At 44.2% G+C, this 115,657-nt stretch overlaps 5 protein-coding genes, 1 long non-coding RNA gene and 1 pseudogene across 13 annotated transcripts; 4 read left to right on the top strand and 3 right to left on the bottom strand.

The window, feature by feature from the left end:
* Positions 1-6,049: 6,049 nt before the first annotated feature.
* LOC124696316 lies at positions 6,050-16,808 on the top strand. The gene is made up of 4 exons (XM_047229048.1): positions 6,050-6,540; positions 6,631-6,701; positions 6,795-6,900; positions 16,671-16,808. Exons 1-4 carry the CDS (start codon positions 6,208-6,210, stop codon positions 16,806-16,808), a joined length of 648 nt encoding a protein of 215 aa, XP_047085004.1. The 5' UTR covers positions 6,050-6,207.
* A 7,669-nt stretch (positions 16,809-24,477) lies between these two features.
* Positions 24,478-30,007, bottom strand: LOC124703235 (probable aldo-keto reductase 1). Its single transcript, XM_047235456.1, has 6 exons — positions 29,709-30,007; positions 29,433-29,636; positions 29,173-29,345; positions 28,984-29,080; positions 28,739-28,892; positions 24,478-24,756 (listed from the first exon to the last, which is right to left on the bottom strand). The coding sequence occupies exons 1-6, from the start codon at positions 29,928-29,930 to the stop codon at positions 24,581-24,583; spliced, it is 1,026 nt and encodes a 341-aa protein (XP_047091412.1). The 5' UTR covers positions 29,931-30,007; the 3' UTR covers positions 24,478-24,580.
* A 6,864-nt stretch (positions 30,008-36,871) lies between these two features.
* LOC124696315 lies at positions 36,872-62,374 on the bottom strand (annotated as a pseudogene).
* Positions 45,396-48,610, top strand: LOC124703238. 5 transcript variants are annotated; one of them, XR_007002997.1, is made up of 4 exons: positions 45,396-45,411; positions 46,072-46,190; positions 46,355-47,912; positions 48,057-48,610. It is a non-coding gene; the product is annotated as an uncharacterized LOC124703238 (long non-coding RNA). The 5 variants fall into 5 exon arrangements; XR_007002996.1 differs by having other exon boundaries at positions 45,402-46,190; positions 46,355-47,688; positions 47,809-47,912; XR_007002994.1 differs by having other exon boundaries at positions 45,402-46,190; positions 46,355-46,548.
* A 1,298-nt stretch (positions 62,375-63,672) lies between the features above and the next one.
* On the top strand, positions 63,673-67,932 carry LOC124703232 (protein HEAT STRESS TOLERANT DWD 1-like). Its single transcript, XM_047235450.1, is given in 14 exon segments — positions 63,673-63,807; positions 63,910-63,972; positions 64,113-64,219; positions 64,304-64,382; positions 65,016-65,195; positions 65,305-65,326; positions 65,329-65,402; positions 65,674-65,842; positions 65,992-66,095; positions 66,184-66,323; positions 66,418-66,490; positions 67,126-67,238; positions 67,325-67,442; positions 67,603-67,932. Coding segments are annotated over 14 exon segments (1,440 nt in total). The 5' UTR covers positions 63,673-63,762; the 3' UTR covers positions 67,756-67,932.
* Positions 67,933-71,013: 3,081 nt separating this feature from the next.
* Positions 71,014-72,472, top strand: LOC124703237 (neo-calmodulin-like). The gene is made up of 4 exons (XM_047235458.1): positions 71,014-71,121; positions 71,229-71,598; positions 71,707-71,823; positions 71,981-72,472. The coding sequence occupies exons 1-4, from the start codon at positions 71,049-71,051 to the stop codon at positions 72,126-72,128; spliced, it is 708 nt and encodes a 235-aa protein (XP_047091414.1). The 5' UTR covers positions 71,014-71,048; the 3' UTR covers positions 72,129-72,472.
* On the bottom strand, positions 72,191-77,002 carry LOC124703233 (CBL-interacting protein kinase 32). 4 transcript variants are annotated; one of them, XM_047235455.1, is made up of 15 exons: positions 76,787-77,002; positions 75,750-75,958; positions 75,466-75,528; positions 75,205-75,276; positions 75,006-75,113; positions 74,843-74,923; positions 74,644-74,697; positions 74,412-74,537; positions 74,240-74,329; positions 73,839-73,961; positions 73,603-73,713; positions 73,196-73,309; positions 73,004-73,060; positions 72,845-72,919; positions 72,191-72,643 (listed from the first exon to the last, which is right to left on the bottom strand). In XM_047235455.1, exons 2-15 carry the CDS (start codon positions 75,918-75,920, stop codon positions 72,569-72,571), a joined length of 1,320 nt encoding a protein of 439 aa, XP_047091411.1. In that variant the 5' UTR covers positions 75,921-75,958; positions 76,787-77,002; the 3' UTR covers positions 72,191-72,568. The 4 variants fall into 4 exon arrangements, with proteins under 4 accessions (XP_047091411.1, XP_047091408.1, XP_047091409.1 ...); XM_047235452.1 differs by having other exon boundaries at positions 75,750-76,052; positions 76,787-77,001; XM_047235453.1 differs by having other exon boundaries at positions 75,750-75,994; positions 76,787-77,001.
* Positions 77,003-115,657: the final 38,655 nt, after the last annotated feature.

Below are 115,657 nucleotides of genomic sequence, written 5' to 3'. Positions count from 1 at the left end.
CACACGCTTCTAACTTCCCATTCTACCCGAGGCCTCGCGATCCTCGCCATCCGGCCGTCCGCCGGAGCCGCTTCATCGACGCTCGTCATCAACCGGACCGGATCATCCCCGCCGAACCTCGAAACCATATACTCATCCAGCTAGCCTACCGCAGTCGTTTCAGCGGCGGTATCGTCCACCCAACCGGAGCCGCTTCGCCGGATCCGTCGTTCACCGCATCGGATCTAGCTCACCGACACCACTGTGCATTAACCGGATCTGCTTCACCGGCGCCGTGCACGATCTAAACTCTTCTACTTTCGCTTTTCTATTGCTTGCCTGCAAGTTCTTGTTTAATCTTGGGGGAACCTGTTTGTGCTAACGACGCGCCGTTACGTTTTTGCAGATGAGATGAGTAACCATGTAGTGTAATGGCCGTCTCTCCAACCCCAAGTAGCACATGTAGCGTACTTCATCACCGGATCTTTCAACCCCAGGAAGATCTGCCGTGACTCCCATGCAGTGCTTCTCCTAATGTAAGTCCCTTGTTTTAGCGCCATGTTCTGGGTTCGTATGCTTGTTTGTCTGAAGCTCTTTTAGTTCATTCCTAGTTATGACCTTAACACCTTGCTATTTTCTACTTCATTGCTAACTTTAAGCGATTGAACATTTTGGTTTGCATTCCTCGCTCCGTAGATGTAGCCATCATAACTTCTATCTTGCTCACCGTTGTTACAAAAATTATAGGTATTATAGTAACATCCTCGCTATTATTTAGTTCATGGCCAATTTTAAGTAATTGCACATGTTGGTTCGCATTCCTCGCTCTATAGCTTTTGGCATCGTAACTTCTATATTTGGTTTACATTCCCTGCTCTGTAGATCTAGCCATCATAACTTTATCTTGCTCACCGTTGTTACAAAAATTATGGCCTGCTACTATGTTGTTTGTGCCAATTTTTTACTCCATGAACATGTTGGCTTGCATTCCCTGTACTACAGGTGATGCCATTGTTTTGTATCTAGTTCATTGTAAGCTAACAAAGTAAGGACCTAGTTTGGCATGCTATCACTCTGCTATCTAGCCCGTAGTACAAATATACTTGTCATACTACTAGATAATAATTTTGCGTGCCATCTTGTTCTTCAAAAGCTGCATTATTGACTTGTTTCTCTCGACTTGGCATGACGCTCACATATGGAAAGCCGAACATATTGGTTTGCATTCCCTCTTATACAAGTTCACAGGTGATCCCACTATATTCTGTATCTGGTCCATCCTAAGCTCCAGCATTAACTATCCTCTATGTGTTGCTCATTACAAGTTTATATCCCGAAACATCTTGATTTGCATCCCCTTCACTATAAGTTCAGGAGTATTATTTAGTTCACGGCCAAAATGAAGTAATTGCACTTGGCACATGTTGGTTCACATTCCCTCCTCTTTAGCTTTTGCCATCGTAACTTCTATTTTTGGTTTACATTCCCCGCTTCGTAGATGTAGCCATCATAACTTCATCTTGCTCAATCCTTGTTACAAAATTTATAGCTCTGCTACTATGTTGTTCATGCCAATTTTGTACTCCCGAACATGTTGGTTTGCATGGGACTCGACAAGTAGTAAGTCTCGTTGTTTCATTCTAACATGCTCGTTATATTGGTTGTTGGTATGCGGCATGCACTCTTTGTTTGCTTATTGTGCGCATTACAATGATCTTGTTATAACGACGAAATGATGAGTTCCAAATTCTTTGGCAAACAATATTGCAGTTGTCTTTGCGTTTCCATTGTTGCCGTCTTAACTTGTAATGTCTTTGTTTCGTATATAGGTGCCGCATGGACAACTTAAAAGATTGCCGGATCGCTTCATTGTATTGCTAGGTTTAATTACCATTCAATTTCTCTCGGGTTCTCGTAATATTTTTTCAAAGCCTTGCACTCGATGTAATATTTAGTTAGTTTTTATAGTTCTTTCGCGCATTTTTTCTTTGGTGCTTGTGGTAAGTGAGGCTATCCGACGTAAATCAATGCCGCGTAAATATTCTCAAGCATCTAAATCACGAATTCCCATCCCTTAAACGGCCCAATTAAGCGAAATCACATACGTGCCGGCCCGCAAAATCCTAAAGCGCCTTTTACGCCGCATATAAACAACAACTAAACGGGCTGGCCCACTTACTTATTGGGCCAGCCCACTTGATTTACTGTGGACCCCGCACTTTTATTGGTCCGGCCCACTTGCTTTAAGGTGGACCCCACCGACTACTGGGCCGGCCCACTAACTAGTTGGGCCAGCCCAATTGCTATTGTGGTGGTCCCCACATACTAAATGGGCCGGCCCCGTAAGACGAAAGTGGGACCCACCTTGTTTTTGGCCCGGCCCACTAGCATGTTGGGCCGGCCCACTTGCTATATGGTGGACCCCACATACTAAATGGGCCGGCCCTTGACAGAAAGTGGGACCCACTCGTGCTTTTGGCCCGCCCACTAGCGTGTTGGGCCGCCCACTTGCTATACGGTGGACCCCACATACTAAATGGGCCGGCCCTTTAACAGAAAGTGGGACCCACCAGTGTTTTGGCCCGGCCCACTATCTTGTTGGGCCGGCCCACTTGCTATATGGTGGACCCCACATACTAAATGGGCTAGCCCTTTAACTGGAAAGTGGGACCCATCTGTGTTTTGGCCCAGCCCACTATCTTGTTGGGCCGGCCCACTTGCTATATGGTGGACCCCACATACTAAATGGGCCAGCCCTTTAACTGGAAAGTGGGACCCACCGTGCTTTTGGCCCGCCCATCGGCTTGTTGGGCCAGCCCATTTGATCTAATGTGGACCCCACGTACTAAATGGGCCTGGTCCGATAGCAGAAAGTGGGACCCACATGCTAATTGGGCCGGCCCACTAACTTCTTGGGCCGGCCCAGCTTGCTTTAATGTGGACCCCACTTTGTAAATGGGCCGGCCCGATACCAGAAAGTGGGTCCCACATGTCTTGTGGGCCGGCCCTTTTGCCTCGTTGACCGGTCAAACGAGTGCATTCGGCCCGCCCACATGCTTAGTGGGCCGGCCCATTAAAGTTTTGACCAACCAACCTTAGAGGTTAGGCCCGCCCACGTAACTAATGGACCAGCCCAGCCTATATAGTTGACCGGTCAAACTAAGTCAGCCGGCCCGGCCCACAAACTTAATGGGCCGGCCCGCTTAAGACGTGGCAGTGCCTCGTGTGGGCCTACCATCTACCACGGGGTTTCAGCTGGTTAACGCCGTTAACCGCGCCAACCCGCGTCCGCCACGTGTCGCCTTGCATGACGTCGCCAGCCAACGGGCTCCCGAAACACTTGGGCAACGGTCCGATTTTCCGTGGCGGAAGGGCGCCCAAGCGCGACGGACCGAAAAATCGTCGTAGGACTTTGCTCGACGCAGTTTCGACAACAGAACCCATATCGTCGGGTTAGGCCCATAGGCGACGAAAAATGCCCCTTAGTTGACGATTTTGGGACGTTGTCTATCAGAAATTTTCTTGTAGTGCTTGGTTTTATTTGGCGCATGCATGTTTATTACTGTTGCCTTCGGGTGTTTACTTCCTGTTGCCTTCGGGTGGTTTATTTCTGTACTGCACTGCATAATTGCTAGACGACTTATCTAGTGCTTGGCCGTTAGTGCCCGCCTAGACGCCTACGCAACCTCCGGGTCCGTCTCGAGTACGGCCGACTTCGTCACGGGTAGCTTAGTTGGGTGGCCCCCTAGACTTTCTTGTTGAACTCGGGAACGGTCTTGTTGTGAGACATCGCTTGTAAGAAGCGGGTCGAGCATGCGTATGGTTACATTTGGGCAACCCCCGCAGGTGTACATCTTATCGATAAGCCGTGTCCGCGGTTATGGACGACTTGGAATTGTATAGCTTGATCATAGAACAACTTACACCGTTATCTTGTTGCTAATAATCTTGCTAATAACTTGCGTAGTAATATAGCATTACTACAACCGTTACTCAATAAAATTTGTCCACCGTTGAGTGCCTTTTACATTGCCTCTTCGCAATTGTTGGAGGGGATATGTGTAATCGGCTGGGTTATGTTTGTGTAGTATTTCACCTGTTACCTTATGCGCTCTCTTATCTTATCTAAGTAGACGGATGTTGTAGTGTGTCTCTATTGGTTATAGTTTTGCTGCCGCTAAACCTACCATATAGCCCTAGTGCGATATATATTTATACTCGCTCGGCGAGCATAGCCATTTCTAAGTCTCGCTAAGTACGTGTCGGAGTTCGTTCCTTGGTACTTACTCTCGCCTTTCCTTTTTCTCTTTGCTTCCTCCCTTTTGTCTGCGCAACCGATGGCCCGACTTTGACAGGTACGAGATGACGACGTTAGCAAGGTTACCCTTCCGGCTTGGCCCGGGCGTGGTTATGGACGCCACCGGTTATTTTCAGACTCTTAGTCCAATTTGTATCTTGTCCGTACTTCGACGTATTCGATCTTCTCGTATGATTTGGATCTTTGTATCGTATATTTGTATCTTGACTCGTTGGAGTCTTTGTTGTAATATATGTATCTTGTGGGCTCTATTGTAATCCCGTTGTAATGTTACCGCTCGTGTTAATTCCTCCGGCATCACGTGTGTGATTCGTCGCGCACGTCGTGTCTGGAGGGCGTCTCTCGAATCGATATCGTGCGGATTTCAGCCGGTTCGCTGGGATCCTCATGGCACCGGTTTCGGGCGTCACAAGTTGGTATCGTAGCCCAGTGTTGACAAGCACTCCCACTAGTCCAGCCTCGTAGGATAACCTTGCCAATGGTCGTTAAGTTTAGAGTGTCAAAACCTATTTTCTAAAATCCGTTGGATAGATCTGATTAGTTCTTATTTTTCTCCTTATCTCTAATCTTGCTCATCTCATCTTTGCGATTTTTGAGTCTTCTCTCTTATTTGAGTTTCTCTGAGTCTTAGGTTCCGACGTGGGTTGGACGATCTCTGCCTTAACCTAATAGGGCCGATCTTTGAAGACCTTCCGACAGAAGAACATTACCGGCGGCTACATCTGTCTGCTCCGTTGACGTCGCCTTTGGTTCTGCGATCCTTCTTCAACTCTTTGTGCCCTGGTTCCGTCGAATCTTCCTTGAGAACGCTTATCAAGATCGCCAATCTGTATTCCTGGAGTTGGATGCATGATTCTCTTATTCATGTACAGAGTAATACTTTGAGTGCGGGATGGAGTCATGACCATACCGACTACTCTTATTATTCGCTCTTGTTACCTGAATTGGTGGATCTGTGTGACTGTTACTCCTTCCTTTGTTTCTCCGGAGTCATCATCGTTATCGGAAGAACGACTTCTTGTTAGTGGTGTCGCCGATCAATATGGAGCAACAATTCTTGTTAGTGGTGTCGAGGAGATCGACACGTCGCCTGAAGACCCGATAGTTCACCTCTCTCCCCCGTACCTTGAGGTGGAACCTCGGGGCGAGGTTCCTTGTTAGTGGTGTCGATTGTAACGGCCCCAGGTAGTACCCCTAATAGATTTGTTTGTTTTTTTCTTTTCTTTTGTGCATCATCATGCATCATGCATCATAGCATCCATGTCTTACAAAATAAAATTATTTTATAAACCCTAAACTATTTTCTTCTCCCTCTCATATGGTTTTATAAAACTTCCCTTATCTTTTCTTTTAATAACACTCTAACACCAAACCTTCCTAACCAATAAAATTATTTTCAAATGTTTTCAAATTTCAAAATAAAATTTTGTGCTGCTTTGGTTTGGTTTGAAATGGTTTTCAAAATCTGGTTTTAAAACAAAGAAAGAAAAAGGTTTGAAAATCTCCCTTGGGCTCCCTCTCTCCCTAGCCCATTTTCTTCCCTCCACCTCTCTAATCCGGCGGCCCATCTTACTTCCTTCTTCAGCCTGAGGCGGCCCAGCCCACTGAGCCCCCGTACCCCTTCGCTAGGAGAAAGATCTCCTGTCGCTTTCTTCTTCACGCACGGTGGCGTGACCACCACTGCACATGGTTGCCTCACCCACCTGCTCCCTCTCCCCTTTTATTCCCCTTCCCCAAAGCAGCAAACCCTAGAGCCCTCCTCCCTCTCGCGCCGCCACCATCTCTCTTCCCCTTTTCTTCTTCCCTCCCATGAACAGAAACAGAGACTGGAGAAAACCCACTGCCACCATCGTCCTCACCATGGCGCCGCCGCTAGAGGCCACCCCTCGCCGAGCCAAGGGTACCAAAAGATGCGCCTTGTCCACCTCTTCATCCTGGTGCAAGGAATCGAGCCGGTGCGCTCTAAATCATCGAGAAAATCGCCGATTCTTCTCCGACTCCGGCAACAAAATCCATCAATTCCGGCCACCCTCGTCCTCCTCCGGCCAAACCGAGAACACCTCCGGCTTCCTCGTGTTCAGGCGCACCTCCGACGGCCTCTACCTCGTCCAGGTTCGCTCCCAGTCGCCGAGTTCATCTCCGACCTGCGAGCTCCGCCATGGCCTTCATCCCCGAGCTTCGCCTCGTCTACCTCAAAGCACGACGCGCCTCGTTCCGTACAACCAGTGAGCAGCAACGTGGTGGTTCGACCTCTACTTCCGAAACTAGACATCCCGTGTTCAACTCCCCATGGTGTCCAATTTATTCCAACCTTTTTCTTCCTTTTGCTTCAGATCTTGCGAACAGAGCTGCTTCATTTTGGTCAGAGCCGTTCCAAAATCAACATCACCAGCAGGCCGGCTGGTTCGTTCCTTTGACTTCGATCAGAAGGTTCTGAGATCAAATCCCAGTGGAGACTAATTAACACCAACCTTCTTTTTGTTTGCTTCCCCTCCAGATCCGCTGATGGGCCTAGCCCAGTTCTGTCCGACGCAGCTTGCTCCCCACGCGGCCCGAATCTACCCATCGCCGATGCACAGCAGATCCGGCCCAGGGCATTGCAGGTCCGGCCTAGTTCGCCCGTGTTCCTTTGTTTTTGCTGAAAATGTTCAAATCTTGCGAAAATCATATCTCCTAAACCGTAACTCGAAATAAAACATGTTATATATGAAAACTGACCAGAAAAATGTGCTGAACATGAATATGCCATCCATGCTTGCTGTTGCATCATGCATCATATAATTTCGTGCTAGTTTGCATTATCACCTAATATGGAACATATGGAATATGTGGGATATTATATAAATGATGTCCCGGTTCCATTTAACTTTGAAGTAGCGCACCCTTGCCATGCTATGCCATGCTAACAACCACTTAACTTTGCCGGTAGAAAATGCAACTCGAACTCTAATTTGTTTGTTCGGGATTCCGATCCCGCTTAATCCAGATAAGTGCATCGCATCATATCCGCCATGTCATGCATATCATCTTGATCATGCCGATTCTTATTCCGTAGTTGTAAGACTTGCATCCGTTGTGTGTACCAGCATTTGCTTCTTCCCGGATAGGATCACGAAGTGTTGATGTGAGATACGACGAGTTCTCCGACAAGTTCTTCTGCAGCTTTCACAGGCGAGCCCCTCTCTTCACCTATTTACTCTCTCCTCGCATTGCTATCCATATGTTGCGCTTCTTTATCGAGTTACGTGTCCTATTCCACTTGTTTACCCTAATAATCCTATATGTATCATTCCTTACCCATAGCCGTTGTTTGATGTTTGAGCCTTGCGAGTCGTAGGCGTGTTTAGGCTCTGTTGTTTATCTCGATCTGATATCGGGATATGTTGGGTTGTTGGGAGGTTATCATATGCTATATCAGTTGTTGGAGATTCACATGCTTTACTTATTTGTTAACAACTAAAATTGTAAGCAGAGGCATCTGTGAGCCCCTTTGCGAAAGCATCGGAACTTTGACTTGCTAATGTCCCCTAGGACCCGAGTTCTTGTTATCTGTTCCGAGATTGAGCGCTCTACCCATGCGTAGGGATTCACTGGGACCCCCCTCACCCATTACCTTTTCTCGAGTTAGTTGAAAAGGGGGCCACAACCTTGGTTTTATTTGGCGCATGCATGTTTATTACCGTTGCCTTCGGGTGTTTACTTCTCGTTGCCTTCGGGTGGTTTATTTCTGTATCGCACCGCATAATTGCTAGACGACTTATCTAGTGCTTGGCCGTTAGTGCCCGCCTAGATGCCTACGCAACCTCCGGGTCCGTCTCGGAGTACGGCCGACTTCGTCACGGTAGCTTAGTTGGGTGGCCCCCTAGACTTTCTCGTTGAACCGGGAACGGTCTTGTTGTGAGACATCGCCCGTAAGAAGCGGGTCGAGCATGCGTATGGTTACATTTGGGCAACCCCGCAGGTGTACATCTTATCGATAAGCCGTGTCCGCGGTTATGGACGACTTGGAATTGTATAGCTTGATCATAGAACAACTTACACCGTTATCTTGTTGCTAATAATCTCGCTAATAACTTGCGTAGTAATATAGCATTACTACAACCGTTACTCAATAAAATTTGTCCACCGTTGAGTGCCTTTTACATTGCCTCTTCGCAATCGTTGGAGGGGATATGTGTAATCGACCGGGTTATGTTTGTGTAGTATTTCACATGTTACCTTATGCGCTCTCTTATCTTATCCGAGTAGACGGATGTTGTAGTGTGTCTCTATTGGTTATAGTTTTGTCGCCGCTAAACCTACCATATAGCCCCAGTGCGATATATATTTATACTCGCTTCGGCGAGCATAGCCATTTCTAAGTCTCGCTAAGTACGTGCCGGAGTTCGTTCCTTGGTACTTACTCTCGCCTTTCCTTTTTCTCTTTGCTTCCTCCCTTTGTCTCGCAACCGATGGCCCGACTTTGACAGTACGAGATGACGACGTTAGCAAGGTTACCCTTCCGCTTGGCTCCGGGCAGGGTTATGGACGCCACTGGTTATTTTCAGGACTCTTAGTCCAATTTGTATCTTGTCCGTACTCGGACGTATTCGATCTTCTGTATGATTTGGATCTTTGTACTGTATATTTGTATCTTGACTCGTTGGAGTCTTTGTTGTAATATATGTATCTTGTGGGCTCTATTGTAATCCTGTTGTAATGTTACCGCTCGTGTTAATTCCTCTGGCATCACGTGTGTGATTCGTCGCGCACGTCGTGTCGGAGGGCGTCTCTGAATCGATATCGTGCGGATTTCAGCGGGTTCGCTGGGATCCTCATGGTACCGGTTTCGGGGCGTCACACTCTTCAGTTAATTTTTTCTGACGTATGGGGTCATGCACCTACATCTATGGGTCGCCTTGACTATTATGTAAGCTTCATCAATGATTATAGCAAGTTTATTTAGATTTATTTAACGGATTTCTATTTTCGTGCCCTCCGGTCCTTAGTTGTGCTCAGTTTTCCCCGGCCGCTTAGTTTTTCCTCAGTTTTCCCCAAGCCCTTGTCTGAAACCCTCACAAGGAGCTCGGACGGGAGGAATCCCATTAAGTTGACCGTTAGTGGGGCCGCTGTTGGTGCCCCGTAGTGGACACGTCTCCACTTATCCAGATCATCAATCGTGGGACCCACAACTTGTCCACGTTAGCGCGCTGGACCCACAGCTTACCCAGTTGACCGTTGCAAAATGGGAGCCCGAGCCAGCCCCGCGCCCGTGCCCGTGCCATTGCTTCCCTTTTCTTTCCCCGCGCCCCATTGTTCTCCTTCTCCGCCAGCGGCAGCCCTTCTCCGGCAGGCGGGTGATGTTTAGTTTCTCTTCGACCTCCCGTTCTTCATGGTCGCAGCATGGACCCGTGCCTTTGACAAGATGCCCCGACCGCCCACGCCAGGAGCTTCTGAAGTGGTCGATCTGTAAGACGGACGACAACGGCAACCATGGACATGAGTTCCTTGCATGCGAGAGCTTGCCATATAGAGAGGGGGATAAGGTTAGATCTCGCTCCAATTTCTCTGTTTTCTCTGGATTTTCTTGTTATTCCCTCAAATTTGGGATTTAGGGTTCACGCTGTTGTTTTAAGATCCTGAAGATATGCGGGTATTTCGAGTGGATCGATGTGTACGTTCAGAGGCTTCAATTGTAGGAATCAATTGGCGCTATTCGGGAGCGCAATTTGGGAGGGGGGACTTGATGTAGAGAATGCGGCGGAGAGAGGAGCCGTTCCGATTATGCCTAATGCTCCCAATGCAGAACTGGTGGAAGTGAAGGGAGAACTGAAGAAAGTGAACAAGCAGTTAAGGCAGCTGAACGAGTTGAAGAAGCAAGCTAATCTGATGGCTGGTTGTTTTTTTTGTTGTATAATTGCGATCGGCTTCTTATCATTGCTCATCAGGCGCTAGAAGTTGTTACAAGGGATCCCTTGTTACAAATCCATTATTCAGTTACATGTACTTGTAGTTGTTTTCAAAGTTAGTGTGTGCATTCACCGAAATTACCAAAAAAAATACGTGTTAGGGAATATAGGAATGCTAAAGATAGTTGATAATTGTTAGAGGGGTGACAAATAATGCATTCACCGAAATCCCACAAATATGTATGTCTCATGTTTATACCAAAATTATACCACTTTTGGGACGTTTCAAATAACCAAAACTATATTCCCTAAAATAAAAGGAATGCTAAAGAAAGTTGATAATTGTTAGAGGGGTGATAAATAATCCATTCACCGAAATCCCCCTAATATGCCAAATATGTATGCCTCATGTTTATACCAAAATTATATCACTTTTGGGTCGTTTCAAATTACCAAAACTATATTCCCTAAAAGAAAACGAATGCTAAATGATACGGGCATGGAGGCCTATGTGGAGCCCAGATTCAGGACTCCACCAGCTTATTTATCCTAGTTTATGTAATGGTCATATGTGGGCCAATTAGGGTTTTTAATAAATTGAGTCAGTTTGGTTTGGGCCTGTCCAAACCAAGGTAGAGAGGCCCACTAGGGGCTGGCCGGCCACCCCACCCCTCATATAAGTGGAGGTGCGGCTAGGGTTAGAACCAGAACAAGTTTAGTCTGAAGATTAGGGTTTTCCCCATTGCGTGTGTTCACGTGTATCAACCCTCCGGGGGTACGGCGCTGCCGTTTATCTATATTATTCGTTCCGAAGGTTCTTGTGTTCATCAAGGATTGTCTAGCTCAGGTTTGAGGCGTATCGTTCATCGATCCGTTGCTTGCTGGATTCGTTCCCTCTTCTCCAGGCTGCGTTCATCGCGTTGTTGGGAGGATTTACTACCCCAGGTTCTCGCTGTGAAAGATCGGGCTTCAACCTTGGAGGATCCAGTGGGTTCCTCCCTTATCATGTGGTATCAGCTTTCTGGGTTGCTCACGGTGAGGTTTTGTTGATCGATCTCTTTGGATCGGTTTGCATCGGAAAATATTGGCTCTAGATCGGAGGAGTTTGGCTCTTGGTCGAAGGAGGTTGATTGGAGAAAGTTTGGCGTTGTTTGGTGCAGTTTGGAGGTCATCCATGGCTGTTTTGGAGGTCAAAATCGCGAAAATTCGCGTCTGGAATGGGGAAGAAGAAGACGTTTCGCGACGCGCCCCGGTGCTAGGGCCGGTTGACCCGACCCAGGACCGGCCGGGCCGGTCAAACAGTCGGTCAACCGGGCTACAGGCCGGACCCAGCCGGCCTAGACTGGGCCACGGGCTGATGCCAACCGGCCCTTTATCGCGCTGCTACCGCCTGCCGGTTCCTGAGCCGGTCCGACCGGTTCCTGTGCCGGTCCGACCGGTTCCCGTGCCGGTCCGACTGGTCCCGAGCCGGACCAACCGGTCCACAGGCCGGTTTGACCGGGTCCCAGTGCTGGACCGACCGGTTTCCGTGCCGGTTCGAGCCGGCTCCGGGCGGCAAAGCTATCGCTCGGTTCTGTTTCTTCGGCGATGAAAACCAGTGCTGCCGCTGATATTTTTGTTGTTCCGTCTACACTTACATTACAAGTGTGTGCTCTGGGTTGGAAGGCGGACATCTACTATGACTACCTCGGTATGAGGACGGGTAAACCATTTGATGCATCTATAATCAAGTGGAGGTTGTCTAGTTCCACGACACCTATGGAATTTCAGATTTGCGAGTCACATATGGACGGTGGTTTTGAGAGATGCAAGGCCTTGGATAGTACGTTTGGTGGCCAAATTGAATTTGATCTTGCATACAGGCGTGTTGATGATGTTGTGGCTAGTTGGTACCGTAATGCTCTCATAGTTCAGGGTATCATTGGTCTACGGTCTAGTTGGGCAGATTTCAAGCGGTTTCTGCGTCATAGCTTTAAGTGTGCACGCTTGAGTACGCCGGTGGTGTGCTCTAACACTACCGTGGAGGAGGTTGTTCCAGTACAAACAGTCACTGAGGAGAGGAAACCTGGCTCTGATACCAAGAGCACTGTTGTGACTGTTGCGGAGGATGTACCATTGAGTGGGCTGAATATGCAACTCAAGAAGGTACAAGATGATGCTTGCAAGACAGTTGACAAGGGTCAGCGGTGGAGTTTGTTTCAGACTCAGTGCTTTATCAAGGGCAAGGCTTGCAAGTTGATGATTGATGGTGGTAGCTGTACTAATGGCATTAGCAAGGCGATGGTGGCAGCGTTGGGGTTGTCTACATGGCGTCTTCCCTGAACCTAAACGTCTTGAGTGGTTGAATAGCTGTGGTATGCTGAAGATTACTCACAAGGTGCGTGTGCCATTTACAGTTGATGATTATGTTGATAAGATAGAGTGCGATGTGTTGCCATTGGAGGTGTGTGGATTGCTACTTGGGCGTCCTTGGCAGTATGATCGCAATGTGACACATGCTAGGCGAGCAAATACATATTCTTTTATGCATGGTGGCAAACAACGGACTTTGAAGCCTATGGGTGATGATCATATCAAGTCCGATGTGGAGTTAGTGGTGCGTAAGAAGAAGTTGCACAAGCCTAAAGTGCAAGAAGAGGTGCATGATGTTCCAAGCATTGATATTGGTGATGTTTCAGCCCATGCCCGTAGATCACAAGTCAGCTTCTTGTTGGTGACAAGTCGGAGGAAGCTACACTTGTTGTTGATGTGGATGTTTCAAAGCATGTGCTACGGCTCCAGCTTGTGTTGATGCTAGCATACGGACCGATGATGTTTGTGTTGATGATGTTTCGAGACATGTGGCGCAGATGCGCGTGGGAGGAGTGGGAGGCGAGTGTGTCGCGTGGAGACAGGTGCGGCCGGCACTACCGTGCTAGGAGTATCGCAGTCCGGCTTTTCCGCGACACCACGGATGCATCGAGGCAAGGATGGACGTGTGAGACATCTATGTGGCCCGGAATTACACATATTGTGCAGGGTCATGTGCAAGGTGACACGAGGGTCCATCAAAACCTCGCAAGAAGAAGGAATTGGCGCCAAAGTCCAAGCTCATGTGGAGAAGAAAGGAGGCGCCAAGTGCCGTATCAAGTCGAGAAGGCCGCGAGGGAGGATGTGGTGTGGAAGGCAAGCAAGACTTGAGGACGGCGAGGACGTGTCATGTTCATATCACGTCACCTTTTCCGTAAGACCCTCACGCGTTGGGGACAACGCTTCTTGAAGGGGGAGGATGATACGGGCATGGAGGCCTATGTGGAGCCCGGATTCAGGACTCCACCAGCCTTATTTATCCTAGTTTATGTAATGGTCATATGTGGGCCAATTAGGGTTTTTAATAAATTGAGTCAGTTTAGTTTGGGCCTGTCCAAACCAAGGTAGAGAGGCCCACTAGGGGCTGGCCGGCCACCCCACCCCTCATATAAGTGGAGGTGCGGCTAGGGTTAGAACCAGAACAAGTTTATTCTGAAGATTAGGGTTTTCTCCATTGCGTGTGTTCACGTGTATCATCCCTCCGGGGGTACGGTGCTGTCGTTTATCTATATTATCCGCTGCGAAGGTTCTTGTGTTCATCAAGGATTGTCTAGCTCAGGTTTGAGGCGTATCGTTCATCGATCCGTTGCTTGCTGGATTCGTTCCCTCTTCTCCAGGTTGCGTTCATCGCGTTGTTGGGAGGATTTACTACCCCAGATTCTCACTGTGAAAGATCGGGCTTCAACCTTGGAGGATCCAGTGGGTTCCTCCCTTATCACTAAATATAGTTGATAATTGTTCGAGGGGTGACAAATAATGCATTCACCGAAATCCCACTAATATGTATGCCTCATGTTTATACAAAAATTATACCACTTTTGGGACGTTTAAAATAACCAAAACTATATCCCAAACTATATTCCCTAAAAGAAAAGGAATGCTAAAGAAAGTTGATAATTGTTAGACGGGTGATAAATAATCCATTCACCGAAATCCTCCAAATATGAAAAATATGTATGCCTCATGTTTATACCAAAATTATACCACTTTTGGGCCGTTTCAAATTACCAAAACTATATTCCCTAAAAGAAAAGGAATGCTAAAAATAGTTGATAATTGTTAGACGGGTGACAAATAATGCATTCACTGAAATCCCACAAATATGTATGCCTCATGTTTATACCAAAATTATACCACTTTTGGGACGTTTCAAATAACCAAAACTATATCCCAAATTATATTCCCTAAAAGAAAAGGAATGCTAAAGAAAGTTGATAATTGTTAGAGGGGTAATAAATAATCCATTCACCGAAATCCATCAAATATGTATGCCTCATGTTTATATCAAAATTATACCACTTTTGGGACGTTTCAAATAACCAAAACTATATCCCAAACTATATACCCTAAAAGAAAAGGAATGCTAAAGAGAGTTGATAATTGTAGAGGGGTGACAAATAATGCATTCACCGAAATCTAGTTTTTGCGTGAAAAGTAATGGCTACAAGAAATAGGTGATGGTTTATCATATTTTTGCGTGAAAAGTAATGCCTAAAAGAGTTTATAATTTTTAGCGCGTGAAAATAATACAGAAAACCAAACTTGCTGAATCTGGTGGCAAACTGGGTATTTAGCATACATAGAGGGTGGAAGCTAGCCGCCGACACACGGAGAGGGTGCTGGCCCCGATCAGAGAGAGAGGGGTTATCCTGCCCGTTAGATCATACGATCAACGGTCGGCGGGCACGATCCGCGTGACAAGGGCTAGACCAATCAGGGCAAGGTTGGGCGTCTGTGAGAATTTGTGAAGGGAGAGGGCAAAACTGAGTAGTATCAAGAAACCAAGGGCACGTGAGCAGTAAACAGACTAAGCGATTCAAATATGACATTTAAAAAATGGAAAATGCTTGTTTTGTACAATGTAACCAATCTTGGCCTACCTCAAACTATTTGGAATACAAATATACATGAGTGTGAAAATTGTGGCCTAATTCAGACAAAATATGTTTTGGGGAAAACTGTTTTGGGAAAGGCTTATTGTGGAAAGCCATGCACCTTCATAGCTACTGGGTGATTTGAGAAGTGGCAATTTATGGTAAAACTTGATTTATCTATGATTGTTATGGTTCCCATCGTGGCAGGTCGCGTAAGAAGACTCCATGAGTAAGTGCCACTATGGTTTTATCTTTTTGGAATTTTTTGCACATTAAATGACTCATTTAACTAGCTTAATCTCATTTGTTGACTCTCTCTTGACCAGCCACTTGAGGGTAAAACTGAGTATATTGCACTAGCTAGTATTAGCACTCAGGGGAAAAACTGAACACACAAAAAATGCTAGTATAAGACTCAAGGGTATACCTGAGTATATCTAAATTTCGAGGGTTAGACTCGAGGACGCCTGTTGCGGTGCAGAAGTGGAAGACGTGCTATTATTGACGCTTAGGACGCGGGTCGCGGTGCAGAAGTTGAAGACGTGCAATCGTGGATGCGTGTCGCAGTGCAGAAGTCGAAGACGTGCAGACGTGCAAACGTGCACGCGTAGGACGCGGGTCGCATTTAGGACCCCTCGCCTTTATAGATGTCTCTCCATGTTCGCCTCCTCGCACTATCTCACTGTTACTCTCACTCCCTCACGCAACGCCACCTCTCACGTCCCATCATCTTCTCCAAAGCAAAAAAAAACCTCTCCCTCTCTGCCGGCGATGGACAAGGAGAATGCGAATACGTCCTCCGTCCTCGATGTCGTCCCCTCTACGGCCATCGCCGCCGCCGGTGCATTGGCGGCTCCCGCTGGTGCATCGGAGGCTGCCGCTGGTGGCGGTCAGATCCCGCCGGAATGAGACCCCTATGAGAAGGTGTCGTACATTTGTCCGGCGAACCCCTACGACACCTACATGGACGACCCTTGGGACGAGGTAACTATGGTTTGCTCCCTTGTTGTTCCCCTTTCCTTTTTAACCCTATTTTTGATGGTTCCCTAGTAACTATTAGTGCCGATCTGTAGGTAGGATGAGTATTAGGTTAATATTTGCGCCGGTTTTATTCTATTTTGATTTGATCCCTTCTTGATTTATGCAAGTAATAATGGGATCTCAATCAGTTAAGATTTGGGGTTAAGATTTGGGTTCGGTGATTCGGTTAATTTATGCAAGTAATCATGTGATCTCAATCGGTTAAGATTTTGGGTTAAGATTTGGGGTTCGGACGTTAGGTTAATTTATTCAGATCTGAAATTTATTTCTTTGCCTATGATGAATAGTTGGGCACAAATTTGTACAAGGCGGGTACAGCGAACCATTGCTGTGTACAAATCTGTTGTGCATTAGCTTTGGTTCGCTAACCCCGTTCCTGTAGATATATAATCGTGTTCAATCTAACTGAGGCTGACTCTGTTTTTTCCTAACTTTGTTATCATGCACGTTACGTCATTGTTGTAACTTATTCACTCATAGTTTCCGTTTGATATGGATCAGGTGTCTAGCAGCGATATCGGCAGCGACAAGGAGGATCAGCACACCAAGGCTCCTGAGCAGTGCCGCGGAGGCTGCAGAGTCGACTCGGCCCGCCTCCTACTTCGCCAAAGGTTTCTACAAGTGCCCCTTCTGCACTAGGAGACAAGGCGGCACCGACTTCAACTGCCTCCTCACGCATGCCGAGGACATCGGAAGGACCTTCCCCAAAGTCGGCGCGACAGTGAACGACTACGCCTTCCACGCCAAGCAAAAGACGCTCGGCATTCAACTCCGCAACTTCCAGCGGGTGGAGATCGCCGCCGGGCGCATGCCTCCGATCAAGCCCAAGGTGCCCAAGATCAAGGGACAGGGGAGCAAGAACTGGAGGAGGAGCCAGATGGAGTAGGCGGAGTCCAGGATGTGTGCTGCTGCTGCAAAGCAGCTTTTTATTTTGTTGTTGTTAATATGTTGGTGTTGTGAAGAACCTAAGAACCTGTTATTATGTTGGCTGCTATATGCAACTTATTATCTATCCCTATTCTACTATACTTTGTTTGCCCTACTTTGTTTTCTCGATTTATTATGACGGTGTGAATTTATCGTACATTACCATCGAGATTTGCTTCTAGATTTAACTAGATACTCTCTCCGTTTAGAAATATAAGATTGTTTATATGTTTTTAGAGTGGACTGCATTCAAACTATAAAGAGTGAATCTACACACTAAAACCTATACTAGATACAAACTAAAGTAGATGAATCAAAGAAAAAATAAAAACATCTTATATACATGCACGGATGGAGTACATATGAACCAAGATAGGTGAGGTCATTAATATGGACTAGAGGGAGTACTAGATTTGCTGCCATATTGGCAAAAAATGAGGGCCAAAAGGCACAAATAATTGAAGAAAGACAGAAATGGAAGCTTCTCTAGATTTGATAATAATTTGGTGAAAAATGACAGAGAGTGAAAGAGGGGAAAAAGGTGATCTTAAAAGGGACCCCTCTTAAAAATGCCAATTTGGGCCGAGAGAGACAGAACCCAGCTACCAAACGCGGCCTCGTCCTATCCCACGCGGTCCCTTTCTACCAGCTCCATGCGACACGGCCCCACACGACGTGGCCCCACACGTCAGCACAGAACGGTCAACTAAACGGGAATCCTACCGTCCGAGCTCCTTCTGCGGGTTTCAGACAAGGTTTTGGGGAAAACTGAGGAAATACTAAGGAGCTAGGGAGAACTGAGTACAACTAAGGACCTGAGGGCACGAAAATAGAAATCCCTTTATTTAATACGGTCTCAAATAGGAGTTTTATACATACATGGTATGGCTGGTTAGCCGTAACATTTAATGCGATCTCAAACAGGAAAATGTCGTGATTTGTAGTAACTCGTACTCTACCTTCATTCTGATAATTAAGGGTAGATATAAGTGTATCGAAGGCCACATAAAAATTGCATTCAAATAATCTTGTCTAGAAATGCTAGATTTGCGCCACAATATTTATGGCGACTGGAGGGATGATGAATAGGGGTTTAAGAAAATTACTGCAAATCAAAACAGATGTGTACAATCTTCAAGCTGATTGCAGACTAGAAAGCCAAACAAATATGCATCGGGTGAAGTACCGGAACAGAATGCAACAGAGGGAATAGATCAGATTCTTCAACTAAATGAACATATCGAACAACTGGGAGAAAGTATGGACGAAGGTAAAGATTGGAGACGACTATATCTCTTCCTTTCTCTTTGTTTCCCAAGTTTAAGGTGTTGGCGCCACCATGATATGAGAGGCTATGCACCCACGCATGTACCCCAAGTCCACCAGCACCACCTCATGGTTCACAAGCAAGTAACCTGGAAATAGGCCAAAATGGTCATTGCGCCTGTCCCTAGCCGGATTGGTTGGCCTGCGTTGTGAGCTTTTTTTAGATAATGAACGCTTTATTACTCATAAGAAGCAATTATATCCGACCTCTGCATAGTTAAGATGCACACAGCCGTTCAACATGTCTCAAAAGTCTGGAAAGCTAAAAAAGACGAATTACATAACAGACAGAGTGAATGTAAAACGCCTAAGATGAAGGCGGAGGCCCAATCCGTAGATTATGCTGTCACCCATGTAGGGAAAAAGTATCCCTCGCCGTGTTCTCCAACCATGTACATACCTCCGTAAACAGGTCGTGGTTCTCCACCTTCTGTAGCGCAGACCACAAACGGAGAGTAGATGTACATCAGTATCTAACCTGCAGGAGAGAGCAATTCTTGTTATTAAAAACTTTGTCATTTCTACACAGCCGTAGCGACCATATCATGGCAAGCACCTCCACCCTAATAAACGTTCTAAATCTGTGATCGATCCCAAGAAGCCAATTACCAAAGATGTTGGCCACACTAGTTGGGGGATATAGATCAGAAGCTACTTGGATGCATGACCATATAGATCTGGCAAAGCGACATTGGAAGAACAAGTGCTTAATCGTCTCATTTTGTTGACAAAAAAGACACTGCATATTCCCATGCCAATTTCGTTTCACAAGATTATCTTTGGTTAGGATTACTCCTCGACGCAAATACCAGCAAAAAATCTTAATTTTTAGTTGTATCTTCATCTTCCAAATCATCTTGTTCTTATCAACTGGTATTTCTGGTTGGATAATGACATTGTACAAAGAAATTACAGAGAATTTTCCATTGAATTGTAAGTTCCAATGAAATTTATCTTGCCCTTCCAACAACTGAATGGATTCCAAACGCAACAGTAAGGCGTTCCATGCAAGAAGTCTTGAAATGATTAAATCTCGTCTAAACATCACTGTCGGAGGTGAGGTTACCATTACTAAGCAATGGTATCACTTTTTTTTTAAAAGGAATACGGTAGGGGAAGCCCCTACAGTGATTTTATTTTTTTAAAATAATAAGAACCCAAGTTCGCGTCCCTGGGGACTTGAACCTGGGTGGCTAGGTTGTACATCCACTTCCCTAACCAAGTGAGCTAGGCTCACTTCTTCAATGGTATCACTTTTGCGACGAACAATGTTGTATAACGCTGGATATTGTTCAGAGATAGGCCTATTCCCGAGCCATGTATCCTCTCAGAACCGTATCTTCGATCAATCCTTAATAATGAAAGTACCATATCTGAAGAAAAAATTCTTCATTGCTACTAGGCCAGCCCAAAAATGTGAATCTCCTGGTTTTCAAAGGATCTGGGATAACGCTTTGTCGCCTATGTACTTTCTTCTAACCATGGTCTGCCATACGCCATTTTCGGTTAGTATCTTAAATAGCCACTTAGCCAATAAGGCTAAGTTCTTGACTTCAAGGTCGTGAACTCCTAGCCCACCCATATCTTTAGGTCGGCATACAACAGACCACTTGATCAGTCGATACTTCTTTTTTTCACTGTCCCCATGTCAAAAGAATCTCGATCTATAATAATCGAGCTTGTGTAATACACCTTTTGGCAGAATGAAGAAGGAAATCATATACATCACCATATTGGTGAGTACTGAATTAATAAGAACCAATCTTCCTCCAAGGGATAGCATTTTACCTTTCCAACTACTAAGTCTCTTCTGAAGTCTTTCCTCGACTAGTTTCCACTCAGCCATCGTTAATCTCCGATAATAAATCGGGATACCCAGATAGTTGATAGGAAACTAGCCTAGCCCACAACCAAACAGTTCCGAATATTCGGCGACTGAGTCCTGAGCATCGCCAAAACAGAACAATTCACTTTTATGGAAGTTTATTTTGAGTCCTAATAAATGCTCAAAAGCAGCCAAAATCAGCTTTAGATTTCGAGCTTTATCAAGATCATGTTCCATAAATAAAATTGTATCGTCGGCATATTGAAGGATTGATAAACCCCCATCTACAAGATGTGGAATCACTCCTTCAATTTGGCCATCAGTTTTAGCTCGTTCGATCAATATAGTGAGCATATCCGCCACAATATTGAATAAAAGTGGTGATAGAGGATCGTCTTGGCGTAAACCTTTTCGTGTCTGGAAGAAGCATCCCGTATCATCATTGACACGAATCGCTACACTTCCTCCATACACGAAATTATCGATCAACGCTCTCCACTCCGGTGAAAAACCTTTCATCCTGAGTGTCTGATGGAAAAAAGACCAGTTGACTTTATCATAAGCTTTCTCAAAATCAAATTTTAAGATTACCCCATTCATCTTTTTGGTATGCAGTTCATGTACTGCCTCATGTAGAACCACAACCCCATCTAGGATATTGCATCCTTGCATGAAAGCGGTTTGCGAAGGCCTTACCACATGATCAGCCATTGTATTCAGTCTAATGGTAGCTACTTTCGTGAATAACTTGAAACTTACATTTAAGAGGCAAATGTATCTATATTGTTGGATCCTTTCTGCCTCTTTAACTTTGGGTAACAAGATAACCTCACCAAAATTTAGACGGAATAATTCTAGTTGTCTAGCGTGTAAGACACTGAACATTTCTAGAAGATCCTCTTTAATGGTATCCCAGAAAATCTGATAAAATTCAGCAGGGAAACCATTAGGACCCGGGGCTTTATTATGTTCCATTTGGAAAACTGCTTCATGAACTTCCTCCTCCAAATAAGGGGTTGTTAAGATAGCGTTCTCCTCCTGTGACACTTGGGGTATGTCTGCTATTTGGGACTCATCGAGAGTGAAGGAACTCTCATCTGGAGGACCAAATAAGCTCTTGTAATAATTAGTAATGTAGGATTTGAGTTGTTCATGGCCTTCAATTAGACCCTCATCTTGTACCAGAGATTGGATACATTTTTTCCTGTGATGGCCATTGACAATCCCATGAAAATATCTCATATTGGAATCTCCTTCCAGGATGAATTGGGCTTTTCAACGCTGGTACCATTTCAACTCTTCTTCCCGAAGAAGACTCGCTATCTGAGTATTAGATTGAATTTTTAAATCCAACTCAATGCTCGTTAACGGTCTCACTTCAGCAAGCGCTTCTAACTCATCAATGATAGTCGATAAGCGAAACTTCTCCTTTTTAAGAACACCGGCTGTATGACTCGCCCATCCAGAAAGGTGTTTGCGAACTGCTCTCATCTTTTTATTCCACCTTAGAACCGGATTGGTGGCATATACTGGTCTTTCCCATACATTGTTAACCATCTCGTGAAACACTTCCCGTTGTAACAATCCAAGTTCAAACTTAAATGGTTTCTTCGACAGCGGTCTTGGTAACCTGGTAGTTAAAAGTATAGGAGCATGGTCCGATAGTTTTTCGATACGTTCTAGAGCACGCACTGACACCATCGGGTATTTATCCTCCCAACTGGTGTCCATCAGCACGCGGTCTAGCTTCTCGTATGTTGGGTCAGGTAAACTGTTAGCCCATGTAAACTGATGGCCAACCATCTTAACCTCTCTCAAGTCTAAGCTATTGATGACAGCATTAAACAAGAAAGGCCAGTGACAGAGAAAGGACCTTTACTTTTCTCATGGCGGAATCTCAGCAAATTGAAATCACCCCCTATGATAATAGGGTATGGATCGTCATTTGCAAGATTCACAAGCTCACGTAAAAATTTAGCCTTAAAGTTGTCCTGGGTCGCACCATAAACGGAGACCAGACTCCAAATGAAGTTATCAACCCTATTCCGAATAGTGAGTTTGATATGACACTCACCATCAGAATTAGCCAAAACTTCCATGGAATCCGTCCGGACTCCAATAAGCAAGCCACCGGACCTACCTCTAGGTGGGCGAGAAAACCAGTCAAAGTCTAATCCTCTAGATAACCGGTTTAAGAAACTTTGAGAGTAATCACGCTTACCCATCTTGGAAATAGCAATAAAATCTAAATTATAGTCCTTACAACAATCGGCAATTGAGAGTGCTTCGCCAAGTCACGAAGATCTCTCCTATTCCTAAACATGTCATTCATTTATAAACTATTTTAGATTTTGTAGCTACACCCGACCTATGCTTCTTTTTCATTTCAGTGGAAGACTTAGAAGATCTTCTAGAGGCTTTTAGGTCATAAAATGACTCTAACCCCGACTTTTCTAATTCCACCCCCAAAATACCACCTACTAGGGTAGAAAGAAGACGACCATCTGAGATGACATCGTCTTCCTCCTCCTCTAGAGAAGATAGTTCAGCCGCTGCCGAAGCCTTCGGAATTACCGTGATATGGTCATATTCCAAATGCCTCAAGACATTGGCCGACACCGAAATCTCCTCCGAAGTGCGACCCAAAGAAACGCCTACACTACCCAACGTGGAAGAAATTTTGGAATCTGAAAATCTAGTAAAAGATGTGGAGGAAGACTTCGTACCTGACGCATCCAGGTTCTTTGCCGCCTTCTGCAACATATCCTCGTCCGTAACCCCGGGCCCGTCCTCAGCCGTCGCGTACCGCCACTCCTCCTTAACTCAGGCTGATGAGTAGGAGGAGGGTGAGTAGGCTGTGGACCAGGGGTATCTCCACCGAAGAGACGAAAGGCGTCGACGACCGAGGTGAGGAGGGGGTAGGCAGTGTAGACCCCCCTCGACCACGGTCTGAAGACGCAAGCGGCTGGGCCCCCGTAGGCGAAAGGTTAGATGGCGTAGGCGTTGTAGAAGCCCCACCGTCACGGAGGCACCCGCTAGCCTGCGTTGTTTGGTTTTCTGCACGAGCTAGCCTGCGTTGTGAGCTAGCTCGTGCAGAAAACCAAACATGCCCTAGGTACACATTGTACAAAATTCTAGTTACCGATCGACAATTTCTTGTGTGCTCTCGCATATCTCCACCACAGTGGTCATCAATTATTGAAGATTGACAATGTCTCAGTTTCCCAAGGTTTGTTGCTGATCCAGACCACATGTGTTGGCAGATTCATACGCTAGGTTAAAATAAGTATTGGCGCCATATCTAGATGATGTGGCTACTGGTTAGATCGAGCAATGCTGTTTTGTAAATTGTAATGCCGAGGAAGTCTCGATCTGGGTTTTGTTGGGTGGATCCAGCAATGACAACACCCTTAAAAGCTTAATGTGTAGTTCAGGTGGTTAACAACTTGAGATTGAAAATGTGCTTTGGCTTTTAAGGTCCACTCGTCTGGAGAATTTGAAAAATGTCAACACCTTTATTTGGCTTTGATGAATGACACACCATTATTATTTCATTGACATGTGGTGTCAAGGGCGCCATAAAAAAAATCTTGCATGATGAGTTAATTTGCAGGAGTATACACATAGTTGCGCTTTTGAAAGGGGGGGTTTGCAGCCCACTTTCGCCTCCAAGGCCGCCCATGCCTGTCAATGCCACAAAATGTGTTATTTGTGGCGAAGTGTAAACTAAGATATGCCCATTTTTTTCTTTTTTGGTGATTCAGGTTTGTGTTTGATTTTAAGCGTCACAGTTTTTCGCGCTACGGCCCTAGCACACGACATATCTTATTTATGTATTGTATGTCGTGCAGCATCGACATGGTACAAGTAGTTTGAGACCTCTGTTGTGCACCTTGTAGCATTCTCGTAAAGTCCACGATAATGATTCTTCCATTGTCTAAAAAGGGAAGGCTCACTTGGTAAGGGTATGAGCAATGACATCTACGGACGTTTTCTTACAAAAAATTGTTACGGACAACCACCTGTGGGTTAGCAGATCACACTCCACAAATTAAGGAAGAAGAAAAATCAGGACCAAACACAAGCCACCACGTCAGCCCATAAGATTATTTTGTAGGATGGTTTCGGTAGGTGTAGGATTATTGTTAATTAATTGTCTTAAAGATCCATGCCCTACATGGTTTCTGAATGGAAGACATGCTTTATTCTTAAATTAGTATTATTCGTTACACATGATTCGCAATATACATTCAGCACCATTTATCACATCGGCAGGTAGAATGGCACCATTATTTAATCACACAGACCGCCGTCGCTATAATATTTTGTACCTTTACTTCTTTGGAGTGTTTGCATCCTTCCAGGTGGTATGCGCAAGGGAATTATATGGCCTTCCACCTGCCACATCTTCTTCGTGTATCTGGTTGCTAATTTCTTCCAGGTCGTCGTGTGTGAGCTTCACCTTGAAGGAGTCAATGTTGGCATCTAAATTCTTGATCTTAGTTGTCCCTGAAAATGTAGGAGCATATATATATATTTGTAAGTTACTAGCTAAGTACCCGCGCGTTGCTGCGTGTGAAAAAATGCTGCTGAAAAGTAATATTGTTTGAACGTATTTTTTATTTTTGGAATCCACTCTAGGAATAGTACTTCCTCCTTCCCAGATTAGGATGTCAAAGTCCAACCTCTTAAAGTTTGAGCTACTATATAGTGCAAAAGAATATCAATATCTGCAATGTTTAATAAACATAATATGATAATATATTTTTATGATGGTTCTAAAAATATTAGATTAGGATTATAAATGTTGCCTTTTTTCTATACAGTTGGTCAAATTTTACTTTATCCAAATATTATAGGCAACCTATTTTATAATAGGAGTAATTCACAAAGTGTATTGATGCATGTAGTGTGTGATGAAGTGAAAATTATCTAAGCATCTGAACTCAGTGTATACAATTCGCCTACACCCGCCAAAAAAACAATTCCTAGACTCCTCGCACATGAGAAGAACTATCCGTAAGAGCATCTCTAATACTTCCCGTATAAACACGAACCGAAAACACGGAGTTCGGTCTCCCGAATTTTTCAGTTTCGATGGTTTTAGTCGCCACGCATAATAGAAACCGAAAACGCGAACTGAAAAATGGAAATCAAACGTCACGGAAGTTTTGCTCGGATGAACCATACCAAATGAAAGAAATTTTGCTCCGATCGAGCTACATTCGAACATAATTCTAATCAAAATACTAACTAAACCTACTCCAGCGCGCTAATTTGATCCAAAATTGGTCCCGGGGTTGTCACCGGGGCTCTACGCGCGGCGGAGGAGGAGGTTTTTGGCGCCGGCGACGCCTATGCGATGACGACTGCGGCCACCACGAACGGTGCCGCCTCCGCCGATCTCCCGCAGGTGAGAGTCGGACCGTCTTCCTCGTCATCGTCGTTGTCGCCGCGCGACGGAACCGCCGGCAGTGGCGGGCAGCACGAGCCGGCGGGCGGCGCGTCGGCTTCCCCATCGCGCGCCTCGGAGCGCGCCAGCCGGCGCATGAACCTGCGCGGCCACCTGCGGGCCGCCCGCTTCTAAGCTCTGTCGGAGCACGCCCGCCTCACGCGGGTCCGCCCCCGATCGCACACCTGACGAAGGCGGCGGCGATCCTCTACTGCCGATTCGACCCCTCCTCTACTGGCCCGTCGTGCACGCGCCATTGCGAAGGGTGGGGTGGTGGCGGCGGAGCGAATAAGCCGAAAACGGCGAAGAAATTGCTCGCCGGAGGTGGAGTGGAGACGCGGCGGAGCGGCGACAGCGGTGGCGGGGTAGTAGGGATTTGGAACCCAACTCGCCACCGCGCCCTGTATAAATACGGGGCAGCCGTCCAGTTTCTCGGGGGGGGGGGGCGAACTCATTTTACGGGTCATGCTGCGAGTTCGGGCTTTGTTCTGGGTCTTTTTCGGCCCGAACCCGTATTCTCGCCGGAAAAATATGGGTCCGGTTCATTTTTCGGTTGCTGTTAGAGTTTCTCTAAGCATAAACATATGGAAAAATACATTCTGAACCATGAGGATATTTTCTAAACATGGTCTGTCTTTTGTAAAAGCAAGACTCGCACATGAGAAGAACTATCCGTAAGCATAAACATATGGAAAAAATACATTCTGAACCATGAGGATATTTTCTAAACATGATCTATGATAGTCGTGCCCCTAGAACCTGTGTTTTGTAAAAGCACGTTCCCATATCCTAACAAATCACCCGTACAAGGAAACAAAGCGAACGCATAGCTAAGAAGTTAATGACGCATTCATGGTGCCGTCGATGCTGAAAAAGCATGACGCGCCGCATTCAGTTTATTCCATGTCGTTCGGGTTTTCCATCTAAATTTTCCATCTAAACACTTTACGTGCGAGAGGTACAATCTGGGCCTCCATGGCGATTCAACAGTGGCGGACGCAGGAAAGAATTGGAGGGGGGGGGCACACCTCAAAAAAAAAATTTTGCGCCCACCCAAAATGTGAAATTTCAACCGACGTGCTAGATCTTTCTATAAGATGGTGCTTAAAAAGTTAGGTTATGTTACCGGAATTTATACAACACCTATGAATTGCGACATTAGACTGCCGATTTGCAACTTTAATCTTTCTAGTCTTTTGATAGGTACTTGACAATTTCAACTGAGGTGCGGGATCTTTCTGTAAGAGGATGCTTGAAAAGTTAATTTGTGCTACCGAATTGTAGTTTTCCAGAACAAAAATGCACGCAGCATACCCCTGGAAGGTTAATTTAAGTAAACAACATTTCTGCGCTGAACCAACATAGAAACTAACGGGCTTTCTATAGTTCTGAAGTAGATTGACTAGCCATGAACACTTGGTAACATCAATGGTGGACTCTGAAAGTTCACTTGGATCCATGGAAATCAAACACCATCAATCATTTCAAAATTATTCACCACTTCATCAATGAATCACTGGTTATATAAATTTCATAAACAGATATGGAAAGCATGCAATATCTTATGGTTTAGTTTCTCAGACGAGTGTATCATGAAGCATTTTGGTGTGTGAATTTTGTGGTATCTGGAGAGGGAGGCATCATGCAAAACCTAAATAGTAGAAGGTATTCATGTGAAGAATCCTTGAGTTTAGCATGCAATATCTGCTTTGATGCTTGTTTCTGAAAAAAGTAGCGGAATTTGGCTATAATTGAAACATCAAACATTAGCAATTTTATGTGTTCTTTATCATTATAAGATTTAACATACTGAGAACAGACATACAGAGACATGTACAGAGAGCAGTTCACATGTACAGAGAACAAACATTAGCAGTTCATCATTATAAGACTTAACATACAGCTCAATAGCAGAATAGGGCAGGAATAGCCGAATAGGGGCTCACTTCTGGGAAGATCAGGGCGGCGCTCGGCGTTTAGTGCGGCGGCCGGCGACCGGCGGTCAGTGCGGCACTGCGGCGGCCGGGGCGCCGGGGCTGGGTGACGCCGTGAGGGCAAAGCTGCAGAGGGCGGGCGAGCGCCGGGCGGACAGCCGGACTGAGTCGAGGGCGAGCGGGGCCGACGGGCAGCGGCGGCGCCGGGGCTGGGGCGGCGGCGGTCGGGGCGTGGGGAATCGTGGGGAAGTGCCCAGTGGAGAATGCGATGCGTGAGACTGGAGCCTCGTCGTCGTGACCTCGAGCAGACGAGGCTATCTCCACGATTTGGGCCTTTTTCCATGGGGTATAAGTTGGGCCGGCAGAATTTCTGGGTGGGCCACGGCCCCCCCCCGGCCGCCCCCCGCTGCGTCCGCCCATGGATTCAAGGGAGAAGTTGGGCCTATGGAAAAAATATGTTGGCCCATTTATGACACCAGGCAGTCACCTATTGCAATTTAATAGTAAAGATATTGGTATCCCTTATAGTTCACAACGTTGTCTAAAAACTACATACTCTACTTTTTATCTCAAAGCTAAGGCAAGCAAGACGATCTTAAAAAGATAGGCTACTAGTACTATGTGAATTGACAAGTTGACAAAATCATCCTAGACGGTTAGAGTGGATTCAATATTTTACACTTTAATTCTGCATTTGTGATACCAATTACCCCATTTAAGAAACTTTGGACCCTTTTCATTGATGTGGGTCATTGGCAAGGTGTGAGGTGATGATCAGGTTTTCAGGATATCCCAAAGAAGACGAGGACTGAAACGGATGGAGAAGAGATGACTGGACAAGTGGACATGATTGTCGCTCACACCATCCGAACTTTACACATTGTCACATCAATGTAACATGGTGGTCCTATCTAGCGGTAAGAAAAATGGTAAAATTGGTTACAATCTGGTTCAGAGTTTCTTAGATGAGATACCGCGGTAGAATTTTCACCGAATGGGATAATATCATAATATGCATCACAAATCCAAAATTAAAGGGTAAATGTGGAATTCATCCTTAACAAAAATGGCATGCGTATGTGGTTACAAAACAAAATGGACTAACCAGGTATTGGAACCGTATCATCCCCTTGATGCAAAACCCAAGCTAAAGCTAGCTGAGCAGGGCTGCACTGATGCTTCTTGGCTAGTTGTTCAATTTTCAGATAAAGATGCCTGTTCTTCTCAAGATTTTCTGCCAGAAACCTCGGATGCCGTTGCTGAAAGATATATAGACAAGAACAGGCTAGTAAGCAAACCGAAATAATGGAAACTTGCAATTTCAGGTGGATTGTATGGATAGGTACGAACCAGGCTAGATTGAGCAGACACTTGTTCTGTTACTCCTCTTCCGCCGAAGAACCCGCGGCCAATCGGGCTGTAAGGAACAATTCCAATCCCCAATTCTCTGAATGTGTGTGAGACAGAATTGATCAGTTTCTTGTTTCATGATTCTATTAATCAAGCCATGGAGGAAAGTACAATGTAGAAATCCTCAACCTGCAGAGCGGCACAATCTCGGGCTCGATGTCACGAGCCCACAGAGACCACTCCATCTGCACGGCAGTGATGGGATGCACGGCGTGAGCACGCCTGATGGTGTCCGGGCTGGCCTCCGATAACCCGATGTACCTGATCTTCCCTTCCTCCACCAGCTTCTTCAGCTCGCCGATCTGCAGCACCACCGTTTTCAGCACAAGGACGGGAATAATCCTCATCGATCAGTACTAATAATCCATGAAAATTGGCGGAAGGAGTACCGTGTCTTCGATGGGGATGGTGGTGTCGACGCGGTGCTGGTAGTACAGGTCGATGTAGCCGACGTCAAGGCGGCGCAGGCTGGCCTCGCAGGAGGCGCGCACGTACTCAGGCCGGCCGCACACGCCGGTGGTGCCGTCGGCGCCAGGCCGCATGCCGAACTTGGTGGCCACCTGCACCTGCTCCCGCGGCAGATGCTTCAGCGCCTGAGCCGACCAAGATTGGCACCCATCAGTCTCCGGCGAAATTAACGAGGAAACAAACAGCCCAATCAATACCTTGCCGACGAGGATCTCGTTGGTTTGGGGGCCGTAGACGTCGGAGGTGTCGAAGAAGGTGACGCCGCGGCGGAAGGCGTGCGCGATGATGGCGATGCCGGCGGCGTCGTCCAGCGGCGAGTTGTAGGAGCCCGTCAGACCCATGCACCCGAACCCCAGCTTTGACACCTCCAGTCCCTGGGTGCCCAGACGGACCCGAGGAATCACCGGGCTTTGCTCCATGGCCTCGGAATCGGAAGTGGACTGATTGCAGCAGCAGGACTGAAGTGGAGTCGGGGATAGTGAGATGATGCTAGCGGCCAACTCGTGACCCCGCGTCATGTTTCTTGCTCTGTGGTAGTGTAGGTACCCACTGCACTGGCCACATGGCTTTAGCGTGTTTCCAGAAATCTTTCTCCCGTGCACGGACTTCTGGCAGCATGTTTCGAGAAATGTTTCTCCCGTGCACGGAACTATGGTGCTTTCTTTTAAGACTTTTGCTATTGCACCTACTACACGAACACTAGCAACTAAAAAAGTTTTTTTTTAGACTAACAGGAAGCGCTCCCCAGCTCCATTTTCATTTTATTGAAAATGAAACACACAAGCGTTTTAGACGAAATATAAAAGGATCCAGCCCATCAGCTAAACCGAGGGTCTTAGAGAGAAACATCTGAAAATCCTCAAGACTAAAACAGGAAACTATCCAAGATAACAGGATAAACTAGAATAAAGCACTACAGCACATCCTCTCTTTTGCGCCCAAGCCAGAAGCCATCAGATCACCACATGGATGTCGCCTGATTCTTTTGGATGCTTCAGCAGGTAGGCTTCAGAGGCGCGCCCTTGATGGAGAGAGGTCGTAGATGACTTCCAGGTTGAAATCCAATCAAAAGAAGTGCATTTCAATCCGGCATCAGCGACGGCACCATCCTCAGCCTTCTTATCAGGGCACTTTTGAATTTTTCCACCAGATCCCATTCCAGGCTTTTAAAAGGAACCTGCCAAATCCTTAGGTAAGATAGGAGCAAGCCCCACACCTGTTTCATAGACAACCAGGTTTTTCTGTTAAACACCAAATGGTTCATGTTATTCCAAATGCACCACATAACAGGAGATGAAATAACATTGAACTGCTCAAGTTTTTTATTGCAAAGCCATTTAGATGCAAGAGATAAGTAAACAACAATTTTTATGTCAAAAATCTCTTGCACCGCAGACCCAAGCAGTCTAGATACTAAGCAGTCAATGAACAAGTGCTTAACTGACTCTAATTCACTACAAAGCTCACAAACCAGAAGTTTTTGAATGCCTCTACGTCTAAGATTATCCCTAGTCATGATCTTATTTTGGGATAGTAAACAAAGAAAAATTTGAATTCTAGGTGAAATTTTTAAATCCCAAACAACAGGCAGGAAAATTGGTTGAATCCCTCTAAAGTTAATGACAGCATAAAGAGATTTAGAAGAGTAAACCCCTTTTGATTCATACTTCCGGATCAGCTGGTCCTCTTCTTCAGAGAAAGTTATAGTATGGGCAATTTCACCTATGTCACTCCACATTTCCATCATTTGTGGTGTAAAAGTTCTTCTAAAGTCATATTTTAATTGTTGTCCATCCCACAGATCAGCAACAGTTTTCAGCAACTAAAAAAGTTCTCATCCAAAATTTCTGAATCTGTGTTAATTTAAAAGGTACATATTAGGATTGAGTATCTTTAATCTAAACCATGCAAAGAAATATTCTCTGTCTTTTAATCCAAGGTGTCTTCGGTTATTTGATGTATATGATCTTTGTTAAATCACTATTAATAAAATAATAATATTAAGTCCTATGCAACTATCAATGCAGCAGTTGAGGCATAGCCTTCATTTAGAAAAAGATATCCAAGATGCATATGTATAGGACAAATAACATTTTATACTAAATGACGGAGGGAGTAACTACTACTCCCTCATGCCCAACTTAAAATGCATAGTATTGGTTTTGGTCAAAGCCAAATTTTACAAATTTAACTAACTATATATGAAGATATATTAAGTTTCGTAGTACCAAATGCATATAATATGATAATATATTTTACGAAGGTTCTAAATTTTTTTCGAAATGGGAGCATCGCCCCAGCCTCTGCATCCAACAGATGCACACAGCTTTTTTTTATTAAATTATTCGCAAAGCCTTACAAGGGAGATACAAAGATCAACTCGAAGCCACCTTTCCAGCGACAACTCGCTATACCTACAAGAGCGATTAAGGGGTGACCATGAACAGGGCCATTACCCTGACAATACACCAACGCACATCATCTAAAACTGAATGCATTTCCAAGCCACCCATTAGCGAGTGAGAAGCACAGCCAGTCAAGTGGACCCTGAGCGCATGCCATTACACACTCCACAGAAATCGCTACCGCCGTCTTCCTCGCACCCATCTTCAAAAGGGATCACCGCATTGACCTTGCCAGACTTGACGTCGTTGTCACCATGACGCCAGACAGCTCCACCATCCTGTACACGTCCAGCAGCCCGTGCCCGTCTTCGATACCCTGCAGCTCCACGCCGCCGAGAATCATCGACATCAACGTGGTAGATGAACACCACTCCACCAAGATCCACCTCCATCCAGTCGCTGCTCCAAAAACGATGCCCCAAGAGGTAGAACGACGCAGGAAGCGATGTCATCATTCGATCTGGAGACCCGGATCTAGGGTTTCCCCCGGAGCAGTACGAGTGAGTAGCCGCAGACTGCAACGACGATGCCTTCAAGAACGAAGCGACGCTTAACGCCGCCATCGCCTGCCAATCGTGGCACGGTTTTCACCGACAGCCGCGAGTCCCCAACTCGGCAAGAGCAAGCGGAGAGGCCAGCAAAGATGATGCCTTCGCAAGGGAACGACGCCAATAGCCGCCGCCATCATCCGCCAAGAACGATGTCAAGGCGCGGTTTTCACCGGTGGCCCCTTCACCGCTAGCTCGTCGTTGACTAGATCTTCATCGCCGGAGTAGACGGATCTCGTGATCCACCACCCCAGCAACCAGTCGACCTCCTCCGGCAAAGAAGGAAGCCACCACCACCAAACCCGGATCAGATCCTGGCCACCCGCTTTGACTCAGAGATAGCCAAGAGGAAACCCTGCAACCACCGAAGGTCGGCAGCGCCGCCGCCCTCCGAGGCCCAAAGGGCTCGTGGACAATGACCGCCACGAACATCGCCGATGCGTGATCTCCCCAGTCACCGCCATCTCGGATCGCTGCCGCTTGAAAGGAGTGGAGGGATGCCACCGCACCCCGATCGCCAGGCTGAGGAAGGCCACCGCCGCCGCGCCGCAGGGGCTTTGCCCTGCGACGCTCCGGGCGGCGGTGGCGAAGAGGAGACCACGCAGAGGAGGGCTAGGGGAGGGACGAAGGGGCGCGCCGGCGCGGCGTGGCGGCCACCGCGCGGACGCGAGGGACCCTACTGATAGCTTAGGGCTTGTCATGTTCCCTTTCGATGAAGGTTCGACTATCATTGTGTTAGTAGTGTATATATTTGTATTAGTTTCTATATATTTGATTAAAGTTTACAAAAATTGACTATGAATAAAACTAATATGCATCCTAATTTAGGGAATAGCCAACACTAGTTCAGGACCTAGAGCGTGTTCTCCATAACTCTATCTCTTGTAGTTACTCCCAAATCTAATTGTACATCCAAAGGTATATTTTTCATGCTTAAACAATCTTTTTACGTGCTATTTCTTTATGGTAAACAGAATTTTCCATGTTTTTATTATTGGGTCGTACGCATACCCCAATTGTTTCAAAAAAGTGTTATGTGTAGTATACAATTGATTGATAAATTGCATGTGTGTGTAATATGTTTAATTTTTTTATATAACCATTCTTGGAGAGATACGTGACTCTATATATTTTTTTTCAACAACAATATTTAAGGATAAATACCACGTAGAAATAAATTCTAAATGGTAAGGGCATCCTCGAAACGGAACATACCAAAATGCAAAAATAAAGGGAACTTGTAAGAGTATTGTGATATCATGACTACCACAGGAAATCCAAACACGAGAAATTTCAAACATATCTCTCTTCAGGTGATCTATATCATCAACACTCGACAAATGCTTGAATTCCTGTTGTTCGAAGATTGCAAACAGATTTTGAATAATTGCATGAGTCATCTAGGGTAAGAGTTGAAAGAGTTACATCGCTGAAATGGGTTCTTCTTCGAACTAGGCTTTCGCCCCGCTATATTAATATAGCAAACGATCCGATACAACGAACGCGCTGGGGCCGCAGCACAACCAAGCCCAAAAGAAAAGAAAAAGAAAGGAAAGAAAAACAATGCCGACACCGGCAGATCGACGAAAACGATGACGACCCGCAACCGCTGCGCCCTCCGGAGAAGTACCACCACGCTCCTAGCACGCCGAGGCGCCGCATACCAAGCAACACCTTCACCAAGGAAACGACGATGACGCCGCTGCTGCCCGGACTAGTCCTAGGGTTTCCCCCGGTATGCGGAGGGGATTGAGGAGGAGGTACACCCGACGCCCTTCAGGAAGGCGAGGTGACACCCGCGAGCGCCACCGCGTCGGTGTCGAGCATGCCGACAGGGATTTCTCCCGACCTCCAAACCGACCACCCTAGATGCTCCGACGTACTCCACCTAACATGCCGCCCACCAGCACACGCCACCACGGTCTTGAAGCCATCCTCGCCGCCTAACTGTGGTCACCGGGGTAGGGCCTAGAGGAAGAAAAGGGATGCAGCGGGGACGGGGGCAGCAGCACCGCAGCCACACGGGAGGGAACTGCCTCCACCGCCTTCGCGGTAGCCGACCGAACGAGGCTACGAGGCAAACCAGGCCCGAACTGGCCCGACCGGACCCAAAAGGGCCCGTAAAGCCCCGCTGCTACGCTGCAGCTGGCCGGCCGGAGTGCCGCCGTCGCCCATCCACCACGGCCCTGCCTTCTCTTCCTCCCGGGAGCGCCGCCGGCTTGCCAAGCGCAGAGCGACCGCCGAACCCCTCCGGGCCCCGCTGGGCCCAGATCTGGGTCGAGCGGGCCCTGCCATGGCGCCGCCTGCGCTGCTCCGCCGCCAACGGCCGCGCCGCCGCCCCTCCTCCCACCCGACGAGCAGGTTCCACGCTGCCCCGCCGGACCGGCGCCCACCGAGGTGCACCGCCGCTAGCCCGGGGACCCCGCGCCCCCATCTTCGCGGCGGGTAGAATCAGCCCCGCCGCCGCCGGCACCGCGCGGGCAACGCCCGGCGGCACACGCCGACGGCGGCGGCAGGGGAGGGCGGAGGACGAAGGCTGGGGAGGCTTGGAGAAGAGGCGCGGCCCGGCCGCCGCGGGGGCGGTGCGGGTCGCGGGAGGGAGGGAGGATGTCGCTTAGGTTTCTCCGCTGAAATGGGTTGTAGCGAAAACCAAATCAAGATCCTTGGACTGAATCAACCCCACCGCAAGACAAGGTGAATCGGGAGACACATATCGCATGGTTTACGTGGTTTTAGCAGTTTTTACATTATTTAGACAACTTGCACCGGAACCCCAGCTTAGACACCTCGGCCTCCAAGACTGATCGACTCGGAAGTGGACTGATTGCAGCAGCAGGACTGAAGCGGAGTCAGGGAGAGTGGGATGATGATCTCTTACTGAGATCTGTAGCGGCCAACTCGTGGCCCCGCGGCATGTTTCTTGCTCTGTGGTAGTGTAGGTACCCACTGCACTGGCCACATGGCCAGGTGAAAACCAGTAAAATTTTGTGCTATGCCATTGGTTTTCGAGTCTACTCTCTCGTTGTGCTATGATGAGGTTTATGCATTTGGGTCTTGTGCGGATGGAGTCAGTTATCTCCGTGATATTGTTGCTGTTATTTTCGTGATCTGTGGTGGGTTACAGCAGCCTGCCAGCCTATCACGTAATCAAGTATACTAAAAGTGCTAATGGCACATAGCACCAGAAACTTGGTAGTGTTCTAAAAGAAACTCAACCGCTGCTTCTTCACATCCCAAGTATAGTAGATGAGACGGATTCTCTGAATAACTTGACCGTGATTGGCATGGCCTGCGTGTTGTCCAGTTTTGTGTGAATCAACTGGTATGAGTTCTATCAGCAGTACCATGACTTCCCGAATCAGTTTTGCATGAACCAGCAACCAACTGCCAACTTCGTCGATCGATCGACATCTGTGATTTAACCAAGTTATTAGGCGCAAAGTGCTTGAAGTGAGTTGAAGCAGTGCTTGGGATCAAGATGTCAGTGGTAAAGAAATGTTGTATTCTGAAGTTGCCTGCATGTTTGAACAGTGAAGCCTAAAGGCTTAAATTGAGCATGCCACTGCATACAAGCTTACGCTTTGCAGAGTAACATTTTGCCACTAAACTGTATGCATGCTGCTGCGAAGAGAGCTGAAGCAGAGAGGAGGCATGAAGCGGACCACAGCGTCCCTGAACTTCTGAAGTGCTGAGGAGGTTAAGTGGCACGAGCAACAACGACCGTCCGATATGCAGGCGGGAGGAGGTTAAATCGATTACAGAGTACAAGTTTCATCATTTCCTGCTATATTTCTCATTTAATTTCTCATTTAACAAAGCATCATCATTTGCTAATAATAGCATGTATTGAAATGAAAAAATTACAATAACCTCATCCCCTCAACCAAAAAATTGTTATCATGAATGGCTAGTGAAGGGTGACAACTGACAAATCTACCAAAACTACTGGTATTTTTCTACATGATCACCCTGCTAGCTAGTATCTTGTATGGCCCTGCTTCCACAAGGGCCCGTCGTGTCATTCTTATCACACGTGTGTGCTCTCCTTGCATTCTGGATCACCCTGTTTCCATTGTGAACTATCTGAATTCCTGCGATGGCTCTTTGCATTAGGCGCCACCTGGATTCTGGAAATGACTCAGAACTGCAGAGTTGAAGCCTATGCCAAATGGAACCATGCGGTGTTCAGCAAGGATCATCTGTGAAAAGAAGGCAACCTTGTTAAGAGAAAACTTCAGAGTAAAGCATACATAAAGCATTGCAAAGGCACCAACAAATACTAACAATAACTGTGTTGCATGAACTACAAAAGATACTAGAAAAGAAAACCTGGAATGCGGAGCGAGCCAGAGATTGTCACGAGGAAGAGAAACTGTACCAGGTGTAACTTCATTGTGGACCAAAGGTTCAGAAGTCATATTTTGTTCTGCCACTCTTCAAGATTAGGCACAACATGTCAGATAATTGAGAGGTTGAATTGTAGAAATCCCATGCCTCAAGCATCAAACGCTTTCTTGATCCTTTGAAATGGACAACCTAAGAACATTTTATCAGATTCAGTAAGCTATCATAACTACTATATTAAACGGGAACAAACTTCTTTTTTGTGAAAATTTTGATGAGGATTGAGAATTAACAAGGTTGTAACACGTGTTGTTCTTTTCACTCTGGTGCTTCCGTGTGTGCAGTTCAGGGGATGTGTAGTTTTATTGGGCAACTTCAGATTTATTTGCTACTGACACGTGCAGAGTTTCATATGTTTTCGGTCCAGGTTCCTTCATGGTGGGTTGTCTTGGTGGTGTCTCTTGGCGTGAACATAGCTGGGACATGGCTTGAGCGGTGGTGGGGACATCGTGCGCTAGAAGTTTCAGAATTTGCACGTTGTGTCGGCCTCTTCTTTCCCCAACTCAATTTCTCCTCTCTTAAGAAAAAATCAATTCATCCATGGACCCGACTTATCTCCACCGCCTCCTCTGCCCCGACCTCCTCCATATGGTTTTTTCTCTCCCAGCTCGACCGCTTCTCCCTGCCTGAGCCACCATGCCCCGGCCTGTTTCTCGCCCTGATCGCCCCTATCGAGCTTCCATGTGGCCGCCTCTCTCTGAGGAGTGGTTGACTGTCGGAGGGACCAGCGGCTGTGGCCCGGGGCCGCTCCTCATCCGTACATAGCCGCCGCGCCGAAGTGTTCTATCGTTCCTCCGCGTTGAAGTTCCTCTATTGGACGTTGGTGCCAAAGCCAGCAGTGTCGCCACCTGCTTCGGATTTCGGAGCTCGGCGCTGGCATCTAGGCCTACCGGCGGCGCACCGGCACACTGATATGGCCAAGCGGGGATTTCCAGCATCGGAGCGGCCCCCACCGGCCACTCGGTCGCCTGTACTGCATGCGCTCGCGCTCCAGGACTCCTTGGACACGCTGGTCTGCGCTCGCCGGTGAGGTCAAGCAGCGTCCTGCTCCGGCGGATAGAAGATGGGGGCAACAGGCTTTATTTTGTCCTCTGGTTGGTTCTGCCTTGCAGCTCCGGATCGTTTCTGCTCTGTACATTGCATCTCCCATCCGGCAGTTCAGTTCGTGGATTGCATATGGTAATCCCCTTCTTTGTTTTTTTTCTTCCTACAATTTATTGCTGCTATTTTCGATTTTATTGATTTTTTCTTATGCGGTGATTCAGGTTCCTACTTTCGCTTCACCAGAAAAGAAGCAGTGGCATTCAATTAGCATGCTTGCAGAGCCTCAAAGTTGTGGAGTGAGATGATGGGTGGTGTACAAAGCACTCTGCGCAGGGCATACAGGTTATGTGCACGAAGCTCATTACTACTCCCTCCGTCACGTAATAGATGTCGCATTGACATTTTTACGAAAACCACCTCTTCTTTTTTCCGACCAAACTCCGCGTCCCTCCACCCCGCACCTCATCCTCTTCCTGGCGACGCACCACCCCGCGACGCACCGCCCCGACGACCTCCTCCCTCCCGTCGACGCGCCCACCACCCTCGACGCCTCTCACCCTTTGCGTGCGACGTCGCCGTCCTCTCCTTCTCTCTCGTCGCGGGCAGTCTCTCCCAATTGCGCCGCCGATCCCACATCCTCTCGTGCCCAAAGAGGTGGTGGTAAAAATTGAGATTTTTCTCTCGATCTCTCGCGATGGCGGTGGCGAAGGCACGGCGGAGCTCAAGTGGCGACGGTGGCTGGAGGATATCCATTCGCGGTGGAGATGGAGCTCCAATCGGGTCGTTGGTGCTGCATCGCCCGAGCTTGAGCTCAAAATGGGGATTTTTCATCCGCCCGAGCTTGAGCTCAAAGTGGTGGCGGCGGCGGAGGTCCAATTGTGTGGTTCTCGCCGCGAAGGCGGAGGCGGACAAGAGGGAGGGGTCTACGTGGTGGACGGGGAAGGCAACCTCGGACGGCCTCACGACGCTCGGGGATCCGGGTTCGCCAAGCTCGTCTACTAGCTGCCGCTGTACTTCAATGGCGTCATCCCCATGCCGTATGTTCTGCTTGCTGCAAAGCTTCGGTACTCCTACTCCGTAAGTCTGCATTTTCTCGCTTTCCGCAAAGCTTCAATACTCCGTATGTTCTGCTTGCTGCAATTGATTTCAACTTTCAAAATTGATGTTTGTTTCAATTTACTCCATAGACATACTGTAAGTGAATTAATGAGGAGTATGGTTGATCTACTAGCTCTGGAGTATTGGTGTTGAGATTAGTGATGTTGAGATTAGTGATTGCTTGCTTACTACTGTATTACTCCACACTAATTTACTCCTCCTGCCTTTTTCTCAATAGAGGATAAAGAGGTGGATGGATGGATGGAGAGGAAGGAATGAAGATGATGATGGTCTGCTAGCTGGTTTGTTCTTGAGCTCAGCAAGATTTTCCCTTTGAGTCACTTCTCTAACATGTAACTGATAGGTGAGAAATGAGCTCCAATTCTGTGTACTCACTGTAACAAGATTCAGCTCACACCTTTTTTTAAAGTCCCATTTCTGTGGCTTGCACTATTGTCTGCTCCCTGGGTGTACCAAAATACTGGGTGTTTTTTGCTTGTAGCTAGCGAGCAGGATGGTTGATCTCCTAAAAATAGAACCAAAATACTCCTTGTAAGATTACCGATGTTGAGGTTATAGCTCGGAACTCAACCTTGAAATATGATGCAAACTAGGACTACTGTATGTGTTGATTTTAATCTCTGTTTATCTCTGTGAAGTGTCGACTCTCTTATGAACTACTCCCTAGTTTACAGTGCTCCAACAAGAGCAATGCAATTGAATTGTTGGTTATCTCTGAATTCTCATTGGTTCACATGGACATTGACTAAGTAATCATTACAACCATCCCAGTAATCATCATACTCCAGGAAGATACAGCTTAATTTGTGTGTGAAGTGTGAACCTCAAGGTAGACATACATTTTATGTCTGAAACCTGAATTGATGACAATACAGTGTACTCCAGGGAAAAAACCAAAAAGCCTTTTCTACTCGTGCTACCGTAATTGATCTTACAATCATAATCAAAGATCATACTCCGTCCCACTGTGCTACTGTAAATAGCCAACTGAACATCACTAGTGACTAACCATGCTACTGTGCTCCTGTACATATAGGATGTTGTCTTTCAACAAAGCACCACATTGGGTGAATCTAATTTTTTCAGACCACATTTTCTTTTTACAGACGTCATGCCCCTCGGTACCCGTGATGCATTCTGATCCAGGGAAGAGCTTTCGGAAGATTTAGACAAATGTGCAGCCTTTGGCGTCTTCATATTCGTTTGATGTTCGATCATCGCTAGAAAGGTATTGATTAGTTATTGCAAATGTACTCCTCTTGGTTACAAGCAGATTATATATGCAAGTAAACCTTACCTAAGTCCGTCAAATGCAAACACATTATGGTCATTATTAACGGGGTACATCCTCTTGGTAGCACTATGGGCACTACTATTAGCTTCTCGTAGAAAACTTGAGAACCATGGAAACATGCCCTGCCTAACATAGAAGAGCGAGATATGCTTCTTGGTTTAGTGCACTTGTCTCGGTAATTGAATCAACCCGCAAGTGAAAATATGTGTTATAAGGTGAAAATATCCGTGGCATGAAAAAGAAAGAACAATTAAGTACTAGCACTTACAAGTGAGTCATTCATCAAGTGCCAACTAGTTGGCGAAGAACGAATGGTGCACATGTAGTGGCCAAAGTTAGGCAAGCCGGAATGCTTAACAACGCCATACAAATCATATTTTAGGCCCTGATGTATGTTAAAATACAAGAAAAACATCAAAATATGCTTCATCGATAAACCAAGAATGGTGCACATGTAGCTCACCTCTTTGTCTGGGTTAGTGTGGAATAGCTGCAAATCAAGTTGTGATGGGTATGCCACATGTTTGTCAATTTTCTCAATGTAGCCATCAAGGGTAACTGTGAAGCGCTTTAGTTGAAATGCTACCACATCTGGTGTTGTATCAAGCACAAGCTGTTTGTCCTTACACACTTGGCCATTACAACTTTCACATTTTAGCTTGTTCTCAGCATCACCTAATTGTTCCACCTTAGTAAAAGACTCCAATGCAAGCAACAAGGTCATCAACCCGATCGATCTCCAAGCTGATATCAAGAAAGGGCTCAAATGTCTCGGAGCAGATGACCGCAATCATGGCATGTCAACTACGAGTATATGAAGAGAATTGTATTACTCCAAATAAGCCTTGAACACAACTAAGCAATAAGAAGTACAAGTACATACCGGGCTTTTCGGTCTACCTCCAAACACCCGCTCGACAATACTTTCCCCATCAATTGATTTGGGATCAAGGGTACACTTATGCAAATTTTCCAGCAAGCAACTTAATAACTCATGTGCATCCTCTTGTTGTCCTGGTATAAAAGCTGGAGATAATTCTTGTAAATCTTGTTAAGGAATTGACAGTATGTTACATACCACTAAATGGGGTTTCCTCAATGAAATGGAAACTTCCTTATTATGGGAGTTTCGCTGCTTAATTTTAGGAATGGGCGCTGATTGTTGCTTAGCTTGCACCTGCATTAATTTCAAAAAACAAATTGTATGAGCAACACTAGTTAGATTTGAAATTCAAATTAGTCTATCCGAATCTTTACCTCTGCTTGCTTTGATAAGGTCTTTAGTTTTTACAAGTAGGTCCGCCGAGATAGTTAGAGGCATTCCTAGACTACCTTCGCACTGGAGGCGGTTCTTATTCATGTGAGAGATATCGTAGTCTATCCCTCCTCCTTTTTCCATCACCCCAATCATACATGATTGGAGTGTCACGAAGGTTCGAGAGAATTTGTCGACCTCGTAGTTATTATATTCTTCCTCCACACCTTCTATCAACTCTCGAATATTGTTTGGTGCTCTAGTATCGGTGTGGGACTCCAGAGACCTAAAGAAGCCTAGATCTAGCGCATTTAGGTCCGGATCTGTTGGAGGTTGCTCGCAACAACTTGATGTCCAAATCGATCCGTGCTACGGCTCGTCGGAAACCCTCATCATTAGGGAGGACATGAGGTTTGGCATTGTCCTGCTCGGATGAAGATTGTTCTTCCTACATCCTCATCGAGGCCACTTGTCCTGGATGGCGGGAATCACTAGCTCGCAGAGATAGTTCCTCATGACATCCCGGGTAACTTTTATGGGTTTTACCTCGATTGTCCCCTTTTCTCTCGTTCTTACTTTTTTAGCAACTGGAATTTCCTTTACAAATGCCCAAGTTCCAATCTTGCCATCAAACGTGACTATGTCACCTTCACCATACCTCGGCCTAGCAACCGCAGCTTAAGAACATCACTTTGGCGATGTTGTTCTTGTTCTTCACTGTGCGCAAGGGTTTAGGTTCTTTGGGGAGCAGGTAGTATGTGTTCTTCACCCTACTCAGAATGAACCATTTCTCATCTATGTGGACCATGTCGTCCATAACCTTGAATGTTGGCTCGGGAGATGGCAAAGAGTTCTCATTGAGCATAGCGAGGCGGAATTTCATTCTCTCGGACCTTGTTTGCTTCGTCAACAACGGCTTCGGGGTGTTAGTGTGTCGATTCAGCTCACCCCACTTAAACCTTCGGTGTAAGGTTGTGCGGTTAACACCTAGGGCCTTCGCTAAAGATCGGATCGTCCTCCGTTTATTCGAGTGGGATTGTCGGTACCCTTGAGAGGCCCAAATCTATTCTCTTACGGCCAACATGACCCTTCTTTTGGTTCGAAACATCAACTCTTCGTTTCCCTTCGCAATCCGATCCTTGCCTAAGTTCCACACCCTTTCGATCGTCCGTACACTTGTGTTGAGCATTTCCGCTATGAGTTGCTTATCCTCTTTCGTAAAACCTCCATCTCTTCTTCCGATTACTTCTAGGGCAAAATAAAGACCATATCTTTCCTCATCTCTCAATTCTCTCGCCTCTGTCCTTCTCCAGCATCGTCTCATCACCCTTGCCTCTGTCCTTCTCCAGCATCGTCTCATCACCCTTGCCTCTGTCCTTCTCTAGCATCGTCTCATCACCCTTGCCTCTGTCCTTCTCTAGCATCGTCTCATCACCCTTGCATCTGTCCTTCTCTAGCATCGTCTCATCACCCTTGCCTTTGTCCTTCTCCAACATCATGTCATCACCCTTGCCTCTGTCATGCACTTGCATCGTCTCATCACCCTTGCCTCCTGTCCTTCTCCGAGCATCATGATATCACCCTTGCCTCTGTCATGCACTTGCATCTGTTGTGACGGGCTCAAATTGAGATCAATGACAACATTCTTGCCTCTCTCGTGCATTTGCATCTGATGTGATGGGCTCAAATTGAGATCAATGACAACTTTGTTCACTCTGTGCTGCTCTAGCATCTGATGTGATGGGCTCAAATTGAGATCAATGATAGCATCCTTGCCTCGTCTCCGCTCTAGCATCTTATCACAATGTATTGTCATCCGAGGGAATCCAAGTCTCATATGGATCAAAGGTTTGGAGAAGATGTCCTCCTGGCGCATTCTGTTATATCTCCATACACCTTTTGCACTAAGGGGTACCTTTTTCCTCTTGGAAACAAGCTTCCATAGTTCGCCGCCATCAATTTGTTCTTTCATATAGTCTGTGCATAGAGAAGATTAAATTTAGTTCACATGATGAGCATCAACATCTTTAAAACATAAAGAATAGAATTGCTCAAGACAAAAGTAGGCACTAATTGGTACTTACTCATTTAAAAGCACTAATGGATCATCATATTGGAGTCTCATCTTGTTGTTTATTTTCCTTTTTTTGTTGACTTGTGGTAGTAGTACTTCTCTTGTTCTCTTGTCCATTTTCTCGCAAAAATAATCATGCTATAAAGATACAACAACAAAACAGATGGTCTATTAAAGCCAATCTCTCCCAGCAACAAGGAGTAGCTAAAGTTATTGAACATCTGGTTCAGGAATCAAGATACACGAAGCTAAAGTTTATTTGTATTTTTGTCCAAATGAGGCTATAGTATTTTTTCCTTTTAGAAAAACATACTGCTAGTTATTTGCTTTTCTTCCTTGTGGATATGACCTTGTGACTATTGAATCACTATATGTTGCTACCCCTTGTGGAGTACATGCACTGATCTAGATAAACACTTGTTGCATTCCGAAACTGCAAGATTTAGTTCCATTCTGAAACTGAAACTTCAGTTAATCAATGTTCAGTTAAAAACTGGGAGTATGAAACTGAAACTGAAATGTCAAATTTTGGATCAGTGGGCCATCAGTAAGTCACACAAACATGAGGGAAGTGTAGAGACTATGTTGGTCGTAGCACATTATCTTTTGAAGGGCCAGCATACAACTGTCTTTTGAAACTGAAATGTCAAATTTTGGATCAATGAGGGAAGTGTAGACCATACAACTGTCATTGCAGATTTAGATGAATATGGCTAATCTTTTTAGTAAAGGACCAGCATAAGTTTTACTGCAACAAATGCATGACAAGCAGAAACATTAACAAGCAGTAGCACTGCCATGCACTTTTGCTTTATCTTCTCTACTGTACATTCAAATGTATAATCGGTATAAACATCTCTGTATTTTTTCTGTACATTCAAACGAAACTGAAGTTGAACCCATACATTTCGAAATTTCATTGAAACTGAATTTGAACCTATACATTTGGAAATTCCAATGAAACTGAATTCTAACCTATGCATTTGGGAATTCCAAATAAACTGAATGTGTACAATGGCACATCTGCAGGTCGGTACCTGCACTGGCTCTCCATTGACGACAGCAACTTGCAGGTCTTCAACGGCCAAGACGGCAAGATCGTGGACTTGAACTAATCCCCCAACACCGCCGCCTGCCTCCTCGAGCTCCTCGAGCTCCGGCGGCGGTGAGAGAGGACCTCCCGCACCGGCGGACAGCAGGTTCCGAGCAGCAGCGGTGAGAGGCGGTTCCAGCAGCTGCGGGTCCATCCTCCTCGAGCTCCATTGCCGGCGAGAGGGGAGCTCCAGCAGCTTCGGGGCCATCCTCCTCAAGCTCCATCGCCGGCGAGAGGGGATCTCCAGCAGCCTCGGAAGCGGGCGGCGAGAAGCGACTCCGGCGAGCGCCGGCGGGGCGCGGGAGGCCAGCTGTCGGCGCGCGGCGCGAGAGATCGCCGGTGCAGAGGCCGTCCGCCCGCGTGCGCGAGACTGCGTGCGAGGGGCGCGATTCCGGCGGCGTCGACTCGCGAGGAGCGCGCGATTCCGGCGGCGGTCGACTGCGAGGGGCGCGTGAGCCTCCGGCGGGAAGCTCCAATCCTGAGCGCGAGTCCGCCGGCCGGAGGCTCCGATCCCGAGCGCGCGAGTCCGCCGGCAAAGTTTCCTGGTTAGATTGGGGATGCGTTGGTGATGATTTCGAAATACAAAGGGTAGAAATGCAAAACTTCATTTACACTAGCGCTGCGACAAGTAATTCGTGACGGAGGGAGTATGATGAATTCAGAGGTACGAATAATTTCATCATGCACTATATTGCTTATAGCTTATGGGGATTGAACATGCAGACATGATGGAGCAAGTTTGACAATTCAATTGAGCGGCGCCACACTGCCACATTGGTTATACAAACTGTTCGCAGAAATGAATTCCAAATTCACACATTACCACATCCAGGGACATCTAATAAAATTAAAATTATTCAGTGCAAAGAGTATCAGAATATAGTTTCTAAATGTCTCCATTAGATTTCGGTCAGCTCTCTCTGAATAGATGATAATTTTCAAAAACCACTCTTACATTTTGAATGACAATATTAAATTACAAAGTGTTTGGTTGGAGCTACTTTGCTTTGCCCTCACCATTACAATAATTCATACAAGAGGATCTCTTTTGTGTTATTTATCTATGTGAATACTGATTCTTTGTTTTAGTTATCTCCTCATGAATAATATTCTTCGGCCTCAGATTTTGTAGTTTTCTGAAGGTTTTCAGACAAGTGGGCATATTTCCTAGCTCATTACCAAGTTTAGATCAAGTTTAGTTTCTGATGCCAAAGACAGTAGACATACTTACAAATCTATCATGTTTTCTTAGTGCTTTGTTTTTCTGTGATGTTGAGTTCGCATCCATGCTCCGAGGGGTTTGATCTTTGTTGTGTTTCCACAGATCATGCAGGTTCGAGTGCCATTTGTGTCCCTCTTAGAAAGATCGAGGAGATGATAGTGGGTATTCAATCAGATTAGTTGGCATGCCATGCACTAGACTGAATGAACTATTGAGATCAGGTAAAATATTATCTGCTAAGCAGGCACAAAGCTATAGCATGCAGACTGAAAAATATTATGCTAGCCTGTTTAGAGAATTTCGTACTATATGTAATCAGTAATGTGAACGCGCCATCTGATTGGCTAGAACGTACATCTAACTTGTGGTAAAACCCACATGGCAGGTCAATGGGCTTCGGACATTACTTGACTACTAGAAGATTTAGGATGGTTGATTGTTTTCTGCAAGGCTCATTCGGACATTACTATTATGTCTGAGAAATCAATTCTCAGTCATTACGTGTGGCAATGATGGTGAAAGTATGTTATGTAGCTCCTCCATTGGCTGCAAATGCTGGAGGTTTTTCAAACTGAGCAGGTATATGATCATAATTAAGTCAGAGCGGTGATCTTTTTTAAATGTAACATGGTGCCATGTACTAGATACTGTAGTTGATACTTGGGATATCCGAGACATATCTGTGAGAATTTTAAGGTGTTGCCAATAATGTCATTGTTCAATGCCTATTTATGGCTTTTGTGATTCAATTTCACATATAGAAATATATTTATATTTTTTCTATAGTGTCGTCAGAATTGATTGCACCGCTCTGTCAATACCTCTTAATACAACTTTTATAATTAAAGCATTTTCTATTTTTTTTTACATGAAAATGTTGTTAATAATTTTAGATTAAGAAAATAGATTGTATTTATGGTCTACATTGGTGTCCAGGTACCAGGTTACATATATTCTATTTCATTCAAAAACTTTCACAATATGATTTCATTTCATTCACAAATTCAAGAGTCTTAGGCCTTACATACAACCCTCTATAAGCGCTTAGAAACTAACGGATTTAATTCTCAAGTGTCTTAGTCCTTAGAACCTGGTCACTTACATATGCTTTATTGGGCACATATATGCTACTGATGTTTGCATCCACAGTTTTCGAAAATTGCTCCCTAACTGAATAAGTAGCCATTTCTGTACATAAACTACAACTTCAAGATATCTTGGTCTTTTAGATTGATATACATGAATGCACTAGCTAGATAGTGCTACGGAATTATATATGAGCTATGAAAGAAATAAGTTTATTATCCGATAGATTAATTCTTATAGGTGCATATGAATTTAGCCAGCATAGCACAATTCTCCCACTCTTCCTTACCACAAGCCTCTCTTTCGAGATACAGGATTAAAATGACTTGGAATTCTTGACTGTCTATTTGATTCTAGCGGAATCATGAATGTCTGCTATCGTTGTTGGATTGTTATGTTATGTTCTCTAAATAAGGCATGTTAAGGAATATTTGCATCATTTAAACAGGATCATTTTTGTCTTGCTCTTACTTACAATAAGCTATGCGCAGAAATTTTGATTTTTTCAGTCATTTAAATTTAGGGCCGAGTTATCGATCTAGCAGCCTGATTGTGCCAGTGAAAACGCTGCAAAACACTGGGTTATTGGCTTCTAGAAAATAGTTTGTAGTCAATATGCAAGCACATGTAGCAGTAAGAAATCTCTTTTCATCAGTACAAGCTCACATAAAACTTAGCTTCCATGACAACCTCTTGAACTAATTTGCATTACGGCTGGGTTTGATTCTTCCTCACATAGTCTTGGTCATGCAGCGTTGGCTGGCATCATTCAGAGGCTACCTGACGGATCCCACAATTTAATATCTCTTAAGGATTGCTTCGAGGGTTTTACAATTTTTCTTACATATATCATACTGGTGAGACACTGCAAATAAAAGCATCACTATAACTGAATATCAATGCAATAGTCGCCCCCTTGAATAGCAATGTCTCCTTATGTGTGCTATTTTTCATTCAGTCACACCAATTTTATATAGTGATCAAAACGTGAAAGCTTGCAGGTAAAATAAATGGGTTGACCAAAACATCAGAAGACTCAAATCTTCCTACCTTAGAATGCACTTCCTGAAGGTTTTATGAAGGTCAACACCAATGCCTTTTCCGTTGATGAATCTGGGGTTGCTAGCGATGGAGTGGTCGGCTGGGATTACCTCAGAAGTGTCATTTCTCTGCAGCCTATCCGATGAGAGGTTGAACCAACGCTGAAGAAACTGAAGTTGAGGTAATACATGGCGTGCGTCTTAGGGTAAAACTTTGGATGTAGGAGCATTGTGACAGAGTCTGACAACCAGACAGTAATTAAGGTGATCAATTCGAAATTGTGTAACCTCACTGCCTCATGCATCATTATTACCCAAACTCAGGTGTAGGGATTTTGTTTGCAGTAGCTTTGTGAAAGTAGGTAGAGGGCTGCAATAGTCTGTACCCCGTGAGTTGTCCGCCTTGGCGAGATATCCGTTTGTCTGGATCATGACTAGGTAGAGTGCCGAGAAGCGTGCGATCAAAAATTTGTAATTGATTGTGATACTCTGAATGACAGTAATATATAAGCACCTTTTCACCCTCAAAATAAGAACACCGACATAATTGAAAATCTATCGTGAGCTCCATGCAGAAAAGCCTATCCTTATTAGAATCCTTTTTGCCTATCCTTACTAGAATCTTTCATTTCTGACGCTTAAATTATTTCTACCTTTGGAGGTGGATGCCATGTTTGGGCCATCACTCATCGGCTGATACTAAAATATTAAATTAATAAATGATTGAGAAGGTTAGAGTTGATTGTCTTTTATTAGTTTCTTTGAACTTTCATAAATCCAACACTTCCAAGTCATTGGGGTGGGATGTAGTGGCCACACCCAGGGCGAGTAAATCATTATCCTCTCTACCAAAGACGTGGATATCCTAGGTCAGCATTGCTGCCTTTTGGAGAGAAAAAGAAAAGGCCGACAAAAAAATCTAAACATAATAGTAGCATTCTGTTTTTCCGAGAGTACATCAAAGGTGTACCATATTTTTATAGAAGCCATATCATAAATCTGGGCACCCACCTCTTTTATACAATAATACTGTTATGGTACTATTACATCAGAATCCACATTAGAATACACAAATGATAATATGTACAGAATCATATCTAATCACATAAAACTACTAACCAAGTATACAATTACCATACAAAAATAAAACGACAAAGTAGATGATTTTTTTTAAAATCAGGACACAATTTTAAATGGACACAAACATAAATTAGTACCTACATACATTTCCCACCACCAGAAATAACCATCAATTTACCACCATATGGCGCGGCGTGCTGCCGCGCCACTCATTGCTAGTATTTAATAAAAAAAACACTGCATACGACATGCTCCTGGGAAGCTGGGAGCTTGAGCTTCCCAAAATCAGCACGTGTAACACTGAGAAGTGGCAAGACCTGAAAAACACCGTGTACCGATAACAAAAGAGCAAATAACTGTGCAAAGTGTTAAAGTTGTATAGTCCCTATTCTTCTATTCCCCAGTGTATGAGGGGCTTACTTGCACATTGTCACACATGTACATGTACTGGCCTATGGCCCTCTGTGAATACTAGTTGCTCATTCACAACATGGTATCAGAGCTTTTAAGTTTAGCTCTTTGCACGCTGCAACTCCGTGCTCGATCCGCGCTGCCGCCGATGATCTTTCCGGCCCGCGCTGCTCCACCTTCTTCTTCCTCTTCCGTTCTAGCTGGGATCGATTTTCGTCGGATTTGAGCTCCAAATCGAGCTCCTCCTCCAACATCTCCAGCCGGCCACGCTCAGGCCGCCACCTTCTTCGGCTGGCCTCGTCCCGGCCAGCCCCGATCCGGCCGCTGCAGGCCCCGATACGGCCGCTGCTGCCCCGTCTCCGGCAGACTGGCTGCTGCCCCGATCTGGCCGCTGCTGCCCCGATCCGGCCGCTGCTGCCCCAGCCCCGATCATGGCGTCCTCCGCATCTGGCTATGTCAGTATTCCTCGGTGTCCAGTGATCTTTGATGGCACCAACTATGGGGAGTTTGCTGCCTTTATGCGCATTCATATGCGTGGTCTTCGGCTGTGGGGTGTTCTTACGGGCGAGGTCTCTTGTCTTCCACACCCCACTGCTCCTGTGCCTCCTACCCCGCCATCCGTGCCACAGGCCCTTGCTGAGGATGCTACTCAGGCTGATCGGGACGCAGCCAAGTCTGCCGAGACTGCTGGTGATGAGGCATATGAGGAGCAGGTACTTGCCTATTCAGAGGTCCTTGGCTCCTATCGCGATAGTCTGGCTACTTTTACTCAGTGGTGTGATGAGGATGCTTGTCAACACCCGGATTTTTAAGTCCAGATGCCTATTATGCCATACATCGCAATCCCAGGAAGATTGTTTTTGCGAGACATAATAAGTTCATATCACCGCACATCATTCATTACAACACCATAATAGTCTTACATCAAAGGATCACATGATCCAATCTCATTACAACAATTGATCTAAGGATCAAATACATAACACATAGCGGGAGTACGTAGTAGAGTCCATCTATTCCACAGGCAAACGTCAGAAGACGATCCTAGTTATCGTAGACGTCCTGTTGTCCATCATCCTGATACTGCTCCTCCTCCTCATAATCTGGCCATTTGAATAGCCAGGGACACAGCCGTGAGTACTTTAAAGTACTCGCAAACTATTACTAGTGTAAGTACTAACAATTTTAGTAAGAGGGTTCTAAGCTCTAACTTCATTTGCATAAAGCTAATTTTATTTCATAAGCATTTAGTAATCAAAGACTCTTCATTTGCCTAGCTTAACTCAAGTGGGAACATTAGTGTCATTCCCACAACTCTGTTGTGATCAAGTCAAATTCACCTTTCAGTTCACCATTCACTTTTAGAAATTATCTGACAACGGAACAGTATGGTCATCCATTCGTCCATAACCGCGGACACGGCTATTCGAATAGGTTTACACTCTGCAGAGGTTGCACACTTGTGCCACAACATTTGATTACATCCGTCAGGGATAGCCCTGAATAATCATAACTCAGTATGCGGATCATCAACCATTAACCTTTCACTTACATACCCTAGTATAGGCACCTCCCCCATGAGCTTGGCCTCCCAGTGAAAGCAATCTGCCATCCCGGGAACTGCACAGGGCTTGGGTAGGACATTCAACTCTTTTCACGTCATTTCACTTTCAACGGAGGCAGCCTCGGCATAACCTCTATGACGCTTGTTCAGAGGGAACCCATACTAAGACACATAAATTTCCAGCTAAAGCCTTACCCATAATCAGGTATTGTGGGGGTACTCTAAAATTGGAATGGTATCGCATCCGAACCCAATCATCAGTTTTTATCAAACTCACCATGTCATTCAAGTCACCTTCACCTTCAACATCTTTCAATAGAATGGCTCATCATTCCAAGGTTGTCAAAGTCAAGAGATTCACATGTTCCCATTTAGAGTAGTCAATTTTAGTTTTAGCACTAGCAACTAGTCATGAGGGGTGCTAACTAACTTTTAGCTCTCTAGGCTAAACTTGATACTCTTGTAGTACTCTATACTTAGACCAAAGTTAACTATAAAAGTAAGCTTTGATAATCAAAGTAAAAGCTTGCAAGAATAAAAACTGGGACTTGGAAAGTAAAAGCACAAAGTAGTATACTATTGGTGTCTTGCTCAAGTAGAGCTTGCATTAGGGTAGCTTGCAAGAGTATAGCTTGCCTTGAGTGGTACAATGATCAAAGTTTTCTTCTTCTTCCTCGTAGAAGACTTCCTACTCTTCGAAGCCCTCGGTACTAGCGTCTATAAACGGATACGAGGTATACAATGACCAAACAAATCTTAAGCACTATATTTAACACACAAAGGATCACACAAGCTAATCTAGCATCACAACATTATTAGCATGGTGGTTGGCTTTGTTTACTTGTAAGAAGAATAATTTCCTCTTATTGAATCTTATTAAGATTTAATCTCCTCAATTAATAAGTGTGAGATTATGTTGACCAAGGTCAACACTTCACATTTATCATTTGGGAAAATGGTTTAAATGAGATACTACACCTCATGCAATTTAAATACTACTATGGGAACAATTTAATATCACTAAGTAATACAATATGAGGTCCTATTAACTAAAGTCATTACCTCTTATTGAATCACTTAGGACCATGATTTAAATGAGAGAAAACCTCTCATACTATTTCATTAATTAATTGAGGTAATTTAAATGGACTAGAAATGGCCACATAGCCACTATTTTGCTCTAGCCCATGATTATGTAAACAACTATGCTATGTTTTTACATATTCATGTAGAGTATGGGAAATGTGAATTATGAGAGTTGGAATCAACTCAAAATCATTTATGGTTGATTTTTAATAATTGTTTGAATTTGAAAAAGGTACTGACTTGTTCTTTTTACTACATAATTTCTACAACAGATATAGGGTTGAGACCAGTGTAGTTGGTTAGAGATTTTCATAAGCTTTCCAACAATATCAAGTTCATAAAATTTGGCTCAGTAGATTTGATTCTATTAAATTTTGAATATAGCATCAGTAAAGAATTTGAACTAAAAGATTTAAACCGAATTTGAAATTCTGGGCTCGTGCGGGAAAAGAAATGGGCCAGGAGGAGAAAAAGAAACGGGTCGGCCCACTGCGTGTCTCGCACGAGTAGGCCGCCTGACAAGGGGCTCCACCTGTCAGTGGCACTTAAAACCCGAAGCGGTATGATCTACTGTGAGCCACAGGATTAGACGACGATCGAACGGCTCACACTCGTCGTCGTCGACGGCGAGCACAACCTTACTGGCGGCGAGCACTAGGGGGTTGGGGGCTCACCGGCGCTCCGGCATGATCGGCGACGATGTACGGCGGGGTTGTCGACGACGGCGGTCCTCCTGGCACAAGCGGCGGCTCCTGGGGCGGCGCCAATCTCCTTCTTCTTCTGCGGCGGCTCCGCAGGACTCCGGCGGTCGATTGGCTAGCTACCGATGAAATTGGGAAGAGTGAGAGCTCGAGGAGTGGTTATGAGATGAGAGAATGAGAGTGGCGTGGAGAATTGGGGCGAGGGAGGCCTCCTTTTATAGGAGCGGCGAGGTGCTGCGGAGGTTCACGGGGGCGAGCATGGCGACGGCGTTTGGAGCTGCGAAGGGGCAAGGCATGGACGTTGCGCTGTGCACGGTGTCATGGCGAGCAGGACAGGCGTCATGGCGCAGAGAATGGCGGTCTCTTGCGATGGTGAGGTCATCATGTTCTGGCAGGCCGTGGCGGACGACGGCGACGAGAGCGACGGTGACAAGGCACGGGGGAGAGAGAGGGCGTGTCTGGCGTGTTGCTGGTGTCATGGTGACTCTCCTGGGGGGCGCTGATGGCGAGGCGTGGTCGGAGCTGACGGGGCGACGTCGCGCTCTGGCACGCCCGTGCGTCGCGACCATGCACGCTCTGGCTTCACTGGCGGTCATGGGCGAGTCCTGTGCTGGCCCGTGCTGGCTTCTCCTCGGTCAACAGAGTGGACGAGCAGATGCAGGGGAGTGAGGGGAGTCTCCTGGACATGGTGCTGCAGGCTGGAGAGGGATGGAGAGAGGGATGGCATGGTGGGTGCATGAGCTCATAGCATGGCCAGTTTTGGTCGTTTCTCTGCTTTGACCAAGGGTGCAAGTGGATGGTGAGGTAGAGGAGAGGTGCAGGAACACTGTGGATGACCAGAGCATCCAAGTGCATGCTAAAATCCACTAGGTTTTAGTGTGTGTTGATTTTGCAAAAAGTGCACACAAGGTGTTTGTGAAAATGGCCGAAAGAACTTTGAATTCAAAAATTGCCAAACTTTTGCATGGGTGTGAGTCAAATAATGTTTGGCACATAGTGGTGGTGTTGGTTTGCAAAATGGGCAAGGTTTGCTGAAATCCAAATTTGATATGATCTAGTTTCTGATTTGATGTTGCCACTTGGCCATCTTATATTAAGCAATAGAAAAGGAATTTGAAAGGTTGGTCAACACAAAAAGTGTTCACCTTGATGAGGTCTTGGATGAGGTGCAAAGAGTTGGGAGAGTTTAGTTTAAGAAATTCTTAATACAAGGGCTCAAAATAGGTAAGATGTTAAAATTGGCAGATTTGACCATTATCATATGTGAGTGAATTTGCTATTTCTTTTGATTTGATTTGTGTTTCCTTGATCCAAAAGATATTCTTTTGAGTTTAGTTATGTTTCCAAACCATTGGCACAAGTTAATATGGCCTAGGTTAAAGATTTGCAAAAAGGCCATAGGCCCATATGTGGTGTTAATTTTATTTTTCTTCTCTTTTTTTTCCTCTTCCTTTGATCCTATGATCAAGGTTTTAGGGTTTAGCAACAATAGCAAGCACTTCAAACACACCTCATGGCCATGTCACACAAACATGCATTAATACTATGCAACACACTTAAAGTTTTTGTTAGCTCCAAACTTTGAATAATAGAACTTGTCTCTTTATTGGGATGTTACAATGCTAGAGCTGCCGTTGTTCTTTCGCAGAGTGTTCAGCCACAGTTTGCTTCTGAGTTTATGGGCCTTGCTACTGTTGCTGAGATGTGGTCTCACCTTCGTCAGCGCTATCAGCCTTCTGGGGATTCTCTGTACTTGTCTGTGTTGGGCCAGGAGCATGATCTTCAGCAGGGTGACTCTACTGTTGATGAGTTCTACACCCAGAGTGCGGCCATCTGGCGCCAGCTTGACTCCCTTCGCAGTGTTGTCTACGGTACTTGCCAGTGTTGCCGGACAGTACATCCAGATATGGACTTTCAGAGGATCCATGAGTTCCTGTCTCGACTTCGTCCAGAGTTTGAGCCCCATCGTGCTCAGTTGTTTGCTCGGGGCCGTGTTCCTATCTCAGAGGTATTGACTGAGCTTCGTGCTGAGGAGACTCGTCTGCGTGGTGCTTGACTGCTTGGGACACCTTCTGTTCTTGCTGCTCGAGTTCCCACTACACCTGCACCGTCGCTTCTACCCACACCAGCGCCTGCTACTTCTGGAGGTGCCCGCCCTTTTCGCGGTGGGGGCGCCTCGTCCTCCTCGGTTCTGCACACACTGTCGGAGGCCTGGTCACCTTGAGTCTGACTGCTATCAGAAGCAGCGTGGTGTGCCTCCTCGTGCTCCACCTTCCGCGCCTGTCGCCACCGGTTTCACTGAGCAGGATATAGCGAGACTTCAGCGTCTCCTTGCCTCTTCCGGTTCTGCTTCGACGGGTACTGCTGCCTCCGCGGCTGTTTCCTCTACACAGTCAGGTACATCTTCGTGGGTTCTGGATTCTGGAGCTTCTTTCCACATGTATCCTGATTCTTCCTCTCTTTCTTCTCTTCGTCCTCTTCCTCTTCTTGTTCGTGTTCTTACTGCCGATGGTACTTCTCTTCCTGTTGCTGGTTGTGGCACTCGTTCTACTCCCTCCTTTTCGGTTCCTGATGTTTCTCATGTTCCCCGTCTTACCATGAACTTGTTTTCCGCTGCTCAACTTACTGATTCTAGTTGTCGGGTCATTCTTGATGTCGATTCTTGTTCTGTCCAGGACACTCACACTCGGGCACTGGTTGGGGCTGACCCTCGGTGCCGTGACTCCCAGGGACTTTGGGAGCTTGACTGGCTTCATGCTCCTTCTTACACCACTTCACCGACTGCACCAAGTGTGCTTGCTGCTTCCACTACCGCCTCCTTTCAGCAGTGGCATCATCGTCTTGGTCATCTTTGTGGTTCTCGCTTGTCATCTTTACTTCGTCGAGGTCTTCTGGGGCCTGTCTCAGGAGATGTCTCGCTTCAGGGTTGTCAGGGTTGTAGGCTTGGTAAACAAAATCAGTTACCATATCCTACTAGTGAGTCTGTATCTCAGTGTCCCTTTGATTTGGTCCACTCTGATGTATGGGGTCCCGCTCCCTTTGCTTCCAAGGGGGGCCAACGCTACTATGTTATTTTTATCGATGATTTCTCTCGCCACACTTGGATCTATTTTATGACTTCTCGCAGCGAGGTTCTCTCGATATATAAGCGTTTTGCTGCCATGGTCCATACTCAGTTTTCCACGCCTATACGTGTTTTTCGGGCTGATTCTGCTGGTGAGTATATCTCCCAGTTGTTGCGTGGTTTTCTTGCTGAGCAGGGCACTCTTGCCCAGTTCTCCTGCCCTGGCGCCCATGCCCAAAATGGCGTGGCTGAGCGCAAGCATCGCCACCTGCTTGAGACGGCTCGTGCGATGATGATCGCTGCCTCTCTTCCTCCTCACTTCTGGGCTGAGGCTGTGTCTATTTCCACCTATCTCATCAACCTTCAGCCCTCCACAACCTTGCAGGGTGGTATTCCTCTTGAACGTCTCACTGGTCACACTCCTGATTACTCGACCCTTCGTCTTTTTGGTTGCGTTTGCTATATTCTTCTTGCTCCACGCGAACGCACCAAGCTCACTGCTCAATCTGTTGAGTGTGTCTTCCTTGGCTACAGCCCTGAGCACAAGGGATATAAGTGTTGGGATCCTATTGCTCGTCGGATGCGCATATCTCGGGATGTCACTTTTGATGAGTCCCGTCCTTTCTACCCGCGTCCCTCCTCCTCTTCCTTCTCGGTGGATGATATCTCTTTTCTCATGTTCCCTGACTCACCTCCTCCTGTGCCTCCGGTCCCTGCTCCACCGCGTCTCTCACCACCTTCTCCTCCTCCACCCACCAGACCCCCCTCTCCTACCTCACCACCGTCCCCACCCTCCACACCTTCCTCTCCCATGTCACCTTCCTCGCCTACGGTCGTCCCTCCCTACCCTTTTCACTACTCCCGTCGTCCACGTGAGGATGATGTTGCTTCTCCTGACATGCCCTCTACCTCTGGTGCGATGCCCTCTCCGTTCGACTCATCATCTTCGTGCTCGTCCTCGTCCTCCTCCTGATCGCTATTCTCCCACTCACTACGGTCTTTCTGCTGCCCTTGAGCCGACCTCTTATCGGGATGCTCTTGCTCATCCCGAATGGCAGCTAGCGATGGCTGAGGAGATTGCTGCTCTTGAGCGTACTGGCACCTGGGATGTTGTCACTCCTCCTTCCTCTGTTCGTCCCATAACCTGCAAGTGGGTCTACAAGATCAAGACTCGCTCCGATGGTTCTCTTGCGCGCTACAAGGCTCGTCTTGTTGCTCGCGGCTTTCAGTAGGAGCATGGTCGTGACTATGACGAGACCTTTGCTCCAGTGGCTCACATGACCACTGTTCGTAATCTTCTTGTCGTTGCTTCTGTTCGTCACTGGTCTGTCTCTCAGCTTGATGTGCAGAATGCTTTTCTTAACGGTGAATTGAGTGAGGAGGTATACATGCAGCCACCTCCTGGCTACTCTATTCCCGATGGCATGGTCTGTCGTCTCCGGCGCTCTCTCTATGGCCTTAAGCAAGCCCCTCGCGCCTGGTTTCAGCATTTCGCCTCTGTGGTGATCTCTGCTGGTTTTGTCCCTAACGCCCATGACCCTGCGCTCTTTGTCCACACATCTTCTCGTGGTCGGACTCTCCTTCTTCTCTATGTTGATGACATGATCATCACCGGTGACGACCCTGAGTACATTGTCTTTGTCAAGGCCCGTCTTCGTGATCAGTTTCTCATGACTGATCTTGGTCCTCTCCGCTACTTTCTTGGGCTTGAGGTTTCCTCCACCTCCGATGGCTTCTATATCTCCCAGGAGAAGTATATTCAGGACCTTCTCACTCGTGCCGCTCTTGGTGATGAGCGCATTGTCGAGACTCCTATGGAGCTCAATGTCCGCCTCCGTTCCACTGATGGTGATCCTCTTCCGGACCCGACTCGCTATCGTCACTTGGTTGGGAGTCTTGTCTACCTTGCTGTCACCCGTCCTGACATCTCCTACCCAGTTCACATTCTGAGTCAGTACATGGCTGCTCCCACTAGTGTCCACTGTAGCCATCTCCTTCGTGTCCTTCGCTATCTTCGTGGCACTATCTCCCGTCGGCTTTTCTTTCCTCGCTCCAGCTCCTTACAACTCCAGACCTACTCAGATGCTACCAGGGCTAGCGATCCCGAGGATCGCAAGTCTCTTTCTGCCTACTGTGTCTTTCTTGGTGGCTCCCTCATTGCTTGGAAGACCAAGAAGCAGTGTTGCGCTCTCGTTCGAGTGTTGAGGCTGAGTTGCGAGCGATGGCTCTCTTGACGGCTGAGGTGACTTGGTTACGCTGGTTACTTGCGGACTTTGGTGTTTCGCCGACGCCCCGACTCCTCTCTTATCGGACAAGATCGGTGCCATCAGTATTGCGCGTATCCGGTGAAGCACGAGCTCACCAAACACATCGGTGTTGATGCCTTCTATGTGCGTCATGCTGTGCAGGATCAGGTTATGGCTCTTCATTATGTGCCTTCCGAGCTACAGCTTGCTGACTTCTTCACGAAGGCCCATACTAGAGCACAGCATGGTTTCTTTCTCTCCAAACTCAGTGTTGTTGATCCACCATGAGTTTGAGGGGGGGGGGGGTGTTAGAGTTGTATAGTCCCTATTCTTCTATTCCCCGTAGGGCTTACTTGCACATTGTCACACATGTACATGTACTGGCCTATGGCCCTCTGTGAATACTAGTTGCTCATTCACAACACAAAGTACTACCGATAAAAAAAATCATGAGAAGGACATGGATCAAATAAGTTCTTCGAGTAGGAAAATTGCTATACCTTAACATCCAAGGGCATACCATGGAACTGTCCAGCACCCTCAGGTGGAGTCCAATTATAAACTGCACAAGGCAAAAACAGCAACGTATGCTCCATTGACTTCATCTATAAATATTTCAGGCCTAGAAAATTTCCCAAAAGCCGACGGCAGATAAGACTTCACAACCCATGCCAGTGCTAGTTGATCACCAAGCATGCGTGAATCCTTCATATATTTTAGGTTGTATGCTTCAAGGACTTTTCTGAAGAATGTGATAGCCCTAAAAGCAAAGGAAGGAATCATTTAATGTAATGCCAAGTTTTCATGCTAAGATCTGTTACATACTCCCTCCGATCGTATTTAATTGATGCCAACCATGCATGTAGAAGCCATGCGCGGCGGAGGTAGTAGATGCTTACTTAGAGATGCCATCGCTGGTCCCTCTCACCGTTACAAATCCAGAGTTCAGAGGTTGGCCTTTGTTATTACGAAAAGTAAGAGCAAGGTGACAACGAGGATATCTCTTGAAGATATGTCCAAGATCATTAACCACTGCCATATCAGAATCAGTGAAAATATAATTACTAAAGCTGTTCATTTGGTCAACCTCCACAAGTTTTAGCTCTAGAAAGGCCTCGAATATGAACCAGAGACACAAGGATATTAGTCTTTTAGAAGAAAGTAATGCATACGATTGGTTGCACGGCGAGTAATATTACTTAAATCACATACGCAGCACTTCTGATTTCTGAGAATGCATATATGCAGAAAGATGTTGTTTGCATCAAGCACATAGACTTACAATGTAGGACCTTATTCTCTGAAGCATCAAATTTCCTCGAGAATAATTTCCTTCAATAGGAAGTATTGTCGCCCACCCTTGATGTATTGACAATTTCGATTTAGGATCAGTCAATATTATGACTTTGCTTGTTGGCATTGACACCTACAGAGTTCTATACATAAGATTAGACAATATTATGACTTTGCTTGTTAAAGAAACATCCTCGCAATCACCAATTTATGTCCCTTCTACTTTGAAGATTCAATTCATAAGCCAGAATGCTAACACCCATATTGGATTCTACAAAAGGGAGGTGCTAGCTGGGTGCCTGGGTCATAGCGATATCATGTCAATAGTTATATTTTAGTTTTCGCAACATTTATTCCTCTTTCTCTACTACCATCTAAGAATTCTCTTAGGCTGGTGCCAATGCATAGCCTCACTCTCACCTGCCACGTCAGCTTTTTTCCTCACTCTCACCCCACTCTCACCCCACTCTCACCCAACGGTGTCAATGCATAGGCTATAGTGCCAGCTTTACTTCTCTTTCCTCCACGTCAGCTTTTCTCTCTCCTCGACATCAGCATTTCATTTTCAGATTACAACAATATAAATAATGCAAGGAAATTATTTTATTCAACTAAAATTGTTACCGATTACATCATAAAAAAATTACATAAAAATTTGAAAAGATTACATAAAAATTTGAAAAAATTACATAATCTAGGCATTAGCCCACACATGCTCCATCAAATCATGCTGGAGCTGTGTATACATCGGTGACTCCCTCATTTCGGTGTCCATCCGAATCCTGGCTGCTAGGCTTGGTGGTGCATGGTGGTGTATTGCGGGGCCGACATTTGAAGCAACTGTCTCATAGATGTTGTCCAAATTTGTACCACGCTCATCGTCGATGATCATGTTGTGCAGAATGACACATGCACGCATGATCAATCCAAGAGTACGCCTCGAGTAGGAGCGTCCCGGAACTGCTAGAATGTTGAACCTAGCCTTCAACACTCCAAAGGCACACTCGACATCTTTGCGCCAAGCTGATTGAGCAGCGAGTGAACACTCGCTGCTTTTCACTTTGTGGAAGAGTAACACCTTTCATGAACACCGGCCGGGAGGGGTAGATGCCGTCGGCAAGGTAGTAACCATAGTTGTACTCGTGTCCATTCACCGTGAAGTTCACTACGGGTGCTTCTCCCCTAAGCACATCAGTGAACAACGGCGACTGGTTGAGTACATTGAGGTCGTTGTTGGACCCGGCCACTCCAAAAAAGGCATGCCAGATCCAACGATCATACGACGCAACGGCTTCTAAGATTATGGTAGGGTGTTTGATGTCTCCCCTTGTGAATTGACCGGCATGAGCCACTGGGCAGTTCCTCCACTGCCAATGCATGCAATCGATGCTCCCTAACATGCCCGGAAAGCCACGCTCCTCGGCTTTCGCTAACAGACGCTGAGTATCCTCGACATTTGGTCGACGGCAAAAGTGTTCCCCGTAACACTCAATGATGCCTTCACAGAATCTATCTAGACAATCTGATGAAGTTTGTCTAGCTAACTTAAGCCACTCATCTATTGTATCTGCAGCGGCTCCATAAGCTAACGAACGCAAAGCCGCAGTACACTTTTGCAGGGGAGAAAAACCAGCACGGTTGAGAGCATCATTTCTTTGGGTGAAATACGGAGAGTATTCACCCAATCGATCCACAATGCGCAGGAAGAGGGATCGTCTCATCCGATACCTTCGCCGAAAGTAGCTCGGAGGATAGTTGCAGTCGTCGGCGAAGTAGTCCTCGAACAGCCGATCGTGGGCACCAAGACGATCACGCCTGATGAACTCTCGGCGGCGTCGCGGCCGTCTTGGCTCCTCCTCCTCGTTGAGCATCTCCTCCTCATACTCCGCCTGGAATGCGGCGATCATATCACCCTCCATTCCGTCGCTCGAACTCGCTGCTGGACGAAGACATGGCGTTGAGTGGAGTGGAAATGGAGAGTGGAGGAGATGAAGTGAGGTGTGGATTGAGTGAAACCATATGGGGGTATTTATAGGGGGTGGGGATGAATTTTTGGGGTTTTTTTCGGATTTTTTGAACCACCAACGGCTACCCCAATGGCTACCCCAACGACCAATCAGAAAGCGCCACCTCAGCCCTTCCCTCTCGCCCCGCCTCTCGCCCCCCTCTGCCAGCGCGCCGCCCCGCCTCTCGCCCCGCTCTCGCCCCCCTATCGCCCCCAGCGCGGGCGGTACCGGGCGATACCGCCCGCCGCCAGCGCCACCGCCCCGCCGTGCCGTCCCGCCCCTCTCCTGCCCGCCTCCCGCCCCAGGCCGGGCGATACCACCCCCTCTCCCGCCCCCATTGGCACCAGCCTTAGCTGAGAGTGATTATGAGTCATTAACATGATAAGAAAATTAACCACCTTGGTAATTAAGTAGCGGCTAGCACAAACAAGAAGAGGAGGAAGATGTACCTGTATGAAGCTGACGAAAGTGTTCAGAATGGCCAAGGACCTTTCCTCCTTGCTATAAGAATGTTTCCCAACAGTCACAGCATCAGATGGCACTTTGCCAGCTCCAGCTGGGTCAGAATTGTAGGTTGTGAATACTGTAACAAATGACACAAGTTCTCCAGAATCTTTCCTTTCACTTGCTAAACTGATCTTATTCACAGCTTTAAGTCCTGAGGAAAATGAGAAAATCTAAGTTCAACATCTCATACATGTTGTCAACGAAATTGTATAATACATGAAAATGTAGTAATTTTTTTTGTCTTGAATAACCAAAAAATATATTTTAGTGTGACTACTTAAAATCACAATCACCTGCTGAATATATCCATATATAATACATTCAGTCGTATCCGAGGTATTTATGTTCACTTCACCCATCGAACTTGGATTTAAGACTTGCAACATGGTCTATCCGTCTTGGCTATAATGCATGATAGTAAGTGCAGAGATGGTGTATTTTCGATCCAATCGACGCATTAGGGTTTCTACATTGTTCTTTTAATTGTTCTTGATGTTTTCGAGAAATTTAGGGATTTGTGGACATGTCTCTCACACACTAGTTTGTTATTTTTTTTCTTTCAATTTGAATGTTCCTGGAGTACCGGAGCATATCTAGGACTTCGCCTAGTTCAGGGAACACGATGACCACGCCATGTGTTGTGATTGCATCGACATGCCTATCACGTAGATGACAGCGACCGTAGGTTCCTGATGTGCAGTCGCAAGGCTGAGGGCCAAGCATGCATGCTTGTTATTACAATGGCATGGTCCTCCGCACCCATTCGAGCTCGTGCAAGCTTTGCGCGAGCTATGGCACGGCGAGATCCATGATAACCAGCGACGAAGGGAGGTTGAGTACACCCGCAACCTGAAACCGTCAATCCTAGAAATGCAGGCTCATGCGAATGATCGCGTGAGCCATATTAGGGAGGCTTGTCGTGAACTTATATCCCTATATTTATAAAATAAAAAGTAGCGTGTTTAATTTTCATAATTGTTAGTTTAGTAACGCAACCGAAAACAACAACTGAAGTATGTAGATAATAATTATTGTTAGTTGGGGGCCTATCGCCTGGCCGTGTGCGCCTCCGTGTGGGCCACTCCCGAAAACGGCTCAATAACTACGATCGTTCTTTGTTTCATATTCAAATGTTTTGAAAATTAAACAATTTCTATTTCTAAAATCTGAACTTTCTATAAAAAAAATCAAAATCAGAACATTTTTTCAACAATGAACATTTTTAAATGGTGAACATTTTCAATTTGTAAATTCGTTCGAATTTTTTTTAATATCTTTTTAAATTTGAACACTTTTCAATATTTTGAAGATCTCACAATACTGTCGCAAAAACCGAAAATATCATACAGAAAACAGCAAAACCACAAAACCAAAAAAAAAACCAATGAAACTCAGAAAATAAAAAGAAAACTGTTGGGAAACCGGTCCCAACTTGATAGTGGACCGGTCCAACTACACGGCGCGCGGGCAGAACAGTCCCGACCTAACAAATTGTGCCCTGAAAGTGCCCTGAGGGTCCACGCGGCTTGCGGCCCGGCCCATCTAAGCGGAAGCTCCCGTCCTTCCTTAAAACCCTGGGCTGGAGCTGCCGCCGCCGATTAATTCCCCGCCGCCCTTGCCTCCGCCTCCGCCTCCTCCAACTCCGACAGCCACCGCCTAGACGCTCCCCTCTCTCCCTATCCGGCAGACCGCGCACCGTCGGCGGACTCATGGGTCGCACAGTCAAGAAGAAGTCCAAGTCCAAGAAGACCAAGGCACGCTAGTCCGCAGTGGCCTTTTGTTCATATTCTCATCCATTATCCTAGCTTAATGCCCCTAACTTCCGTGTTTTTCTGGGCGGTGTTTTGCTTTGCCAGGCGTCCAAGAAAACTGAGGCTTCATCTTCTGCTAGCCCTGCGGCGGCTTCTGGTCCAGCAAAGGTGAGGGAGCACTAATCGTTCGTTTCGGTAGCTAATCTTTATTAATTGGTTCGTATAGATGGCTGCCGAGATGGTAAGAATGATGTTGAGAAGCGTGTATGTGGACTTACACTTCAATCAATGGTGGATTTTGTTGGCAGGTATGGCAACCAGGCGTAGATGAACTAGAGGAGGGGGAGGAGCTCCAGTTTGATCCCGAGGCTTACAACTATCTCCGAGGTTTTAGTACTGGCTGGCCATGCTTGAGGTAAAACTTAAATTCTCCGCAGCGGGCATTGTAATTTCAGACTAAAGATATGCTCTGTTCTCAACGATATCCTTCACATTGTAGCTTTGATGTTGTGCGCGACCAACTTGGGCTTGTCCGATCAGAGTTCCCACACACATTATATGGCGTTGCCGGAACTCAGGTTGCGTTCTGTCTTTACCTTTTCAAAAATATTTAGACAGATAAAATATTACTGTGTGTTCTACATCTACTTCAGTTCATCACGTGTGTTACTAGCAAAACTAAGATTGCAGTTCATTTGTGCCTCATACCGGCACCAGTGATAATGGTCTAAAAGACAATTTGTAAGGCCATATCAGAGTGCCTTGTTCTACTGTTGGTGCCTCTTCATGTATTGCTTTGAGTTTATCTTTCCAGAACTTTGTTTCGGAATGTGTATGATGTTTACCTCTTTGCATGAGTTTCTTATTCAGTTATTAAGATGGAATGTCATACAACTGCTAATGTTTAGTACACATGAACCATATCTGAAAACTTAGTTGGAATGTTATGGTTCTTGTTTCATGGTTACTTCAACATGTAAGGCTTAGATGTGGTTTGTTCAAGTTTAACAATCAAATTCAACTAGCGTATCGATCTTATGCTGGACTTTTGCTCTTGAAGAAAGAACATGATATAAATGGAATCTCAAGTAATTAGTCCATGACAAGAAACTTTGATACTTGTCTACCATCTATGTTTCACCTTTTCAACCAATATATTTCCATGCACTTTGTCTATCTGAACTAAGGGCTAGGCTTCATCACTTTTTCAGGCTGAAAAGGCTGCATGGAATTATGTTGCCGTTTTCAAGCTTTCCAACATCCAGGGGAAGAAGCGGGAACCCATACCATCTTCAAAACTTGATGCTGACAGTGATATGGATAGTGACAACAGCAGTGATGATGATGAAGAAGAAGAGGAAATCAATGAAGATATAAAGCCCATCCTACAGGCATGTATTTTTCTCCAAGTGCATGACTCCAGATTTGCTTTGACATCAATTGTTCTATTCCACAATTCAGTGCTCCATTTTGTTGATGTATCAATGTTGTATGTACCAGCTTAAAAAGGTGGCCCATGCAGGGGTGTAAACCGAATACGCTCAATGACTCAACAACCACACATATGTGCTACATGGGGAGACACAGGTCATGTTCAGGTACTTTATTTTGGCCCTCTTTCCCTTCTACTTACTCATGGTTAGCCCACTCATCATTTTAGGTCAATCATCAGCCCTATTTAGCAAGGAACATTTAGTATAATCTGTGCACACTATTTCTTAGGAGCATAGCGCTCCACAACACAACACCATCTCATTTGTGAATCTTATTTCCCTCTGAAAAACTCGACAGGGAAAATAATGTAGTGATCTGACTACTTCTTTGTGTAGTACTTATTATTAACTGTGTCATCCTTTTCTACATATGCAGGTGTGGGACTTCAAACCCTTCCTTAATTCACTAGCAGATTCAGGACCTGTTGCACACAAAGAAGAGGACATAATCCATAATCATGTACCTTTGAAAGTATTTAGTGGCCATAAAGATGAAGGCTACGCGATTGATTGGAGTCCACATGTTATTGGGAGACTTGTTTCTGGTATGAAATATGCATATTCCATTTTAGAATGTTTGCCCTCCGCTACGGTGGCTTGAATTTTACATGTTGCGCTTGCCGTCGTGTACTCATAGATGCAGTGTCATTAATTTGGTATATATTCTAGACCAATTACTGATTCTTCGACACAGGTGATTGTAACAAGTCCATTCACCTCTGGGAGCCATCTTCGAACACTTGGGAAGTAGATACACAACCTTTTGTTGGACACTCAGCCAGCGTTGAGGATCTGCAGGCATGTTACTGAATGATGTATCATATGTCAACTCCTATGTGCTCTAAAAATGTTTATTGTCTCAAATATTATGATTATATTCTTGCAGTGGAGTCCCACAGAAGCCAACATTTTTGCCTCTTGTTCAGTAGATGGAAAAATATGTATTTGGGATATCAGGACAGGGAAGCAGCCTGCTATTTCTGTGAAGGCCCACAATGCTGATGTGAACGTTATCTCCTGGAATCGGTAAATTTAGTAGGGTTTTTATATTCTTGAGCAGTTGAGCACTATCATTTCTTCTAATACAATAATGTATTTATGTTGTGAACTCCATTACCAGGCTTGCTAGCTGTATGATAGCTTCAGGATGTGATGATGGCAGTTTCACAATTCGTGATCTTAGATTAATCAAGGTACCTTCATCTTGACGAAGTAGAGTTCTCTATGCTTGTTTACTTCAGACTATCCACTTAACATGGTGTTTTTCTCTGATTTGTGTTCTCGTTATTTACTTTTGAGTTAGGCTTCTGTTTGCCTGTCTATGAACTCAATATTCAGAAAGGAAAATAGAAGTAGAGTGGCATTTTGAATATAATAGAAGATGGGTAAAATGGCATTTTGAATAAAATAGAAGACGGGTAAAACGGCATGTTGAATAAAATAGAATACGAGTAAAACTTCTGTTGATGAAAATGTGGCATCTCTTTGCTGCTAGAATTATCAATGTGATTTGTTGCTTGATACTATTCTTACTATTTGTATATACAGTGCGCACGTGTCAAAACCGGTGCAGCTAGACTACCAGCTGGCAGTTGTTCTATTGTCAATTTTTGGTCTTACTAAATATATATTGATATGTTTACTACTCCCTCTTTCCTGAATGATACGTTTTAGGGTATAAATACATGCGAATTTAGACAAATCTGCGACATCTAACTCGGGGCAGAGGGAGTACTAATAATAGCTTCTTTTGTTATATGTGCAATCACTTGAGAATGATATATTCACATAAACTCTTTTTCCATTGTGTTTCTGTTGTATTTGGTAGGCTGACTCATTGGTAGCACATTTTGAGTACCACAAGCACCCGATTACATCTGTGGAATGGAGTCCACATGAAGCATCAACATTGGCTGTATCATGTGCTGATCATCAACTCACGTAGCTGTCCCTCCCTCTTTCCATCCCATCGTTCTATGCTTCTTAAATTCTTTTGCTGCGTGACATCCTAAATTGTTTGCCTTCAGAGTTTGGGATCTTTCATTGGAAAAAGATGCAGAAGAGGAAGCTGAATTCAGAGCTAAGATGAAGGAGCAGGCAAATGCTCCTGAAGATTTGCCTCCACAACTTCTCTTTGTTCATCAGGTATTCTATCAAATTTCTTCTGAAAAATTTGCATAAGACGGCTTTAACTTCCAGTTTTTAAATCTTTAATGGCTGAAGTATTATTCATGTTAAAACAACATTGGCAACATTTTTTTGCTGTAAAGTAGCAAGTACATATGATCATTTTCTCTGTGTGCAGGGCCAGAAAGATTTGAAAGAATTGCACTGGCACCCACAGATACCTGGGATGATCCTGTCGACAGCAGCTGATGGCTTCAACGTGCTGATGCCTAGCAACATAGATACAACCATAGCTGGGGCCGAGACACCTACTGTAGCGCTGCCTGGCTAATCCAAGGTTTATGAAATCCATGAACTGAATATGCAACTAGAGTGATATGGCAAGCATCTGTTTTCAACATTGTGTATTCAAGATATTTTTATCTCTTTTATTGAAGCAACTATCTCAGTTTTATGTAATATTATGGTCCTTAGTTTGAAGATAATCAGTAACTCTGGATGATACCCACCCCCTTGCCTCGCCCAAATGGAGTTTTCGTTATCTGATAATTTAGTTACTCAGTGGTTTCTTATAATTTAGCTGGATATACATCTGCTAAGAAGAGTTATGCCCTGTCCGGCCTGTTGCCCCAGAGCTTTAAACTTTAATTGGGGATCTCAGACAAAAAAAAACCACTTGTTATCTTGGGCAACACTGAGCTTGGAATCATTTAAATTTGAAAAACCATTTTCAAAGATAAGAAAACCGAATAAACCACTGGTTATCTTGGGCAACACTGTGCCTGGTATGTAAGGGCATGTACAATGAAAGGAAAGGCATGTCTTCTCTTAGTAGTACACGTTATCTACAGAAGACGATTAATATAAAGGCATTATCTTTTATTGTTATCCCTTGTAATAAATCATCTATAGAAGACGATTAATATAAGGGGTACAATGCATTATCTTTTATTGTTATCCCTTGTAATAAATGAGAAGTAATTATCTTTAGTAGGTGTGTGGCTAAGGGAAGACAAGTGGTACAATGGGAAAATGATCATCTCTAGCTAAGGGGAGACAACCTTCTCTTTCTCCATTCTCTCTCCTCCAACTAAAGAAAAATCCAACGTGGTAGACATAAGAGAAGACTGATGTCACCCTATTGTACATGCCATAAGAACGTGTGCTTTTATTTTGAAACCATGCTCGAAATGAACTCAGTGGCGGTAGCTTGTTATGTAAGAACTTAGTACTCATATTTTGTTTGATGTATCGATTATTCTACTAAGGGAACGTGTCCCACAAACTAACTCCCCACACCATCAGTGAAACCTATTCTTGCTGAATAAAAGCCTGAATTTAGAGTTATCCAGCCCTTCTGAACTCATACAAACAAAATCGGGTTTTAGCCCCTAGGTTTGGTTTTAATAGCGTGCTACCAAACTTGTGTTTCAGCCAAACTCATGCCATGGCCCACCGAAGTCCTTCGGAAAATTTGTGTAGGTTTAGAGCATCTTCAGCCGCGTCCGCTATGCATCTCCCAAAGATATTTGAGACGCGCTGGATAAAATTTTATTCCCAAGTGACGGTGCAGTTTCCGCAGAGGCGCGGCGAAGCGTCTCGTCGCGTCTAGCTCTCCGTGCCGGCGTTAATGAGCGCCACCGCTCCACCGCCTCCATGCCTATAAAAAGGTCGCTCTCGCATCGTTTCTCACACACAAACCCTAGCGCCTTTCTCCTCAACCCTAGCCGCCACCATCTCAAGACTCGACGCCATGGCTGGTAGAGGCAGAGGCCGAGGCCGAGGTCACGGCCGTGGTCGTGGCCACGGCCGCAGCAGAGCTACACGGTCGTCGTCGTCTGCGACGTCATCGTCTTCATCATTGTACCTGCAGGAAGAGCACCAACTGCTGTTTGAGTTTGTCATCATCCTCAACGACGAACCACTCTGCATCCAGAAGCTGCCGGACAAGTTCGCCAAATTCGTCGTCGGCAACGAGCCGGCCGCACTGCATTTACTCTGGCTGCGACTGCTGCCGGTAATCGGTGGACGTGCTCTTCGACGGGCGCGGCAAGATGTACCTCCACACCGACTGGGAGAAGTTCGCGTGCTACCACGACCTCCAAGCCGGCTGCGTGCTCACATTCTCCTACCTAGGCAACGCGGATATGAGCGTCAAGGTGTTCGACGACACGTCCTGCCGCTGGCACTACCACGGTAACGACGATGAGGAGAACGATTGAACACACCGATTGTTCTTTCTTCGCAGCGAAAATAGGCACATAGGTTTCTGAATGTTCTTCCTCGAAAAGACCAACATGGTTATCATTACCAGCTGGATTTTCCAGTTTGGGTGACTGAGAGTGCCTGAGAGTGTTCTTTTTTGGCAGCGAACGCACGAAACATGCCGATGCTAACACTAATTAGGTTTCCTAATTTTGCAATGTTTTAACTATGTATTAGTTTGTGGAAACCATGTTTCAAACTATGTCTTAGTTTGTGTAAAATCATGTTCCCAATTATGTTTTAGTTTGTGGAATGTTCTCCTCTCTATTGAAATAAATATGCAAAAAAAGTATTTTAATATTAACAAAAGTTTGAGGGCGGCGTTTGGGGGACGCGGCTGGAGCGGCGTCCCCTAAACATGGCACAAAGAAAACACAGCTTCAAACGGTCAATCCGGCGACGTTTGGGGGGCGCTCTTAGGGATGCGGCTGGAGATGCTCTTGGACATTAGTTTGCCGCCTAGGAGAATGGAGGCAAACTAGAAGGTCAGATTTTGAAATAGTTTTGAGGATGGGGTAGGTGTCGCATGAGTCTACTGAAAGGGCCAAAATTGTTAAAAATATGAAAGCGGGGAGTGGTGTTTTGGAACATGGGTGCATATGCTCCCTATATTTTAAAATGCATCTTACTTACATTTTAAATTTCAAAAAAATTGAAACAAAAAAAATCATACGTACATCTTCACGTGCTACGGGCTCACAAAGTCGTTTCATAAAAAATCGACTTATCATGTGACGTATGTAAAAAAGATAAAATTCAGTGCTAAAAATAATGTTTTTCACAAGATAAAGTTTCTCCTTTTTACATAGACCACAAAAAAACATTAGTTTTTCGTGAAACTTGGCGAATGCACATACATTATGGAGATGTACATGTAGTATTTTTTATTCAAATTTTTCGACATTTCAAAATATGCTTTTTTGGTAGAGGGAGCATACGCACCCGGGCGCCGAATTGAATTTTCGGTCAAGTAACTGGATTAACGGTTTGCGAGATGATCGTTTTGAATTCCAAATTTAGCAATTAAGTGATGACGTGGCATAGACTCATGTATGCATGCCCATTGGAAGAAGGATAGTATAGGGTACCTAGGTTTTTTTAAAATAAAAACTTAGATGTTACAGCCGCTTAAAATGATTGTATTTATGCAGTGTTGATTTTTGTTTGAGCATTTCGGCCGTGTCTGGAAGACGGCCCACAAGGCCACAATTGCACTGGGATGCCCCGCAAAAACTTTCTGTTCATGCAGAGCAACCGCTCGAAACGCCGCCCTCCGATCTTTTCGGGCAACGCAAGAACCAAGAAAGAACAGCGCAATTACCAGGCAGGCGATTTGGCGGCAAATCGCCGAACGAATGAATGGATGAACTGTCCAAGGAGCAGATCGAAGAGTTCCGGGCGGCCTTCAGCCTCTTCGACAAGGATGGCGACGGTAATTCAATCCCAACTTCTTCCTCCATCCGATCCAATCAATCGCCATTCGATCTCGTTGGCGCGCTGAATTCAATTCGATCCGATTTCGCGCGCGAAAACCTACAGGGACGATTACGACCAAGGAGCTCGGCACGGTCATGCGTTCGCTGGGGCAGCGCCCATCGGAGGAGGAGCTACGGAAGATGATCGCCGAGGTGGACGCCGACGGCAACGGCGCCGTCGACTTCCCGGAGTTCCTGAACCTCCTCGAACGCAAGATGCGCGACGCCGGCGCCGAGGACGAGCTCAGGGAGGCCTTCCAGGTCTTCGACCAGGACCAGAACGGATTCATCTCGCTCGACGAGTTCCGGCGCGTCATGGTCGACCTCGGCGAACGCCTCACCGACGACGAGCTCTCCGAGATGCTCCGCGAGGCCGACATCGACGGAGACGGACAGATCAACTACGCCGAGTTCGCCAAGGTCATGATGTCCAAGTCAGTACTGCCATTTTTTGTTTACGTTTTCTACGATTGCGAATCCCTAATTAATTCGAAACGCGAGCTTCTTGATTTTTCTTACAGCAGATTGATCTATCTCTGCAGGCTCGAAATGGCGGAATCGAAACCTTCGGTGCCGCCGCTCTTCAAGAATGGATTCCGCGTGTGTCGTTACCTTCTCGCTTTCCGGATCATGGAGATCGGCCGGAGCGTTAAACGACGGTACGCTCCATGAACTTGCGTTAATTGTTCTTCGTAGTTAAACCTTCTTTTTTATTTTATGTTTTGCAACGCCCTCACCGCATCTTTAATTAACCAAAGTATGGTAGAATGACATGTATCTGAACCTCACAATGTGTGTTGCTTGTGCAAATGGCAGACGGCGCAAGTCACAGCAAAACAGTCGTGACATGGTGGGAGAAGAGAAGACCGGCGGTGATGACGATAAACCGCCGGACCAGGACAAGGACAAGGATGCCGACAAACCGAGTCACAGCCGCTGCATCCCCTCGTGTACCATCCTCTGAAAATTCATGCTTTCCATTTCTGATTCGCAACTGACAAGAAAAGGAGTAACAAGTACAAGACAAAACAAGAAATTACTCCATGATTGACAACGATGAACAATGTGAGTTTACAAATGGTAACAGCATATTTGGCTACCCATTCTGTGAACTCATGGCTGCCTTGCTCTAAGGTGTCTCGATAGGAATTAAGAAAACTAACATACTAAACATAACAGCAAAACCTACTGAATGTGCTTCACTTAAACAGTTCCAAAAAAATCTCTCAAAATACAGCATATATACAACAACGGTGGAGGACAAGCACACCTGTCAACAGGGGCCCTCCACCAGTACTTACAAAATGCAATGAACGTGTTTTTTGATCCAGCTACTGAAAATGGATCAACTTGGAAGAATGAGATGCTAATAGTTTACCCATCCCCCCTCTTCCAAAGTTGCTGCTAGGAATGTTGGATCTGGAGATCGTCGGATTTCCAAACAACGTCCTTCAAGGTGTTTGAAAGGTTCTTGTAAAACTGCACCACAATATCAAGACTTGTGCATTTTAGTACAAAATACTAATGGAAGGTGATAAGATATCTAACTTAATTTACAATTCAGGTTAGTCGTTGACTACAGGTTACTGAGATTGGGGAAGTGTAAATGTAAGAACTGGTGCACATCTCAGTTGTGTATCAGGTTTATAATTGGCATAATGTTCACAATATGATATTTACCTTGTGAAATTCTAGAGTGTCGCCTTTTGCTTTGCGAACTTCAACCATATGAAGAGAAGGTCCAACTCGCAGTATCTAAATGATAATGCAAAAAAAAAGAAAGTTAGACTGATGATCTTAACAAAGTAGACTTCAGTTCAGCATTTTCTTCACAATTACCTCGGTAGCAACATTGAGGTTCCCCTTCCTCCCTGCTTTCACCTTTTCTAGTCTCAGCTGGCCAAACAATAAAAAGAATTTTAATCTTCAGGGAAAAATATTTTGAAGATCATATACATTATACAGAGAACTATTTTTGTAAGAAAATATACTCAAGCAGACTGTTATTAAACCAAGCTTTGCATGACAGACCTTGTAATTTTTCTTCTGCACATCAAATCCTAGAGGCTTTGCAGCTTCCTCAATCTTGCGGACAATGTCTTTTGGTGAGCTTTTTGATGTAAACCTTGTTTCTCTCTTAAATTCCTGTCGATACAGTCATTTGAAGTGTTAGTAAGAATGAATTTTCAAATCATAAATTAATAATAGAAATGAGCATAAAGTTCTAAGTTGTAGAGATATTATATATAGGCATATACAACTACAGGTTTTATTTTCCCTGTAATTGAGATATCGAGTTAGAGGTGATTTTAAAAAATCTAGTGCATATTTCAGCCATGATTTCGGCTATATCAGTAGAGCATAGACACCCTGACAATTTAAGTCAACACACATCCTAATTTTCAAAGTTTCAGGTTGCTATTAGGATGTTTTCGTACCAGCTCAGAGTCAAATAAGTTTCCAAGATTGAGGCCTGCTGACATTGAAATCAGTTCAAACGCATTAAGAGCTACTGGTTCCTCTTCTTTCTTTTCTGTCACATGGTGCTCCTGGAGGAAGTCAGACCACATGCATAAAACTGGTAAGTGAAAATGAACCCATGAGGGAGGGATTTCTGCATGAGGTAGAAACAGAAATGAAAGACAGCATGGTTTGCATATAACCATGGACTTACTTCTGAATCATTAAAGACAGCATCCACATCATCCGAAGTTGTATCATACTTCTCATCAAACTCCGCACGCTTGTAACCTTTCTTGAACCACTCATCCTCTAACATTTCTTGAACTGTTATTCTCTGCCACAGTTTCTCAAGACATTAGCTTGACATTATGGAGCAAAATGGGTTTATTTCTCTCTGGGTGCACACCATCTCTGTGCGTGCTTATTAGAAAAGTTTGATGAATGGAAAATTGGAAATGGCATCATGTGATCCACAAGCCTACTATTTGTTTAGATGATCTACAAGCCACTATAGGATCCACGGTGTGAGTACTAGGGATCCATTTGCATAATTATGTCAGGAGATTTTCCTATCTAAGTACTGATTGAACCAGCTACTGTGTTCTAGCATACCGTCATCGGATTTGGATCAAGGATTCTTGTTAACAACCTCTTGGCAGGAAAAGACGTCCAAGGTGGAAATGTAAATTCTGCATTCGATATCTGACAGGAAGAATAGAAAAACGAATCAAATAAGCATGAACAAGAAACCATAATAGTGCTCCAAACGAAGAACAATGCTCACTTTCTTGTACAAGGCCATAAGATTAGAGTCCTCAAAAGGCAAATACCCTGCTAGCAGAACGAACAGAATAACTCCACATGACCACAAATCTGCCATTGCACCATCATAGCCTTGATCTTCGAGGACCTGTTGCGAAATAGTTAAAATTGTTTAATTGTTACTAGTGTTTCCTGGTAAAACTATGTAAAAAAAACTATTGGCAAGTTTAGTTTCTACAATATTCTGAAATTACCTCTGGTGCAACATAATTTGGAGTCCCGCAAGTCGTGTGCAGTAATCCATCTTCCTGAACCAAAAAATATAAAATATTTAAAAAATGTCGGGAGAGAGTTTTTAAACATCGAAGAACATGATTATCAATTAATGCATAATGTGAACTTTGGAGACTATACGTGGTAACTTTTGGAGTGCATGAGGCAATAAACCCTTACCTTGAGCTGCAGAGATAGGGCGCTCAGCCCAAAATCTGACACTTTCAGATTTCCACATGAATCAAGTAATAAATTTTCCGGCTGCATGTAATATTTTGGTTTAGATTCTGGAGTAACTTTACCATTGACAGAAAACAATAAGCAGAGATGGAGATGAACTCACTTTTAAATCACGATGGTACACCCCCCTGCTATGACAATAATCAACAGCATTAATTAACTGTTGGAAGTATCTCCTTGCCTCATCTTCCCTCATTCTACCATGGTTAACCTTTATGACGAGGGATATGCGATGACCGTCAGTTTATATAATTAACAATAAGTGCATAAACTGGACGCAAAGGATGTACCATATCACTTACAATTGTGTCAAAGAGCTCGCCACCAGTGACATATTCTAAAACAATGTAGACCTTTGTTTTGCTTCCCATCACCTAAATTTTGAAGATAAATATTAATTTGGAAAGAGATGCCAAATAATTGCGTCCATACTTCTGACAACTCAGGTGCATGATTGGAAAGAGATGGTTTGAGTGCTTTGGCATGGACCCTATACAAGATGCACCAATATTACAAGATTAACTGGAATATCGAAAAAAAAGTACGATAATTCCTTGAACTACCTCATGTATGCGGACAACATTTGGATGCTTAATCAGCTTCATTGTTGCAATTTCCCGCTTGATCTGCGATTCCACCAAAGAGTTACTCATGAGCAGCACAAACAAAGAAACAGTTCCATCAAAAGTTAATGAATTCTGGCAAAAGTAGCAATTTGATTTGTACCACAGAGAGCAACAAGGGGAAGGAAATGTAAAGTGCAGGCCCATCATAATCGACTAGATATGAAAGATCACCAAAAAACAAGAAATAATTGAGATCACAAACTTAATATTTAGACAGTGACCTGCTCAACCATCTTGTGCTTGAGAAGCTTCTCCTTGTCCAAAATCTTGATGGCTACCGGGTCCCCAGTCTCGGTGTCCCTGGCGAACTTGACCTTGGCGAATGTGCCCTCGCCGATGGTCCGGCCTAGCTCATACTTCCCCACACGCCTCTTCACCTTGGTTGTACTCATTCCCTGCCTTATCCACCTCTGGAACCTGAGGTATATAGCTTAGTTTCAACACACTGTCAATTTGTTCCACTGTTCTGTGTGGAAAGTCTATACTTCAGACATGGAAAGGATGACAGGCTGATACTATCCTGTCTGAATAAAATTCAATTGGACTACAGACAGGTGTACATATGCATTCCCAGATCAACACAAGAAAGATATATAAAGCTAAAAATAAATCTTGTATGTGTACAGGAAACGTCGCTGAGCAGTTAGATGGCTAGATTGATGAACTATCAGACCATTCGTTAAGTTTTATAAATAAAATTGCAGCTGGCAGTGACACTGACACTGGCTTTGGCGCCTACTCTTAATTCAGAATAAGATCTACGAATAAGTTAATCAGAGGAGTTGTTTAGTTGAGAAGATCCTGAAAAAAAATCAGAGGTATTCTTTCCCCCGAAAGCCCAAATTTGAACTGGAACAGTCAGCTGGATGTCGAAAGGAATAAAACCATCATCTTTTGGATCTGGACAGGGTCTCTGTTATCAAATTGGGCACGAGGGGGGCTGCGAGTGCAAAGAAACCAATGACAGCCGGCGGCATATTCCACAACCAAGAAGATGAACTGGTCGGAATTCACAAGCACGAAGCCAAGATCCTTCTTGATTTGTGTAAAGAAAAAAACATGAAAAATTGCCAAGACCAAGCAAAGGCTCTGCGAAGAATGGTACCAAGTTTATGCATCTGATGGGAGTCGTCAAGAGCAAATAGTTAGGGGAACATCCCAAAATCAAATTTGAGATTTCTGCTCACATGAAACACCAATGAACCATAATTCAGAAGGAACTAAGAGTAGAAAGCAAATCGAGGACTAGAGAACTTACAGGTACCTGCTGCTGTGCGAATGACAAGAAATGGCTGTCCGGGATCAAGAAGAGTTCACGCAGAAGAAAAGATCAGGGAAATAAATAGTGGGAGCAACAGAAAAAAAACACTTGGTAGGAGTGAGTGAGAGGAGGAGAATAGTTGGAAAACTGAAACCAGAATGGGAAGTTTGGAAAGATGCAGCTGAGCTGAAACTCTGAGCGCTGGAGAAGACGACATGACATGACAGAAGCCTTTAAGAAAGGAGCAGCGCGCGCGCATGTGGTGTCAGACTGCGGGCCTCACTGCCGCAACTCGGACAGCAGGGTGCGTGCACAGTCATACACCACACACAGCACACAAGGAATGTTCATGATTGTTCCCGAAATTCGGCGCCAAATTAAGAAATTTTTGGTTCGAACGATCCAAAAATCGTAGAAATAGGGGAAAAAGGTAGCACCGGGAAGCCGTATCATCTATAGGACTAGAAAATCATAGTAAGTCGTAATATAAGTTGTTGGCTGTACCATAGAAAAAAATGCACAAAAATACTAAGGTTGTGTTTGGGAGCGAAGTAATTTTAAAGTATTTCAACAATATTATAATTTATCAAAATACCGAATTTTGTAATACTTTAGTGTGTTTGGATGTGACTATTGACTGCAGTATTAATACATCATTATGCCTCAAAACGTGCTATTTTTTAAGTATTGAAAAAAAAACTCTAAACCTCCTTTTCCTGAACTGAAGTATTGCCAGATGCATAAAATACTATTGGTTTTATAAAACTTCAGTTTTACAAATACTTGGTTGCCAAACTAGGCCTAAAGAATTAGATCCATGTCCATTATTTAAATAAACCCTTCGATGACTTATCAGCTGCCTTGCTTGAGGAAGAGTGTTACTAAAATGGAGACGATTCGGAATCACGTCCGATGCATAACATAGAAATCAAACTTGGAAGGTGTTGGAAATTAGCTAAAGCAGCATGTGTTGTAGCGAAACTAAAAGCAAAAGAGGGTAAATCGGCTACTTTATTTATTATCATTAACAATAATATAACTTAAATATGAAATATAAATTTTTATAGACTTCTAAAAATAGGGTTTTTTGCAATCTTTATTTGTTGAGCGAGATCGATCGAAAGCATTGTGCCAACTTGCCAACAAGATGTCTAGACTATAGTAAATCATCTTGACAAGTTATTTGATTCAAGAGTTTTATATGTTTCCACGCCCTTTTTTGAGACCTCAAAATATCATGACAAATTACTTCCTTTAGGAACACATACAAGAACAATGTTGATTAAATCATATACGAGGAACTTTTGCTGAAGGATATGTGTTTTGAAAAAGAAAGGTAGAGGTAAATACTTCAAAGAGGCGGTTTGGTAATGGTGAATGAAAAAAAGAGAAAATCCTTAAACTGGATAAGGGGCAGATGCAGCCAAGTGGATCAAGTCAGTGGATTTTGATTCCACTATGCGCGGTTCCTATCGTTTTCCCATCACGGTACTGCAAATTCTAAAAAAATGTTTTCAATATTTGTATTTACGTATTTAGTTACGGTGGCGAAGAATAAAACTTTAGATTGGTGTTTGGAAGGGATTCAACAAGTTGACATTGGCCAACAAGTAGCAGTCGTCCTGGGGAACGTTAGGGCGCATACTCTTCTTGTGTGAAACTTCATCCAAATCCACCACTTATTGGTTCATGTTCCATTATGTTATCTTAGACTATGTTGCATTCTTCAATTTTGTTCTTCGTCTCTCTAGTCGAAGTGTTCTTGCTGACCCAACCTAGCATGCATTTTAGAGTGATGTGCTAGGATCTCTTGTTCTTAGCAAACGAAAAGCAAGTAGAAAAACACATGTGTAAAGCCTTCGATTCTACTTTCAAGAACTTAAATGCAAAGATAAGCCGAAAATCCTTTGCTTCTTCTTACTTCATAGCACCAAAAATTTATATGTAACTTACACCCTTTGGTGATATAATTATAAAGCACGAGTGTCTAGCCAGGCCTAGGTCTAGCTAAGGACTTGGTTGATTATGAATCCATCCTAAATTTGGTGGTTAAAATCTACCGCGGTGACGATACTACAGGGGAGGTCCTGTGGAAAATATGTATCTCAATGCCAGAATGATAAACAACTTAACACCTCTTATTTTACCTGCGTGGTGTGCATCCATCTATCCATCATTCTTTTATCTTTTAGTAGTATCAACCTCACTTCTGGTTATTTATCTTGCAATACTCTCCGTTGCCATGAGCGTAAGGAAGCGTCAAATCAATATGATGTATTGGCAAAGCCATTAAGAAGGAAACTAAAGTAGATTGAGACTCCCACCGTAGATTTGGTTTTATACCTTTTCGAATTGGTACCTTATATGGATGCACACATTGCTAGAGCCGAAGAGGAGACCCCAAGGAGAAATAGAAGAGGCGAGTCCCTTTTTTATCCCTATATGTTTTCGTTGGTCAAGTTTCCTCTCTTGTACGAAAGGAAAGGATCAAGGATGTTTTAGTGGAGCGTGCAGCTATTTACTTATATCTTCATTTTGCTAAGTCCACTAGGACTATTGAGAAAGTCCCTCGGGTAAGATGAATAAGCTTTTTACTACGTATTTTGTCTATCTGAAGATCTGAGAAAAGCACTGATTATAGCTTTGTCCTTGATGGACCATAGGCCTGATGCTAGGATAAAAAAGAAGGAAAAAGGAGCGTGAGAGCCAAATGAATCGAAAGATCCATCATGCGCAGATTGCTTCTTCTACCCTTCTCTTATTCGCATTTCCTACTATTGAAAGAAAAGCTAATACTTCACCTTTTTTTTTCATTTTATTCGGGCGCGGTTCATATCTTTATGGTTCACCAAATTAAACATGCCATTTTTCTCCACCGTCGGGTCTAGACTCTTAGTTTCAACAGAAAAAAGGTCTAGACCCTTCGCGTTCTTCAACCAAACAAGAAAACTTGCTTCGTTGGCTTTCTAAAAAGTATGGTTTGAATGAGGGCCATCCTCTACTGCCTCCTCTGCACTCTTTTTTTAATCAAATTCAACATCGCAAGCTCTAGGCATAGTTAGATAATGAAACCAGACCTTCTTTCGATGGGATGCTCAGCCAATTCATACACACCAACGACCTACCCTTGAATTTACGGGGTGCCATTTTCCCTCTCCATGGGATTACATCTAGAGTCCAAAAAAATACCTTTTTTATAGATAGGTCATATATTCCCGTTCACTATTCCCGTAGCCTGATACGAGTTATTTAGTTCGTGTCTCCTTGTTCTTGGGAAGAACCGAAGGTTCATTCGCGGCACTCGTAGACATAGTTGTATTTCAGACCCTCTTCTTTCCCTAAAAAGCTAATGTGTCTAATTACTCAACAAAATATTCTTAGAACAAACCCGTACTATATTCGCTATATGGAATAGAAGTTTTGGATCCAACTTATAATGACTCCTAAACAACTCAAATACCAGAAAACACTAGTGTAAGGGTACATTACCCATGTTTGTGGCTTTGGTAATTAACGATAATCCCTACGGACTAATTTTTCATTGAGCTTATATGAAGAAATATTCCATAGGTAATGCTTGTAGTTGACGTGTTGGATTCAAGTATGGGTGCTATGAATATAAAGAAATACATTGAGGGTTGGCATCGAGATAATTGATTTGAAGAGAAGAATATGATATCATCAAGAAGAAGAAACGAAGATGCAGTTCTTGTGTGGAACTCATTTTTTCCATGCTCTAGCTTATGTGTTAAGAAATGGCTGATCAAGATCTTGAGAGTTTGATTTCAAGAGAAGAATTCAAGATATGGATCTAAGTCAGTTTCATGCATGATAGAATTATTGGTTGAGCTATGGTTAACTAAGATTTAGTGCATGCAATCAAATGAAAAGTTCCTTATGCACCTCAAGTTATTTATATAGAGCATGATAAGATTTTTTGACCGAGAAATTGTAGGGTAATACCCCTACGGTAATATTCTATTTTATAATAAGAAAGTAGAAAGAGTACATCCAACACCCCCCAAGTTGAGAGAATTGCATCAAAGAGGGTAGAAGTGGATAGAGGTACGCATGATACGAAACATTTTAATAAGATAAATCTAAAATCCAATCTAGGAGGGGCTGCACTAAAGTAGCTTTAACCCTGTATTGGTGTAAGGAGAGGTCACTCTTAATCTAACTTTCCAACGAGCCAATGAAAGAATCTCCTTTTTGCAGGGCCATGGTTGGTCAATACAAAGAGTGAAAATTGGATTCAAGTTGGTCAACACATGAAGCATGAAGAATGTACTGCACATGGGATCATGGGATCTTGTGGTATGGAAAGCTTTGTCAAATATGCTTTATGAACTAACCCATTATATGTGTCTTTGTGTTGTATCTTTCCATGGACATGCATCAAAAGTAAAGATTTCAAATAGCTCGCGAGAGGATGACATAAAGTGGTGATCACCATCAAGGTTGGGAAGGGCAAGTTCAAGATAAGCATCTCAAGAGGAGCATATGCTTGAATCTTTCCGTCCATTTGGTGATAATGTACATGTGAAGATATGCCTTAATAAATCTATCCCATAGTAGTGTATGGTCCAGGGAGCAAATTACGAGTCTTCATGAACAAACAATGATCAAGTGAAGCATTCTGGTTTGAATCAAGCTTGAAGCGTTGTCATCAATATCAAGCGGGATGTGCAAGGAAAAGGTATGGCCGTGCTATGTTTTAATTTTATCGGTCTCATGGTCGTTGTCGGGAGACCGAGTTATAAGGTAGAGAGTCGCACTATCAGGAGGGGCTTTCGGTTTGGATAACTTGATCACATCATCTTAGGTAGCTCAATCATTTGCATACTTTTCATATGTTATTCTTGTTGCTTTTTTCTATGTTTATGGTTCTTGAACTTGTTTCTAGCTTTTCAACAAGCCCAAGTCCATCAAAAACAAAATGCATATGCATCTTCTACTGTGTTTTTGAGTTTGGAGGTTTTACTGGTTCTTTGTTTTGGGAGGTTTCATACCTGTCCATTCTTGTTATTTTATCTCTTGCTAAATCTTGGCGGTTCTTTGCATGAAGAGATAGATCTTGTTGTTAGCTTCAAAAAATCCCAAGTCCATCGAAATCAGAATCCAAATGCGAGAGATATTGCGTTTTTTTGTAAGACTGGTTTTCTTGTATCGGGCGGCCGAGAAAGTGCGAGCGGTCATTTTGCTTGAGGGGTATAAAAGAGGTCTTCTTCCCAATGTTTCTAGGGTTTTTGAGCACAAAATTTACCTCCCTTGTTTACACTCTTTACTTCCTCTGCCATCCCTCATATGATTCTTGCATCTTTTTGAGGGGTTTGAAAGAGGAGATCAAGATCTACATCCGTTCCTCCTCTAAGTGAGGGTATCTCTTGGGATCTAGATCTTCGAGTCATCAGCTGGTTTCTCCTTTGTTCTTCCTCTAATTTATCCCTAGCGTTTGTTGCTTTTGTGGGATTTGAGTGTGAAGGATTTCAACACCTTTAGTGTTGTTACTTAGCGGAGCTTGTGAAGTGGTTGTGGACCTTTCCATATTCTTAGTGGAGGAAAATCTAGCCATAAGGAAAATGCATTTTTCTTCGTGGAATTGGCTCGGAAAAGAAGGTGAGCATTTGTGGCGTTAGAGATACCTTTGTGGTAACCCGAGAAACACGGGAATATATCGTTGTCTCCGTGTACCTTTATTATCTCTATACCCGGGTTCACTTCCTTGTGATAGATTGATAGTCATCATGATTGAAGTACTTATATCTTGCTTATCACTTGTGATGTCTTGTCTAGCTTATCTTGTTGGTGGTGGTGCACTTATTTGAGCCTAGCTAATTTAGTTTTTTTCTTGTAAAATAAACTTTAGGTTAATTATGTATTCTTACAAGACATATCCGTCGTTGTTTTTAAAACACCTATTCAACCCCTCCCCCTCTAGGCGACATCTTGTCCTTTCAACTAGTATCACCAAATCAACAAGTGATCTTTCGACAGACGGATTTAGTCTTTCTTCAGGTCCCGCTAAACTAGTGATGTAAAAGAATATTCGTTTTGTTATCTTTGACTTCCGTTGAGAACTTTCTCTACTCTCAATATGAAAAAGCCATTCTAAGTACTATCAATCGAGAAATATAACAATAAAAAAAAATCATGAGGTTGGAGTCGATTTTTTCCTTTGAAATTGATTAAAATAGGATTGTTGGTAAAATACTTATGTTTCAAATCTTACAAACTAAGGGTCTCTTTGATTTATAGAAAAGATGAGGAAAAACATAGAACTAGAAAATTTTCTTTAGTATTCATCCATTTTATTCAAAGAAATAAAGCAAATGAAAAAACATGATAAAGTTTCCTTATCTCACGTTCAACGAAACAATGCATGAATTGTGAATTCCATAAAAAAATCTTATGAAATTGAAAAATGCAAATAGTACATACTAAAAGTTCTTAGGGACTTTTGGTTCAGAGTATTCAATAAATGTAGGAGTAGGAAAAACACAGAGTTCATATGTCTTGTAATGCTGAATTCTATAGGAGCAGAAAATACAGAAATGTGCAACAAAAGTTGTTGAGCTGCGCCACAGAAAAACGCAACTACTTTGCTAAAAGATTAGGTGGATTCCATAGTTATCGTGAGGGTTGACTTAAGGGAAATTTTCATCTTGAATTGCATGCAAAGTAGATCATATTAAAACTTCCAATGGTAAAAAAAAAGAAACTAACAAATTCAGGCCTCTTTGATTCATGAGATATGAGAAAAATTATAATAGGAAATTCAACTTTGGTGACACTATTGATCCATTTGGTACATATGAAGAGAACACAAAATAAACGGAGGATATTTTTCCTTGTTCTCAGGTTTTAAAGAGAAAACAGAATAATTCTACTATCCATTCAAACCTCTTTTTACACTCTTAGGCGGAAAGATCAAGGAAAATGGCCATAAAATTACATAAAATGACATAATCTTAGGACCTACGTCGATTGTTTGATTCGTAAATTGTAAACCACATGGTTTTTTCCTTATGATTTATCTATACTAGATTTCATTGGAAAATTTCCATCCACACTAACCTAAAAATAATCATATGTGTTTTCCTAGGCACAATCAAACAACCTTCCAATCTTGTAGTACTGAAGATGACATGCCACTCTAATCTCGTAAAAGACCCTTCTACTGTGCTCCTTCCAGACGTCCTAGATGATGTATTTGATTGTCCCACTAGCAGTCCTCTTCATGTCCTTCGGGAAGTTGGCTATGTACTGCAGCGACCAACCATCAAAGTCCCGGTCCATCGTCGACACGATGGAAGGCATCAGGAGGTCACACGATGCAAGTACCACGTCCCTAACTCCCATGGTGAAGGAGCACTCGTGGCAAAGATCTTGCGCTGTCTCTGGGTGAATGTAGCACAACTTGCAGATGGGGTCGATCATGGGGCCACGGTGGCGGAGCTGATGTACAAGGGTTGGGTTTAGAGGAACCCAAGGAATTTCACCGAACCTTCACTAATTTAGTCTATCACTTGGTTCATTTGTGGAAGACACAACATAACTAGTGGAGATGAACCCAATGATTTTCTCCTCCAGCTTCGCCCCGGCCCTTCTTGCAGAGCCAGAACGTCAGCTAGTGCGGATTTTGCTATTCGTAAGCCATGCAAAGAACTTGCACTTTGGCTCGGCGTGAGCCCTCCATATCTTGCTTGTGTCGAAAGGAGCATGTGAACCAACGAATTGGCATATAAATGCCGACACCGCCACGTAGACACTAGACACCGTCCATCTCCATGTGATATTATATGGATGAGGGAGAAGTTGTACATTCTGTAGTGTGGTCCAAAGATGCATGAAACTCTCTAAGTCCACAGTCGTGGCTATATTTTAGAGCGCCCGGATCCAATTACCGCCTTCAAACTCCTTGACCATGCGATATTTCCTCACGCCAAGCCAAAGTTCACTTACACGTGAGTGTAACATAGACACATATAAAAACTAACTTCCACCCCGCTTGCCCACTCCTCTAGTCATCCCACTCCCCTAATAATTCCCGTTTGGCAGGCCTCCTCATACCCTCCTGCTGCTACTTTCTCGTTCCCTCCATAGTTGAATCTGGAAAGGCCATCGAGCTCCTACACCATGGATGGACCATGGAGGATCTCGGATATGATGGTCTCCACCACGCTGAGTCTAAGGGAGGTGGTGGACCGACATGTTGTTTTTTGGTACACGTGAATGAGATGCTACAACAATTCTGCACAACTATTGTAAATGTTTTCGTGAGGTGTTGGAAATGTTGATTTCTCATGCTACATACTATTTTTGACTTATACAAGGATATTGCCGCGACTGGTGATTTGTTGTGACTTGTGGCTATTTGTTGCGTTGGTATTTTAGAAATTCTGCAGCGTTTTTTTGGTACAGTTTTGCCCACTACGAAAAAATGCTATGACGATGCCACTGTTGGATAATTAGGCACAATTTGCATGATTAATTCTAGAATATTAAGCATGACGACATCAACTACTAACATGTGAAACTCGAACATACTAGATGTATTAATGAACGTGAACAGTAGCAGGGCAAACGGTACAACATCCATCGCTAAACAGATCAACATATGTCGCTCATACCGATCTGGTGGAGGTGGCGATGGAGGTGTAGCAGATGAAGTCGCAGCAGTAACATTGTTGATGACAACGTTGTTGACGACGGGGACAACGGGTCGAAGTAGACGGTGTTGAAGACGATGGTAGGCAGCACCGCCCGACTTGGACGGAAGACGACCCGTGATGAAGAGCTTGAGCAGTGCGCAGAGCGCTTCCCAAAAACCTAATTCACCCTCTCCCGTATAGGATCGCAAAGGCGAGCTGTTCCGGAGACCTGCTCTCCCGTTAGCCGGTGCACACTGGCGGGCGGGATGGAATAGGCTACGATGGCGGCGCAAGCAGAGAGAGGTGGAAAACCTAACTCGTGTATTAGATGTGTTTCTGCCGTAGCCGGGAAAGAGATTATATAGGTTCAGGAAACCCTAGGCAACGTGGGCCACACCCACGTTTCGATTCGGTTACAGATAGCCCACGGTTCGGGAGCGACCTGAACCGACTAACGGCGACGCGTCCGTCTAGGACTCTGTTCGTTTTCCTGAACTGCAAAAAGAAAAGGAAAGTCTCGGCTCGAGGCTCAATCCGCTCACCACGATCGCGGCGCGCGTCGTGACGTATCGAGTCGAGTCGAGTCGAGCAAGGAGGAGGAGGAGAGCGCGTGTACCACCCCTATTCTCACTCACTTACTAGTGGTGGAACAACCCACTTTATAAGGTGGTCTAACTACCTCCCATTTTCCATGTGGAACTAAACTTCCCACCTCTTGCCACTCCCTAGTAAGCTGCCACCAACTTGGGCTCAAACTCACATGGGCTGCCACAATGTGGGCTTTGAGATTTATAGGGAAATCTGAAATCTAATGTGGGCCACTAAATGTGGACCCAAATATTTCAACAATCCCCCACGAGATCTCAAATTCCCATTTAGATATTTACCAATACTCGCTGCTTGTTTATATACTAGTGTTTCAGCAGAGACTGTTATGTTGAACTTCTGCCTAAAACCTTAAGCTACATCTATTCACACTTGAACAATGGACTAAGCCTTGAATTGCAAGTTTTGCGCGAACAGGTTTCACTCAAAGCCATAACTAGTACATGGCTACCAGTAGCCTACCCCGCAGGTGAAGCATATGCGTCATACTTCGTGGTCTCTTCATGAGTTTACTAGAGATCACCCAAATCTCATAGATTGTGACATTTAACAATCAAACTCATATAGGTGTGTTTCAAGAATGCTCTGTAGGACAACATCTTTGCTAAAATAGCCAACATAAACACATTAAGGCTTGTTACCAACCAGCCTTACATCAATTGAGAATTGTGCATCTTCACGTAGAGAGGGTTACATAATACTCTCCTCAATTAAACCACTAGTTTGTTCTTCCCAGGTCCTAATTCACGGGATCTCCGATCACAAATGTTGGGTTACCACTATGGTGTAACACCAACGGGTCCCAAACCCATCTCCCTCGATGCACTTTCTATCACATTACGTGATAATCCCTAAGGGATGTGCCAGATTTTTGTCTGTTTGAATATATGTAACATTTATTACTCCGGAGTTTCACAATTTCCTGACAGACTTCAAACGTCTTGTTACGTGTCTTGATGACTTCACGTTATCCTTATAATTGTTCACTTTGACAATTACAGTTTGATTGTCACAATTTAAAAGGATTACCGGAACAGGTTTCTCAACCACAGGCAAGTCCATCAAGAGCTCACACAACTATTCTGATTCAACAGTGGTTGTGTCTAAAGCAGTTAGTTCTGCTTCCATAGTTGACATCGTCAATATGGTTTGTTTGCAAGATCTCCATGACACTGCGCCACCTCCAAAGGTAAATACATACCCACTTGTGGCGTACAGATCAGCTACACCAGAGATTCAATTCGAATCACTATATCCTTCAAGTACAGCTGGGTGCCCTGAATAGTGAATCCCATAACTCATTGTACCACATAGGTAGTGCATGACCCTATCAAGTGCATGCAAATGATCAGTACCCAGGTTTGACATGAACCTACTCAACTTGCTAACAGCAAAAGAGATGTCAGGTCTAGTCGTGCTCGCTAAGTACATGAGTGAGCCAACGATCTGAGAATATCTCAATTGATCTATGGCAATCCTCAGGTTCTTACGTAATATCACACTAGAATCATAAGGTGTTGGAGAAGACTTGCTATCAATATAGCCAAACCGGCTCAAGATATTCTCAACATAATGGGATTGCGTTAGAGTAATCTCACTCTCGTCCTTAATAAGCTTGATGTTCATAATCACATTAGCTTCTCCCAGGTCTTTCATATCAAAGCACTTTGCAAGAAAAACTTGACCTCATGTATTAATTTCATGTTTGTACCAAAGATCAGAATATCATCCACATACAAACATAGTATAACACCTTCGCCCCCACCATGGTGATAGTAAACATACTTGTCAGCCTCATTAACAACAAAGCCTACAGAAGTTAAAGTTCTGTCAAACTTCTCATGCCATTGCTTAGGTGCTTGTTTTAGGACATATAAAGATTTCAGTAACTTGCACACCTTTCTTTCTTCACCTTTTACTACACACCCATCAGGCTGATCCATATAGATTTCCTCTTCCAACTCTCCATTAAGAAAAGTTGTCTTTACGTCCATTTGATGAACGATAAGACCATAGGAGGCAACCATGAACAGTAGTACTCGGATGGTGGTAAGTCTAGCGATAGGTGAATATGTGATACGTCTCCGACGTATCGATAATTTCTTATGTTCTATGCCATATTATTGATGATACCTACATGTTTTATGCACACTTTATGTCATATTCGTGCATTTTCTGGAACTAACCTATTAACAAGATGCCGAAGTGCCAGTTCTGTTTTCTGTTGTTTTTGGTTTCAGAAATCCTAGTAACGAAATATTCTCGGAATTGGACGAAATCAAAGACCCGGGGGCCTATTTTTCCACGGAGCTTCCGGAAGACCGAAGAACATACGAAGTGGGGCCACGAGGTGGCGACACCACTAGGCGGCGCGGCCCAGGGGGCCCGCGCCGCCCTATGGTGTGGGCCCCTCGTCGTGGTCCCCGACGTCTGCCCTTCCGCCTACTTAAAGCCTCCGTCGCGAAACCCCCGATGCGAAAAACCACGATACGGAAAACCTTACCGAGACGCCGCCGCCGCCGATCCCATCTCGGGGGATTCGGAGATCTCCTCCGGCACTCTGCCGGAGAGGGGATTCATCTCCCGGAGGACTCTACACCGCCATGGTCGCCTCCGGAGTGATGAGTGAGTAGTTCACCCCTGGACTATGGGTCCATAGCAGTAGCTAGATGGTTGTCTTCTCCTCATTGTGCTTCATTGTTGGATCTTGTGAGCTGCCTAACATGATCAAGATCATCTATCTGTAATTCTATATGTTGTGTTTGTCGGGATCCGATGGATAGAGAATACCATGTCATGTTAATTATCAAGTTATTATACATGTGTTGTTTATGATCTTGCATGCTCTCCGTTACTAGTAGAGGCTCTGGCCAAGTTTTTACTTTTAACTCCAAGAGGGAGTATTTATGCTCGATAGTGGGTTCATGCCTCCATTGACACTCAGGACGAGTGAAAGAAAGTTCTAAGGTTGTGGTTGTGCTTGTTGCCACTAGGGATAAAACATTGGCGCTATGTCCGAGGATGTAGTTGTTGATTACATTACGCACCATACTTAATGCAATTGTCTGTTGCTTTGCAACTTAATACTGGAAGGGGTTCGGATGATAACTCTGAAGGTGGACTTTTTAGGCATAGATGCGTGTTGGATGGCGGTCTATGTACTTTGTCGTAATGCCCAATTAAATCTCACTATACTTATCATGTCATGTATGTGCATTGTTATGCCCTCTCTATTTGTCAATTGCCCGACTGTAATTTGTTCACCCAACATGCTTTTATCTTATGGGAGAGACACCTCTAGTGAGCTGTGGACCCCGGTCCATTCTTTAATACTTGAAATACAAATCTGCTGCAATACTTGTTCTTACTATTTTCTCTGCAAACAATCATCTTCCACACAATACGGTTAATCCTTTGTTACAGCAAGCCGGTGAGATTGACAACCTCAGCTGTTTCGTTGGGGCAAAGTACTTTGATTGTGTTGTGCGGGTTCCACGTTGGCGCCGGAATCTACGGTGTTGCGCCGCACTACATCCCGCCGCCATCAACCTTCAACGTGCTTCTTGGCTCCTCCTGGTTCGATAAACCTTGGTTTCTTTCTGAGGGAAAACTTGCTGCTGTGCGCATCATACCTTCCTCTTGGGGTTGCCCAACGAACGTGTGAAATACACGCCATCAAGCATATTTTACGGCGCCGTTGCGGGGAGATCAAGACACGCTGCAAGGGGAGTCTCCACTTCCCAATCTCTTTACTTTGTTTTTGTCTTGCTTTATTTTATTTACTACTTTGTTTGCTGCATTATATCAAAACACAAAAAAATTAGTTGCTAGCTTTACTTTATTTGCTATCTTGTTTGCTATATCAAAAACACAAAAAAATTAGTTTACTTGCATTTACTTTATCTAGTTTGCTTTATTTACTATTGCTAAAAATGGCCAACCCTGAAAATACTAAGTTGTGTGACTTCACTAGCACAAATAATAATGATTTCTTATGCACACCTATTGCTCCACCTGCTACTACAGCGGAATTCTTTGAAATTAAACTCTGCTTTACTAAATCTTGTTATGCGAGAGCAATTTTACAGTGTTAGTTACGATGATGCTGCTGCCCATCTCAATAATTTTGTTGAACTATGTGAAATGCAAAAGTATAAAGATGTAGATGGTGACATTATAAAATTAAAATTGTTTCCTTTCTCATTAAGAGGAAGAGCTAAAGATTGGTTGCTATCTCTGCCTAAGAATAGTATTGATTCCTGGACTAAATGCAAGGATGCTTTTATTGGTAGATATTATCCCCATGCTAAAATTATATCTTTGAGGAGTAGCATAATGAATTTTAAACAATTGGATAATGAACATGTTGCTCAAGCTTGGGAAAGAATGAAATCTCTAGTTAAAAAGTGCCCAATCCATGGATCGACTACTTGGATGATCATCCAAACCTTCTATGCGAGGACTAAATTTTTCTTCGCGGAATTTATTGGATTCAGCTGCTGGAGGTACCTTTATGTCCATCACTCTTGGTGAAGCAACAAAGCTTCTTGATAATATGATGGTTAATTACTACTGAATGGCACACGGAAAGAGCTCCACAAGGTAAGAAGGTAAATTCTGTTGAAGAATCCTCTTCCTTGAATGATAAGGTTGATGCTATTATGTCTATGCTTGCGAATGATAGGACTAATGTTGATCCTAATAATGTTCCATTAGCTTCATTGGTTGCCCAAGAAGAACATGTTGATGTAAACTTCATTAAAAATAATAATTTCAACAACAATGCTTATCGGAACAATTCTAGTAATAACTATAGGCCATATCCTTATAATAATGGTAACGGTTATGCTAATTCTTATGGGAATTCATACAACAATAATAGGAATACACCCCCTGGACTTGAAGCCATGCTTAAAGAATTTATTAGTACACAAACTGCCTTCAACAAAATCTGTTGAGGAAAAGCTCAATAAAATTGATATTCTTGTTTCTAGAGTTGATAGTCTTGCCTCTGATGTTGATCTTTTGAAATCGAAAGTTATGCCTAATAGGGATATTGAAAATAAAATTGTTACTACAGCAAATGCCATCCAAGTTAGAATTAATGAGAATATAAGATTAATGGCTGAGCTGCGTGCTAGGTGGGATAGAGAAGAAAATGAAAACTAGCTAAAAAGGAAAATGTAGCTAAAGTTTGGACTATTACCACCACTAGCAATGCTAATGATTCATATGTTGCTGCACCTCCTACTATCAATGGTAAAATAATTGGTGTTGGCAATGCTTCTACTCCTAGTGCAAAGCGCGCAAAATTACCCGAAAGCTGCTGAAGCTGCTTGTGATAAAACTGCTGAAATTTTTTCCAGCCTTGGGGATGATAATCCCATTGCTTTAGATTGTAATGATTTAGATTTTGATGATTGCCATATCTCTGAAGTTATAAAGTTCTTACAAAAACTTGCTAAAAGTCCCAATGCTAGTGCTATAAATTTGGCTTTCACAAAACATATTACAAATGCTCTCATAAAAGCTAGAGAAGAGAAACTAAAACTTGAAACTTCTATTCCTAGAAAGCTAGAGGATGGTTGGGAGCCCATCATTAAAATGAGAGTCAAAGATTTTGATTGTAATGCTTTATGTGATCTTGGTGCAAGTATTTACGTTATGCCTAAGAAAGTCTATGATATGCTTGACTTGCCACCATTGAAAAATTGTTATCTGGATGTTAATCTCGCTGATAATGCTAAAAAGAAACCTTTTGGGAAAGTTGATAATGTTCATATTATGGTTAACAATAACCTTGTCCCCGTTGATTTTGTTGTCTTGGATATTGAATGCAATGCATCTTGCCCCATTATATTGGGAAGACCTTTTCTTCGAACCGTTGGTGCCACTATTGATATGAAGGAAGGTAATATTAAATATCAATTTCCTCTCAAGAAAGGTATGGAACACTTCCCTAGAAAGAGAATGAAGGTACCTTATGATTCTATTATTAGAACAAATTATGATGTTGATGCTTCATCTCTCGATGTCACTTGAGTTACACTTTACGCGCCTAGGCTGAAGGCGTTAAAGAAAGCGCTTATGGGAGACAACCCATGTTTTTACTACAGTATTTTTGTTTTATATTTGTGTCTTGGAAGTTGTTTACTACTGTAGCAACCTCTCCTTATCTTAGTTTTATGTTTTGTGGTGCCAAGTAAAGTCTTTGATAGTAAAGTAAGTACTAGATTTGGATTACTGCGCAGTTCCAGATTTCTTTGCTGTCACGAATCTGGGTCTACCTCCCTTTAGGTAGCTCAGAAAATTAAGCCAATTTACGAGCATGATCCTCAGATATGTACGCAACTTTCATTCAATTTGAGCATTTTCGTCTGAGCAAGTCTGGTGGCCTAATAAAATCCATCTTTACGGACTGTTCTGTTTTGACAGATTCTGTCTTTTATTTCGCATTGCCTCTTTTGCTATGTTGGATGAATTTCTTTGATCCACTAATGTCCAGTAGCTTTATGCAATGTCCAGAAGTGTTAAGAATGATTGTGTCACCTCTGAACATGTGAATTTTTATTATGCACTAACCCTCTAATGAGTTGTTTCGAGTTTGGTGTGGAGGAAGTTTTCAAGGATCAAGAGAGGAGTATGATGCAATATGATCAAGGAGAGTGAAAGCTCTAAGCTTGGGGATGCCCCGGTGGTTCACCCCTGCATATTCTAAGAAGACTCAAGCGTCTAAGCTTGGGGATGCCCAAGGCATCCCCTTCTTCATCGACAACATTATCAGGTTCCTCCCCTGAAACTATATTTTTATTCCGTCACATCTTATGTACTTTGCTTGGAGCGTCGGTTTGTTTTTGTTTTTTGTTTTGTTTGAATAAAATGTATCCTAGCATTCATTTTGTGGGAGAGAGACACGCTCCGCTGTTGCATATGGACAAATATGTCCTTAGGCTCTACTCATAGTATTCATGGCGAAGTTCTTCTTCGTTAAATTGTTATATGGTTGGATTTGGAAAATGCTACATGTAGTAACTCTAAAATGTCTTGGATAATTTGATACTTGGCAATTGTTGTGCTCATGTTTAAGCTCTTGCATCATATACTTTGCACCAATTAATGAAGAAATACTTAGAGCTTGCTAATTTGGTTTGCATATTTGGTTTCTCTAGAGTCTAGATAACATCTAGTATTGAGTTTTGAACAACAAGGAAGACGGTATGGAGTCTTATAATGTTTACCATATGTCTTTTATGTGAGTTTTGCTGTACCGTTCATCCTTGTGTTTGTTTCAAATAATCTTGCTAGCCTAAACCTTGTATCGAGAGGGAATACTTCTCATGCATCCAAAATACTTGAGCCAACCACTATGCCATTTGTGTCCACCATACCTACCTACTACATGGTATTTATCCGCCATTCCAAAGTAAATTGCTTGAGTGCTACCTTTAAAATTCCATCATTCACCTTTGCAATATATAGCTCATGGGACAAATAGCTTAAAAACTATTGTGGTATTGAATATGTACTTATGCACTTTATCTCTTATTAAGTTGCTTGTTGAGCGATAACCATGTTTCGGGGACGCCATCAACTATTCTTTGTTGGATATCATGTGAGTTGCTATGCATGTCCGTCTTGTCCGAAGCAAGAGAGATCTACCACCTTCATGGTTGGAGCATGCATATTGTTAGAGAAGAACTTTGGGCCGCTAACTAAAGCCATGATTCATGGTGGAAGTTTCAGCTTTGGACATATATCCTCAATCTCATATGAGAATAATAATTGTTGCCACATGCTTATGCATTAAAGAGGAGTCCATTATCTCGTTGTCCATGTTGTCCCGGTATGGATGTCTAAGTTGAGAATAATCAAAAGCGAGAAATCCAAAATGCGAGCTTTCTCCTTAGACCTTTGTACGGGCGACATGGAGGTACCCCATTGTGACACTTGGTCAAAACATATGCATTGCAAAGATCCGGTAGTCCAAGTTAATTAGGACAAGGTGCGGGCACTATTAGTATACTATGCATGAGACTTGCAACTTGTAAGATATAATGTACATAACTCATATGCTTTATTACTACCGTTGACAAAATTGTTTCATGTTTTCAAAATAAAAGCTCTAGCACAAATATAGCAATCGATGCTTTCCTCTTTGAAGGACCATTCTCTTTACTTTTATGTTGAGTCGGTTCACCTATTTCTCTCCACCTCGAAGAAGCAAACACTTGTGTGAACTGTGCATTGATTCCTACATACTTGCATATTGTACTTGTTATATTACTCTATGTTGACAATTATCCATGAGATATACATGTTACAAGTTGAAAGCAACCGCTGAAACTTAATCTTCCTTTGTGTTGCTTCAATACCTTTACTTTGATTTATTGCTTTATGAGTTAACTCTTATGCAAGACTTATTAATACTTGTCTTGAAGTACTATTCATGAAAAGTCTTTGCTTTATGATTCACTTGTTTACTCATGTCATTACCATTGTTTTGATCGCTGCATTCACTACATATGTTTACAAATAGTATGATCAAAGTTATGATGGCATATCACTTCAGAAATTATCTTTGTTATCGTTTTACCTGCTCGGGACGAGCAGAACTAAGCTTGGGGATGCTTGATACGTCTCCGACGTATCGATAATTTCTTATGTTCTATGCCATATTATTGATGATACCTACATGTTTTATGCACACTTTATGTCATATTCGTGCATTTTCCGGAACTAACCTATTAACAAGATGCCGAAGTGCCGGTTCTCGTTTTCTGCTGTTTTTGGTTTCGAAATCCTAGTAACGAAATATTCTCGGAATTGGACGAAATCAAAGACCCGGGGTCCTATTTTTCCACGGAGCTTCCGGAAGACCGAAGAACATACGAAGTGGGGCCACGAGGTGGCGACACCACAAGGCGGAGCGGCCCAGGCCGGGCCGCGCCGACCTATGGTGTGGGCCCCTCGTGCGGCCCCCGACTCGCCCTTCCGCCTACTTAAAGCCTCCGTCGCGAAACCCCCGATGCGAAAAGCCACGATACGGAAAACCTTGCGAGACGCCGCCGCCGCCGATCCCATCTCGGGGATTCCGGAGATCTCCTCCGGCACCCTGCCGGAGAGGGGATTCATCTCCCGGAGGACTCTACACCGCCATGGTCGCCTCCGGAGTGATGAGTGAGTAGTTCACCCCTGGACTATGGGTCCATAGCAGTAGCTAGATGGTTGTCTTCTCCTCATTGTGCTTCATTGTTGGATCTTGTGAGCTGCCTAACATGATCAAGATCATCTATCTGTAATTCTATATGTTGTGTTTGTCGGGATCCGATGGATAGAGAATACCATGTCATGTTAATTATCAAGTTATTACACTATGTGTTGTTTATGATCTTGCATGCTCTCCGTTACTAGTAGAGGCTCGGCCAAGTTTTTACTTTTAACTCCAAGAGGGAGTATTTATGCTCGATAGTGGGTTCATGCCTCCATTGAACACAGGACGAGTGACGGAAAGTTCTAAGGTTGTGTTGTGTCTGTTGCCACTAGGGATAAAACATTGGCGCTATGTCCGAGGATGTAGTTGTTGATTACATTACGCACCATACTTAATGCAATTGTCTGTTGCTTTGCAACTTAATACTTGGAAGGGGTTCGGATGATAACCTGAAGGTGGACTTTTTAGGCATAGATGCATGTTGGATGGCGGTCTATGTACTTTGTCGTAATGCCCAATTAAATCTCACTATACTTATCATGTCATGTATGTGCATTGTTATGCCCTCTCTATTTGTCAATTGCCCGACTGTAATTTGTTCACCCAACATGCTTTTATCTTATGGGAGAGACACCTCTAGTGAACTGTGGACCCCGGTCCATTCTTTTATACTGAAATACAAATCTGCTGCAATACTTGTTTTTACTATTTTCTCTGCAAACAATCATCTTCCACACAATACGGTTAATCCTTTGTTACAGACAAGTCGGTGAGATTGACAACCTCACTGTTTCGTTGGGGCAAAGTACTTTGGTTGTGTTGTGCAGGTTCCACGTTGGCGCCGGAATCTCCGGTGTTGCGCCGCACTACATCCCGCCGCCATCAACCTTCAACGTGCTTCTTGACTCCTCACCGGTTCGATTAAACCTTGGTTTCTTTTCGAGGGAAACTTGCCGCTGTGCGCATCACACCTTCCTCTTGGGGTTCCTAACGGACGTGTCAGCTACACGCATCAGGCAACCATGGACAGTAGTACTCGGATGGTGGTAAGTCTAGCGATAGGTGAATATGTGTCGAAGTAATCTTCGCCTTCTCTCTGTGTGTAGTCTTTCGCTACAAGCCGCGCCTTGTACTTCTCAATAGTACCATCAGGTCTTAGCTTCTTCTTGAACACCCATTTGCAGCCCACATGTTTGCATCCATGGGGTCGTTCTGATAGCTCCCAAGTTCCATTAGAAAGAATCGAGTCCATCTCATTATGGACAACTTCTTTCCGAGTCATCTCGCATCCGGAGATGCATATGCCTCTGAAATGGACGTGGGAGTATCATCCACAAGGTACACAATGAAATCATCACCAAAGGATTTTTCAATCCTCCATCTCTTGCTCCCTTTAGGAGCTTCATTGTCATCCTTCTCACTAACATTCTCATGTGATTGTTCAAAATACTCATTAGATGTACTAGATTCAGGAATTATCTCAATAAAAATTCTAGCAATGCTATGCATATCTTTTATAGGAAACATATTCTCAAAAAAATTTGCATCACGAGATTCCATAATAGTATCAACATGCATATCTTGTACCTCATATTGAACTACTAAAAATCTATAACCTATACTCCGTGGAGCATAACCTAGAAAGATACAATCCACTGTCTTTGGTCCGAGTTTGCGCTTCTTAGTAATTGGAATATTGACTTTCGCCAAACATCCCCATGTGTGCAAATACGAAAGTGATGGTTTTCTCCCAACCCACTCCTTGTAAGGGGTTTTATCTTTATTCTTGTTAGGAACTCTATTCAGGACATGACATGAAGTCAACAAAAGGCCTCCCACCACCATGCCTTTGATAAACCAGCAGTGGCTAACATGGAATTCACCAAGTCAGTAAGTGTGCGGTTTTTCCTCTCGACAACCCCATTTGATTGGGGCGAATAGGGAGGCGTCCTCTTATGAATAATGCCATGTTCCTCACAGAATTCATCAAAGATTTTAGGAAAACACCACGATCCAACCTAAGACGCTTGATCTTTCTCTCTAGTTGATTTTCAACTTCGGTCTTATAAATTTTAAAGTAGTCTAGAGCTTCATATTTAGTTCGCAACAAATAAACATAGCAAAATCTAGTCGCATCATCAATCAATGTCATGAAATATCTCTTTCCACCTTTTGTCAACACACCATTCATCTCGGATAGATCAGAATGTATGAGTTCTAGAGGTGCCAAGTTTCTGTCCTCGGCCGCCTTGTGAGGCTTTCGAGGTTGCTTTGATTGCACACAACTATGGTACTTAGAACCTTTGGCAATGGTGAAATTTGGAATTAAACTCAAACTGGATAGCCGAGACATTAAACAAAAATTAATGTGACATAAACGAGAATGCCAAACACTAGTATCATCACTAACATTGCCACAAATATGGTTCATAGAACTTATTACTGAAATCAGAAAGCGAAAAGCGGAACAAGCCTCCGCACTCATAGCCTTTACCAATAAATTGTCCAAACTTGGAAACAACTACTTTATTAGACTCTAAAACAACCTTAAACCCATCTCTGCATAGAAGGGAGCCGCCAAAGAGATTCTTTTTCATAGTAGGGACATGTTGCACGTTCCTCAGCTGCACGATCTTCCCCGAAGTGAAGTTCAGATCTACCATGCCAACACCACGAACAGAAGCATGTGACCCATTCCCCATTAAGACGGAAGAATCTCGAGCGACCTGATAAGAAGTGAACATGGATATGTCAGCACACACATGAACATTAGCACCTGTATCAATCCACCAACATGGAGACTGAAATACCGAAAGAACAATAAATAGATTACCGTACCCATCAGCATTGCTAGCGGTCACCGTGTTGACTTGCCTCGCATTTTTCTTGTGGTCTGCCCTCTCTGGACAGTCCTTAGAAAAGTGGCTAGTCTCTCCACAGGTAAAGCAGCTCAGATCTGCTTTGTTTATCATCTTCTTCTTCTTGAAGGTTGTAGTCTTCATAGGCTTATTGAAGGAGGGTTTGTTATTCTCTTTGTTCTTGCTGTAGGGTTTCTTCTGCACCATGTTGGCGCTAGACTGACCCTCTCCTTTCTCAGTAGTATCCCTTAGCCCGAGCTTTCTCCTTAACATCAAGAGACGCTATCAGATTTTCAACTGATATCTCATGTCTCTTGTGTTTGAGAGTTGTGGCAAAGTTCCTCCATGAAGGGGGCAACTTAGCGATAATGCATCCAGCCACAAACTTGTCAGGTAAGGCACACTTAAGGAGTTCAAGCTCTTTCGCAATGCACTATACCTCATGAGCTTGTTCGACTACAGAATGGTTGTTCACCATCCTGATGTCATGGAAGCTCTCCATGACGTACAGTTCACTGCCTGCATCGGTGGCACCGAATTTAGCATTCAGTGCATCCTAGAGCTCTTTACCGTCTGTTATGTGCATATACACATCACACAAACAATCAACAAGAATACTCAAAACACATCCGACGAAGAAAGTATTGTATTCCTTCAATTTTTTCGGATCTTGGTCAGATATAGTTCCTTCAAGTAAGCCATTACTAACTTCGAACACTTTCAGATGAGTAAGCCAGATCGTGGCCTTAATCTGCCACCTCTTAAAGTGCACACCGGTAAACTTATCCGGCCTCAGTGCATCAGCAAAACCAGCCATTGTTAACACATGAAACTGCCTACAATTAGGTTTTTGGATTGTTGCATAATTAGGCACAATTTCCATGATTAATTCCAGAATATTAAGCATGACGACAACAACTACTAACATGTGAAACTCGAATATACTAGATGCATTAATCAACATGAACAGTAGCAGGGAAAACGGTACAACATCCATCGCTAAACAGATCGAGATATATCGCACGTACCGATCTGGTGGAGATGGCGGTGGATGTGTAGCAGATGAAGTCGCAGCAATAACGTTTTTTATGACAACGTTGTTGATGACGGGGACAACGGGTCGAAGTAAATGGCGTTGAAGACGACGGTAGGCAGCATCGCCCGACTTGGACGGAAGACGACCCGTGATGAAGAGCTTGAGCAGTCGCGCAGAGCGTTTCCTAAAAACCTAATTCACCCTCTCCCGTACAGGATCACAAAGGTGAGCGATTCTAGAGACCCGCTCTCCCGTTAGCCGGTGCACGCCAGCGAGCGGGATGGAATAGGCTACGATGGCGGCGCAAGCAGAGAGAGGTGGAAATCCCAACTCGTGTATTAGATATGTTTCTGCGGTAGCCGGGCAAGAGATTATATCGGCTCAGGAAACCGTAGGCAACGTGGGCCATGCCCGCGTCGCACACACATTTCGAGTCGGTTACAGGTAGCCCACGGTTCGGGAGCGACCCGAACCGATTAACTGCGACGCGTCCGTCTAGGACTCTGTTCGTTTTCCTAAACTGCAAAAAGAAAGAAAAGTCTCACCACGATCGCGACGGGCGTCGAGGCGAGCGAGGAGGAGGAGGAGGAGCGCGTGTACCACTCCTAGTCTCACTCACTTACTAGTGGTGGAACAACCCACCTTATAACGTGGTCTAACTACCTCCCAACTTTCCACGTGAGTCTAAACTTTCCACCTCTTGCCACTCCATAGTGAGCTGCCACCAACTTGGAATCAGACTCATATAGGCTGCCACAATATGAGCTTTGAAATTTATAGGAAAATCTCAAATCTAACGTGGAGCACTAAATGTGGACCCAAATATTTCAATAGCCACAATATTAAAAACTTTTGCCACACAAGCTGGGGCGTATATGCTAGATCTAAGCGTGGGGGTGGATAGCAATTTCTCTCCAGATCTGCCGGCAAACGCCTACCAGTCTCCATATTTTTATCATACTCCCTTCCTCCCAAAAAATGTCCCAGATTACGATATAGGAGAATTATCGGTACAAGAATGGCCATGTTTCTCTCACTATCGGCACATGCAACGATGCCAGTCGTGCACTGCCACCATCCGATCTCACGCATGTGGTTCATGGAGTCATGGGTATATATGTCCTTGTCGTGATTGATGTTTTACATTATTAGCCGTACAATGTAGAATTCGATCCACCAACTACTCTACTACCCCGCATGTGGGATGGTGAGGCCATCTCCACCAGGGAGACCTAAATCGGCGGCGTTGGGCCATCTGTTTGGGTGAGTGCGCGGATGTGCGAATAGTGGGCCGTTTATTCGGTCTTATGCCTGCCCTAGTTCCTTTCCCGCTCTTAGTTTGCTTTACAGGCACCATTTTCGCGAGAAAAAATAGGGATCCAATGAATCCAAGGAAAAAAAGCACATTATGACTTTTTGCGTTGGGCCATCTGTTTGGGTGAGTTTACATTATGAACAGTCACTCACTTTTGACAGTTATACGACTTCCAGAAGATGTTGGGTCGCGCGTTGCACCCAACGCGATAAGATATGGATCGTGGCCAAAGTAATTGGTATTTGGCCTTTAACTCAATATAAGGAGTAATAAAAATATGCATAAATTTAAATTATCTAGATTTATTACATAAAATTATTGTCCACCTATTAAATGACAAAGTACTTGTTAAAATAAAATATATAAATAGAGATTTGATGAACTCGTCGTCCTCGTCGGACTCGTCTTCTAAGGGCGTGTCGGTGACGTTCTTGTAGAAGACCTCATCGCCGCTGTCCACCATGATCTACAAGTGAAATGGGACAAACTAGTTGACCCATTCCATCGAATACCTCGCGGGCGGGGGCAATCTAATGCCTCCGTAAGGACCTGCGGCAATGGTCGCCCTGGCCGACTTGCGGCCTGGAAGCACAGTGCACGAGAGCTCACCTCTTTTGGCAATTGCGAAGCTGGTGAGGGCGGGAGGACTCCAACGTTGGCGGCGGCGTCCTCTGATGCTGCACCGAGGCCGCGAAAGCACACAAAGCCGCTGGGGCGCGTCCTATGATGCCGCACCGAAGGCGGCGTTTCGACGTCGGTGGCCGGCGTCGAAAGCGGTCGCAAATCGGCGGTGCTGGGGTGGCGGCGGAGGGGGGGAGGGGTTGTCCACGAGGGGGTTGTGGTTTGGGAGGTAGACAAGAAAGCTAGGGGACAACAAGGGGACGACGCGAGAGGCCAGCGCTTGGTGTCCACGGTCATGCAAACCAGGCCCAAATTTGGGCTGGCTTTGGGGACGCTCCGGACATCCGTTTTTGGGACGCATCCGCGCTTTGGGCCATGGCTTTGTCCGATTCAACTCATCTGAACGTCACGGACACGAGATAAGTTGTTCCGTTGGAGATGGCCTAAATACAAGTATACAAGAGCATCCCGGTCATGTCCATCAAATGGCGTTCGGCGTTTGGACATTGGACAACGCCTCTACCCAGCGAGGCAGCAGCGACGTCTTTTAAATGACATCTCTCAAATATCCAAATTTGGAAAAATAACTGAAATTAGATTTATTTAAATTCTATTATATATTATGAATATGAATGAAATTCAATTTAACTAAAACTTCAACTAATCTAAGGGGATGTTTGGTTCACGGTCATAATTTTCCAAGCCAAAAATTGGTAGCCACACTTTAGTTGACATCTCTTTGGTTTTTGCCACACTTTGGTTTGCTACATTTTATTCATGTATGGTCCATTTATCATAGATTCAACTCTTTTGCTAACATTTGCCAAAGTTTGGCTTCAATATTTTAAGCTATAGTTTTGTGGCTAACCATACTTTGGCTTGATAAACTGTGGCTAGGAACCAACAAGACCTAAATCGTGGCAGAGACTGGCGCACCAGAACAACTCCAAGCCAGGTTGCGTCAGCTCGTCTCACTCCTCCTCCTAGACGACGAAGCCCTCGGAGCCACCGCGGCTGCAGCTCATGCCTCCTACGCCACCACGACTGGTCCCCTCGTCAGCCGTTTGGTGGACGAGATTACATGTCTCGCTTCGTGACCAGGCGATGATAATGGAGAGCGGTGCGGCCATTGCTATTTGGTCGTTTGTCGAGTTGGCCAGGGCTTGTAGCATCCCTGACTCCAACTTGGGGTCGCCAGCGATGCACAACGCTGCAACCTGCCGCACGTACTCCTCCTCCCGCGCGTGGAACCCTTGTTGGGTGGAGACTGTGGCGCCGAAGGCTGCTGGAGGCCAAGGGCGCAACGATGGCTGCTGTAGGGGGCGGCGATGGCTCTCGCTTCATGCGGCAAAAGAGCCCGTGACCGCGAGGCGGCGATGGCTTCCGCTGCTCGCGCATCACAATGCGGGATGGACGGCGGTCGCTCTGGGAGGAGACACGTCCTATTCCTTCGAGACAAGGAAGGAGAGTGTGCGTGACATCGAGGTGGACGAGCATGGCGCTGTGGACGATGATGACTGCGAGGATGTGGAGATGGACTCCATCCTCATGGGAACCCATAGAGGTTGTTGGTGAACAAGAGGACGAGGATGCGATGGAGGCGGCGTTAGCAGGCGATTCCTTCCATTGAAGATGTGCGCCATCAAGGCGCCGAGCGTGCGCCCTGGCTCACCCCACCAATGCTCCCGCGCTTGTTATGTTGTGTTGACTTGATGGCACCAAAGAACTACTGAAGATCGTGGTCCCGTCCAGCGTTGAAGAACGTGAACCAACCGGCAGTGTTGACGCCGACATAGACATGCGAGAAGCGTTGCGCCGACTTCAAATTCTCACGGTGGGCGGTCACCCGCGTCACCACCGCTCGATGTTCGTCTTGAGCATCGCAGGACATTGATGCCCCTGCCCATCAACTTCCAGCCCGTCGGAAGGTGCATGGTAGCACTAGTTATATTTGGCTAGTCTATAATGATTTTAGTTCGTCAGCGAATGTGCAAAATCCGTCACAGAGGCATCATGCTGACGGTTTGCAGGACCGTGGCGGACCTTGCATCACAAATGGACAGACTGACGGTTAAGGCATCCCGTCATGAATCCGTGACGACACGCCTAAGCCCGAAGCCCGCCCAGCCCATATCGTCGTGACGCTAAAACTCCATCATGGTGTCGGTTCCCCTGTTCGGCGACCATTGCGTCAGGTGTACTAGGCTAATGATTGAGATATCCAGTCTATCGGGTGACATCACCTTTGTCGTTTACGATGACGTCATCCGAAACATGGACGAACCAAGATTAGCCAAATGGGCCAATCACACTAACACTGTAGTGATTACTATGTGGTCATGTGTCCGTATTGAGGGCTGCCACGTGGCACAACTTTCCTGACCGAATGGGCCAGTAACATGCGTACCTGGCCCAATGAAAATTCGACACGTGGCAGAAGGACGTGCATGCACCGCCCATGAAAGTGCGACACGTGGCACTAGGACATTCCAGTAGCGCCAACGAAAGTGCGACATGTGGAAACACGAGTGCGGCCCAATTAAAATCTCTTCCATAAGGCCCGTAGATATTAATAAAAAACCAGGCCCAATTAATATTCCTCGTATCAGTCCCATAAATATTAAATAAATTGTGGCCCAATTAATATCACTTACTGGGCCTGCAGATCATAATGTTAAAATAGGCCGTGCTAAGATTATATTTACTGGGCTGAAATTCGAAAATTGGCCCACCTAAAATTCTTTCTATCAGGCCCATAAATATTTGAGAAAATGAGGTCCAATGAATATCACTTTTATGGTACCTAAAGATCGTAATGTTAAAAGGGGTCTTACTAAGATTACATTTACTGGGCCAAAAGATTGTAATGCTAAAAGAGAGCCCAATTTACATCTCTCCTATCAGGCCCATAAATATTTAGATAGGCTTGCATGGTAAGCCCAGTTCGGCCCGGCTTGCATGTTAAGCACAAATAATACAACATCTCGATAGGCCTTTTCCAGCCCATTTCGCTGTAAGATCCAATAGCTTAGAAACAACCAACGGTAACCACGTCAGTTAATTTTGAAACCTAACAACGCCAGTTATTATTAATTATAATAGCTGACGTGGTTAGGATTCAAAACGTCAGTTATTATAGGTTAGGATTCAAAACGTCAGCTATTATTAATTATTACAGATTTGATGTCCTCAGATAAAAAAATATTACAGATTTGTAAGTCCTCAAGAAGAATTACATGCCCATAATAAAATATCAGACATTTTGGATCATCAGAATAAAAGTACAACTAGCAAGACCAGGGAGAGGAAAAAATAACATTTCAACCGTTCGACGTCAGGCATGACATTATCTGGGCCAAACTTTCTATCTTTGATTTAATATTATCTCGCCTAACTTCTCAATCCTTGCTTCCATGTCAGCCTATTGCTTTTCGCCTTCTTGTACAATGTTGGCCAGCTCATCCATTTGATCACGCTGTGAGTTAACAACATCTAGGAGCTCCGTGTTGGCCCTCTTCACTATCGCCAGATCTGAAGCAAGGTCACTCATTATTGCTGCAGTGGATACTGCCTTGGCCTCACTCTTGGATCCTCCAGATACCATAGGTACACAGAGCTGTTCTTTCATTTCAACCTTGGTTTGCATAGAGAAAACAAGGTTATCAGATGATGGAAGATACATTCTCGTTAGAAAGGACTCGTTGAAAGCTGTCTTACTAGTGCATCGTGTACATCGGCGGAGAAGCCATTTTTCTGGCTGACATGACACTCCTTAAATAATTCAAAAGAAGTGGGATCCTTAGAATTGTGCTCTTTTCCCTGAAATCACAGACATACATGAGACCAGCTTATAGGTACGTGGATCTCGTATAAAGGTACAATGTGCACAAAGGCTCATACAACCAGCTACCTACTTATTTTAATGTACCAACAGTTGTCCAGCATAGAAGTTAGAAATTTCCACATGAAATTGGCAATGTCAACAACATGGATGGAAATGCAATTAGTGTTATTATAGTTGAAGCATCCAGCATATGCATTGAGCGAAAATAAAAGTAGATAGTCATCATACTTGGTTAAATTCGCATTGTTCTAATGAACTAAACAAACATCAAGACTAACCAAATTTTGTAGGATGTGCACTGATAACACGACACAATATCTTCATAACTAATCATTGGAACATATTTTATGGTTATTTGCGCATATTTTATACACAGATGGTAGAATGGAACTGAACTTAGCATGAGGATCACTGCAGTGCTCTGCAGGCTTGTCAAAAATCTCTTTCTTTCGGGGGCAATTTGACTTAGTGTCTCCTTTGTTCTTAATCCAATGTGACCGCACATGCACATGATTCCTGAGTGCATTGTTGTGTTCTCTTGCAAACTTTGATGCTATGACGGCAGGCTCTAGCCTTGTCTTCCCTTTTGGATTGAAAACTGGAAGTTTGGCACACATAAGCAGGGGCAACCTTTTGAGTCCGTGTGACTTGTTTTCTTCCCTTTCAACAGAACAATCACCTTCACCATCTGGATCAATATAAAAGAACAAACGTTTAGAACATTAAAGTGGTGCTCCTGGAAGTAACTTACTAAATACAACAAACATCACTACTGCCGCATTGTGGAGTTCAATATCTCTAAGGTCATGGTATTGTATCATCATTACCTGTGTTAGAGGGAGGAATACTAAATGTGCATTAAGAACTAGGAAACTAAGCCTCCCCTTTTACTAGAATTTTCCACAGGAACTTGCCTTGGAAGAGTAGAACTTAAACAAGTTACAACCAGGAAGCCTTATTTCAACCTTCCTTCCTCTGCATCCAAATGGGATAATAACGACAGAAAAGACACGTGTATTATGATGTGCGTGAGGGATGAACAGGAGGAAAAAATGATGCAGAGACACAAATGTAAGAAATTAGAACCAACAAATCAAGGTGCACCCGACAGATCCTTTAAAATAACCAACTACTCCCTCCTTTTAGAAATATAAGATGTTGAAGCACTTTCTTTAGTTCACCCACTTTAGTTTGTATCTAGTATATTTTTAGTACTATGTATGTGTTCACTCACTTTAGTTTGTATCTAGTCTACTTTATAAGCACCTAAAACATCTTACAGGGAGTACCATCTAGAATAACCAACTATCTTCTTCCGAGATCTATAAAAACAAACAAATGAACCGCCAACTAGCAAGATCGACCATACAATCGGGCAAATCAAGAAACAATCGAGTTAACTAGGCAGAAAAGTAGAGTATACCCATTTCTATGCCGTTGCTCCGCACCAATGCTGACCGAGACGGGCGTGAACGGCACCGGCCGGCGGGAGGCAGGGAAGGAGATGAATGGAGGGCCACAATGTGACCGAAGAGGCAGGGCTCTGTAAGAATAAAGGGACGGAGAAATAGGCTAAGGACGGTGGTGGATGTGGCCGGAGACAGAGACGGAGGCGGAGGCAGAGGCAGAGACGGATCTAGTGTTTGTTGAAATGGGGAAAACCATGTTCATTTCGGCTGGGTTCGGGTTATGGTTCCCTTGGGTTAAAAGTACTACAATATCCTTGACCTCAGACGCGGTTGAGATGTTACAATTGCCTGAGTCAGGGATAGATGGGACATTACCGCTGGTTCAAATTTCAGCTATCCCGCCAATATGAATGCAAAATTTGGGGACATTTCAGACATGCGGGTCCACCTCACTCTTCGACTTAATGGGTTCAAGTTGGGCTACCTACACACCGGCAACACCGCCACGCGACAGGGACAGCAAAAGTGAGTGGTTTGTGCAATTTCCTCGACATGGCCAGACACATGGGTAGATTACGATATTGCCTATACATTTGTATTTTTCGATTTTTAAAAAATGTTCGCACTCAATTACCTCAATATTGCCCGAGCTAGAAAAAAATCAATAGTTGCCTGGGAGTTTGCTGGACTTGATCGGGGTTGATTCAAAGTCGATCGGTGACCACAATAGAGGCTAGCTACGTTTATTTTGATTTCCCGAACAGCTCCAGATTTTATGTTTAATCACGTGGCGGTCTATGCAATTAAGCACCATCAATAACTGACTCAGGGGAGTACCTTTTTCGGGCGTCGGACCATTGATACGACCTCTGGTGTCACTATTCACTTAACGATGTGACCTGTATTAAAACGATGAGTCAAGTCATAGGAGTACTCACTCTACTTGCGTGTGCAAATAGTTAAACACACAGATGCACTTGACGCACAAAAACATTACAGCCGTTGCACGATCTTGAAGATAAAATAGAGCTATCAACAATTGTCTAACACGCAAGGTTCTGACGGAGAATATCGAGCCGGGTACGAGAGAGAGAGAAGGCTTCCTAAATAAAATATAGAGTTGCTCACCAAATAGAAAAATACTCTACATAGGTGCAAAGTAGGAGTATCACAAGAGGACTACTGCTGAAATACCGACTTCATTCACGATACAGACCTGCCCACCACACAGAGAATATACACATTTGTATTTGATGTGTCTAAATTTGAATATGCTAAATATAGTGTTTAGATACATAATACAGACCTGCACACCACATAGAGAATATACACATTTATCTTAGATTTGTTTAGATAACATAATACAGCCAGACATGATGAATCTGTGTCGCATGAAGACGATGGAGAATAGGCAGAATCGCAAGAAGATGCTGGAGAAACAATTCCAATCTTGACACACCGGCTGGAATCCCTAATGTAAGGTCTGGATTTTTCGTGTGGTGTCCGAAATCTAACAGTTCTCTTATCCAACCATTATTAGATTTGTCGAGATACTATGAGGCAGGACCGATTTGAGTAAGCAACAACTTCCAGATCTAATATCTTCCATCTTCACCACCGGAGAAAATATTTCATCAAAGTTAATACCTTTTCAATCTCTGGCTGAATCCTTTCATAGCTAGCCTGGCCTTGTGCGCATGGATGTTACATGAACTGGCGTATTTTAGTACGTGTGATCTGCTCAGTAACTTCTAGAAAGATAGAAGCTGTAGATCTCGTTTCATCTGCACGATGAAGCCATTGCCAAGTACATTGAAGCAACATGTTGAAATTCCTATCCCGGCTACATCAGGAGGACAGTGTGGCGAAGGCTCATCCATTTGCCCTTGGTTTCGTGCAGTGTAAAGGAAATAGAGACCTGATTTAAAATACAACAGATAATTATTGTAGGGAATTTCGTACAACACAATATATGCAAACAAGTCAAATGCATACAACTGCTACCTCTTGACACCATAGGTCAGACAGAGAGATCTATACCACCCAGCGAAAGAAAGAGTACTATACTAGCTAAAAAGAAAATCTCCTTCAGCTCCACGGCGGTAGCAAGAGGTTATGTTACCTTTGAGTCGGCGGATAGTCGGCGACACCACCATAGGATGGACCTCCGCCGCATCTCCCACCTTCTCTCCATCGCCGCCACCATGTACAAGAGCTAGCGGAACAATACAGGAAGAGATGACTGGATGAGTTCCACTGCGACTGTTCAAACGGGTAGAGTGTAAAATGCTTTGCTGATGGTTGCGGTGCTGTATAAAGTAGTATTTACTATAATGCTATTGTAAACACTAGTCTCGCTAGAATATAGACTCACCTACCAGCAGGCCCACACTGGTGAGGCTTTTAGCAGAAACAGGCATTTCGTTAAGAGGGCTTGTGCTTATGAGAGATGCTTAGATCGATCCTTAGATCGGTATAACTCTTTTGGGCTTGTGCTTAGGCATATTTCTTTTGGGCTTGTGCTTATGAAATATGCTTAGAGCTTACGACATGTACGATGTGTTGTGTTTAGAGCGGATGGGCTTGTGCTTATGAGAGATGCTTAGAGCTTACGACATGTACGATGAGCTTGTGCTTATGAGAGATGCTTAGAGCTTACACCTACCATAAAAAATATAACATATATGAAAAATATACATAATACATATTATAGTTGTATTGATTTTTTTCCTGCATACTTGGTCAAACTTATGTAGTTTGACTTTTAGATATTCTTATATGCACCATTTTGGCAAGGTGGAAGTTCTTGCGGAACTTGACAATAAAGCAGGGGGCAAAATATCATTATTTGTTCAGGGGCTGGGGCGGGGACGGCAAGCTTAGATTTTCCAAAAAAATCATACATAATTATGTGCAATATATAGTGTAACAAATGTCACACTTCAAGCCACTAATTAAGGGTATATATTGTTGGTCGTGATATAATTAACTTGGGCCTAAATTTGGTATTTTCAATTTTCCTATATAGTGTGATCGTTCGCTAGTGCTAAACAAGTAGAAGCGTCTGCGTAAACCTTTCACGTGGTCCTCGAGTATATATATACATGCTGGCATATAATGTTTTGTGGTTGAAATAGCCAATATATAAATCCTAGTTGCGACCCCCAATATGATCCATCCACATGTGCTAGCTAGATATCACACCCATTTAAGAAGTTGTCGCGAAGTAGCTATAGTGTGAATGTCCACTTCGGGCCTCCAGTTGAGGGCATAGACTATTGTGACAAAACTTGGGTCCATTTTCGTGGTTTTCAGTTTACTAAATATATATATATATATGACCTAACAAAAGGAAAACAAACAAAAACGGATAAACACACAAATTAAACAAAGATAAAAGACCAGTATTGATCAACCCATCCCTAAGTCGGACAAAGGGTATACATCACAGACATGGTCCACACAGGTAGGGTTTCGCACAAAACGACGCTTTAGAATGTAAGAAAATCCAATCGGCCAAAACTTGCATGTGTTCCTAGACCGCATATAGATTGTTGTTTCAAGGTTAAAAATAACGAATATCCACTCTTCTCGCAAAGTGTGACCCCGACCCTTCACATGTGTCAAGCTTCATGCCCTAGCCAACACAACCAATCAAAAGTCCGAACTGATGGAACGGGCTAGTCAATCCACTTATACACTTCAACATCCCCCCTCACGTGTGACAGGAGACAAGTTAACACGTGGAAAGACTCAGAGGTATAGCTCGAGAGACATATACGTGGACTCCGAAGGGGGCAAAAATAATTTTTGGATAAATTGCGAAAGCGAGGACTCGAACTCGAGACCCTGGGCTCTGATACCATGTCAAACTTCATGCACAACCCAACACAACCAAAAGTCCAAACTGATGGAAAGGGCTAGGCATTCTACTTATACAATTCACACTACATACATGCGTGTGTACTATATATGACAATTAGGAAGATTTGTGCTACTTAGATAGAATGTAGGGCCAAAGCTGGTTTTCAAAGATAATTATATCAAGACCTATTAACCAAATACACAGCGGCGAAGCCATGAATTGAACTGAGCCGGAAGCTCTAAAAAATGTTTGATAGAAAGGAAATATATTCAACCAAACAAGTCCTAATCGATTCAGTTAATTTGCATATTTCATCAAATACAATTACAAATGACTATCAAGAACAAGACATCAAATCATTGAGCAAATCATCTCCCATTTTGTTTGTGCATTGTCCTGCAACAATGAATCCAAATCAATCTATTACACAACACTAGTCACTGGACAAGTACATATAAAAAATTAAATTAAATCCGAAGAAAGAACGAAAGATAAATGAACTTGTTGTTGTTGCTAGCGTGCCCTTTTTCTTGAGCCCTGTGCCTCCTTTTCTTGCTAAGCTTGAGCCAAAGCTGCTTCTTCTTCCTCAAATTGAATCCACTCATCTTCCTCACGGATGTCCATCTGAGCGGGGCAGGGGCAGGCAAACGGGCAAGATCTGGCCAGACGGGGCGCTGCCTGCTGCGTGGCTGCAACTGGGCGGGGCGTGGACGCTGCCGGCGAGAGAGGAGATGAGGAGGCGTGACATCAGCCGTCGAGAGAAGATGTGGGCGCGAGAGAAGGCGCGAGCGACCGACGGGGCACTACATGGCACTGTCTGCCACGTGCCGGCCGGGGTGTGGCGTGGCGGTGGCTGGTGAGAGAGGAGGCGCAGGTGGCATGGGAAGAGACACGACCGAGCGTGAGCGACGGGATTTGGGGGCGAGCGATAGAGCGAGCATAGTCATGACTCGGTCGTAATTTTTTTCCGCCCCAAACTTAGCCGGGTCGGTCGACCATCCTCGACCCCCTATTGGCTCCGCCTGTGCAAAGACATGCATACATATTAAGATCCCTTGAAACCATGTGCTTTTTTGCTGGTACTTTCATACCAGGCGGCTCACGTTTAGGGCTCTTTTTTATTCATAGGATTTGCATAGTAATTGTGTAGGATTAGGATCCTAGGGTAAATTTCCCTACACAAGTTGTTTGATTTCATAGGAATAAATCCTATAGGAATCTTGTAGTGTAAATCCTATAGGAACAAACATTAGGTCACACGTTATCGAAAATCCCTTTGCTACAATGGATGACACTTCGGTCTTGTTTGATTCGCATGATTTCACAAATGTAAAAATAGGGGGAAAAGTAGGTATAGGATTGGTATGCATGTGCAATCCCATAGGGTTGTAAAATCACATGAATTTGCAAAATTGGTTGTTTTATTTGCAGGTATAGGAAAAACACAAGAATCCTTTAAACCATACTTAGTCATTATTGAAATAAATGTAAAGGTCCGATCAAGTCATTATCATGGAACTTATGATCTTTGTCTTGTTCTTTGTGCATAGTAGAAATGTATACACGAGGTTTGAGTTGATTGTAGAATTCCTTTGTTTTACCTACGTGTACATGTAATCTAACGGTCCATTGTGCAGGGATTCGCGGTGGCCCCATTACTTTGATGTGGCGTGCCCTCTCTGAATAGCACACGTGTACCCACGCGCGATTATTCCATTCCTATGTAGAACCAAAAAAGGCTGTGGAGCGGTGCTAAGGAGCGATAGCGAGAAAGAGAGAGAGGAGCCGGGGGCGCTAGCGGCCATCCGACTTGTGTCGGAAAATCAGGGTTTTCCAGAGGAAACCTAGCCGCACCCGCAAGAGGATCCCCTCACGTAGCTTACTCTGACGTTGAGGTATTGACCAGTGGAGCCACAAGACATGTGGCCCACACTTCAGCGAATGAAAGTCTGGGTATGACATGGATAGGCATGTCAGAGGATCCATGTCGGCAGCACCCGTAGCAAGGCCAGGAGAGCCCCGAAAACACCTCCTATAGAAAATGTAGGGGGGAGAGAATGAAAACCTCCGCTCCAGCAACTCCCCTATAGCTCCCCTAAATATCTGGGCGTCCCCAACCCATGCCGCCTCCCCCCTATGTAGTGGGGCTGTGTAGGTGTCCCTTATCCATTTCCCTACACTTGGTGTGCTTGCTAAAAAAAACCTGATATGTGGGATCTATGTTCGAAAATATAATTGCGTTTGACTTAGGAGAGTGGTTTTTGTGGAGCTGCTTGAAATGAACAAATTGTAGGGAAAGAATATTTTCCGGGGATTCCCCTACATGAAGACCATAGGGGAGAAATAGTAGGGGCCCTGCTGCACTTGCTCAACCTCCCCCGCAAAAAATCTGACATGTGGGCTCTACTTTGTTAAAATATAGTGGAGGTACTGTACATTGTTAAGGGGATATGATCGAGCCTGCTAGACTTGCTCTCACATGTTTCGGTGAAATGGGAGACATGCATCGCCTTTTTGGGTGATTTTTTGACCGGTGGGCCTCCAACCTTCCTCGCTGCAACCATCCGCTAGTACTGTAAGAAATTTGACCGCAGAAGAAAATTTCTCCACCGGTGCCAGCTCACTCCTATCTACAGTACATACTAGTCATCCGAGCCGCGCACCTCTATACTGTATTTAACTTATTTTGATACCAGTTACCACCGCCGGCTACCAGATCGAACGACTCGTCCGCACGAGGGGATAAAAGAGAGAAGGGTCCCTTCATTAATTGTTGTTGTCAGTTCTGATCCGAGCAGACTGCAGTAGTAGATATGTAGGCACCGCCTCGGTCAATCGTAGCATGCCATCGAGCTGTAGTACCATCAATTAATTTGCACGTCTAGGCTTCTGTATTATCTTTTCAAAACAATGGTGTGCCAGTCGGACAAAAGATATTTGCTTGCGCGAGGGACAGCTGTAGTTGCACAAACCACGAGCTCGCCATTGCTGTCTTATGTTGTAATACTACTTAATTTAATTCACTAACTTATGCCAAACATTCCAATAATAGTTAGTTCATTATTTATGTCTTTCTCTTTTGTTATTTTTTGAAGTTCGAACAATTACCGAATGTTGGACACGTCTCGTAAACATGATAAATAATTTAAACGAAAGCTCTTAGTTCTAAAAAAAAATAAAACTTCTCTAGATTTGTTACCATAGATGTTGTCAAGTTTCATGCACTATCAACACAAACCGAAAGTCCGAACTGATGGAAAGGGCTAGCAATCCACTTACACTTCAACATCACCCTCAAGTGTGACGGGCGACAAGTCAACACATGGAAAGACTCAGAGGTATATCTCAAGAGGCATGTTCCCAAATCTAGATGTATTTTTATACTAAATATTACCACCTCTATCCCAAGGCTTAAGGCCTATTTTTTTCAGAAAGTCAAACTATGTTAATTTTGACTAAGTTTTTATAAAAAATCATTAACATGAAAAGTACAAAATCAAAATCAATATCATTAGATAGATAATGAAATATATTTTCATATGGTACCTACAAAATATCATATTTGTTCATAAATTCTTCTAAAAGTTTGGTCAAACTTTACTTCGTTTGACTTTTTGAAATAAATATAGGCCTTAAGCCTTGGGATGGAGGTAGTATCTACATACATCCAATTATGGATAAATCTTAGGAATCTATTTATAAACAGAGCTACATGATTCGAGGGGAAATATTGGAAGAAAGGTTTGTCCCTCACACTGATGTTGGATAAGCTATATTGAGAGAACTAGCTTTGTTAAGAGGTTTATATTATGAAACATATTTACTACTATTCTAGTACATCCGGTTCCAATGAAAATGATGCTTATATTTTTATAAAAATCAAACTAACATGAAGATTTTCCAAAAAAAATTATGAAAAATTACTTACAATCCATAGTCCACACATTTAGATATATTTACTATCCAGAGTCAGCACATGAATTTAACTTCCCGAAAAAGTGAATGGAGGTTGATATGTAGAATGGGCCATAAATGTATCCTCTCCGCTCGGGCAGGCAGGGGTCACATCGGAGTGGAGAACTTGAGCAGGTACGGCAGGGGTCACGTCGGAGTGAAGAACTTGAGCAGCTATGCTCATGCAGAGCCTCTGTGACAGACCATGTGCAGCGATCTCGGGAACATGCGCACCAAGAGGCTAGTGAGATCCACGCTTTGAAGTTCATCCGGTGAACAACCTTTTTGGAAGACAGAGGAAATAAATAATCAACCTAATTATTATAGTCATAAATAAATTTTTGACAAAAATTATTAGGAACAAAATTTCAATAATTCATAATGCACAAGACATACATTATACACATTCGATAAAACTACAAGTCTCCGGCCGGTCCGGAGGATAGATGAAGAGTATATTGGTAGCAAAACTTGATTCTACAACTTCAGCTACAGCTTACTCATCCAACCCACCGGAGAGAAAATCAAATAATCAAGAGCTCAGACGGTTATCACCCGAGAGCAGCGTGTGCCATTTTCGGTTCCCAAACCAGTTTTGGGGCATCGATGGCCGGTTCCCTACGGTGCCTCAATTTTTTTTTCAGGGAGTTGGATCACCTAGAAGCACCGATGCCCCAACTCGATGCCCAGATTAGTTTTTCAGGGCTTCATTGTTCTTTTTAGTTTGGGGCACATGCTATACGTGATTTTTCGTGCACTGTCACCGAAGTCTAATAATTCACTCGTCCAGAGATCCGTCAATCTTGTGCAGCCAGCTAGCAACAATGCGTCGCCTGCACTTCTTCCCTAATAAATCTTGTGCAGATGATGATTGATGAACTATATTCAAAATTGTAAAGTATGAGCGTTCATAATACCAAATTAATACAGTACACAATAGTTAATATGTCTCCTGTGCACCGTTAGGGCTGAGTAGTTGGTGAGTGAAAAAATAGGAAAAGTTGCTACGTAGTAGTACATAGTTTAGCACATCTAGTCATACGACCCATTATATACACAAAAGTCAAAATGAGACGACTCCAAGTTTAGATCCATTTCGTCTACTCATAGTAGTATGTACACCGTAGTAGTATATATTTTTCTTAGCTGTTGTAACCATCGACTTTTTAGTTCAAAATATAACCATCGACTTTATTTTGAACCTTGCATACCAAAAGTTTAATGCCATCATGATTTACTAGTCGTATGGAGTAAGCTATCGCAAGAGAAAACGGTGGCGAACGTTGTAATCTAGCTAGCTCTTCGGCTCGACGGCGGTTGCACGAGTAGTAGTAGTATATGTACCTTTAAGTACCCGGAGTCGTTCTCCTGTCGATGGCTGACAGGTCCGGCGAGGACAAGCCATATCGCCGACTTTTTCTTCTCTCCTCGGTGCAACCTACAGCTGTGGTGCTGATCTACGCCGGCTCCAGTGAGAAATGTCACCTATAGTTTC

This window comes from Lolium rigidum, chromosome 3, assembly GCF_022539505.1.
Source record: "Lolium rigidum isolate FL_2022 chromosome 3, APGP_CSIRO_Lrig_0.1, whole genome shotgun sequence".
In the NCBI taxonomy this organism is placed as follows: Eukaryota; Viridiplantae; Streptophyta; class Magnoliopsida; order Poales; family Poaceae; genus Lolium; species Lolium rigidum.
This window is presented reverse-complemented; position numbering and strand designations above follow the sequence as displayed.

Excerpts from the sequence above, each read along its gene's own strand:
- LOC124696316 (XM_047229048.1), top strand. The coding sequence starts at position 6,208 with ATGCGCCTTGTCCACCTCTTCATCCTGGTGCAAGGAATCGAGCCGGTG. Across the intron at positions 6,541-6,630 it reads CAGTGAGCAGCAACGTGGTG|ATCTTGCGAACAGAGCTGCT; the intron begins GTTCGACCTCTA and ends CTTTTGCTTCAG. Across the intron at positions 6,702-6,794 it reads ATCACCAGCAGGCCGGCTGG|ATCCGCTGATGGGCCTAGCC; the intron begins TTCGTTCCTTTG and ends CTTCCCCTCCAG.
- LOC124703235 (XM_047235456.1), bottom strand. The coding sequence starts at position 29,930 with ATGGAGCAAAGCCCGGTGATTCCTCGGGTCCGTCTGGGCACCCAGGGA. Across the intron at positions 29,637-29,708 it reads ACGAGATCCTCGTCGGCAAG|GCGCTGAAGCATCTGCCGCG; the intron begins GTATTGATTGGG and ends TGGTCGGCTCAG. Across the intron at positions 28,893-28,983 it reads TGTCTGCTCAATCTAGCCTG|CAACGGCATCCGAGGTTTCT; the intron begins GTTCGTACCTAT and ends TATATCTTTCAG.
- LOC124703237 (XM_047235458.1), top strand. The coding sequence starts at position 71,049 with ATGGATGAACTGTCCAAGGAGCAGATCGAAGAGTTCCGGGCGGCCTTC. Across the intron at positions 71,122-71,228 it reads CTTCGACAAGGATGGCGACG|GGACGATTACGACCAAGGAG; the intron begins GTAATTCAATCC and ends GAAAACCTACAG. Across the intron at positions 71,824-71,980 it reads GGCCGGAGCGTTAAACGACG|ACGGCGCAAGTCACAGCAAA; the intron begins GTACGCTCCATG and ends TGCAAATGGCAG.
- LOC124703233 (XM_047235455.1), bottom strand. The coding sequence starts at position 75,920 with ATGAGTACAACCAAGGTGAAGAGGCGTGTGGGGAAGTATGAGCTAGGC. Across the intron at positions 75,114-75,204 it reads GCGAGCTCTTTGACACAATT|GTTAACCATGGTAGAATGAG; the intron begins GTAAGTGATATG and ends CTCGTCATAAAG. Across the intron at positions 74,538-74,643 it reads CAAATTATGTTGCACCAGAG|GTCCTCGAAGATCAAGGCTA; the intron begins GTAATTTCAGAA and ends ATTTCGCAACAG.